Raw genomic sequence first — 144179 nt, 5'->3', positions numbered from 1 at the left:
AATGGACACAGAAATGGTAGGAGAAATTGAAGTAAAAGAAATGGAGGAGATGATTTTCATTCTGGATTGAACCATTTGAGCTAGATAATGCTCCAGTTTTGGCTCACACTAGAGCAGGTAGTGGTGATGAGCCACTTGTATATAAATGTGTTGTAAACACAGGTAAGTGTAATGTAGATGGTAGTAGTAAGACGAGTGTAATTACTAATTCTAGTGAGATGTTGAATTATTGTGTGGGTAGCAATGTTTATCCCATAAAAGGAGAGGATGAACTTACTATAATGTGCATTGAACCAGAAGTAAGACCTACAAACAAGTATGGGGTTTAATATTCTGTGTGTGTAGGGGGTTTAATATTCTGTGTGTGTGTGTGTGTGTGTGTGTGTGTGTGTGTGTGTGTGTGTGTGTGTCAGCAAATGTGGAGTAGGGGTAGATCTGAGAAGTATATTTAGCGTGTGAAGTGAAAAGCCCATGTGTGAAATTAGTGTAATTTGGTGCTGCAGGAAAGAATATGCAGTGAAAAATCATATTGGTTACTATATCTTAATATTAATTGCGGTATAATAGAAGTTTTTGTGTTGAGTGCAGTTAGTATACTGAGATAACTATCTATCCATAGAAGGATCATGGTACAGCCTTTTCTGACATTAAGGAATTAAAACTTCAAACATAGTTGCCTGGAGTAATGTGTCTGGAAAGAATAAGCTGGATTTGTATATATATCACAATTCAGGCTAGAATCTTCAGCAGTGTGATGGAATACAGAGAAATAATAGTTTTTCTAAGTGATAATATTGTCTCATCCGTAATGAGAGTTAGGTTTGTCTTAGCATAAGGACCTGTTACTGTGGAGTGTTTTTCAGTAGAATAATTTTGCTTTGGATAAGATGAGCAGGTGGTCATTTATTAGATAGTGACACAATAATGAAATAATAAAATAATGAATAATGTTAGGATCTTAATGGTTAGTGAGCCTGTCTCTGCAGAAGGGATATTTCTTGAGAATGCACTCCACTGACTAACAAGATAAGAAATACAAGAAAATCAATAGAGATGACAGACATGATTGAATAATGATAAAGATAACAGTGTACAAACAAATGTAGTATATATGTATTGATGGTCTATTTTTGAACTAAGCAACATTGGGTAGGTAATGTTTATATTGTGCTATTAATGACACTGCAACTGGGAATGATGACTCTACCCTATTTCCCAATAATCTAAGGATTAGTAAATCTATGCTACTGCACATCTTGAGATTTTGCTAAAATTATGTGAATTTCAAACCAGGACTTGCCATATGAGTGATTTTTAAAATTTGAAAGAATCCCAAAGCTTTGAAATTTAACCAGTTTCAGAGTTATAGCCTAGTGTAATGTTTGTAGTTTAATGTCTACTTGATTTTAAAATTTTTTCTAGTCACCACTTTTTGTACTATAGCCAATTTTAGTGCTAATTATTGTGATGTTATGAGAACTACATAATGTATCTGTTTTATGAGGCAATGGCTATCATTTTTAGTGTGAAACATTTTTTCCTTATACTTAAGTTACAAATAAAAGTAACTATACTAAAGTAGGGTATTTTGTCTCATTTTTTCATGTACTATAGTGGAAGAGAACCACCATCAAGGGAACTGATAACAGTGCATTTTCTTGCTAACTGCCACTTTGACCTGTTGAAGGCATTGACAACTGCATGATAAAATGGGTTAAAGTTAGTTGAAAAAGTGAAAGTGCTTATGAAAAATTATGAACATTGGACAAGTGAAATTTTCTATCAGGAGCTGCAATGCACAGTGTAATTTAACTTTTTTCCAGCACATGAGGATTTATTTTTTTAATCATGACAGGAGTTGTATAAAATGATATGTATCTTAGAATGTAATCCTTGTCTACCCACAAAGGACATCACTTACAACGAAGATGCCTAATGCCATTGTACAATACACTGTATGTAAATATTTTGTATGAGGATTTTCATATGGCTAGTTAGGGTAAGTAGGAATTTGAAAAACATATGTACTGTAGTTTTGATAAGATTTAGAGGGAAACATTCCACATGGGAAAAATATATCTAAAAACAAAGATGATATGACTTACCAAACGAAAGCACTGGCAGGTCGATAGACACACAAACAAACACAAACATACACACAAAATTCAAGCTTTCGCAGCCAACGGTTGCTTCATCAGGAAAGAGGGAAGGAGAGGGAAAGACGAAAGGATGTGGGTTTTAAGGGAGAGGGTAAAGAGTCATTCCAATCCCGGGAGCGAAAAGATTTAACTTAGGGGGGAAAAAGGACAGGTATACACTCGCACACACACCCATATCCAACCGCACATACACAGACACAAGCAGCCATTTGTAAAGGCAAAGAGTTTCGGCAGAGATGTCAGTTGAGGCAGAAGTACAGAGGCAAAGATGTTGTTGAAAGACAGGTGAGGTATGAGCGGCGGCAACTTGAAATTAGCGGAGGATGAGGCCTGGCGGATAACGAGAAGAGAGGATAAACTGAAGAGCAAGTTCCCATCTCTGGAGTTCTGACAGGTAGGTGTTAATGGGAAGTATCTAGATAACCCGGACGGTGTAACACTGTGCCAAAATGTGCTGGCCGTGGACCAAGGCATGTTTAGCCACAGGGTGATCCTCATTACCAACAAACACTGTCTGACTGTGTCCATTCATATGAATGGACAGTTTGTTGCTGGTCATTCACACATAGAAAGCTTAACAGTGTAGGCAGGTCAGTTGGTAAATCACGTGGGTGCTTTCACATGTGGCTCTGCCTTTGATCGTGTACACCTTCCGGGTTGCAGGACTGGAGTAGGTGGTGGTGGGAGGGTGCATGGGACAGGTTTTACACCGGGGGCAGTTACAAGGGTAAGAGCCAGAGGGTAGGGAAGGTGGTTTGGGGATTTCATAGGGATGAACTAAGAGGTTATGAAGGTTAGGTGGAAGGCGGAAAGACACCCTTGGTGGAGTGGGGAGGATTTCATGAAGGATGGATCTCATTTCAGGGCAGGATTTGAGGAAGTCGTATCCCTGCTGCAGAGCCACATTCAGAGTCTGATCCAGTCCTGGAAAGTATCCTGTCACAAGTGGGGCACTTTTGTGGGTCTTCTGTGGGAGGTTCTGGGTTTGAGGGGATGAGGAAGTGGCTCTGGTTATTTGCTTCTGTACCAGGTCGGGAGGGTAATTGTGGGATGCAAAAGCTGTTTTCACATTGTTGGTGTAATGGTTCAGGAATTCCAGACTGGAGCAGATTCGTTTGCCATGAAGACCTAGGCTGTAGGGAAGGGACTGTTTGATGTGGAATGGGTGGCAGCTGTCATAATGGAGGTACTGTTGCTTGTTGGTGGGTTTGATGTGGACGGACGTGTGAAGCTGGCCATTGGACAGATGGAGGTCACCGTCAAGGAAAGTGGCATGGGATTTGGAGTAGGACCAGGTGAATCTGATGGAACCAAAGGAGTTGAGGTTGGAGAGAAAATTCTGGAGTTCTTCTTCACTGTGAGTCCAGATCACGAAGATGTCATCAATTAATCTGTACCAGACTTTAGTTTGGCAGGTGTGGGTAACCAAGAAGGCTTCCTCTAAGTGACCCATGAATAGGTTGGCGTACGAGGGGGCCATCCTGGTACCCATGGCTGTTCCCTTTAATTGTTGGTATGTCTGGCCTTCAAAAGTGCAGAAGTTGTGGGTCAGGATGAAGGTAATATGGAAAGAGGTTTTAGGCAGGGTGGCAGGTGATCGGCATGCAAGGAAGTGCTCCATCGCAGCGAGGCCCTGGACATGCAGAATATTTGTGTATAAGGAAGTGGCATCAATGGTTACAAGGATGGTTTCCGGGGGTAACAGACTGGGTAAGGATTCCAGGCATTCGAGAAAGTGGTTGGTGTCTTTGATGAAGGATGGGAGACTGCATGTAATGGGTTGAAGGTATTGATGTACGTAGGCAGAGATACATTCTGTGGGGGCTTGGTAACCAGCTACAATGGGGCGGCCGCGATGATTGGGTTTGTGAATTATAGGAAGAAGGTAGGGGTGCGGGGTGTCGGTGGGGTCAGGAGGTTGATGGAGTCAGGTGAAAGGTTTTTAGGGGGCCTAAGGTTCTGAGGATTCCTTGAAGCTCCGCCTGGACATCAGGAATAGGATTACCTTGGCAAACTTTGTATGTGGTGTTGTTTGAAAGCTGATGCAGGCCCTCAGCCACATACTCCCGATGATCAAGTACCACGGTGGTGGAACCATTGTCTGCTGGAAGAATGGCGATGGATCGGTCAGCCTTCAGATCACAGATAGCCTGGGCTTCAGCAGTGGTGATGTTGGGAGTAGGATTAAGGTTTTTTAAGAAGGATTGAGAGGCAAGGCTGGAAGTCAGAAATTCCTGGAAGGTTTGGAGAGGGTGATTTTGAGGAAGAGGGGTTGGGTCCCGCTGTGACACAGAACGGAACTGTTCCAGGCAGGGTTCAATTTGGATAGTGTCTTGGGGATTTGGATCATTTGGAGTAGGATTAGGATCGTTTTTCTTTGTGGCAAAGTGATGTTTCCAGCAGAGAGTACAAGTGTAGGACAGTAAATCTTTGGCAAGGGCTGTTTGGTTGAATCTGGGAGTGGGACTGAAGGTGAGACCTTTGGATAGGACAGAGGTTTCGGATTGGGAGAGAGGTTTGGAGGAAAGGTTAACTACTGAATTTTCCCCCCTAAGGTAAGTCTTTCCACTCCCGGGATTGGAATGACTCCTTACCCTCTCCCTTAAAACCCATATCCTTTCGTCTTTCCCTCTCCTTCCCTCTTTCCTGATGAAGCAACCATTGGTTGCGAATATATATATATTTATTTATTTGTTTATTTGTTTATGTATTTATTTATTTATTTATTTATTTATTTATTTGTAGTTAGTTAAACCCACTTTCTGGGGTCACTTGTGCTCATTGAATTGCCCAGTTAGCTATTTTCAATATCTATCTAGTCAAACAAATGAGGGGGTGATGTGAAAAAGCAAGCTGGGATCCTTTGGTTCCTCTCTTGTTTTTCTATCTCACTCCTTCAATTCGTTTTTCCACTTTTAACTAATTACCATTATCATACATAAGAAAAATCTCCATTTTCATAAAAGAGAAAGGTTGGCCCTCAGTTTTAAAGAATATAGCACCAGATATAGTTTTGTGCTTACTTTTGTGTATGTCATCAATTTTCTGATTTATTTTGACTATTCATAGTAAATATCTTTAGTTTTAGGGTGAAATCAATAATTGTATAGTAACCTAAATTCTATTTTTGACTTACAAACAAATATAAAATCTATGTTGTTGTTGCGGTCTTCAGTTCAGAGACTGGTTTGATGCAGCTCTCCATGCTACTCTATCCTGTGCAAGCTTCTTCATCTCCCAGTACTTACTGCAATCTACATCCTTCTGAATCTGTTTTGTGTATTCATCTCTTGGTCTCCCTCCAATGCTAAATTGGTGATCCCTTGATGCCTCAGAATATGCCCTACCAACTGATCCCTTCTTCTAATCAAGATGCGCCACAAATTTCTCTTCTCTCCAATTCTATTCAGTACCTCATCATTAGTTATGTGATCTACCCATCTAATCTTCAGCATTCTTCTGTAGCACCACATTTTGAAAGCTTCTATTCTCTTTTCGTCTGAACTATTTATCGTCCATGTTTCACTTCCATACATGGCTACACTCCATACAAATACATTCAGAAATGACTTCCTGACACTTAAATCTATACTCGATATTAATGAATTTCTCTTCTTCAGAAACACTTTCCTTGCCATTGCAAGTCTTCATTTTATATCCCCTCTACTTCGACCATCATCAGTTATTTTGCTCCCCCAAATAGCAAAACTCCTCTACTACTTTGTGTCTCATTTCCTAATCTAAGGCCCGCAGCATCAATCGATTTAATTTGACTACAATCCATTATCCTCGTTTTGCTTTTCTTGATGTTCATCTTATATCCTCCTTTTAAGACACTGTCTATTCCGTTCAGCTTCTCTTCCAGGTCCTTTGCTGTCTCTGACAGAATTACAATGTCATCGGCGAACCTCAAAGTTTTTATTTCGTCTCCATGGATTTTAATTCCTACTCCGAATTTTTCTTTTGTTTCCCTTACTGCTTGCTCAATGTACTGATTGAATAACATTGGGGATAGGCTAAAACCCTGTCTCGCTCCCTTCTCAACCACTGCTTCCCTTTCATACCCCTTGACTCTTATAACTGCCATCTCGTTTCCGTACAAATTGAAAATAGCCTTTTGCTCCCTGTATTTTACCCCTGCCACCTTCAAAATTTGAAAGAGAATATTCCAGTCAACATTGTCAAAAGCTTTCTCTAAGTCTACAAATGCGAGAAACATTGGTTTGCCTTTCCTTAATCTATTTTCTAAGATAAGTCATAGGGTCAGTATTGCCTCACGTGTTCCAAAATTTCTACGGAATCCAAACTGATCTTCCTCAAGGTCAGCTTCTACCAGTTCTTCCATTCATCTGTAAAGAATTCGCATTAGTATTTTGCAGCCGTGCCTTATTAAACTGATAGTTCGGTAATTTTCACATCTGTCTCCACCTGATTTCTTTGGGACTGGAATTATTATATTCTTCTTGAAGTCTGAGGGTATTTCACCTGTCTCATAAATGTTGCTCACCAGATGGTAGAGTTTTGTTAGGGTTGGCTCTCCCAAGGCTGTCAGTAGTTATAATGGAATTTTTTCTACTCATGGGGCCTTGTTTTGTTTAGACTTAGGTCTTTCAGTGCTCTGTCAAACTCTTCACAGAGTATCATATCTCCTATTTCACCTTCATCTACATTCTCTTCCATTTCTGTAATATTGTCCTCCAGGACATCGTCCTTGTATAGACCCTCTATATACTCCTTCCACCTTTCTGCTTTCCCTTCTTTGCTTAGATGTGGGTTTCCATCTGAGGTCTTGATTTTCATGCAAGTGGTTCTCTTTTCTTGCTAGGTCTCTTTAATTTTACTGTAGGCAGTATCTATCTTACCTATAGTGATATACGCCTCTACATCCTTACATTTGTCCTCTAGCCATCCCTGCTTAGCCAATTTGCACTTCCTGTCGATCTCATTTTTGAGACGTTTGTTTTCTTTTTTGCCTGCTTCATTTACTGCATTTTTATATTTTCTCCTTTCATCAATTAAATTCAGTATTTCTTCTGTCACCCAAGGATTTCTACTAGCCCTAGTCTTTTTACCTACTTGATCCTCTGCTGCCTTCACTACTTCATCCCTCAAAGCTACCCATTCTTCTTCTACTGTATTTCTTTCCCCATTCCTGTCAATTGTTCCCTTATGCGCTCCCTGAAACTCTGTACAACCTCTGATTTAGTCAGTTTATTCAGGTCCCATCTCCTTAAATTCCCACGTTTTTGCAGTTTTGCAGTTCAATCTACAGTTCATAACCAATAGATTGTGGTCAGAGTCCAAATCTGCCCCTGGAAAAGTCTTACAATTTAAAACCTGGTTCCTGAATCTCTGTCTTACCATTATATAATCTATCTGATACCTACTAGTATCTCCAGGATTCTTCCATATATACAACCTTCTTTCATGATTCTTGAACAAAGTGTTAGCTATGATTAAGTTGTGCTCTGTGCAAAATTTTACCAGGTTTCTTCCTCTTTCATTTCTTAGCCCCAATCCATATTCACCTACTATGTTTCCTTCTCTCCCTTTTCCTACTATCGAGTTCCAATTACCCCATGTCTATCAAATTTTCGCCTCCCTTCATTACCTGAATAATTTCTTTTATCTTAACGTACATTCCATCAATCTCTTCATCATCTGCTGAGCTAGTTGGCATATAAACTTATACTATTGTGGTAGGCTTGGGCTTCGTATCTATCTTGGCCACAATAATGCGTTCACTATGCTTTTTGTAGTAGCTTACCCGCATTCCTATTTTCCTATTCATTAATAAACCTACTCCTGCATTACCCCGATTTGATTTTGTATTTATTAACCTATATTCACCTGACCAGAAGTCTTGTTCCTCCTGCCACCGAACTTCACTAATTCCCACTATATCTAACTTTAACACATCCATTTCCCTTTTTAAATTTTCTATCCTACCTGCCCGATTAAGGGATCTGACATTTTACTCTCCAATTCGTAGAATGCTAATTTTCTTTCTCCTGATAACAACGCCCTCCTGAGTAGTCCCTGCCTGGAGATCCAAATGGGGGACTATTTGACCTCCACAATATTTTACCCAAGAGGTACCAGCACAGCAAGGCCGTTTTGGTTAGTGTTAAAAGGCCAGATCAGTAAATTATGCAGACTGTTGCCCCTGCAACTACTGAAAAGGCTGCTGCCCCTCTTCAGGAACCACACATTTGTCTGGCCTCTCAACAGATACCCCTCCACTGTGGTTGCACCTACGGTACGGCTATCTGTATCACTGAGGCACGCAAGCCTCCCCAACAGTGGCAAGATCTATGGTTCAGGGGGGGGGAGGATAAAATCTATAATAACCATAAACATTTGGAGGAACAACTAATAGCATTCTTTTAAGTATTTATTTGGCTCTACTCAAAAACCTGTTAGTAAAGGCAGCCCCTAATTAATTCCAAAGCAATGACCAATTTTGCCAAACTATTGTTTGTATAATTATATAAGTTAATTTTGTGATTTAAACAAATAATACGGCTTAACCCTTGTAGGAAAAGAAACTGTTAAAAAGACTGAGTTTTTCTATATAGTCAGTTAATTGAATGAGTTATGCTTCAATTGTAATTTCAGTAGCTTAATCATCAAACAACGTATATTTTCCGTACCTTTTATTGTGATGATGCATAAAGGCCCGATTGCTGGTTCCGAGTCAGTCAGTCCATGGCTGATTTTTCATATGAGAAACCTGTGCTGGTTAGGTCAACAACAATGCATCAATATAACTGTGAAATAAGTGTTACACCAATAAGCTGTGTGTTAAAACAATGACAGTGGGTGTTCACCTTAGTTGAAAGACTGTGAAATCGATGGTTAGGTTTTTACTGCTCATAGATGTTCAACAGTAAACTATTGTAGTGGTATGCTGATGGTTGTCCACAAACTATTAATGAGGCTTAATGAAAGTTAAACAACAGTGCACTGCCCATATAACTGTATTATTGGGGAAAGGGTGGTCGTGAACAGATAAAGTAAAGAACTGTGAAAAACAAGTGTGCAACTGTTGGCTACATCATTTAAAGTAGTCAGTGTTGGACTTGCACCCTCCCTATTTTTAAGCCAGTATAGCAATGCAGTACGTTGACTCAGAGCTGGTGAAAATCACAACTTTTGACAATCTGTCACAGTAGAAAATATTTAAGGCTTCTGCTTATTTATTTTTGATACCGTTTTTCAGTCAGCACGCTAACGTGAGAAGACTGGAGATTGGCAACTGTTTTCCACAACCTCCCCCCCCCCCTTTTCATGTTCTGGACATAGATGAGGCATGCATTAGTGGTGATGGTCACATAGGTGACTGTTCAATAAATTGGAATTATTTAAGAAAATGAGTTCCTGTAACGTATGTGGTGTGATCAAAAAGTAATGCAAAATTTTTGTTTTCCTTAGTTATGACATTCACCATCTGTTCAGCACCAAATTTTTTTGTGACAACCTGTCACAGTACAAAATATTTAAGATTTCGATTTGTTCATTTCTGTTCTTGTTTGCTTTCAGCACACTAATAGGTGTTCCAAATATTTGGTGACAAAATGTGTCTACTTTGACTGTAAACTTGTCAGACTGGAATCAACAAACTTTTTCTACTGTCTGGCTTCTCCTTTCTGATCAGATACGCACAGGTATCATCTCTGTAGCCATCATGGCTAGTGCATGCATCTTTTGTGGGACTCAGCTCGGTGGTAAAGCTCGTCATAATGCTGAGAGTCAATGAAATTTCCACTGCTAGTATCTGATGTGCAAGGCAAGGCAAGGCAAGGTGAGGTTGTGGCCAGAAGTTGCTGAATTATATTCCTTCCAGTTTACAATTTGAAAGCACATATGTCCTGTCATTAAAGATAAGAAATTGTTGTTCTTTTGTTTCATCTGGGAGTGTGTCCAGGTGCTCCATTCCCACTACAACTAAAACCATCAAAGAAAAGCTCCTCCTTTCAGTGTCTTTTGAAAAAAACTGCCTCATTCCCAAAGCCAAGATCCACCACGGTTCCTGTGACATATGTATATGTTTAATTTTTACCCTCTTCACTTTCAGCTCACTGATGTTCCATACCTTTAATAACAGGACGTGTGTGCTTTCAAATAGTAAACTGGTAGAAATGGAATTCAGCAACTTCTTTCCACAACCTCACCTCCCCTTGCAGATCAGATACTAGCAGTGGAAATATCATCACCCCTCAGCATTGCACTTAGCTTTACTACCTAGTTGAGTTGCACAAAAGAAGCATGCATTAGCCATGATGGCTACAGAGATGATACCTGTGACCACCGTTATCTGATCAGAAAGGAGAAGGCAGATTGTAGAAAAAGTTGCCGATTCCAGTCTGACAGGAACTAATTTTCTTAAATAATTCCAATTTATTTAAAATACACCTATGTGACCATCACCACTAATGCATGCTTCATTTTTGTCACTTGAGTTGATGGAAGGCTTGTCACAATGCTGCGGGTGGACATACTTTTCGCTGTCAGTAGCAATTCACTGAGGGGAGGTTACATTGTGGAAAACAGTTGCCAATCTCCAGTCTTCACACTTTAATATCTGCAAGTACACACTTTTTCTCACTAAGGATTTGGAACATTTGTTAGTGTGCTGACTGCAAACAAGATCAAAAATAAATAAGCAGAAGCCTTAAATATTTTATATTGTGACATATTATCACAAGTTGTGACATTCACCTGCTCAGTGTTGATGTACTGCATTGCCATACTGGCTGAAAAATAGGGGTTGGAAGTTCAACACTGACCACTTTAAATGATGTAGCCGACAGTGGCACAGTTGTATTTCACAGTTCTTTACTTTAACTGTTCCCAGCCTCCTGCCCTCAATAATACACAGTTGTACGGCCAGTGCGCTATTGTTTAACTTTCGATAAGCCTCATTAATAATTTGCAGATGACCACCAGCATACTGCTACAATGACATACTGTTGAACATCTATGAGCAGTGAAAGCCTAACCACCCATTTCACAGTCTTTCAAATACAATGTGCAGACTCTGTCAGTCGAACCTGAACATAAATGTAACATATTCCACATGCACAGGAAAAGGAATCCAATGCTGTACAGCTACACTATTGATGACAAACAGCTGCTGACAGCATCTGCCATCAAATATCTAGGCGTAACTACCCAGAGTGACCTTAAGTGGAGTGACCACAGTAACTCATCCACTAAGAAAGTGGCTTATAAGGTACTTGTTTGCCCAGTTCATGAGTATTGTTCATCTATTTGGGATCCCTCTCAGGAGGAGATAGAGAATATGCAATGAAGAGTGGTGCGTTTCGTCAGGGGATCATTTAGCTGGCGAGAGAGCATTGTGGAGATACTCAACAAACTCCACTGACAGATGTTACAAGAGAGTTGTTGTGTAGCGCAGAGAGATTTACTATTGAAATTTCAGAACAGCACTTTTTATGTACATCTTGGATATTGACAATGAGGGGAGAATTCAAGAAATTAGAGCCAATACAAATGCTTATGACAATCATTCTTCTCACACACTATTCGTGAGTGGAACAGGGTTGGAGGGATCAGATAGTACCCTCCACCACACACCATTAGGTGGCTTCCAAAGTATGATGCTGATGTATTACTCAGCTGAGCGCTTTACCTGAGCCTCTAATTTTTGTATCAGAAAAAGTATCCCATATAGCACTCAAGGTACAAGCTTCAAACCACGTAGCAATTTAGCTGCTCTGTGATACCACCCCATTTTTCCCCCAAATGTCGGCAATGCTGGTCTTCTTGGCAGCACCAACTTGTTTGGGGGGGGGGGGGGATGCATGAGTTCATAACACAACACAGCCTACATTTAATGGAGGGGTACTGCAGATCTTTGAGAAGCTGAGTGAGCGCTCTCTCCAGCAGAATGAAGCATGCTCTTACATATCCTGCGGGGTCTTGGTACCCCCTGCTTGGTTCACAAGTTGTGAAAGTATGACTCGCTCACCGAAAGTGTTCTCAGTCACTACCTTGTTCAGCTCAGACATGGCATTACTAACAGTGGTCTGATCACTATTAGAGTGGTGGAGAAGACTGCTACCGAATGTAGACATACGATAATAGGAACAGGAGACTTTGTCCATCCTGTTGACGAAGGTGGTTGCAGTTTGGAGTGCGGAGGTAAACAAGACAGTGTACCAGTAGTGCGGGACTGCTGACGATGGGGCTTAGCCATGTCGTTAGTCAGGCAAGTAGGGTATAGCTCCACATTGCAGGTTGCATACATTCATGAGCACGCATACATTCAGGGGCAAACCTATTGTTCTCTTCTGATTGTCAGTTCCTTAATCTGTTGTTCTGCTAAGTAGATTCTGATCCCCTGAAAATAATCCATTCTTCATAGAAACCCCCACCTCTCCTCCTCCTCCTCCTCCTCCTCCTCCTCCTCTTCCTCCACCACTCCGGTAGTTCCTTAGCTGATACAAGCACACTTTTGATATCAATTTAATTGTCTAACTTACTAACTCAATCAATTAATGCCCCTCCCCAACTGAAAATCCCCCCGAGCCTCTCTTTCCCCGCCCCAACCTGGAAATTTTGGCGAAAAAGACTCACCTGTGTGGCCACTTGATGGGAAAACGATGGCTTTGTATGAAATGATGTTAAAACAAATTCTGGCAGACAAGGCAACATGTAGAATACTGTTTATTTAAACAATTTATGTGATACATAGTGGTGTATGTAATATACTTTATTTATTTAAAAATTTGGTGGGAATGGATTGCAGTGTATAGAATATTGTTTAAATAATTTATAGTAGAACAGGAAATGTGTGGAATATTACTCATTTCAACAGTTAATGGAATACAAGGCTTTGTATGAATATAGTTTATTTATTTGTTTATTTTGTAATGGGAACACCAGAGCAGGTGACGTGGTCAGGGTTGTAGAGCGTGGCTGGTTAGAAGAAGGTGGCTGTTTTTATCAGTCTTCCTCTTTATTGTTGGTTCTTCCAATACATTTTCCAGTAGCTCGGCCCCACCGCTCGTGTTGTGGTGGAGCCGTGCTGATGCATGCAGCCCGGGGAACGTGACGCCGTGCTCGGTCAGCGGCTGTGTAGGTGGTAGGAGGTTAGCAGCATGAGGCCCCGCCTAGCTCACCTTCTGACGACGCCGGGAATCACCGGTGCAGCAGCGGGCAACGCCCTCTGCCGGCCGGTCCTCGGGGCCAACGTCACTGATGACAACGACATAACAGCGACCGAAAACCCAATCGGTCGAACCAATGCCAACGCCCCCTTTTTTTTCTTCTTTATTGTGATTTCATTCCCCTGCCCCATATGGGCAGGGGAGGGCTGTCAGCAGCACAATCCGCCGCTCTTCAGCCGAGTGACACGACAACTAAAACAAGAATAAGATAATACATACATAAGGAGATAAAAAAGGGGAACATAAAACAGAGTAAGGGGAGAAAATGGAGGTAAAAATACACTGACACGTAGACGTTCATTGGGGACAGTTAAAAAAGTCACCAGAAAGTTAAAACAGCACAGTTGGCGATTCTTAAAACACAGAGAAGACACTGGATGCGCATGCACAGGTTAAAAGTTGGCCACAGTATTAAAAACACTCCGAAACAACACACTTAAAACCCACTTGGAGCATACACGACGAAAAATAAAACTACCAGGTGGGACCTGCCGAGGGAAAGGTCAGAGAGGATGGAAAAGGAGGGGAGAGCATGGGGCATCTGGGGAAGTGGCGGGATAAAGAGAGGAGGGCCAACCATTGGTTCACGAAGAGGCAGGAGACACATGGGGCGGGAGAGGAAAAGGGAAGACATGGCAGGAGGGAGCGCAGAGACACTGAAAGAAGGCACAAGAGATGGAGGGGGAGTAGGAGGGGAAATCCGCTCAGAAGGAGGGAGGGGGAGGAGAGGGAGCTCTGAGGAGGAGGTAACAAGAGGGGGTTAGAGTTGGTAGGAAGGGTAGATGTCAGGGCGAAGCTCATCATCCGGGAGGGGTAGACGGTGGAAGTTGTGTTGGGAAAGGAGATGGAGGGTGTGGAGATGGAGAGAGGGAGGGACACAACGGTTAAGGCGCGGCAACTGGTTGGGAGTGGAGAGGAAGGGAGACACCATGGGGTGAGGGGGATCAAGGCGGCGGACAATATATAGTGTGCAGATGTGTTCAAGGAAAAGGAGAAGGTGGGGGAAGGGGATGAGGTCATAGAGGATGCGCGTGGGGCACTGAAGGCGGATGCGGAAGGCAAGGCGGAGTGCATGGCGTTTGAGGATTTGGAGGGCTTTATAGAACCGGGGAGGGATGGAAATCCAAGCGATGCTGGCATAACAAAGGATGGGGCAGATCATGGATTTGTAGGTGTGAAGGATGGTGGAAGGGTACAGACCCCACGTCTGGCCGGACAGGAGTTTCAGGAGGCGGAGGCGGCTGTGAGCTTTGTTTTGGATGGTAAGGAGATGGGGAGTCCAGGTGAAGTGGCGGTCGAGTGTGAGGCCAAGGTATTTGAGGGTAGGAGTGAGGTGGATAGGACGGCCATAAATGGTGAGGTGCCAACGCCCGCCTCTGATGCCCTTAAATAGTGCAGACCGCTGCTGAAACCGCCGGTTGCGTGGCGCCGTGTTTATTAGAATGTTCTCGAAGAGTTGGCTAACGCAACTGCACCACGCATGGCCCGCACCTGTGTAATTCTGCTAATGCTGCGTTCTGGCTGTTGATGGCTGCCACGCACGTACACACATACATACTGACGCTCATTGCAAAACTGTCGCCTGCATAACGCGCCGGCCAGCCTTCGTCCGCCGTCTGCTGTGAGGCTGGTGCATCGCACACTGAAACACACTAAATCATAATTTCGCACCATATTTTCTAAAAATAACAACTTGTGCTCTACAATTTATTTAAAGAATTTCGGCGAACATCGATTGCAGTGTATGAAATAGTATTTAAATCTTTTCTGGTAGAGAAGAAAAATATTTGGAATATTGTTTATTTCAACTATTTATGGGATACAAAGCAGTGTTTGTAATTCAGTTTATTTATTTAATTAAAGAACTTGTCGTGAAATTAACTGCAGTGTATAGAATAGGCCTACTGTTTATTTAAACAATTTGTGGAAATGCTGAGTGGGCTTAGTTTGTATTTGTAGCTGCAGTCAGGGATGTAAAGGCACTTATTTTCTATTTTCCTCACTTTTCAAAGCACACTGGTGTCTGAGGATACACATGAACGTCAGAACAGATACATATCTAAACGTTAATGACATATTTCGATACCAACAACAGATTGTGAAACAAAAAACACAGAATTCGAGACACTGTCCTACAGACAAGAAAAATGGCCAGAATTTTCGTTGAATTTTCGAATGCTGGTCTAAAGATGCTCTACAGCCTGAACCAGAGGAGGCTAGTCTGCTTGGACTTGGCAATTAACACCCGAACAAAGAAGACATCACTCTCCCACGTCACGGAACTTTCTGTAGATACATTCCTCTGCCCCAATTTTGTTCGAAAAGATCTGTAGACACTCCATTGCCCTCCTCCCCCCTTCTAAGGATGTCTAGTGACTCTCCGACGGCATGGAAATTCCTGTGAATGGAGTGTTCTGATTGTTTCTTACTGAAGTTACCCCCCCAAATGATTGTTGCTGGTGTGGGAGCCCTGTACGCCGGTTTCTGCAGATTCATAAATTATGAGAACTTCAGCTGCAGACAATTTTGTACACATCGAGAAACACAAATCTGTCATTTTGCTGAAAAAGTGGTTTACACCTCATAAATAGAACGAGGTGTGGTATAATAGCCACCTTTTGTGATCTCCTGCGTGTGTCAGGGCACCGCCAAGAAGATCAAAACCACCCAATATCGTAATTACAGATCACAATATTAAATACCACCAATCACGAAGGGGAAATCTGCCTCCTTTGATTTTGCGGGCGCCAAACAAAACATCAAGTGGCGGCATTCTAGTGGTTGGGAAATTCCAGGCTCACTTCCCGTCTCTCTCTCTCTCTCTCTCTCTCTCTCTCTCTCTCTCTCTCAAGAGGCCACTCCATGTCTGTCTGTGTGAACCTGTCTGGAAACACGCCGACGAAGGTTTTCATTGCACCTCTGAGTATTGTGTTCCTATTAGCTAATGCTGGAGACAAACGGACAGCTGACACAGTTGTTGTTGTTGTTGTTGTTGTCTTCAGTCCAGAGACTGGTTTGATGCAGCTCTCCATGCTACTCTATCCTGAGCAAGCTTCTTCATCTTCGAGTAACTACTACAACCTGCATCCTTCTGAATCTGTTTAGTGTATTCAAGTATTGGTCTTCCTCTATGATTTTTACCCTCTGCGCTTCCCTCCAATAATAAATTGATGATCCCTTGATGCCTCAGATTTTGTCTTACCAACCGGTCCCTTCTTCTGGTCAAGATGTGCTGCAAATTCCTTTTCTCCCCAATTCTATTCAGTACCTCCTCATTAGTTACGTGATCAACCCACCTAATCTTCATCACTCTTCTGTAGCACCACATTTCGAAAGCTTCTTCTCTAAACTAGTTGCAATCCACGTTTCATACATGGCTACACTCCGTAAAAATACTTTCAGAAAAGACTTCCTGACACCTAAATCTATACTCAGTGTTAACAAATTTCTCTTCTTCAGAAACGCTTTCCTTGTCATTGCCAGTCTACATTTTATATCCCCTCTACTTCGACCATTATCAGTTATTTTTCTCCCCAAATACCAAAACTCAACTACTACTTCAAATGTCTCATTTGTTAATCTAATTCCCTCAGCATCACCCTGATTTAATTCGACTACATTCCATTATCCTCGTTTCGCTTTTGTTGATGCTCAGCATACATCTGCCTTTCAAGACACTATCCATTCTCTTCAACTTCCAGGTCCTTTGCCGTCTATGACAGAATTACGATGTCATCAGGCAAACGTCAAAGTTTATATTTCTTCTGTAGGGATTTTAATTCCTACTCCAAATTTTTCTGTTGTTTCCTTTACTGCTTGCTCAATATACAGATTGATTAACATCGGAGATAGGTTACAACCCTGTCTCACCCCCCTTCTCAACCACTGCTTCACTTTTGTGCCTCTAGTCTCTTACAAGTGCCATTTGGTTTCTGTATAAATTGTAAGTAGCCTTTCACTCCCTGTATTTGACCCCTGCCACCTTCAGAATTTTAAAGAGAGTATTTCAGTCGACATTGTCAAAAGCTTTAAGTCTACATATGCTAGAAACGTAGGTTTGCGTGTCTTTAATCTATTTTCTAAGGTAAGTCATAGGGTCATTATTGCCTCACGTGTTCCAATATTTCTATAGAATACAACCTGATCTTCCACAAGGTCGGCTTCTACCAGTTTTTTCATTCGTCTGTAAAGAATTCGTGTTAGTATTTTGCAGCCGTGATTTATTAAACATAGTTCGATCATTTTCACATGCGTCAACACCTGCTTTTTTTGGGGTTTTAATTATTATATTCTTCTTGAAGTCTAAGGGTATTTCGCCTGTCTGATACACCTTGCTCACCAAATGGTAGAGTTTTGTCAGGGCTCGCTCTCCCAAGGCTATTATTAGTTCTAATGGAATGTTGTCTACTCCCAGGGCCTTGTTCTCAACTTAGTCTTTCAGTGCTCTGGCTAATTCTTCACGCAGTATCATGTCTCTCATTTCATCTTCGTCTTCTTCCATTGCTATAATATTGGCTGAAGGACATCGCCTTTGTATAGACCCTCTACATATTTCTTACACTCTCCTGCCTTCCCTTCTTTGCTTAGAACTGCTTTTCCATCGGAGCTCTTGATATACACACAAGTGTTTCTCTTTTCTGCAAAGGTCTCTTTTATTTTTGTGTAGGCAGTATCTATCTTACCCCTCGTGAGAGAAGCCTCTACATCCTTACATTTGTCCTCTAGCCATCCCTGCTTAGCCATTTTGCACTTCCTGTCGATCTCCTTTTTGAGAAGTTTGTATTCCTTTTTGCCTGCTTCATTTACTGCATTTTTATATTTTCTCCTTTCATCAATTAAATTCAATATTTCTTCTGTTACCCAAGGATTTCTAGTAGCCCTTGTCTTTTTACCTACTTGATACTCTGCTGCCTTTACTACTTCATCCCTCAAAGCTACCCATTCTTCTTCTACTGTATTTCTTTCCCCCATTCCTGTCAATTGTTCTCTTATGCTCTCCCTAAAACTCTGTACAACCTCTGGTTCTTTCAATTTATCCAGGTCCCATCTCCTTAAATTCCCACCATTTTGCAGTTTCTTCAGTTTTAAACTACAGTTCATAACCAAAAGATTGTGGTCAGAGTCCACATCTGCCCCTGGAAATGTCTTACAATTTAAAACCTGGTTCCTAAATCTCTGTCTCACCATTATATAATCTATCTGAAACCTTCTAGTATCTCCAGCGTTCTTCCATGTATACAACCTTCTTTCATGATTCTTGAACAAAGTGTTAGCTATGATTAAGTTGTGCTCTGTGCACAATTCTACCAGGCGGCTTCCTCTTTCATTTCTTAGCCCCAATCCATATTCACCTACTATGTTTCCCTCTCTCCCTTTTCCTACTCTTGAATTCCAGTCACCCATGACTATTAAATTTTCGTCTCCCTTCACTACCTGAATAATTTCTTTATCTCATCATGCATTTCATCAATTTCTTCGTCATCTGCAGAGTTAGTTGGCATATAAACTTGTACTACTGTGGTAGGCGTGGGCTTCATATCTATCTTGGCGACAATAATGCGTTCACTGTGCTGTTTGTAGTAGCTTACCCATACTCCTATTTTTTTATTCATTTTTAAACCTACTCCTGAACTACCCCTACTTGATTTTGTATTTATAACCCTGTATTCACTTGACCAAAAGTCTTGTTCCTCCTGCCACCGTACTTCACTAATTCCCACTATATGTAACTTTAACGTATCTATTTCCCTTTTTAAATTTTCTAACCTACCTGCCCGGTTAAGGGTTCTGACATTCCACGCCCCGATCCGTAGAACACCAGTTTTCTTTCTCCTGATAACAGCGTCCTCTTTAGTAGTCCCTACCCGGAGATCCAAATGGGGGACTATTTTACCTCCAGAATATTTTACCCAAGAGGATGCCATCATCATTTAACCATACAGTAATGCTACATTTCCTCGGGAAAAATTACGGCTGTAGTTTGCCCTTGCTTTCAGCTGTTCGCAGGGCCAGCACATCAAGGTCGTTTTGGTTAATGTTGCAAGGCGAGATCAGTGAATCATTCAGGCTGTTGCCTCTGCAACTACTGAAAAGGCTGCTGCCCCTCCTCAGGAAGCACACGTTTTTCTGGCCTCTCAACAGATACCCCCCACTGTAGTTGTACCTACGTTATGGTTATCTGTATCGCTGAGAGACGCAAACCTCCCCACCAACGGTAAGGTCAATGGTTCATGAGAGGAGGCTGACGCAATTACGATATCAAAAATAGAGATTAATAATCCATTTGCATTACCCTATCATATTAATAATTTAGCAATTTACAAGAGTCACATTGATCGCTTAAAACACTCACATCCACTTTATAATGATCCTTTTTCATAATAAAACATATTTTCAAAATTTGAGAATCACACGCAAACATGGTGCAAATCAAGCAATGAAATTTCCATCACGAAAAGATCGTAGCGCGAAATAGATCGGAGATCCTATGTCCTTCGACGTTTGAAAACCGAACACCCTGCATCACCATAACATTTCCACTGAACATTTCAGGTGAAAAATTCCATCCGATTACATAAACTCGTGATCAGAAAGAACGTGCTGTCCGCCGACTGGCAGGAGCCACTGTCGCGTCATCCGCTGCCGGCAGAGACATCGCACGAACTCGGGGGCGCCAGTGAGAAGAGATCCGCACGCGTATCGGCTCTGCCAGCAACTGCAAGCCCATCACCCGGCATCCACACGCCCGCCATACCGAACGCTCAGAGGTCACAAAGTTTGTCACCGAGCAGTCAATTAATCACTTAAAATCGGTACAGCGCAAATACCTGTCATTTTGAATCTTGTCAGGCAACGCACCTGTCCGCTTCTATCGCCGCTCAACCAGCACACTGGTCACTTTGCTAGCCTCTGCTGCCATGGACAAGATCAGACAGGTCGGCGCATTCTTTGTACCTAACTGCCCGTGACAGACTGAGCTAATACCTTATTTCCGATCCCCGACTCCTCCAGATCACTTTTGCCCTCGTACACTGTGAAACAATATGCTGCGGCTTAGATGAATACTGTAGTTCTAACCAATTCTGCCCAACAGAGACACCCCAGTTCATAAAATCCACTTCACCCAATCCGATACAGCGATGTTGTTGACCATACGTCTCGAATTACTCACGCGAAATGTAGACTTCTTCCTTTTATGCAAATTATTTTCAAAGATAGAAGATATCTGGGCGTACAAGCGTTTTCACATCGCCAAAGTATCGTTACATGTTGTGAAAATCCCGTAGCAGTATGGCCTAGGCTACATTTTCTGTAAGCATTTTCTCATCAGGCAGAAAAAAGTCCATTCTAATCAGCTTAATATCGGTTACGTCATGCATCACAGGACTCATTTTTGGCTCATGATGCAATGCTGAGATCTACCTCTGTCACAGGATGCCTCCTCATTTTCGTAGTCCCTTACAGTAATTACACGCTTCAACACATACAAAGTCTCTTAAGATAACAGCACAGAGAAGTTATAAATATTAGGTTTATACTAAATATCAGTTTATAAATTCGGTAATACTTCTGATTTTATTACGATGGTCGTCTCTCCGTGTGTAGGTGGGAGATTGAAATTCTGTTAAAAGATATCACCACAGAGCAAAACAATGCTTAATTACCGCTCCAGTTCAAGATTCATTCTTCACACCCTAGCCAACACTTCCACTTGCCAAGCGGCATGTTATTGATATCAACTTGATAGGCTAATTAATGAAACTGATCATTAAAGTCTCTTTGCATGGCGAGTATTATTTTTTTTCAACAGCTGGATTACACTCACCAGGTTCCTGAAATGGGAATCCTTAGAGGGAACAGATCCTTATCGAGGAACAGATATTTGAAGCTGACCGCAGAAGGATTCTACCAGTAGCAACATACGTTTCGCTTAAGGACATGCTATTAAAAACCCGATCACAACGACTATGTTACTGCCACTCTGCACAAAAAGCGGCCTTGGTTCTACAGGTATACACACAAGGGTTGGTGATAGCGTTACCCTTTCTGGTAGAAAGACTGTCTGCGATTTTGAATAAAGTCAATCCATTCAGCCATATACTTGTGTTGGATCTTATGGAGACGTCTTTTAATCATTAAAGCCACTGGTAAATCATATTTGTGCCATTCTCATATGGCGGGGCAACTTTTTCAAACCTATCTGCTAAGGACTGCATGCAACAATATTCCGGCATGGTTTTAGACGATCCCTCTGCATGTTGTAACTGTTACTCAGTCTCTGCTTGGGCTCCCTTCAACTTTGTCCATATGATCGTACCAGTTTAAATCGGAACTAAGCAGAAGTCAGACAGTGCTACACCTAACACCCTCTGCATCCCTTGGAGAAACAGGGTGAGCTGAGTTAGAGCGAAAAGATCGTGCTTTGACCACCCATAGGGAATGGGAACAGGTTGTCGTAGCTCTACCAACCGTGTACAGTGTCTAAGACCAGCACTTAATAAAGCTTTCTCCTGCAACATTAGGTAGTAGAAGAGACAGTATGGCGTTTCTTATCAGGAAAATTTAGGAAGACTGCACATCATACCAGAACTGAAAGAAGGCTGCGGATTTTGCTACCACATTGCAGTGCATCTCCAAACTGCATACCGATACTGCACTCTGAAGGAGATCTGCGGCCCTCAGGGTTCTTACATGTCTGTCACCCAAAAATTCTCTCTATCTTCGTTATTTTGCAGCATCCATTTGAGAAAAACTACGAACTATAAAAACTCTACTAATATCACCCAGTAGAGCACTTAATAACATTTTACAACATACCTGTCTTCCGATACATCAGGAAACAAACACCATCTGCCTGCTTGCATCGAGCATATGTGGTGATCCCATTAAATATACATGTATTTTTCCTCCCAAGCAGGAGACCAGTGATCCAAGTCGCTGCACAAACCAGTGTAAAGTTTCGTCACCTGTACTGTACGAGGACCCACAGATTATTGCTCACAATAGAGAGTCCCTGTGCTGTTGTTTGATGTATTGTTTTCTTTTGAGTTAACACATTCAAGCAGTGTACAGCTTTGTACACAGCCGTAATTTTTTTTCTCCACCACTACTGTGAGGTCTGTGGCAGCTGCTAAACAAAAATTAAAATGTTTTGATCCATTTGCTCAGACTGAAAGCTGGAAACTGTATGCTTTAAATTACTTTGCTGCTGCTCTCACAAGACATGATGGTTGAAATAAAAGATGGAGGGGATGTTTCTTACTGAAAAAAATGGGGAATACATCGCAACATGTGGAAACTGGAAGAGTCCGCATTTAATCTCATCTTCCACAGTGACTGGGGGGTGGTAGCAGATGTGTCGGTGCTGTTTCGAATGATTCATCATGTTGCAGTCATGTACACAATTACTGTTTCAGTGCATGTCATCCCCAGAAGGTGGTGCTCCCAGTAAGACATTCCCTCCACCTCAAACAAGTGGTACCAGTCAATGATTATGTGGTAATTAACAGTGTACCAGTGGATGGATGGGATGGAACAAACACTGTCGATCAGCATCACAGTTGATATTGTTATCAATTTTACCAGTTTTTTCGTAAGTTCAGTGCCAATCAATGACAAGGCAGCATGCTTCCCAATTTCTGTATGATTGCTAAACCTTCCCTCCACTACTCTGCGTGTACCATATACTAGTACCATATACTAGATTGCAAATGTAGATAGATAACTGTGCAATACGTCCATTCATTGTTAATTCTAGAACATATATACCTAAGCATACCAGACGGCGTCCTATACCGATCTACATAATTCTAGCACTTCGGTCATAGTGTGTAATTTACGATTGCCATTGCCTATTTTTCCCTATGCAGATCGGAGTGACAGAGCATTCTCCCAAACTTTCGATAAAGTTAGAGATTGGAAGATTTCCCCACGTTGTCTTTGACCAACCCTCCCTGCAACACTGGCAGAAATTTAATTTGCAGCTGACGGAGAGAGGAGGGTAATATGGACGCTACATTCTATATGTGGTGAAGGAATAGAACGATCAGAGTCCGCAACTGCTGTCGAGTGAAGACTTTTCTGCACCAGGCTTTCTCACATCCCTCATTCAAGTGCACATCCTCCCTACAGATGGGTGCATGCCGAGGAAGTTAGCACCCTTTATCGCTGTATAGTAGATATGAGAGTGTTGTGATGATATAACAGTCAGTTAAGAAGAAACGTCTGTTTCATGCTTGATGAAGCTCTAGATGGTTGTAGTTTGAAACATTATACGTAAAACAACTGTGCTATCTTTCCTGAAGTCATTTTCTGGTGTTTGGTGTCCATACCAAGAAGATACAGGAAAGGGAGAAATGGTCATGAACATATACACATTCTTAATCCTAAATGGTTCAGCATTTAAACATGCTATAATGCTAGAGCAGTACGGTTTGCGACCTATTAGTGTGGTAGAATGCAATGCTGTCAATATTCAAATGTACGAAATATATTCCCAGCGCATGACAAACATTCTCCCAGCGAGTTTCTCAACCATATCTATGATGCCACACTTGCACACCAAAGGAAACAGCGATTCATTGTCACATAAACAATACACAGGTTTCCAAAGGTGTAAGACGCCTGCTTTTTACGAAGTTCAAGCCCGATTATAGTTCAGCACTTATGTTCACAACAGTGCTATAAGATGATTTAGGTAGCCGAAAATGCACACAAAGACACAGTGACTTCTTACGAGGAAATAAACATTAAGATCAGTAGCTACAGGAGGTGTAACAATCTTACTGTAGCTTAGCAAAGCCCCTGGTGATCTTCCTCTTGCACACAGAAGTAATGGTCCAGTGTTAGGTAGCATTGCTCATATGCGGGATAATGTTGCTGTTTCGCCTTGACGCCATGTGTCTAGAATGTCTCCTCTCTCCACTATTAAGACGTTTTTAACTAGCATCAGCCTACTCTCCTCCTCCAGGATAGGCAATTTTATTGATTTTACTCACAGTTAGGGCCCCTACAGTTCATTACATCGATAATTGACGTAGCAACAAGATGGCACCGAGTGTAAATTGCGGTTGTGTTAATTACCAGAATAAACTCAACATAAACGTTAAGAAGTGTTTAACATGTAAAAAATTTGATGTATATCGTGTTGATATGTGTATTGTTATTTTTGCATTTCGTCACACTTGGTATAAATATTACACTAAATATGTCTGGTGAATTTATTCATCTTCTAAACCAAGTTCAGTGGGTCTGATGCTGGCCATCCATTTTAATATATCTCCATCTTTCTTGACAAAGGTTGTGCGCAAAATTGCTAAGACAAAGCTCGTTTGTAATACACGTTAACATAGTTCTATACCATACTTGCAAATCTTGTTAAGCTTTGCAATTGCTAAATACATATGGCAACTGTATATAAGTAGTAATCTCCTTTTTCCCCTCATTCTCTTCCATTTTCTGCACTTTCCCCTTTCTATCTCCTTTTCCCCCCCTCTATCTGACCTTGTTATGTTGTTTACTATTCAGGCAAACTACATGTCTATAGAGAAATTCACTTAGAACGAATGGAAAACCGATTGTGATCATTAATATAAGGGGTACAGGAAAGACTTCTCAAGCTGCTGGGTAATAATTTTAACGATAGAATTTCTCAGGTAGGATTGCCAAGATTTAGATGATTCAGATTCCACAGTAGTATTCAAATTAACTCTGATGAAGAAAGGAAAATTGCGAACTGTTGTGTATAACATTATGTATAAGGAGAAACAATACATGTGGCAGAAACAATTTGTCTAATGGTTTAATTGCTCTGGTACTTAAGGCTGATGGAGAAAGAAAACTAGCCAAACATTTTCATAACACAACATTTTCTTTCTCTCAGACAGTCTGTGCAGAAAATCTGTGCATTGTTTGAAAAACTATATTGTCTACATCCGTCTGGCAGTTTGTAGAGTATAACGTAACAATTTGAAGTATGATTCTCAAGAAATTTTTGCTAACAACATTTCCCCTGCATATATTAAATCTCGTATATATTTATGTTCCACATATATTTTAAAATTGTATAGCTGACACTGCCATTTATTTTTCAGATATCGTGTAAAAATTTTAAATAAATCGATCAAGAACTTTCAAAGAATTTTTCTTGCAAAACTTTCGCTTTATGTATCACCTACATATTTGTGCCATATATTAAAATATATGCAGGCTATCCCCACCTGAACATTTATTACTGTATCATGTAAAATTTTAAGTAAATCAGAAAAAAACATTACAAGCTTTTTCATAACAATGCTATCCCTTTTATAATGCATGTGTATTTATATACCACATATATTAAAGAAATATGTAGGATATTGCCATCTGAATGTACTGTATATCAAAGTATCATGTTAACATTTTAATTAAACTGATTAAGAATGTTTTGAGATATTTGCTAACGACTGTTCCCTGGAGAAAGAGCACCTGTGTCTGTGAAATCTCATTAGAGCATTGAGTAAATAGTTCAAAGAAATTGGTGAAACTATTAAAGATTTTTACTATTAATATTTTCCCTACATATATTACATCTATTTTTGAAAGTGTATCACCTTTGACCATCCAAAATATTGATGTATAAAAATGAGTAAACAATTGGTCAAGAACTTTTGATGTATTTACTACCAGCATTTACCTTCTATGTATTACATATCCACATATATTGAAGAAATTTGTAACCTATTTCGGTCTGAAAGTATGTTATAGTGTCATGTAAAAGTTTCAGTTACATTGGTTACTATGTAGTACATATATAAAAAATATGCAGCCTATGTCTGTCTGAATTTTTGTTAGAGCATCGTGTAACAAATTTCAAACAAATGTGGGAGAAAATTTTGACATTCTTGCTTATAACATTTCCCCCTTCTGTATTAGGTACATATTTATATATCACATTTATTTAAAAAGTTTTTAATGCCAATCCATCTGATTGAAATATAGCATAAAGAAAGGAAAGTCAGATCAGAACTTTTCACAAATTTAATATGTTTCCCAATCATGTACAACATACACACACACACACACACTCACACACACACACACGCACACACACACACGTGTGCGCGTTTGTACATGTTTGTGTGTGTGTGTGTGGGGGGGGGGGGTGCGTGCATACTCATGTTATTTATTATATTAAAAAAATACTTACCCCATGTCCATGTGAAAGTATATCAGAGTATCATGTAACACACTGAATTAAATCAGTCACAAATCTTTTCAGTTTTTGGCTGCCAACATTTCTTCTTAACCAGCAAACCAATTAATGCTTAGTAATTACTGAACATGTATGGGAACTGGCTATACATCCGAATCCCATTTACTTCTGTCTCCCTCTCTTTGTCCATCGCCCCCTGCTGCCACCCCTTGCTGTCCATCTCATTCTGACCCCTCTGTCTGTCGAACTTCACCTTCCTCCTCTCTCAATCCATTTCTCTCCCACCCCATATCTATATCCTCATGTCATCTCTCTTTGACCTTGAATCTTCTTTATTGTTATTGCAAACTAAACTTTGTTAGACAAATAAATTCACATAAAATGGGTGGGTAATGGGATTTCGATCATTAATACAAGGGATATGGGGGAGACATCTGCGTTAGATCTGTAAGGATAGTAGCTTCAATGACATTATTCCTCATAGCTTTAATCGTTGAACATGTAGGACTGTCAAGTTTTGGATGATTCAGATTCCACAGCAGATTCTAATCATAAGTCAATAACCCATAGCTAAAACATTCATCTTTCCAACTGCAATGAAGTAACAAGAACAGCACAGTCTGTGGTATAAAATTTTTGTTTGAAATTATTTATAATGAGAAATAATGTATGTGGAGTACATAATTTGTCTAATGGTTCAAATACCCCGATATCTTAGTTTAAACTGACTGTGAGAAATAAAATGAAACTGAATATTTTCAAGGCACAGCAATTTCATTCTCATGATCGATTTTAACAGGAAATCTATACATCAGCGTTTAAAAATTTATAGCCTACATGTCTTTGAATGTTCATAGAGTATTGTATAACAACTTTAAAAATGATGGTCAAGAATTTTTCACAATTTTTTGCTAACAAAGTTTTCCATTTATGTATTAAATTTGTATTTACATATTACATATAATTAAAAAATATGCAGCCAGTGTCTGTCAAATATTTATCAGAAAATGGCATTAAAATTTGAACTAAATTGCTCAAGAACTTTTCAGGGTATTCAGTAACAATATTTTCTGTTTGTGAATTGAATATATATATATTACCACATGTATTTAAAAAAATATGTTGCCAGTGTTATTCTGAAAGTTTGAGTACCATGTATAAATAGAAATAAAATGGTCAGAATTTTCTAAATTTTTACTAACAAAATTTCCCATTTTCATATTACATACATACTGTACTTATGCACCATATATTAAAAAATATTTATCTTGTGTCTGCCTGGATGTTAATCAGAGCATTATGTAGACGTTTCAATTAAAGTGATCAAGAACAATTCGAGACTGTTCCTAACCACTGTTTCATCGTTGTGTCTCTATATATAATGTATATTTAACAAATATACAGGCTACATATGTGTAAATTTCATTGAAGCCTTGTGTAAATATTTAAAATAAGGCAATCAAGAGCTGCTTGAGACTTTTTCCACATTTACCCCATATGTATATCTATGTACATTATGTATCTAAAATGTATGTAACCTATGTCTGTCTGAATTTATTGGCGTGTCGTGTAAAAATAGGAAAAAATGGGTTAAGAACTTATTGAGGTGTTTACTAACAAGATCTCCTTTTTATGTATTACATATATTTTTACAGTCAGTTGACAAAAATCATGGAATAGCGATATGCATGTAAACAGAAAGAGATATTGTCGTGCGCACAAGGCGCAAAAGTGCAGTGTTCTGGCATAGCTGTCATTTGCATTCAGATGAGTTGTGTGAAAAAGTTTAAACTGTTTATGGCCACATGAATGGAATTAACATACTTTGAACGCGGAATGGTAGTAACATGTGACATTCAAAATGGAATGCCCCATGCAACGAGCCCATGGGATGTACCATTTGGAAATCGTTAGGGACTTCAGAACTTCGAGCTCTACAGTGTCATACTGGAGTGACTAGCTCATAGGACATTCCATATGGAAAAGCGTTAGAGAATTCAATTCTACGAGCTCCACAGTGTCAAAGTTGGTTGAGAATACAAAATGTAAGGCATTACTTCTCACCATGGACAACGCAGTGGCCGAACAGCCTTCACATAACTACCGAGAGCAGTGGAGTCTGCATAAGTTGTCAGTGCTACCAGACAAACAATAATGTGTGAAATACCCACAGAAATAAATGTAGGGTGTACAAAAAATGTATCCTTCGTGATCATAAAGCGGTTACTGCATCGATGATTTCTGCCGTAAATAGAAATATTAAAAAAGGTAGGAAGATTTTTCTGTTTAGCAGAAGTAACAAAAAGCAGATTGCAGAGTACCTGACGGCTCAACACAAAAGTTTTGTCTCAAGTACAGATAGTGTTGAGGATCAGCGGACAAAGTTCAAAACCATCGTACAACATGCGTTAGATGAGTATGTGCCTAGCAAGATCGTAAGAGATGGAAAAGAGCCACCGTTGTACAACAACCGAGTTAGAAAACTGCTGCGGAAGCAAAGGGAAACTTCAGAGCAAACATAAACATAGCCAAAGCCTTGCAGACAAACAAAAATTACGCGAAGCGAAATTTAGTGTGAGGAGAGCTATGCGAGAGGCGTTCAATGAATTCGAAGGTAAAGTTCTATGTACTGACTTGGCAGAAAATCCTAAGAAATTTTGGTCTTATGTCAAAGCGGTAGGTGGATCCAAACAAAATGTCCAGACTCTCTGTGACTAAAATGGTACTGAAACAGAGGATGATAGACTAAAGGCCGAAATACTAAATGTCTTTTTCCAAAGCTGTTTCACAGAGGAAGACTGCACTGTAGTTCCTTCTCTAGATATTCGCACAGATGACAAAATGGTAGATATCTAAATAGACGACAGAGGGATAGAGAAACAATTAAAATCGCTCAAAAGAGGAAAGGCCGCTGGATCTGATTGGATACCAGTCCGATTTTACACAGAGTACGCGAAGGAACTTGCCCCCCTTCTTGCAGCGGTGTACCGTAGGTCTCTAGAAGAGCGTCGCGTTCCAAAGGATTGAAAAAGGGCACTGGTCATCCCCGTTTTCAAGAAGGGACGTCGAACAGATGTGCAGAACTATAGACCTATATCTCTAACGTCGATCAGTTGTAGAATTTTGGAACACATAATAATGACTTTTCTGGAGACTAGGAATCCACTCTGTAGGAATCAGCATGGATTTCGAAAAAGAGGATCGTGTGAAACCCAGCTCGCGCTATTCGTCCACGAGACTCAGAGGGCCATAGACACGGGTTCACAGGTAGATGCCGTGTTTCTTGACTTCCGCAAGGCGTTCGATACAGTTCCCCACAGTCATTTAATGAACAAAGTAAGAGCATATGGAGTATCAGACCAATTGTGTGATTGGATTGAAGAGTTCCTAGATAACAGAACGCAGCATGGCATTCTCAATGGAGAGAAGTCTTCCGAAGTAAGAGTGATTTCAGGTGTGCCGCAGGGGAGTGTCGTAGGACCGTTGCTAATCACAATATATATAAATGACGTTGTGGATGACATTGGAAGTTCACTGAGGCTTTTTGCGGATGATGCTGTGATATATCGAGAGGTTGTAACAATGGAAAATTGTACTGAAATGCAGGAGGATCTGCAGCGAATTGACGCATGGTGCGGGGAATGGCAATTGAATCTCAATGTATACAAGGGTAATGTGATGCGAATACATAGAAAGATAGATCCCATATCATTTAGCTACTGAATAGCAGGTCAGCAACTGGAAGCAGTTAATACCATAAATTGTCTGGGAGTACGCATTAGGAGTGATTTAAAACGGAATGATCACATGAAGTTGATTGTTGGTAAAGCAGATGCCAGACCGATATTTATTGGAAGAAGCCTATGGAAATGCAATCCGAAAACAAAGGAAGTAGGTTACGATACGCTTGTTCGCCAATTGCTTGAATACTGCTCAGGAGTGTGGGATCCGTACCAGATAGGGTTGATAGAAGAGATAGAGAAGATCCAACAGAGAGCAGCGCGCTTCGTTACAGGATCATTTAGTAATCGCGAAAGCGTTACGGAGATGATAGATAAACTCCAGTGGAAGACTCTGCAGGAGAAACGCTCAGTAGCTCGGTACGGGCTTTTGTTGAAGTTTCGAGAACATACCTTCACCGAAGAGTCAAGCAGTATATTGCTCCCTCCTACGTATATCTCGCGAAAAGACCATGAGGATAAAATCAGAGAGATTAGCGCCCACACAGAGGCATACCGACAATCCTTCTTTCCACGAACAATACGAGACTGGAATAGAAGGGAGAACCGATAGAGGTACTCAAGGTACCCTCCGCCACACACCGTCAGGTGGCTTGCGGAGTATGGATGTAGTTGTAGATGAGGCGAAATTTGGCGATAATGGGGTATGGCTACAGACGACCGACTCGAGCGCTTTTGTTAACAGCATGACATCCGCTGCAACACCTCACCTGCGCTCATAACAATGTTGATTGGATTATATGCGACTGGAAAACTGTAGCCTTGTCAGATGACTTCCGATTTCAGGTGGTAAGAGTTGGTAGAGTTCGAGTTTGGTGACAACCCATTGACATAAGTTGTCAAAACGGCAATGTGCAAGCTGGTGGTGGTTCTATATTAGCGAAGGCTGTGTATGAATGGAATCGACTGGGGTGTCTGGTCCAACTAAACCGATCATTCACTAGAAATTGTTATGTTCGGCTACTTGGAGACCATTATCAGCCATTCATCGGTTTCTTGTTCCCAGAAAATGATGGAATTTGTATGAATGCCAATGCACCATGTCACAAGGTTGAAGAATTTTCTGGACAGTTGGAGAGAAAGATTTGGTCACCAGATCGACCATCATGAATCACATCGAATATTTATGGGACGTAAGTGGGAGAGCAATTGTGCACAAAATCATGCACCAGCAACACTTTCATAGTTATGGATGGTGTAATGAAACAGGCTGTATTGGGTCATGTGGAGTACCCAATACAGCAGGTTTCGTAGAATGCGATACACACTAAAACAGATGTTTGTGATATCTAGTGAATAAGTGCACCAGTGTGAAATAGTTGTAACGAAAATGTTGAACTGTGTCACAGACAAATTGATGTATGTTCTTAAGCAAGTAATGTAATGTACAGTTAGGGTAAGTCACTACCAGTTTCATATGAATTTCGGGATGTTTTGAATACAAAGAACAAGTTCTGGAATCAGTGTTAAAGGTGTGTAAATGTTAGTAACATTTTTCATTCAGTTTTGTAATTATGATTCAATTCGTAAAAATTCATTGTTTACCATAACGCAAATTAGCTTTGGAAATCATCAATTTTGGAAAAGCTTAACATTTATGCATCTTTGCAAGTCAGGACCACACATTCTTACGGAAATCACCAACTAAAAATACTTAATTAAGCTCGTAATTAATGTTTCTGGAAAAAATACAGAAAAATAGAGAAGATTCATTTAAACTGGAGACACAACCTGATTCAGAAAGACAGTTTGTATCATAAATAGTGTTAGAAGAACGATTTATTAATCTTTTATAACACGATTTAAGGATTTTGGTACATAATTATTCCGCATTTTAGCCTTTTGGTACATAATTATTCCGCATTTTAGCCTTGAAATGTTATAAAAAATGATTTTGATCGTTTGAATTATAACTTCGATTTTTTAGAAATATTACCAGTTCAAAATTTTCTCACGAAATCGCATTATTAATTAAATTACGAAAAGATATTCGAGAATGTTCTGGACTGAATAACTGTATGTATGTTTCAAAATTTCACTTGTAAAAGGTCGTTAATTTCGGAAATATGCATTACCATTGTGCATGTTTTAATTTCTATTAAAACTCCGTAAAGCCTGTTATTACTGGATTAACTTACTGCATTTGTAACATCAAACCTGAAATAACGTAACAATGTCAAAGAACGTAATTCTTAAAAGAGAGTGGTTAGAGGACTAACTGGTGCGTTCTGCTATCTTTAATGTTGTGACAAATAAACAAGTGTTGCTAACAAATTAATTGCTGTACATTCTGCAGCGAAGTCATCACCTCCAAAAATCTAAAAGATGATGCGCATCTGGATCAGGTTACGTTAGAATGGCTATAGAGGCAAATGGCTCAATATATCTAGATGGAGTTCAAACGACTGTAATCATGCCGCATGAACTTGCTGCGCAGCATTGGGCAAAACAATGTCTGACACGATATTAGGAGGTATCCCGTGGTGTGGCCTGCAGCACCTCAGTATATATATATATATATGTAACACATATATTAAAAATATGTAGCCCTTGCCTATCTGAACGTTTATAATGTAAAAATTTGAAGTAAATCGGCTATGAAATTTTTGAGCTTTTCCTTAACATTTCCCCTTTATGTTTGTACATACATTTACGTACCATATAGATTAAAGAAATAGATGCCCTATGTACATTTAAAAGTATACTAGAATATCATGGAAAAATTTCATTTAAATCGATCAAGAATGTTTTCGTGGTTAGTGCTAATAACATTTCCTCTTTATGTGTTAGGTATATATTTAGACACCATATATGTTTGAAAAGGGTGTAATGTATGTCCATCTGACAGTTTGTTGGAGTATAATGTAAAAATAGGAGAAAAATCGGTAAACTTTTGTAGATATTTATTTAAGCTTGTATCGCTTGTGGTCGTAATTCGACCTGCTGAGCAAGTGGGCGTGATCTGTGATGAAAAATACCATGTATCCTAAAGTGACATGGGCCATGTAAAACCGTATCTGCAATTTTAACCTTAGAAATAACCCATAGGAAATGCTGCAAGTACTCTTAAAATAATTCTTTGATATCTCTTAAATTGTTCGAACATCTAAAGTGAGTCATTGAGTGCATTGGAAATGAATCTTGTGTTAATGGTAGCAAATTAATTTTTCTCTTATGAAAGCACAATGTGAACGCCATTGTTTTTCACAAAGTACCTTCAGATGAGAAAGGACGTGAATTACAAAATCTACACTGTGAATTCTTCAAACTGCTATCACAACTCTCATAATTATTTGGAATTACGTTCAGTGCACATTGAAGTCTATCTTTCGAAACAGCAATATGACTGTCATTGTCATTGTCCACACTATTCCTATTACTTTGTCTACACAAAATTGTGCTATCTGGCTCGTCGTCTTTCAGTCCAACCCACTAGTTTTCTTGTTTGAGGTATACCCTAAACCAAATATAGTTTCTGTATAATGAGGGAAGTCATAGCTATTCAGAATAAAGAAACCAAAAATTGGAACACCCCAAATTTTGTGGTGACGACGGCAAACGAGTTCAAAGCTAGACCCGTTTACTCTTAGCTGAAAGTAGTCAAACAATGATGCTAACGAACAGCGATTGTTGCTCTCAATGGCTTCATTGCTATGTTTCGTTTTGCATTGCTGAAAACATCAATGACACAGCATTTATGACATTGCAGCTACGTGGTGTGTGCGTGTTACTGCAAATGAACTGTCAGCAACAATTAAACATGAATGTCCTTCAAATACAGTTTCATGAAATGTTTTTACTTTCATGTTACATTTGTACAGTAGCACCTGATAAATACATACAGCAAAAGTTGGTAGCACTACAATTTTCGATTTTCAAGTACTGGAGATTACAATGCATGATACAGAAGGTATTATCATAGTTATGAATACGAAAGCATGTAATTTCTTTCACCACTCTTAATGGCTACATACACATTATTCTTTTTTCTTTCTGCATCAAAGGTGCTTTCGAATTATATAACTTTCACCAGTTTCCTTGTATAATTAATACATATTAAAAATCGGTACTTCAATTTCTGTGTTCATGTATTAATATTATGTATATTAAAAATATGTAGTCCATATTTGTTGTAATGTATACTAGAGTACCATACAAAAATCTGAAGTAAAATGTTCAAGAAATTTTTGCTTACAACATTTCTCATTTATATAGTGTGTATACACATAGTTATATGACTTGTCTTTATATGTATAGCCACATCTGTTCGAATGTTATTAGTGCAATGTGTGAGATGGTGAAGTAAATCGATCTAGAAATTTTCGAGATTTTTGTAGCAATATCTTATTTCAAATTTTCACATGATTTTGTAATTAATGTTTGGATGGATATATCTACACACACACACACACACACACACACACACACACACACACACATACACAGGATTACTAATACGTCATTATCCTCGCTGATCACAAGCACAGTGTCAAATCAGGGTGACTGAGAACAAACTGTTGCCACAAGCACTAAATCAGCATCCTCTGCTGCCTCCAGTACTCGAATGGAAGATTATTCCAGATGTTTTCTCAACATTTGAATAAGGTAGCTCTTAGTCGTTAGATTTTCCATTAACTTCTTCTGGTAAACAGCCGGTAGTGTACTCTCATCAAATATTTTATCAGCTTAAGTCTTCACTTTGAACGCTGAGCTCTTACTGAGATTTTAGCGCCTTGTTGAGTCGCCTGACTTGAGTGCCATCGAACACAACAATCACTGTAGATTCGTAGCGGACAAAGCTGATGTACTTTTTGCAGATGACACCATGAGATTCGAGTGTATTTTACAGAGCTTTGTGAAGAAGGAATCTTCCAACCACATCATCCATTTTAATCTGTAATCTTATAGTAAGACCTGCTGGTTTGGAAGCCTTGTACAACAGAAATTTCATTTGCTTTCGTAAGATATGAACAATAATAATGGAAATGGAAATGGCGCCAGTTCATGGGTAAAAAAGTGCACTGGACGGTTCTGCTGTGCAGATTCGTTGAAACAACCTCATAGGATCAACATCAGTCAGCATTTTGGAGCCAACATTCAAGTTTTGTTTGACCTGGATGAGCATAACAACTTTATCTATGCCTTTCACATTAGGCTACGCAATTTTTGACCAATAATTTATATCATACATGCCTTGCCTATTTCTCGGCTGAACGACAATTCACCTGCTCCCTACCAACTACTCCACTACATGTTGACACGATCACATCAGTCTCTGGAAATGGACGAAGCTTGTGAAACCATGCTTTCAATTTGTGTGACTCAACATTGTCTCGAGCCTCTCTGGTGAGACTTGAATCAAAGTGCTGCTCAGACGAAACAGCAGCCACTTGGTAGTAGTTTTCATGACTTCACACGCATATTGCAGATTCACATTCTCTTGTGTCCAGTTGGCAAGAACACTTTTACTGAAGCGTCTGCCACTACTAAGGCCCCCCCTTAACTTTGCTTTACCTCATCAAATACCACACCAAAATATTTCACTTGGCCTTAAGGTGAAGTATCCTTCTCTGGTTAAATGGTCGAACTCAGTGAGGTCCATCCTTTCTTCCAAGGTCATCATGTCTCTTACGTGAAGATGAGAACTTTTAGCATACAACAAGTGCCCAGCTGCTTGAAAGAAGCGCCATCTTTAGTAGAGACCAGATGTAGACTACAGTTACCCATACGTTCTGCCTTTATGAACTGTTTCACCAGGGTGACAATCTTGAAGTACGTAACCCACAATGATGAAGTAGGCCCTCTTTGCTGACGAGATTCCAAGGTTCTTCGAAATTTGTGACTGACTGACAACACCACATTTTCTCATCAAGGATCCACGATTTATCTTCTCTCGACAGTCTTTCCATTTCACCTCTTTCCTCCTCACTCAGCGTAACTATGTCCCATGTCAGTAACACCAATGTATTGTGAATGAGGGTGTGTGCTCTGACTGCTAGCCCATAGGCATAGCTAGTTAGCATTTTATCAACACTGTTTGTTGCATAGATGACTAACAGCAACTCCTTCAACCCACTCCCTGGCATAGTCGTTCCAATACAGCCCATAAAAAAGATAATAAGATGAAAGCACATTTTTAAAATCAGAATCCGCACTATGAACTATATCCATAGCCTTCATGTACAATGGCCAGTTGAGCGTCGCCACACAGCTCTTTTGTCCGATTTCTTGTCTTTTTTTGGTTGTTTCCCGAAGAGAAGTGCAGATAGTGTTAAAGTCGGAAGGCGGTGCATTGATGTATGGGAGATGTATAATAACTGAGCGGTCGTATTCGGTGGTTTTCGTTGCTTCTTCCATGAGTCCATTCCAGCCAGGATGTTCTGGAAAGTTCTCCACTTCCCTTACAGCCAGATAACGTCAGTAAATGATGGTAGGATTTCGTCAGCAATATTTGTGTTTCAAGCAGTGGTATTTTTGAAAGCGTCCTTCATCCTACACGAATGGAGTTGAACAGCGTTTGAACCTTTTACAATCTCTGCAGAGGTGCCACTGGGTAATCCATCATGTCAACAGGAGCCATTGGAGAATGAGGAGTACCACACATGATGCTTCCCATTCAGTGGAACGTGTTCAATCCGTCAAGAGTGTTGATATTACACTTAGCAATCTCAAAGACAAATTGACAATAAGAGGGCTGTAGCACTGAATTTGTCTGAGAACTGAGCACATTAGATGTCTCAAAAAGAATTGCTTCCCAGTAGGATGCAGAAAATCCAAGGGATGGCAAAAAATCTATAAGGTACCTGGAAGCAAATCTTTCGTACATATAAACACTTGTTCACATCAATACTGGAGATAAAACCGAACAGGGGCTGGCTGCTGCAATAATTCCGTGCGATAGCGTAACAACCTTCTTTATCCACTTTCCCAACTCGCATTTCTTGTGTTTTGCGACCACTGTTTCAGGGAAGAGTATCAGAGTCCCTGGTTTTAGAGATCCAGCGTTGGACAGCAAGCTGTTGCCAGGAGGTGGATATTGCTCTAAGCCACATGCAAAGAAGCAGATGTCTTCCAGAACTCTTTCTACTATTGCTTTCAGAATTCTGTTTCGATCTTCTTCGATGTTTTGGTTTTCGTTTCCGTAGAAGGCGTCAGCGAGGATTTTGTGCCCAACATTTCGGAAACAAATGACTGGTGACTTTTGTGCTCGTTCAACGTAGATTTAATCATCACGAAACCGATTGAACAGCAGAGCTTTCACTGTCGTTATATATGGGCGATTTTCTTCTTACAACTAATTCATTGACTTGTCAACAGCAAGTTGGCATTCATCTGACTGCTCTTAAGGGTACGAGATTATGTTTTCCATTGGCCTATCAATTTTGGTCGAAGGTTTACGTCCTGCTCCCTGCTGACCCCCTGATGAAGGCTTCCAATAAAGTTTATTCCTACATACAGGGTGATGCCATGCGTTAACTGCAACCAAATCTGACTGATCATTATTCAGACGATTTCCTGTTTCTTGATCCCCGCTCTCTCCATCTCCATCATGCTCTGTCTGACTTCAAGTTTCATGATCTTGTGAATTTGTAACTTCATTTATTCTGCGTTTCTGGTGCTCTTTGAATTCTTCTGTGAGTCTCTCACCACATAAAAAGCATTGTTCTCGAAAACTGAAAGTACGGCTTTTACCACGAATCGTCCTGCTACAGGTGACTGTGCAGCACCTTTATACCCATGCTGAACTTAAGGTCAATCAATTTAAGGTTACTCTGTAGTTTGACAAAGTGTGGAAGTGCACGATCAGTCGTTTTATTTACTGGTGAGACCAAATAATCTACAACTTCCACAGGTTGTTTGTTCTGAACAATATACTAGGTAAGGACTCATTCCAAAAATTGGAAATTTAACTATCCACATACAACTAATTCGTAGATGAAAACTGAGAAGGGAAAGATATGGAGCCTGGTTTTGCGCAGACAGTTTAAATTATTAAGATAAATGACAAAACCATGATTCAAGCTGGAATAAAACGACAGAAGTTAATAACTTCGCATGATAGCTGAAACAGGAATATTAGCACATCCAGAGAATCTGGAAAAAGGAATGTTTACATCTCATTAAGATAAATGAAGAACATAAATTTGGAGCACATTGAAATAGAGACATACTTGCCATAATATTCAGAATGTGTGTATTAACTGCTTCTTGTGTTGAGGGAGGTAGTGGACTACTTCACAGCAAAAGGTTTTTATTGTGAGAAGACCATTTTAAATGGTGAGTGAGAGCTACTAAATTCAACAGTGTGAGGTTTAAATAACGATGGATTTCCAGGCTTTCAATTTGAGGTAAGAGAAGTAAGTGAGAGTGTTCAGAGACATGACCAGGGTAACGTCATGAGTGGGACGTGGCAGTGTGAAAGTTGGAATAAGAACAGATAGAATCCTTTCATGCACCGGTATTATAACGAAAAAGTGGGAGGCATAGGCATCCGAAAATAGTGCAGGGGGAAGGGGGGAGGGAGAAACAGGAGGTATGTCCCCCTCCTGAAATCTGATGGTACAAGCTTAATTTCTCACATTTCGAACAATGGTTGTCTGCGGTTCTATTGGATCACAGATTTAACATTGCTGAATGCGATAACAATTAATGTAATTTTAAAGTTTAATTCGGTTTGTTCAATTTTTTATCTCCAATTTTTATTGTAACACATGTTTATCTGTTCCCTGATTATTTTTATTGCTATCCAGTAGGATTTTTAAATCACTGCGACGTTTTTTGCAGTTTGAAATTTTTTGATTGCGGTGAAAATCAAAAATTGAAGATACGTCAACAAAAAACTCTTTTGTTAATAATTTGTTGTACCACTAGTTTAATCAAAAAAGGATGTTATTTTAGATCGTTGAATCAAAATAGAAGTATTCATATTCGTATTAATAACAATAAATATATGGACCTAGTTAGCTTTACTAATGAGATATGCATGCCATTTCGGTGTAAAAGTAGAGTACCGAAAAACAATAACTAGATAATTATCGCTCGTTTGAATACATTTTCTGTGGCCTCTATCTAATTTAGTTTTCAAGCCATTACACATTTTCAAACTCACTGAATAAGATACATCAAAAATTAAAATTTTGGAACTTTGCCCCCTCTTGAATGGCCATGGAGGGAGGTGATTTAGTGGTCATATGCTTGTGCAGTGGTCGAATACAAAATATTCTAATAGGTATGATTTAAGCTCATAGCTCCAATGAGTTGTGAGAATATCGTCATTAAAACCAATTTGCAGGACAGTAATTCATTGCTCAGATTACATGAAGTCAGCTGCACGTTATGTGTCTCAGGATACAGATTCTGTTTCACCTAAGATGTCATAATAGAACACAGATATAATATCAACCAGATGCTATGAAACAGTACATGTAGGAGCTCAGAACACACATCTTTTGAAAGTGACAAAACAATAGAACAATCTAAAACACAAATCTTATGATAAAATACTGGGTGATCAAGAAGTTAGTGTAAATTTGAAAACTGAATAAATCACGGAATAATGTAGATAGAGAGGTACAAATTGACATACATGCTTGAAATGACATGGGTTTTATTAGAACCAAAAAATACAAACGTTCGAACAATGTCCGACAGATGGCGCTTCATCTGATCAGAATAGCAATAATTAGCATAACAAAGTAAGACGAAGCAATGGTGATGTTCTTTACAGGAAATGCTCAATATGTCCACCATCATTCCTCAACAATAGCTGTAGTCGAGGAATAATGTTGTGAACAGCACTGTAAAGCATGTCCGGAGTTATGGTGAGGCATTGGCGTCGGATGTTGGCTTTCAGCATCCCTAGAGATGTCGGTCGATCACGATACACTTGCGACTTAAGGTAACCCGAAAGCCAATAATCACACGGACTGAAGTCTGGGGACCTGGGAGGCCAAGCATGACGAAATTGGCGGCAGAGCACATGATCATCACCAAACGACCCGCGCGAGAGATCTTTTACGCGCCTAGCAGTATGGAGTGTTTGTTTTTGGTTATAATAAATCCTCATGTCATTCCAAGCATGTGTGTCAATTTTTACCTCTCTATCTAAATTATTCCGTGGTTTATCAAGTTTTCAAATTTATACTTGCATTTTGATCACCCGGTATATCTTTCTAATGTCCAGTTTACAAAAAAGCATCGCAGGAAATTACGCTAGGTTATTATTATTATATTAGGTGGTCCCAATGTTCAGATTTGTAAAGAGCATTTCCAAGACAGAGCTTTTGCTACGACAAATCGTCTGTTGTTCCAGTTGAAATGTGAATATAATGCAGAATTTTTAAAAAATTGCCCATGCCCTACGTCATATTCGAGAAAACTGTAGAACTATTACAAAGTAGGCAGTACTAGCACCAAGAAATGACACAAAGAGAGATACATTGATGTCAAGAAAGGGGAACGCCTTGAAACGCATCCTGTCCATCGGCAGATGGAGGATGTCCACAGCCTTCCACGATCTCAGGAACAACAGAACTCTGCTCATGAGAAGTCCTGCCGTGGCAGCACGCTCTGCGGTTGAAGAACACGCCCAGCAAATGGTCAGCAAGCGGCACAGAATGGTGACTATCCACAGCGTCAACAAGAGGATGTTGAAAAACTTTAGTTTCCAGACTATTTCTGTATGCAGGGTCACTATTACGGCGTAGTAGAAGTTGATGATGAGGACGAAGTCACCAACAACGGTGAGCAGCAGCGCGGGGCCGAAGTGTCCTCCGCAGAGGCGGGCGCAGCGGTGCAGCGCCAGCCGGGCGCGCTGCAGACGCCGCAGCTCCCCCTCCACCGCCACTGGAGCTCCCGGAAGGTCTGCACGCACCACCGCATCCTCCAGCTGTGCCTCGCAGTCCAGCGGCGGGCGCACGCTCCTCAGCAGCAGAGCATTCACACTGCCCATCCGATCTCTGACAGCCAGGACAATACCTACGAACTCCATCTGCCACAACATGGAGAATCCGTGCAGTCCGACTAAAACTTCTTTTCCTGGTAATCCATCGAATATACTGGATGCTGCGCAAATGGCTGGTACAGAAAGTAGGAGCACTAGAACACCCAACATCACATTAGCGATTAATCGTGTTTTCCTGTATGTTCGTCTGCCATATGCGTTTTCTGTTCGAGTAAGCAATATGTCCACAAGTTCTAGTAGCTCAAGCACCTCCTCCAATTTTCGGTTCGCTGTAAAGAGACAGATGCTTAGCATTGAAGCTGGCTCTAACCATGTAAGCAATGAAGACGTTGGGTACGTTATATAGATTAACAATGGCCATTCCCAACGAAAGTAAGAAGCGGCATTAATGTACAAGTACCACACACCACCTATAACAATGATACCGAACCACAATGGAGTGGCAGAGACACTAATAATCCTCTTTAAACGCTCACGTAAAGTTTCTGCTGAATAACTCTTGCCATCACTTTTCACTGGAGCAAGACCGCACATCATGTATACAAGAAAGAAAGGTCTGATTGCCTTTCGAAAGCTATAATCGCACATTGCTAAGTCCCGAAGAAAACTCTGCAAGTGACACACTATATAACATTCAGATTCACACTGAGAAATCTCATGATTTTCTATCCGTTGCTGAAGTTCAAGTTGTTGCAAGTGGACAAACCTCACAGATACCACAAATAACAGATTTCTGATAATAGTCAGTTGTTGAACTTTATCTCATCTATTGAAATGAGATACATATATCGGGCCAAATTCTTCCAGCCAGTAACAGGCTATCACACAGCTGCCAACTACTGGACTGAATTTTTGCGCCGGCAATACCGTTAATTAAACATCGGTCGAACTTTATTAATTTCGTGATGCCGCACCCACACAATAGGTTCCCGAAAGTCAAACACACGCAGTGAACAGGAAATATGTTTTCCAATTAACGTAATTCTCACTTAGGAAATTACCCCAGGACAGTATAATTTATGAATGGCTTGCAGTAACGAAGTACTCGTCACTGTGGTGCAATGTTGATGTGTAAAAAAAAAAGCTTCAGTCGCTGCTCTACCAACATTTATTTTCTTAACGAACACTCTTACCGATTAAAAACACATTTTCTGCCGGAACACTTGGCTAACGCACAAGAATGGATCAAAACAGACTGTCAAGCTACATACAATGTGAGACAGCTCATGTAGCTAACAAAAAATTTATTCAAAACGAGTCAAGATACCGTGAAGTGGTTTTCAGTAAGCTGCAGCCGACAATGTCGCAAGTTTTATGAAGTACACAAGTAATTTTTAACTCTTAAAACTGTCGAATTGTGATACTGACCTTTTGTTAACTAAACTATTAATTTCTTAGTAGAACTGAGAGGAACTTTGAAGACAACTTCAACGACATGAAAAGTGATGAACTGGATCAAATACCAATGGTTATAATTAAATTGCAGCTACTGAGAAATGTCCAGTGTGGACTGTAATTATCGTATGACAGCGACACTTAGTAGATGCTGATGCGTTAACGCGGAACCGATTTACGCTAGAAAGATATTTCCAGTTTTGTCCACCATGTGTAAATCTGGCATTGTTCAGCGTTCGTATGGCGTTATGAGATCCACGCTGTCATTCGACACGCCATAACGTGACTGAACGGTGTGGCTATCGACAAGAGAGACTGTGCGCTGTTAGTGAAGCTGGTTTATGTGACCGGCAGCAATTACAGGGCAGCAATGAAAGAGTATCGCCTACTGATACCCGATATCATCAAACTTTTAAAGAAGATGATAATAAAATTCCTAAACAAGGGGAAGCTTGGTGTGGCATTTGGAATAGGAAGGCATCCTTTCACGGTGGAAGTTATTGACGAGGTTACTGTTGCTGCAAGTTACCATGCCGCACGTACACCAAGTAGTCCTGGTGCTCTCACAGTGTCACGAGAATTTTCCATCCTGTGGTCAAAAGTATGGAAAGTTTTACGGTCTTTATTATACTGGTGTGCGTACAAAATACAGATGGTGCAGTAAGTGTAACTTCATGACCTGTAGCAACGTTCAGAATCTGGTCGTCAGTTTGTGGCACGGATAGAAATTGATGACATTTGGCTGGTCAATAATTTATGAAGTCACAAGGCATCATTTTACACTATAGGAAGCGCTGAATACACAGAACTACCGTATATGTGGTAGGCCTACTGTTAAATCGCATGTTGTTAACGAAGAGCCAGTGCACTCACACTAGGTGACGATGTGGTGTTGATCCACAACTAATTTTGTTCCCGGTCCATTCTTTTCTGCCGGCCGCTGTGGTCGAGCTGTTCTAGGCGCTCCAGTCCAGAACCTCGCGGCTGCTACGGCCGTTGGTTCGAATCCTGCCTTGGGCATGGCTGTGTGTCATGTCCTTAGGTTAGTTAGTTTTAAGCAGTTCTATGTCAAGGGGACAGATGACCCCAGATGTTAAGTCCCATAGTGCTCAGAGCCATTCTTCTCTGAAGAAAATACACCCAGACTGCGAGTCAAGTGTACTGTGCCGTCTGCACGTTGTCGAAATCTCCTTGTAGAGCATGTGATTCCTCCTCTGGAAGAGCGCAGCTAAGTGGACACCACTGTTTCCATGCAAGATGATTAATAATAAAATGAATATTATGCCTTTAAAACATGTTAGACCTTTTTTGCCGTCGTCCCGTTCCTAATCCATTACCTATGCAGACATTTCTACACGTCTTTCTCGCATCCACATCGCGGGATTTGCACCTGGTGGCCAAAACTGGAACTAATTCTTTTGAGCGTAAATCGATTTTGCTTTAATGCATTAGCATATCTTCTAAGTTTCGCTGCCGTACTATAATTAAAGCACACGGTTGATTTCTGGGAATAGCTGCACTTTAATTATAACCACACGGTATCAACAAGAGAACAACGCTGTGAACCGCCTTCCCGCCGTTGCGACAACTGTCATTTCTATCAGATGCAAGCAAACCCCTAACTCAGGAATGGATTTCGTGTTTATTACGAGTATTATGACTGTCTTACCAAGTGCCGAAAATTTTGGCCTTTCGTCTTGATGTATGCTGTAAAGCGGCTCAGCAAAGACAATACAGCACTGTGTAGGATGAGACGAACATGGCAGATAGGTGAGCAGCCAGGACAGATTCGTGACTGAGTAATTAAATGTCAAAATTAATCTAGCAAAAATCATTTGTCTTTTTTTTTCATTTTAAGGGATGCTTATGGCGCACCTACGAAAGTCTCTATTTGTTTGGAGGTACTGTTACGGTCAACGTTCTGCGGGGGACATAGGAAATCAGGGGAGTGATGTGTTAGCGGATCAGAATCCAGCAGCCAATAGAGAGAAGCTTCTCTATCCCGATCCTGAGCTGCCCAGGTCCGAGGTTGGACGTGATCGTTTTCTACGCTCCTATTGGTCAAGGAGCGCGACCGAGACTTTGCCGAGCCGTCCAGTCCATCGATGAGCAATCCTCGCCTTTGGAATTCTGCCAAGGCTAACATCACCACGCGCCGCGCCTCTGGAAAAGCTGCGAGAGGTTTCTCAACAGCAGCGAACTTGATTTTATTGCTGAAACCATTCCAAAAAATAAATTTTTTTGGTATTTCGTGCCTATTCCCTCCAAATGGAAGGAGGAGTCCAGTAACCAGCTGACAAAAGTGTTGAATCATGGAATGCAGTTTTGGATATATGGTGCATTGAGAAAGGATAATAGTCCGCGTCTCGTGGTCGTGCGGTAGCGTTCTCGCTTCCCGCGTCCGGGTTCCCGGGTTCGATTCCTGGCGGGGTCAGGGATTTTCTCTGCCTCGTGATGACTGGGTGTTGTGTGCTGTCCTTAGGTTAGTTAGGTTTAAGAAGTTATAAGTTCTAGGGGACCGATGACCATCAATGTTAAGTCCCAAAGTGCTCAGAGCCATTTGAACCATTTTTGAGAAAGGATAGTACAAGCCATTGGAAGGTAGTTGTTGTTACATATTAATAAATTTTGTGTTTAGGGGCAAAGCTTCTCAAATTCGTTCAGTATTTCTGGGCGAAGGGGGGTGGGGGGGGAGGGGGAGGGCACCACAGGAGAAGTCCGGTGATAAGTCTCGTCTTACACATTTGAGCCGATCAAGCAGGTGGGTTGTGGATTGGTGTGGTGAGTTGTGATGTCATGGCGATGTGGTGACGTGCTGCTGCGAGGTGGATCGATGGTTGCTGGTGGCTGATGTGCATGCCGTAGTGAGAGTTCAAGAATTGTTTTAACTGTAAAAACTGGTTCGACCTAGAAAGGAGTCTGTTAGATTATCAGTGTAACAGGTTTTCTTGTAATTCTAACCAAAAGAAGGGGTATAGTTAGGTGGATCTTGTAACTATAACAATTTCATTGGTAGTCCTCCATTCCTCGAAGGCACATTTATAATTCCTGTTATAGTTACCATTGTGGACTCAAAGAAAAGAACAACCGAATTAGTGCTAAATCTCTGGTGCTAGATCTTGGAATAGTATGAACAGTATGCGCAAGAAGTGGCTAATGTTTTCCTTTAAAATTTAACTTAATTTTTGAATTAGCAGTTTCTACTGTAACTTTCTTCCGTAGTGTCTATTGTAGTCTAACCCGTTAAGGTAAACAATAAGTTAACCAAACTCAAAACTATTCTACAAAATATATATTGTTTCTTTTACACAGTGTCACTTTTGCTTGGGGTTACATTTCCATAGAGTTAGATTCGTCTGCACACGTGCACCAGGTGGAAAGCCTTTAAATCTTTGCCGAAAAAAAGCTCACTGATTCATCTTCGTGAACAATATCTTTGGTATTTGCTCCTGAATGCAACAAAGGCCTGTGTCAGCAATCTTATAACAAGGTAGTAAGCGTATGGCGGGGTCCATACTTTGTTTCTTTTGATTAACATTTATTTATTGTAATTCTGGTGGCTGTGAATCAAGTATAACTTCTGGCGATCTGCTAAGTTGTTGACAGTAATCTTTTCAAAGCAAAAGCCTTATGACTATCCGAGAAAAAGTAGAGCCACATAAGATGTAATGGTACTGGGCAGCGTTAAAATCAACGTATATCTCTGAAGGCGCCAGTCACTAATATACGCAATAGTGTGATCCGTACTGATCTGTCACTCGCCATGAGCGATGGGTTTGTCGTCCGATCATAGCAGATGGTCGTCGGTGAGGTTGAATGGCATCGACCAATCTCAAATTTCATGAGAGTGTACCTTCGAGGTTAGTTCCGGTAAATGTAATTGAAATAGTTGTAGCCTTACATTGAAATCATATTCCAGGAGTGCTGATAACTTAAGAGTGGGTGTGAAGATACGACAACGGTGGCTATTAAACAAAAAACCACTACGGGTTAGTGTACCACGATAGGTTTGAGAAAGAAGCGCGTGATCGTAACAGAGTAGGGTAACATTTAACGGTGCGGGCGTTGAATGTAATCAACTGTCAGCAACAGGAATAAATCCTGGTTCTCTTGAGAACCCTGAATCGGCGTGTGTAGCCCAAGATGCTTGCAGTATAATACTCAGCTTTTCTTACCGCGGCGTATAGGGGGGCGAAAGGAAACATGAAGCCGGCGACTGTGACACTAGCATAAGATTCACGCTGGCAGCTTCAAGCTGGGCTCGTGGCAAGGAAGATTGTACAGCGACATAAACTTGTAGGGAGCTTTTATGGATGAACTGGAAGCGGTATTCCAGACACGGCTGAAAGGAGTGGCTACCTGTTTGACCCATAGCGTCCTGGGCAATCCAACGCATTGTGCTCAGGGTGTACTCGTAGTTAATAGAGTCAATTTCTGCTCAAAAGTCCCTCTAGCGGGAAAGTGGTGGGGTAGTTTTGATTTCCTCCATTCCGTATGTCTCTGGGGGTGCCAACAAAATTTTGTGGCACAAAATTGAAAAAAAAAATGCAAAAACAGGTAAGAAATCTCATTCAAAAGTTTTTTGGTGTACTAGAAAATTATCAGATTTTCGTAAAATCAAGTACACAAAATTTCTTAGAACTTCACTATATAGGTTTATATGATCCAAGAACTGCTGGGAATCGAGCACTAATTGAAAATTGGTATATGTCAGCTGTTTTCGCAAAAGCCCACTTTTTGGTACTCCAGAACTCTCATTCATTATGAAAGGCTGTAATTCTGTGATATCCACCCTAGTTTTATGTTGAATACGATATAGACTTGTTTCCTCTGTTATGACAGCCCTAACAGTAAGAAAAAAAGCCGTTTCCAAATTCACAATGTACTTCAAATCCGAGAAAATATGATTCCGCAATGTACGCTTTTTCATTTTATATATTCTCTCCGTTCACCAGGCCCGATTCTAGAATTTTTTTTTTCACACAAGCGACTTATCACGATTTTTCCTCGTACACTTTCATCCGTATTGGTTTTCGCTACAAACTTTGAAAGTCACCATATGCTAATCTTGTCCGTGGGCACTACTAGCGCCCCCTCCCGTCTTGGCGCACCACGTGGCACACCAGGACGACGTCGCCGAAGCAGGAAACGCGTTTCTAATGGCTCCGTACTGGAAAGGTCATGCGACTAGCCCCAACAGTTTGAGATATGGCCAATACGTATCTTCATCGTACAAAAGTAGAAACAGGCCCCGAAACTGCTACATGGCCACATTCACTGAGAGTTTACTCTCAGGTCCAACGATTGGTATCCGGTCAAGCCAAATTTACTGATCATCGAAGAGACCCAAACGAGTGAGGCGGAAACCAAGGCGTGGTCTCATGCCAATACCAACCACTTTGAACACTCCAACGAGCTCCTTATTCCAGCCGTTTATTGTAAATGTAAGATGGTCTCAATGCAGTTATGAATACAGGAAGGCAGCTCTTCATTGCCCCCAGATCTGCACATTGTGCGAAGGACTGTGTGCCCCCGGAAGGCAGCACTGACATATTTGAGGAAGAGACTGAAGAAATAGACCGAGTATGGACTGAAGAAAGATGCTTACACGATGCGGAAGGTATGTCTGATGTCAAAATCGCTTTTTTAGTCATTCGTCTCTCCATGAGATATGACCACAAGTTGTTGTTTTCTCACCACCTCTTTCATTTCCCAAATGAACAAACCCCGACACTGTCGACAGAACAACCCGAACTTGTGCTACACCCACCGCCTTAGAAGAACCTCAGCCAGGACCCCCAAAACGGGCACACCGCACATATATTCAGCTCATAGAACACTGTAGCATATAATCGTATGTATAACAATAATATGTAATGATTTTCTAAGATTTCAACTTTTTAGTAAATGTATTTGTATAAATAACTTGAACAATTTAAATTTTTGAAAAAATGGCCAGTACCTTTATATATATGATCCAAATAAAGTATGCGCAGAGGACCAGGAGGAGTTTACTGACAGCCTTTAAAAATAGAGTTTTGGAATGGAAAATTGGGTTTTTGCTAGGACAGCCGAAACACGACAATTTTCAACCCGTGCTTGTGCCCCAAATGGTTAGTGGGAGGAAAAAACCTTGATACACACATCATAAAGGTTTTACATCACCCCAGTTTCCAGAACTCCTGAAGACAGACGTTGACTGTGGATATTGTCTCACAGTTACTGTCCCTTTGACTGTCAGGGATATCACTAAACCCGCCCAAAGGTGTAAACAATCATGCATGAACAGCGTCTATTAGACGGAGGGGGTCCGACAGCCGATCAGTTCCAGTCATTCCACCAGGAAGGAGATACACGGCTCGTGTTGTCTGTAGTTCAACCATACCTAGACGGTCAATACCGCGGTTAGATGCTTCCGCATTGTTACTTTGTGCGAGGAGGGGCTCTCAACAAGAGAAGTGTCCAGGTGTCTCGGAGTGAACCAAAGCGATGTTGTTCAGAATAGAGGAGATACAGAGAGACAGAAACTGCCGATGACATGCCTCGCTCAGGCCGCCCAAGGGCTACTACTGCAGTGTATGACCGCTACCTACGTACTGTGGCTCGGATGAACCCTTACAGCATCGCCACCATGTTGAATAATGCTTTTTTGTGCAGCAACAGGACGTCGTGTTACGATTCAAACTGTGGACAATAGGCTGCATGATGTGCAACTTCACTCCCGACGTCAATGGCGGGGTCCATCTTTGCAACCACGACACCATGCAGCGCGGTACAGATGGGCCCAACAACAAGCCGAATGGACCGCTCAGAACTGGCATCACTTTCTCTTCACTGATGAGTGTCGTATGTGCCTTCAACCAGACAATCGTCGGAGATGTGTTTGGAGGCAGCCCGGTCAGGCTGAACGCCTTAGACACAATCTCCAACGAGTGCAGCAAGGTGATTCCCTGATGTTTTGGCGTGGCATTATGTGAGGCCGACGATAAACATTTCATTATTTAGGTCTGTACCTCCCATGACCTTCTAGTTACCGCTCCACGCTCTTCCCGCTGCGCCAAACGGTACCTGGAGCGCTGCTACCAAAAACATCTCATGACTCGCCCTACCCGCGCCAGATATGCTGCAGTTTTCTAAGCGCTTGGCCACTTGGGGCTCTCACTTCCGTGACTTTCATTTCTGGCCAAGCCGTGCATACACTACAGATTCGATCGGAATCGGTGTTGACGAGCTGCCACGGTCCCCTTGCGAACCAAGGAAGCTCACTGCACCAAGTGTTTGTTCCAGAAAGCGAACGCTCTAGTTGACATGTCTTTTCCAGCGCAGCGTTGGTACAAAGACCGTTGCGTGCGGCAGTGCTCTGTGAAGCAGCGTTCATTACTGGTGGCCTTGGCTTCACTGCCAAACTACAGGGTATCCGGGCTAGAGGTGCACAAAACATTTGTTTATGTTTCAGTACCTACTAAGATTTATAGCTCTATTTGTCCAGCACTGTACAGAGGAGCTTAAACATTTTTATGCATGTTGGTACAGTTCAGTACGAGCATTGTTTGTAGCTCGACAGATATCGAAACTTTACTAGACTTCTTGCCAGATACTCATAAGCGTGACAGGCGTTATGGCCTCTACAGCCACGTAGTTCTGTTGTCTCTGACCTACCAGGTATCAAACCCTTGTTCTGTAAACAATGTCGCTGATAAACCCCCATGCGCTGATATTCAGTGGAATGAGATAGGGAGACCAGGGGGACAGGCAATGGTACTCCCCCTTTCAAACCAACTCTCAAGAAACGTCTCATGGAAAAATAGGGTGTCATGCCCATCATGGTGGGGTGGGAGCGGGGGCTCTATCCTGTCAGGAAACTGCATCGGGAGATACATGTGGAACTGCATAGCTCGACAAGATGTCGTGGTAGGTGTGCCTTGTCACTGGCCATGCGACTCAGCGCTGATGATGAAATGGTGTGCATCACATCTTGGAGAGTGTTTCTATCGACTGTGTACTTACTCAACCAAATAAAATGTCGATTTCTTTCGTTATAAGGATTTGTTTGTATATACCTCTAGCCCCAACACCCTGAATACCCGGGATTGTTATGTCGATGTTATACAGTCGCAGCTGATGTGAAAAACATGAACTGCCACAGGCTCTGATGTGAGGGGATGGATACTGAAGTTGTTTGATGTCATAGTGTAGTTGTATAAAATATTACTTAATAAAACAAAAATAATAAGCGTGTGAGAATCCAAAGTTATACAAAAGGAGTTGACTGAATAATCCAGATTGTATTGATGTGAAACGAAACAAGAAGTTCCCTTGTGAATCCAATTAAACAAATGGAAAACAGTTGCTGTTAACCGATTACCTTATAAATAAAGTTATTACTACTGAAGACACTCCTTTGGCTTGAATTCGTTAAGATAGTATACACATCGAGTGATCTCTAGGCCGAGGTCCTGAGGGACATTTATTTTGTTCATCTTTTATTACAGTTCATCTTATCAGCTATACCACTTTATCATATTCTTCTCAGACCGAATGCCTGTAGATAGTTAGTTATGAGGTATGTGTTTTATTTTATCCTAGCTCTGTTTCATGAACACCTTCTGTCTTGCATGAAATCCATCCTGTTAGTCTGGTTGTGGCTTAAGGCGAATTTTCTGTTCTCGAAGCTTACTAGTGGAGGTTGAACCATTGGAACGCGCAGGACAGTAGCAAGGGATGGAGGGGGGAGGGTCGGAGAATCGAAGAAAAAAGAGAGAAATGGTGGCAGAGGAGTCCAGCCCTCTCTGTCTTGGCGTACGTAGCTTGGAGCACATAGGTGGAACGAGATTTCTCGCTGAATTCATGGGCGAGTGTTTCCATTGGCTGCTGGAAGTTCTCGGTAGAAGCTTCGAGTTCCTTCTAGAAAATCTGTCAGTTAAATCGGGCGAACAAAGGATTCGTAGGGCACGATTATTGATGAAAGCCGACTAGGCTCGATCCCTGCAAAACCCTGCATTTCAGCAGGATAATGCACGACCGCATATTGCAGGTCCTGTACGGGTCTTTCTGGATACATAAAATGTTCGTCTGCTGCCCTGGACAGCACATTCTCCAGATCTCTCACCAATTTAAAACGTCTGGTCAATGGTGGCCGAGGAACTGGCTCATCACAATACACCAGTCACTACTCTTGATACAGAGCGAGGTGGCGCAGTGGCTAGCACACTGGACTCGCATTCGGGAGGACGACGGTTCAAACCCGCGTCTGGCCACCCTGATTTAGGTTTTCCGTGATTTCCCTAAATCGCTCCAGGCAAATGCCGGGATGGTTCCTTTGAAACGGCACGGCCGACTTCCTTCCCCGTCCTTCTCTAAACCGATGAAACCGATGACCTCGCTGTCTGATCTCCTCCCCAACCAACCCAACCCAACCAACTACTCTTGATGAACTATGGCATCGTGTTGAAGCTGCATGGGAGCTGTACCTGTACACGTCATCCAAGCTCTGTTTGACTCAATGCCCAGGCGTATCAAGGCCGTTATTACGGCGAGAGGTGGTTGTTCTGGGTACTGATTTCTCAGGATCTATGCACCCAAATTGCGTGAAAATGTAATCACATGTCAGTTTTAATATATTTGTCCAATGAATACCCGTTTATCACCTGCATTTCTTCTTGGTATAGCAATTTTAATGGCCAGTTGTGTAATTTCTTGATCCCTTCCGAATAATACGAATTGTCCAAGTCTGCAAAATAGCTATTAGTTGCTGCAATCACCTCCTTGTTTGAATAAAATCTTTGTCCCGCTAGCCATTTCCTCAAATTGGGAAACAAATAGTAGTCCGAGGGAGCCACGTCTGCAGAACAGGGGGCATGTAAAACGAGTTGGAAACCTATTTCCAATAATTTTGCGACCAAAATTGCTGAGGTGTGTGCTGATGCATTGTCGTGATGGAAAAGGACTTTTTTGCGGTCCAATCGCCGGCGTTTTTCTTGCAGCTCTGTTTTCAAACGGTCCAATAACGATGAATAAAATGCACCTGTAATAGTTTTACCGTTTTCCAGATAGTCGATGAGGATTATCCCTAGCGAATCCCAAAAGACAGTCTGGCCGAAGGAATGGTCTTCAGCTTTTTTGGTGCAGATTCTCCCTTGGTAATGATTTCTGGAGTCGTAACCTCCACAGGGCGTCCAGAACGTTCAGCATCACTTGTACCCATATGGCCACTCCGAAAATTTTGAAACCACTTATAAACTGTTCTAATCGAAGGTGCAGAGTCACCGTAATGTTTATCGAGCTTCTCTTTAGTCTCCTGAGGTGTTTTTCCTTTCAAAAGTAATGTTTAATCACCACACGAAATTCTTTTTCGTCCATGTTCTGACAATCATTCGACTTCCTTGATTCACACGAATGCCAAACACAAAGAATAGACCAATATGGCTGAAACTTGGTGTGCGTTCTTTCCAAAGATGCTACTAACTAAACCATACCTCGACACGCGCCGGTGGTGCCATCTCTCCGACTTTGCACGGACTTTTCAAATACCCCTCTTAGCATGGCACACTTTGTTACCAGGCCTGGTGTAACGGACTTCCGCCGCCCCTCGGTACTTTAGTTCTGTGCACAGTCATCACCAGTTAGCGTCTCTGCAATGAACGCCTGGCATAACCTGACCCTGGCGGCGGGCTGTGTGTAACAGCAGCTGACATTGCTTTTCTCCAAGGTGCTGCGTGGCTTATCGGGCAGTGGCCACCTCTGCTAAAAGACCGATTGCCACCTGGTAACAACATGCATTACAGCACTCACGTCATAGGACATCTGTCCATGTCCGTTTGTCTCATCCCAGTAAGTTAAACGTGGGAAAACGAACCTGAGGTAGTTAGTAACACGATGGTCCTACAGTAGTTGTTTTCTTAAATTATGGCGTGTGATGGAAAATATTAGTTGTTGAAAAATTTCCTTTATAAAATGTATAATTAGCTCTGACGTATCTAACAAGCCAGCTTCATTACATACTGGTTCTGGTACATTTGAATACTCTTTTCATAACCACTGCATCGGAAACTTGATCCTTGGTAGGCTGTTGGCTCTCAATCAATTACAGGCCTTGGCGGCAGCAGTTGCCGTACGCTTTTTGTTTGAAGAAGAAATCAGCCATTAGGTTACCAAGTGCACGTGGAAGAGCAGTGCATCGAGTTATAACACGTGTTTTATACCAGACACGTATAAAAAGGAACAGTAAGTTCTGATAAATTGTTTTTGCTCAAAGGAGAGTAATGATTTTGAATAACTACTGCGGTACGTCACATTACCGGTACCACTCTTCCAAGTTATACTGTTCTAAATTCTAAGCAACCGTTTGCTATGAGTTAGGTAGCGACGTCCCGTTCGTCCGCGATCCAGTATATTTATGCGAGGTCGTATGCAGCGGTGCCATTCAGAATAATAGCGAATCGTTAAGTTTTCAGAAGCCGGTTACCGCATCATTTGTAAATTTCGTTAAATCTTGTATTCATTCTCTCTGCACTAAGTTTTATGAGAAAGACAAAGTCAGTTGGGATTTCAGATTATGCTTCCAACACTGTAAGCTAGTTTTGTAAAATTGAGTAAATATTTTAGACTGCAAACTAGCAATTTGCGTCACTGTTGTCTAAAGTTCAGTATATTCATTTTTAACTCTACGTATTAAACAGTTATTTCTGCCCTCCACCCATGACTGTTCAAATACGCTGCACACACTGTAGAGCTCAGCTGTCTTTCTGAGATAAGGTCAGGTGAGCTGTGCCTGAACAGGACATTGTGTTGTTTACGTAAACGAGATTTTGGATTTCTCTTGAATAATTCGCATTTAGATGATTAGCTTTTGCATCCACCATGTGCAGATGAACACAGACTCGAGGGAGGTAGTTCTATAGCAATTAGTCATACCTGTTATTTTCATATAGTTGCTTAGCACGTATTCTCATTTATATTGAGGTAATTTGTCAATTTATTAGCCATTGCGCCCAACAACGCAGTTAGAAAAGAAATTAGCACACTCTGTTAGAGGTTTCGAATTCATTTAAAATTTATTGTTGCAACAGTGCATGTGGAGTACATCAAATGATTATATTTATAGACCAAAAGCACAAACGGTACCAGGTTTCGACCCATGCTGAAGCACCCATACTAATACGTGGTACCGGCCGGGGTGGCCGAGCGGTTCTAGGCGCTACAGTCTGGAACTGCACGAGCGCTACGGTCGCAGGTACGAATCCTGCCTCGGGCATGGATGTGTGTGAAGTCCTTAGGTTAGTTAGGTTTAACTAGTTCTAAGTTGTAGGGGACTGATGACCTCAACAGTTAAGTCCCATAGTGTTCAGAGCCATTTGAACCACTACGTGGTGAAACCTCCGTGGGCAGCACTGAAGGTCCTGTCTCTGGCATCCAGAGTATGATACCATGGCGAATAATGTCCTGGGATACGCTATGCCACACCTGCTTGACCTGCTCACGTAGTTCTGTAGGAGTTGTTGTTTGACGAGTGACACGAGCCACTGCTCGTCCCATCATAACCCACATGAGCTCGAATGGAGGCAAGTCCAGAGATCGTGCTTGCCAGCGAAGGAGCTGTATGTCTTACAGATCACTTTGAGTTTCACAGGTGGTGTGTGGGCGAGTATTATCCTGTTGGAACCACCCATCACTTTCAGTTCCAAGAACGGCAAAAGAACGTGTCTAACAACATTGCTAATTCTGGTTTACGTCCCCTCTAGAAACAACGAAAGTGAACGACAGTTGCAGCTCATCAAGCCCCAGACCGTGATGTTTGGAGTGGGGTCACTGTGTCTTGGGCGAACGCACTCAACAAGACAGCGCCCACTGGGTGTTCATCGCACACGCAAACGACCATCACCTGTATGCGGGCAGAATCTGCTTTTATCACTGTAGATCACGGCACGCCATTCCATCTTCCAAGTGACCGTCTCAAGGCACCAGCCGAACCGTGCGCATCGATGCTGTGGCGTGAGCGGAAGATGGGCTAGAGGTCTTAAGTGCCCATGGTCCCACTGCTAACAAACGATTCGTGATATTCGTGTTGACACATCGGGGCTCACAAGCCCTCTCATCTGTGTTGTGGTAGCTGTATGATCTGCCACTACCGTCTCCTGGTGGGCGTCTGTGCTGTGTGGACGTCCGGAACCCCGTCTACGGGTGTGAGTATTTTTATGTGGCCATTGGTACCCAGCATCGTTACACATCTGACGCAGCACGTCCAACTTGTGTGCGATTCTCCGAAGGACCATCCTGCCACTCGGTAGGCCACAAATTTGACCCCTTTCAAACTCGCTCACTTGGCTGTAGAAAGCACGAGTGCATATTCGTGGCTTGATTGCCTGCTTGCTTCACACGTTGGCACCACACCGAGTCTTCTGGCTGTGTGCATTCCCTTTTAAGGGGGAGACACACATGGCTCTCTAGTAGCTATGCCAGACACCTATCTGTTGGTGGACCACGTTCAAAGAATTATCAGTGCATCTACTATCCCCGACGTTGCATAAGCCGGCATCAGCTCAAAATCAACATCGTCTTTCCAGGTGTATTAATTTTTCTCCGGCAGTGTATACGACAGTCAATGCTGTATGATGACTTCCGATGTGTTATTTCCAGCAACAAAGCGTTAATAATCTTTGTTTGGCCATTGCCAGTGTTTACTCCCTCATTTGATTGCAGCATCACTACCTCTGCGAGTAACTCATACTTCTCAAAGAACACACAGAACTTTTACCAGTTAATGCTTTATCTGTTATCTAAAAACACCAGACTCCAGTGTAACAAATTTGTGTAATTAATACAAGTAATTAATGTAAGTCATTTGTCAAGATGGATAAAGTTACGAATCCATCACCTCTTTTGAACTCCCAGAATAGACTTAACAAGGTGCACCTTACACCGCAGGGGATGAGATCTGGATATATGATATTGTAAGAACCATCATACTGAACTGGACAGTAGCTTGCATAGCGTTCGTCTAATATACAGAGCTATGAAAAATAACAATCTTTTCCCTACATTCTCTGCAATCTACTGAACGTGTTTTGTAGTAAAGAAAGATGACCTTGTAGTCTAAAGAAAGTATTGTGGACATATCTTCAACTATATTCTTTTCATGACACAATTCGTGCAATATATGACACGCACCACGTCCACATGGCTCAACACTGCTACAAACATTATTTACGTTTGGTGACTACCGTTATTATGGTTCGGCATTTCATCAGTTGTTAATATTATGTTCACCATATGACGTCATACCTGCGTAAAGCATAGTTGTGGTGTATGTATCCGCCTCTAAGAACTGTGAACAAAGAGCTATAAAAGTAACACCGATCTAAGATCATGTCTTATTACTTACATACAAGGTTTGATATGATAGTCAAGCGATCTTCTCGAAGGAATACATAGGCATATGAACACGATCAGAGGTATTATAGATAAAGTTCGTGAACTGCTCATAGATGTTGACTGACATTATTGGTATATCGGAGCAACACTTAAATAATTTGTCAGTTCAGAGGCTTCCTTTACCAGGATACATATTAACAGGTTGTTTCTCAAGGAGTTCCGTACGGAGTGGCGGAGTCGCCATGTACTTAAAAAACAGTATTCCATTTGAGTCTGTGGACTTGCCACGGCTCTGCACTGAACTGGTATTTATTCGTTGTGCAGCGGCAGCAGAGTTTAGAGAAAACTAAACTTCTAATTGTCGTTATTTATAGGTCCCCTAAATATGATTCCAGGCCATTTCTGCTCAAACTAGAGTGTTCTTAGTTCACTTTATACGAAGTACCAAAAATTAGATATATATAGTGATTTCAATATGAACTTTGTATGTGATTGCGCAAGAAAAAGGATGTTGGAAGATCTCCTAAATTCATATGATCTGCTGCAGACTGGCAGACTGTTCTTTCCAACCAGGGTACAGGGGAACAGTAGCACAAGCAAAGACAGTATTTTTATTCATTCTTTATTGATCGACATTCTGTTAATGAAAGGCTGACTGGCCTTTTATACTCAAACAAATGCTATACATAATTACAAACGATGTATAAAGCTAATCGAACGGCAACAGAAAATTTTTTAAACCTCGTTAAGTAACAAGAGTGGCTGGATGTTCATAGTGCCGATAACATAGACGACAAATATAATGCAGTCCTTAACATGTTTCTTATGTTCTCTGAAAGCTGACTTCTATTCGAACGCTCTAAACAGGGTACTAGCAGTAAAACAGTCTGGTTGGCTGACTTATGGGATAACGATATCTTGTAGAACAAAGCGGGAGTTATATCAAAATGTTAGAAGTGGTTAGAATCGCGCTACGGCAGCCCATTATAAACAGTCTACTAAGGTGCTTAAAAATGTTACTAGGAAGGCAAAGAGCAAGTGGAACGTAAAGTAAATAGCGAAGTTACAGGATAAAATAAAAACCATATGGTCAGTCGTGAAGGAAGCATCTAGTCAGCAGCACAAGGTCCACAATAGAAAGTCAGTACATAGTAAAAATATTTCTATTACTGATAAGTCAGATACATGTACAGTATTTAACAATCACTTGGAAAATGCCTTTCCGAGACTGATGTCTGAAATACTCTTTTGTTATACTGACAAGGGGGAGAGCTGAGTCAATAATTAAATCACTGAAGCCTAAGGACTCTCATGAACATGATAGAGTACCAAGCAGAATATTAAAGTTTTGTGTTGCACATGTTAGCCCTGTACCTCTCCATATTTGTAATTCTTCCTTTAACAATGGTCACCTGGTAGAATTTTGCACAGAGCATAATTTAATTATAGCTAACACTTGGTTTAAGAGTCATGAAAGAAGGTTGTATACGTGGAAGAGAAATTATTTAATGGTAAGACAGAGATTTAGGAACCAGGTTTTAAAGTGAACAACATTTCCAGATGAAGATGGGGACTTCGACAACAATTTATTAGTTATTATCTGTAGATTAAAACTGAAGAAACTGCAAAAATGTAGGAATTTAAGGCGATGCAACCTGAATAAACTTAGAGAACCAGAGGTTGTAGAGAGTTTCAGATGGAGCATTAGGGAACGATTGACATGAACAACAAAAAGGAATACAGCAGAATAAGAATGGGTAACTTTGAGAGATGAAATAGTGAAGGCAGCAGAAGATAGGTTAAGGACAAGTAAACCAACTCATAGCATTTGTAGACTTAGAGAAATCTTTTGACAATGTTGACTGGAATACTGTCTTTCAAATTCTAAAGTGGCAGGGGTAAAATACAAAGAAGGAAAGGGTATTTACAATTTGTATGGAAACCAGATGGCAGTTATAAGATCCGAGGGAAACAGTGGTTGAGAAGGGAATGAGAGAGGGTTTTAGCCTATCCAGAGTCCAGGGAGAAATAAAAACTTTGAGGTTTATTGATGACACTGCAATTCTGTCAGTGGCAGCAAAGGATTTGGAAGAAGAGTTGAATGGATTGGACACTATCTTGAAAGGAGGATATAATGTGAAAATCGGTAAGGATAATGCAATGTAGTCGAATTAGTTATGCAATGTAGTCGAATTAGTTTAGGAAATGAGAACTTAATGTAGTACATGAGTTTTGCTATTTGGGCTGCAAAATAACTGATGATGGTCAAAGTAGAGAGGATATAAAATATAGACTGACGATGAAAAGAAGCTCTTTTGAAGAACAGAATTTTTTTAACATCAAGTATGGATTTGAGTATCATCAAGTCCTTTCTGAAAGTATTTGTATGGAGCGTAGCCATGTATGGAAATGAACCATGGACGATAGACAGTTTATACAAGAAAAGAGTAGATGCTTTTGAAATGTGGTGCTATAGAAAAACGTTGATGATTAGATCGGTCGATCATGTAACTAATGAGGAGGTACTGTATAGAACTGGGGAGAAGAGGAATTTCTGACACAACTTGATAAGAAGAATGGATCGGTTGGTAGGACATGTTCTGAGGCATCAAGGGATCACCAATTTAGTACTGGATGGCATCGTAGAGGGTAAAAATCGTAGAGGGAGACCAAGAGATGAATACACTAAGTAGATTCAGAATGAGGTCAATTGCAGAAGGTACTGGGAGACGAAGAAGATTGCACAGTGTAGAGTAGCATAGAGAGCTGCATCAAACCCGTCTTTGGACTGAAGACCATAATAACAATAACAACAACAAGAAGAATGGCCAGTTTACTGAACGATTAAAGTACTAAGTAGTAACGCCGCTTCATAAAACGGGAGAAAGTGATCACGCATACAGTTTTAGGACTATTTCTAGGCCGCCAGTGTTTGACAAAGTTATTGAAAAGGCTGCGTAAAACGATAATTGATCATATTATTTCACATAATTTGCTATATAATGTACTGTTTGATTTTAGTAGTGGTTCAACAGCTGAAAATGCTGAATTTTCTTTTCTCTTTGAGGTACTGGATGAATTACGCTAAAGGTTTCGAACACTGGGCATCTGTTTTAATTTAACTAAGATGTTTGATTTTGTTGATCACAACATATTGCTCCGGAAGTTGGGCCATTATGGAATACGGGAAATAGCTCACAATTGGTTCATCTCTTACTTTAATAACAGACATCGAAAGATCATTCTCCACAGTGTTGAGAATAGTTATGATGTGGGGCCTGAGTGGGGCATGGTTAAATGGCGTGTGCCCCTCCCGATATTTATGTAAGTGATATGCCCTCTGGTGTTACAGGTGTTTCTAAAATATTTCTGTTCGCTGATGACACTAGCATGGTGGTAAAGGAAGTTGTGTGCACCACTGGCACTGTTTCAAATGGTGCGGTGCAAGACATTAAGTTCGTGGCTTGTAGAGAATAAACTAACGCTAAAACACAGTGAGACTCAGTTTTTGTAGCTTCTAACACACAATTCATCAAAACCCGACGTTTTAATTTAGCGCAATGGATAAATTATTATTAAAATTGAACAGTTCAGATTTCTAAGTGTTCAGGTTGATAGTAAACTGCCGTGGAAAGCCCAGTTTCAGGATATTGTTCAACGGACTTAATGCTCTCATTTTTACTATTGGAACGGTATATGATGTAAATGACAGTTCGCCATGAAAAGTAGTATACTTATTTTAATTCGCTTATGAATTATGGTATTACATTTTGGGTTAACTCTTCTCATTCTCTAAGTATACAAAAGTATACGGACAGTTCAGGCAATACGTGGTGTAAGTTCACGAACCTCTTGTCAACCCCTGTTTATTAGCCCGAGTATTCTGACAGTGGCACCTCAATTTATATATCCTTTACTGTCATTCCTTGTTAACAGTATCAGCTTATTCCCAAGAATTAGCAGCTTTCATCAGTTGGCTACTACTGGGCGGAAGTCCTATTGCATTTGGATCGCACTTCAAAAAATGTTCAAGTGTGTGTGAATTCCTATGGGACCAAACTGCTGAGGTCATCGGTCCCTAAGCTTACACACTACTTAATCTAACTTAAACTGACTTAAGCCAAGTACAACACACACACCTACCCCGCCAGGCAAAGCGCACATCGCACTTTCTTGACTCTTGTGCAGAATGGTGTGCAGTAAGGTGCTGCATCCATTTTCAGTAACTACCCCATGTAATCAAGAATGATAGCGGTAACCCACGCACTTTCAACTCCAAACTAAAGAGTTTCCTCATGGGTCACTCCTGTTCTGTCAAGGAGTTCCTTGAAAAATTAAGCTGATTCTTGTGATACATTGTTAATTGCCTTTACGTAAACGTATGTCTGGTTTTTTGGGGTTCATAAACATTGTATTTTATCTGTTATTATTTTTATGTTGCAATTCATGAACTGACACGTTCCACGGCCTTGGCGATTGGCTCCTCAGTTTAATCCTACGGAGCTAGACGTGTAAAATAAAATTAATAAACAAACGGTTTACTATTTGTGTTGCCCTATTACTGAGTTTGTACAGTGTGGATTGAAGAAGTTGAATTTTTGCCAGAAGGACTACCAGTACCGTTGTCGTGATCTCTATTACACCAGAAGCCATTAAAAAAAAAAAAAAACATGATTTATCGATATAGTGAGTGGACGTGGGGACACCAAGGGATGGAAGTACAGTTGATCTACTGTGTTACATGCATAACTGTTTTACATTCTTATTTGGTGGTCCAAATACTGTTCTAAACTTGATATCGTCCACTACCCTGTGGAGGACAATTGGAAAACCATTTTGAGTAGATGACAGTGCGACATGATCCACATTGTCACCATTGTGAGTAAAAATAAATAACTAAGGAGTGACTTCACTTATTATTTTACCTTACGTATAGTAATAATGAATGTTTAGATTTATTTAACTCTTCACTGAGCTCTGTAGTTCCCGCTGAATAAATTACTTGTATTGGAACAGTAGACTTTTAATTCGATTGAATTTGCGTCAAGCAATTAACTACAGTTGGAGAATTCGAAGTAACCTACTGCGCCCTTTTGTAATCAAATATGACATTTTGCTACGAAGAACCGCCGAAAAATCCACACATTTCTTGTTTTTAGAGAGTCTTTAACTTTCTGTAAACCAGCAAGATAACAGACCTAGATGCGGGTCAGACGCAAGTTTATTAATGAAGACGAGCCTCGATCGATGCTTCATTAACGCTATTACATCCTCGAGAATGATATGTGTCAGCAGTACTCTAATTAACTTAAGAATGTGAATATCATCCCTCTTGTAAGGATAATGACCAACGTGAAATGCCCTTTCACAGTTGTCTTTTCTACGTAAGTTGTTACTTGCTCCGGTTTAGTAATGGAACAGTCTGTTTGAGAGCAAAGGCGTTACATGCGGCAAAATGAGTTCTGGTATTTCTATACATATATTTGTTTATATCTTTCTTCCAGTGCATAACATTTTTTGGTTTACGATTGTGTGGGTGTAGCTAGGCAAACTCTGTCATAAATCATCTCCTAAAGTTTTGCCTCTCTCCAGTGAGAAGTTTGGCTCATCACTCCGCCGCAGCGACTTTCAGTAACCATATTAAGGGGATTACTGTCGTCACTACAGCTACGCTACTCCTCAGCACCACCGTAGCAGCTGTTGTGTGCTCTGTCTACAAAAGCCGTATTGTTTACATTCCCGCCATTGTTAATTGACATTATGCATCTATAGTCTCCATAGTTTGCCTGGTCAGAATCATCTACTACACTTAGTAATTGCTTGTTTACTCGTACCTGAAACAATTGTAGAATAATACCGGTGAACATGTCTTTAATGAATACCACCAGCACATGTTTAGAGTCACTTTGATGAATTGCAGGTCCCTTTCCAGCAATATATAGTCACATTTACTTAAACGTCTCATTTTACTATCACTTAATATCTGAAGCTGACATCTAAAAAGATTTTGTGTCACTACTTGAAGCACTATAGTCGAATCAGCGTAAAATGATCCGTGACAGTTACCTGCATTGATGAAAGCTTTCAGGTGCATAGCACTAACGACTGCAGGCGAAAATAACAGCCATTTACACTGCCAGATAAAAAAATAGTACACCTTTTTGGAGGTTTCCAATTCACACAAGATTTATTGTTGCAACAGTGCATGTGGAGTACATGAAATGTTCATATTCACAGATCAAAAGCACAAGGTGCTCTGAGGTATCAGGGTTCGACCCATGCTAAAACACCCATGTTAGTAGATATTGTAGCCTCTCTCGGCAGCAAAGCAGGTGCTGACTGTGGCACCCAGTCTATCGTACAGATGTCGAATACTGTTCTGAGATACGTCATGCCACGACTGCTCGACCTGTTTACATAGTTGTTGGTCGACGAGTTCCAAGAGTCACATCTCGACTGGAGACAAGTGCAAAGATCAGGCTTGTCAGAGAAGTTGCTGCACGTCTTGCAGATCACTTTGAGTTTCACAACAGTGTGTGGGTTAGTTTTATCCTGTGGAAACAACACATATCGCTCCTGTTACAAGAAAGGCAAAAGAATGTGTCTAACAACATTCTGCACGAACGGGCCCCTGGTTAACGCCCTCTTTAGCAACAACAAAGGTGAACGAGAGTTGTAGCTTATCGCACCCCTGACCGTAACACTGGGTGAGGGACCAGTGTCTTCGACGAATGCACTCTATGAGGTAGCTTTCACTAGGTCTAAGTTGTATTCGCAAACGGTCATCACTTGTGTGCAGGCAGGATCTGCTCTCATAACTGAAGACCATAATGCGCTGTTCCATCTTCCGAGTGAACCCCTGACAGCATCAGTTAAGCCGTGGCTTGAGAGGAAGGCGGGCTACAGCTGTATGTGTCCATAGTCTCAATGCTAATAAACGATTTGCAACAGTTCGTGTTGACACATCTTGGCTCACAAGTCATCTTATCTGTGCTGTGGTAGTTGTGTTTGCGATGGTCCTGGGGGACTTCTGTACTGTGTCCAGAACTTCGTCTCTTGGTGTGAGGATTTTTACGCGACCACTCCCACCAGTATCTTTCCTCAACTGATTCAGCATGTCCAACTTGTGTGGCATTCCCGCCACTCGGAAGACCGTAATTCGACCCATTTCAAACTTGTTCTTTAGTAAGGCTCATTTGAAAGTGTTGTGTTAACAACTATGACAGGAAAAATAATAACTTCTAGTGACTCACCATGTGCATCAGAAGGGCGACAGAAAATGAGTGTGCAGGACGTTCAGAGACCAACTTTATACTGAATGTATGTATGACACTTTGCAAAATGCACATCTTCGACATCCAAGAATTGTTCATAACAAAACATTAACTTGCACCATGAAGACCGAATGAAAAACTGGCGCACCACAGCGTGCACAAAGGTTCACACCAGCAAGTTCGAGGACAAACGCCTTGGCAGTTACAAAGCGTGCAGGACATTCAGCTGGTTATTCACTTTCAAAGAATGCGTGTAGAATCATATTGGTGTAACGGATGGTGAGAACTGATGGAATGTGATGGTGTGCATCCGAATCCGAAACAGCCTGTCGTGGAGCTCATCGTGAAACTGGGTATCCTTTAAGGCGTACCTGCAGATAGTGCGATAATGTATTCTATATGCACGGAAAAAAAGAAACGTCCAGAGGCTGAGTTTTTCCAGTGGTTCCAGTTTGTATCAACTACAATGTCACACATTATTCGGGAAGGATAATTTGCTGTAAAGGACGATGATTTTTATACGCAGAGCAGGAATGAAATAGAAGTAAGTTTTTCACAAGCTATTGTCCAAAAGCGTCATTCATTCCCTAGTTGTTGTTCTCTTATGCCCATTTTCCCACTGTTGCTTGCTGTGACGTAAATATTCCCCACTGTCCTTGCAAGATCATGCACACGAGAAACGATCATAGGGGACAGAGCATCTCCAACATTCTGCAGCACAATAAGTAACTTTCCAGCCAGTTTATCATCCAGATGAACAGTCTCCGCAACTGCAAACAAATACATTGCAGCATTGATGTTAGTCGATCTTGGTACAACTATCTTGGTACTTCTAATTTCCATGCTTCCTTCCATGTACACTTCCTCTTCAAATCCCAGTGGCTGAGAGTTGAAAACAAATTCCTTACTGGGCGATGGGATAAGTTTATTTATCTCATCTACAAAAAGTTTCGGGGCGATTACGCCGTTTGCTGTGCATCATCAAGCTGCAGTTTTGTTTCAAATTTCGTTATCATGCGTCTTCCAATTCTGTAGCACTATTTGAAGATATGCAACCAATCCACCTCTCGATATCGCAGTAATTTATATCGAGCGCAGTTTGATGTGTATAACGAAGTAGGTCACTATCATGTAAATCCTGTAAGTTGTATCGAACACGCTTGAAATGCGCAAACACCAATTTTTGTAACAAGTGCGCCTTGTCCTTCCTTGAATATCTGCAGTTTTTCGTATGCTCTACAGGGTCATATTGCTCCGGACTTATTCAAAAACTGTCGTAATTGTTTTTTTTTTTTTACTATGCTGCGAATCATCTTTCATGTACGTAATTGTGTTGTCGTTGGACAACGATTTTCAATTATTACGTTTTACTGGAGACGGGATTTGTGGCTTCCTGTCCGACAAGGATGGTGAACTACGTGACTCGTCACTATTTGGGTACCACTTTCACTTGTTAAGCCCGTATCGTCAACATTGTGGAGCTTTGTCCGCACAGTCAAGCGCATGGAACACTACACATTCCATTGACTCATCTTCCGAAAACGCTAATAATTCAGAAGCCAATTCTTTCCCATTATGTGAAATTCCTTGGACTCCTTTCTGACGAAGTGTCAACTTCAGCATGTGTTGTTGTAGATATAATGCAATGTTTGCTTTGTTTATCGTTGCCATTGCTCTGCTTTGTATCAATACCACAAGCGCTGTAGCACTGTTGTGAGTTACTCATCGACTAAGCAATTCAGCCACCCTCTGTAGCCTCATGTTGTGCTCACCACTGAATACCTCCAGTCCCTCCACCTACTTTACTAGTAGCCAACATTATGGTTGTATGATAGACATTTTGTGTGCCGTCGAATGCCGTAAGCATCATTGGCCCTCTGCGAACTCGCACTCAAGGGGTTCCTTGTGAGTGGAATTTGGAAATTTCAGAGACTTAGTAACAGGTGCAAGCGGACTGCAACAGGAAGGTTTCATTTGCTTAGGAAACTTCCTCTTTTAATAGACACGGCGGCCTTACCGATTTCTCAGAATATGAGACTTTCCCAGTGCTTATCATCTAGAGCAAATCCATATTCTGGCTTCTCATATGAAATTTGACGAGCGTCAAAAGAAACCGAACCAGTCCCATCAAGTATGTGTAGCTGATCTCTGCAGTGTAAGTGAGAAGTGCAGAATTACTTGTATCCGTTGTGAACAGTTCCATACCTACTCTTTGACTAACGATTTCAGTGGTAAGGGCTTAGTTAACTGAGTCCCTCCCAACTTCACTGTAAACTTAATTCTGCTGTGGTGTGAACTATTTAACCTAAAGTTCCATATGCAGAGGTACAAGCTGTCTTCTGTATAGTCCACGTAGCCTCAATGTTCAAATCAAATGTGTGTGGAATCTCATGGGACTTAACTACTAAGGTCATTAGTCCCTAAGCTTACACACTACTTAACCTAAATGATCCTAAGGACAAACACATACACCCAATTCTGAGGGAGGACTCGAACCTCCCATGGGACCAGCCGCACATTCCATGATTGCAGCGCCTTACACCGCTCGGCTAATCCCGCGAGGCTAGCCTCAATGCTGTTGAAGCAGAATTCCGCTATTTTCACTATAAAGTTGCTATGTGCTGCCTGTCTCTGTGATAGACGCTAAATCTGTGGCTCTGTCTCGGTGACAATGCTGGAACTCCACAGAGTACAGACTCGAACTAACTGGCGTAAGAGGCTCGAACTAACTGACTGAACTTCCTGGTTAAAACCGGCCCTCCGGTCCGCTGCGGCGATCCTAAATACTGGCGGCTGGGAGGGCGTTGGCGGCGTGTTCCTAGCTAGTCTTGCACTGGCCTCTATTGATACTCTAGTAACCTCTATGCCGCATGGTGTGCTGGCGATAGCATACGCCAGCACAGTATTGTCTTGTAGAACATAAGGATTCCTTATCTAAACAGGTATGTTCAAAATTATCCATAAACATTTCAGCTAATAAGAGACTGATTAGGACCTCAACGCTAATACACGTGACTGACTGTACAAAGTTTATTGAAATGTGAAATAATTTTGCTTTAACCGTATCTCAGTTGCCAATCATATATCTTCTTTCACTGCTGGATTTTTCCTGGTTTTATATAACAATTCTACTAGAATTAACTTAGCTTCTCCAAGAGGAGTACTGTAAAAATAATTGCTGACATTGAAGGACACTAGTTAACAGTGGGTGAAATACGTACGTCATTTAGTTTTTTCAATAAAGCAAGCGAATTGGTTTGCCTATTCTTGCTGTAAACATAGCGTATCTTATAGTTAGTAAATCTGACACTTTGGCTTTTTTATGGAAATATGCTGAAACTGAAGAGACTGCAGGTCTAGGTATCGCTAATTTGTGAAGCTTTGTTAATCCATATAATTTGTGTGCTTGTTTAGTCTTGTTTATGAAGTATTTGGAGTCACTGCCAATACATATGTGTTGGCTAGTTTTAATAAGGTTCTTCATTTCCATGGATTATTTGGTAATTGGATCATAAGGTAACTGAGGGAATTCTAGAGGATTGTGGCAGTAATTCTATATTCCCATTTATTAATTAACACTAAACTCTTCCCACTGTACCTTCGATGATAAACACATCTTCAGGGGCAGGTTTTTCTTTTATGTGGTCGACAAAAATCTTATTAAATAGCTGTCAACATATATGCACTGATAGTGACTCCTAATACTTCTCAAACATGAATCCAATTCCACCTAGACTGAATGGGTTACCTAAGCTTCACAGAGTAGCTATTCCAATAAGAACTTTTGTATCTTCAGTTTCAGTATCTTGCTTTAAGTTTTTCAAAGGATAAGATTTACTGATTAAAGCAGAAACTAAATTCGTACTGAAGCTTGGTATACATAATTCGCTTGTAAAAGATGTGCCGATTCCACCCAGAGTTAAGCCAGTCTCATTTGATGTCAACAAGCCATTTTTCAATATACTTTTCGGACAGACCCGGAAAATTTTAAAAGAATTGTTACATAAAAGGAGGTTGAAGATATTAAGTCAGTCACCACAGACCCGGTACGTTTACTCAGGTTGTTTGGCAATGGAGGCCCTTCCGAGTCCTTATTACTTGAAATCTGTATGAATATTTCAGAACAAACATTTTTAGATAAATACCCATCAGTTCTAGAATATAGTACTGCACCATGCAGGTATGGAATGGTATAAAGAGCTTGTGGACATGTACCACGCGAAAAAAAAATTCTACCATTTTAATTCACACACAGCAAAGTTTAGTTTACAGTGGAGTTGGAAAGAGATTCGGACAACTATTTAGACTTTGGCATAGACAGTAGCACGCAGAAACAAATATTTGAAGTATACAGGAATGTAGCTTCTACAGGAAAACTAAGACCCGCCAATTCCCAGGAAGGTGAATTCCAACAATAGGCAGCCTTCCACTCTATAGTGCACTGCCTGCTACCTATATTACAACCCAAGCCAAATTTTAAAAAGAGTTACAGAAATTATGTGCATGCAGTAATGCTTACAGGTCTACCCAAACTGGTAACATACCTGATTTGATCCATTAGATGTGGTGCGTGAAAGATTGTAACTGAGAAACCAATGAGATAGTTTATAAATAACTTTTCTGCTACCAATGACGATTTTCTTTATTCATATTTTATACGGGGCGTTTCAGAAAATGAAACACACTAGAAAATGGGACTCATTTTCAGAAATGCGTCGTGTAAAATATAAATAAAACCAAATCGTGACTGTTAGCAGAAACGTTATTTACAAACAAACCCTTGATAACATACTTAGTAGATGTAAGAGAAAAAATAGCAGCAGTTCTCTATCGTCTTCAGATTTCACTAAACCACGCTGACAACAAATGGTTCCCCATGCTGAACCTAAGTAGGATTTCTCAGGTACTTGTTATGTAACTAACGTTCAGGAAACATGCACCAGCTTTCTATAGTGGAATGCTCTTGCTCAAATCCTATTCAACAGTAAAAATAAGATTCGATCTTTAGAACCAAGCTGGCTTTGTGAAATTTCCTGCAGTTCTGATCAACCAGAACGTCATGACCACCTACCTAATAGCTGGTATGTCCACCTCTGGCACGTGTACCAGTGGCGACACATCATTGCATGGAAGCGATGAGACCTTGGTCATTCGCTGGAGGGAAAAGGCAACACATCTGCCCACACAAGGCACCTAATTCCCATAAATTCTGGGGAGGGGAGTCGATGAGCTTTGACGCTATGTCCAATCACTCCCAGACATGTTGAATGGGCTCAGATCTAGTGGGTTTGGGGGACAGCACATCAACTGTGACTCGCCAATGTGGTCCTCGAACCACTCCACCACAATCTTGGTCTTGTGATATTGTGCGTTATCTTGTTGAAAAATGCCAATTCTGTTGGGAAACATGATCATCATGGCGGGGTTTTTGTTGTTTGTAACAAGTGTAGAATACTCCTTGGCCATCATGGTGCCTTGCACGAACTCCATGGGACCCATGGATACCCAAGTGAAAGTTCCCCAGGGCATAATCGAGACGACATCAACTTGTTGCCGTACGGCAGTAAGGTGTCAAGGAGCCGTTGCTCTGAAAGACGATGTATTCACGCCCTCCCATTGGCATGATAAAGAAGGTATCAGGAGTCACTACATCATGCAACGCTATGGAACTGCATTAACCTCCAGTGCCGGTGGTCACCTGCCCATTTCAGCGGCAGTTTCCGATGTCAGGGTGTAACATTGGCACATGCGTTGGTTGTCGGGTGTGGAGGCACATCGTTAGGAGTGTTCAGTGCAGTGTGCGTTCAGGTCACTTGTACTCTGCCCAACATTAAAGTCTGATGTTAGTTACGCCACAGTTCGCTGCTTCTCCTGTTTTACCAGTCTGCCCTGCCAGCGACATCTGACTTCTGTAATGAGTAGTAGCCGTCCATCCCCACGATGCCTGGACGTGGTTTCACCTTGATTTAGGCATGTGTTGAAGAAACTCACCACAGCACTCATCGAACATCCGGCAAGTCACGCCGTTTCCGAAACACTCGTGCCGAGCCTCTGGGCCATCACAATCTGCCCTTGTCAGACTCAGACAGATAGCGCACCTCTCCCATTCTACATACGGACAGCATGCTTCCTGATAATACAGGCATCTTCAGTATGTCAGACTAGCAGTCTTTTCTCACCGAGTGACGGGTTTATGTCGATAATAGGTTGGTGGCCATGAGGTTCTGGCTTATGAGCGTATGTAGGTCAATGGGACAGGGCTATAACTACGAGGTGCATTCAAGTTCTAAGGCCTCCGATTTTTTTTCTCCGGACTGGAAAGAGATAGATACATGCGGATTATTTTAAAATGAGGCCGCGTTCATTGTTAATACGTCCCAGAGATGGTGGCACCGTATGGCAAATGGAATTTTACCACCAACGGCGAGAATGAGAACTGTTTTAAATACTTAAAATGGCGACGTTTTCCTTACTTGAACAGCGTGCAATCATTCGTTTTCTGAATTTGCGTGGTGTGAAAACAACTGAAATTCATCGACAGTTGAAGGAGACATGTGGTGATGGAGTTATGGAAGTGTCGAAAGTGCGTTCGTGGGTGCAACAGTTTAATGAAGGCAGAACATTGTGTGACAACAAACCGAAACAACCTCGGGCTCGCAAAAGCCGATCTGACGACATGATCGAGAAAGTGGAGAGAATGGTTTTGGGGTATCACCAAATGACTGTTGAACAGATCGACTCCAGAGTTGGCATTTCTATGGGTTCTGTGCACACAATCCTGCATGACGACCTGAAAATGCGAAAAGTGTCATCCAGGTGGGTGCCACGAATGCTGACGGACGACCACATGGCTGCCCGTCTGGCATGTTGCCAAGCAATGTTGACGCGCAACGACAGCATGAATGGGACTTTCTTTTCGTCGGTTGTGACAATGGATGAGACGTGGATGCCATTTTTCAATCCAGAAACAAAGCGCCAGTCAGCTCAATGGAAGCACACAGATTCACCGCCACCAAAAAAATTTCGGGTAACTGCCAGTGCTGAAAAAATGATGGTGTCCATGTCCTGGGACAGCGAGGGCGTAATCCTTACCCATTGCGTTCCAAAGGGCACTACGGTAACAGGTGCATCCTACGAAAATGTTTTGAAGAACAAATTCCTTCTTGCACTGCAACAAAAACGTCCAGGAAGGGCTGCGCATGTGCTGTTTCACCAAGACAACACTCCCACACATCGAGCTAACGTTACGCAACAGTTTCTTCGTGATAACAACTTTGAAGTGATTCCTCATGCTCCCTACTTACCTGACCTGGCTCCTACTGACTTTTGGTTTTTTCCAACAATGAAAGACACTCTCCATGGCCGCACATTCACCAGCCGTGCTGCTATTGCCTCAGCGATTTTCCAGTGGTCAAAACAGACTCCTAAAGAAGCCTTCGCCACTGCCATTGAATCATGGCGTCAGCGTTGTGAAAAATGTGTACGTCTGCAGGGCGATTACGTCGAGAAGTAACGCCAGTTTCATCGATTTCGGGTGAGTAGTTAATTAGAAAATAAATCGGAGGCCTTAGAACTTGAATGCACCTCGTACTACACTATGGAAGAAAGAGTCCATCTTTGGTGCACGGGCTATCAATGAAGGTCATTATTATATCGAATGTGATGTTCTCCATAGAAGGTACAAAGGCAGAAGGCTAGCATTACCTGAAATTCTATCAATAAACATGTCAGAGACTCATAAGTGCTGATTGTGGCTATTTGCAAATATAGTGGTTGTATCATGTTTCAATATGTACGATGGAGGCGTGGGTTTCATAATGGACGTCGTGTCGAAAGCTGGTCACCACAAATTAAGGACATATTCCATTGCAGCTTCGACAGAATAGAAAATAGTAATTTTAATGACTATGAGTTGCTGAACTGTTTCTCATGCATCATCAGATTTTTATAGTACTTCCTAATTTCTTCCATTTGAGGTTGCTAGCTTTAGACGTCATTTTCCCTTGAACTTTGTTTTCCTCAGTCGCTTTTTCATGTTTGTTATTACCCATTTTCATTTTCAACTCACTGCTTTATCGTGAATGCGAGGTAGTGGTTGGATTTTCCCTTTACTCACTTCATTTCCAGTTTTAGCTTCTTATTCTGCAATGTAAATATTTCTGTCACTACTAATGATGCAAATATTTTGTGTTTCAGTAAATAGTTTCCTAAATTCCACTTTTACTTCTGTCTCCCAAGATGATGTGTCAGTTACATGTGCATATTTTAATTTCTGATAACCTATCAGCCATTTGAACGTAATTTGTTACGAAAATTAGACACACATTTCCGAAACTTGAACTGACGTTTACTGCTTAAATTAGCATGCAAAACCGCATTAGGTGTAGTAGGCTGTATTCTGCTGATAGAAAACATTGTCTGTCATCAATAAGTAAGTGAGTAAGCAAGTAAGTGATACATAGTGATTAAGTAAGTAAGTAATAACTACTGAATAAAAGTTACATACTATTATGAATAGGTTAATTAACTCATACTGCAGTTAAGTGAGCGCAGTGTTCTTGTTTTTTAATTTTTTATGTTATACCATGTATCCGAAGTGCTAACCTTAGATCCATATTTGCAGCTCGTATAAAAGGAAAACTTTTGTAAAGTGCGTTAAGTGATATAATTCTACTTTGAAACCTTCTTTCTGTGGTAAAATGCGTGATAAATATGGCTGTTACCGCGGGATAGTCAGACACAGAATGGTATATGCAGGTTGTGAGCTGGAGTTCTACTGGGTAGAATGTAGTGGGGAACTCATGGGAACTCAACAAGATTCTCTCATGAAGCTGTAGGATCTACAAAGAAGACAAGAGAACGACTGTACAGGAGACAGATATTTGTGCCCTTCAGACTGATTTTCATTACTCGAAATCGAAACTAGATATGTTGAAGGGGGCGAAAGACCGCAGGAACTGTGTACAAGTAACAGGTTATATCCAAAAGATGGACAGTTCTTTAAGTTCTTCAACTACGTTTAAGTTTACGGTATCTAATAAGTTTTACTTGTTACCTGATAGGCATGGGACACCCTGCTCCAGCAGAAGGACACAATAGGGCGCAGCAAACTTTTAGCAAAGAAACTAATTGTAGGTCGGTACCAGAAGAGAGTAGCAAAAAGAAGAGTGATACTGCTAGGATGTAGGCATGGCAGGGGTGTAGGCCTGATGGCACATGAGAATATAGGAACAGGGTACCAGGGCACAAGTATAGTGAATCAAGATGACAAAGGACGTAGGCAAACTGTACAAAGATTTTGTTTGACAAAGTGGACCAGGTGATCATAGTAGAGGAAGCAGGTTACAACCTGGCTAAAGAATGAAACTACATCATGTGAATTGGATGATGTTGATGTAGGAACTACACACACAAATGTGAGCTTTTTGGAGATCATTTAAACCTTGACCAGCCATGGTTGTTGTGAGACATGGGAACATGGAGTTGAGCGGGCTGCTTCTGCCTGAAATCAAATCTCACATTGGTGCAGTGCATGTTGCTACAACTGGGAGATGGAGATATAGGAGAACTATATTATGGCCTACACCAGAGTATAAGCTTGAAAGATAGGTTGCTGAGCTTCTTGCAGATAAAGTATGGAGGCCACTTTCAAACAAATCAAGATCTTTGTGGCTATAGGCGTCACAGTAGTACCTTGTTTAGATTAGAATATGGATTCAGGCAAATTATTGTGAAAATGTTAAGACAACAGACCAGCCACACAGAATTCTTAGCAGCTCAAAGAACAGTTACGTTCGCTGATTTCGCCATAATATTAGAAGATTAGGTGATGTGGAGGAAAATCTTCTTATCTGCTTAGAAAATTTAGAAAGCTCTGACATGATAGATATTCTGTGCCTATATCAGAACCGAAAAACCTCAGCGATAAAGGCGTTAAATATGAAAGATTACACTCTGGCATCTTTCTCGTGTAGAACCGATATGGGATAAGGAGTTGTTGAGACAAGTAGATTTAGTAGTGGTCAACTCAGAAAAGTATGTGTTTTAAATTAATGCTGGGAAATAATGCACCTTTAATTGTAACTGTATACAGTTCCCCAACAGAATATTTTGAGCTGCTTCTGACGAATACAGATTTCTTACAGTGCTATCTGTCAGACAGCATCAAGCAATAAATAGTCTATGGTGATTTCATTATAGATTTTCTAAGGGATTACGACAGGAAAAATTATCTGACACCTTATTTGCATCGTTCAATGTGATCTTACTACTTAACTCTCCAACACAGTTAGGTTAAAACAATATGACACTTACTATGGTTTCATTTATAATGCGCAAAGAAAGAAAATGAGCATATTCCTAGTACAAAATGCTCCCTCTGATTGTGTTGGACAGTTAGCTAGGATAAATTAGAGAATGGTTTAGAGTAGAGATACTTTACATTGAAATCGGTTACAATAATTAAAGACTCCATGACAAATTTTTTAAGAATATTTCACAAGAGAAGATCTGGGGTGAAATGTACCGAGAACCAAATGTTGTCATAAAATTTAATCCGTTCCATAACAATTCGTGATAGCTTTATGTATAAAGTAAACAGAAAGGACATTACACAGCCATGTAAAAAGCCATGGATCACTAGAGGATGAAGTACCTCATGAAAGGAAAAGGAAATGTAATGTTGCAAGAACAAGTGAAGATCGTGCAGTAGTGACATGCTACAAAAACTACTTAAAATTTCTAAGAAAGGTTATCAAAATACAAGGAGCATTAATACTGTATCAGAAATCCATAATTCTGACAAGAGTTAAATGTATATGGAATATAGCGAGACGAGAGACTGGACAACAGACCACAGAACAGAACAATGTCACTATCGAATTAAATAGAAGGGCTGTAAATGATTGGTCACAGGTAGTAGATATGTTTAGTAGATATATTTAATAATCATTTCTTAAGATTAGCAGAAAAAAGAGTGTCACCAACCTTTTGGGTCAAAACAGGTGGTAGTGGATCCACAACTGATTATTCTGAGATAGGGAACCAATGGCCTGAAATTCGTACTGTGTTATGAATATACACAGCGTACACTGCATAACAACAGGTTAGTTAATAGTAACTGTTCAATCACACTGCATGCATGGCAATGGCACATGAAGTTTTGCCAACTTCTCCTAAAAATGCTGGTGTCTGATGTATCAGGAGACAGGCAACTTGGAGCCTTGGTGATCTCTAGTGTACGCTGTTTGTCATTCGTTGCCTGTTCCACTGTACAACAGACACCTGGGATCTTTGCGAGAGTTAAGGAAAACTACATGTAGCGTTTCAATACATACACTGACACTGGTGGATGTCACTTTGAAGACTTACTGTGAGGTATGTTGTTTTTCAGTGTACACTATTTATGTCTGTAACACAATAAATACGCATTCCCGACCATTGGTCAAGGTAATCGGTTGTGGACTGACTATCATTTATTTCAATTTGGCCCAAATGGTTTGTGGCACATTGTATAGGGACAGTCACGTCAGGAGAAAATTCACAGCAGGATGTGAGTAAAGCAACTCTCACAAAATTCAGTGTATGTATGTCCCACCAACTTCTTCAATTGAAAGAAAGAAAATCAACACTAAAGACTCATCTAGATTTGATGTTGTTTACAACAGAGAACTAAGTACTTGTTTGTATATAATAAGCACTATCTTTCCCGATATACGTAATGTATCGCTAATTCACGGCGTTTTTCTGGAGAAATTATTGTTAAGACTTGTAGGAAAGGTAGTAGGAGAGATGTCAATAAGTAGCACCACGTTTCACTACAGACATCGTTTACCAAAATTGTTTTGAAGGTGTTGTTTTCTGCAATAGCATCAAACACATGTGGCAATAATATCCTCAGTAAACCACAGTTTGGATTTCAGAAGAGTTTCTCAAATGAAAATTCCGTTTACACATTCACTCAACAAATATTACAAGAATTTAATAACACGCTAGCGTCTCTTGGTATGTTTTGTGATCTACATAGGGCATTAATAGTGTGAACCACAGCATTCTCCTACATAAATTGAGGTTTTATGGAACTGATAGTGCAGCCAGCCAGTGGACACTGTCACATCTATTCAAAGAAATGGGCAATATTGTACTTAGTAATTCGACCAATGTAACTAGGTAATATTCTTCTGGCTTGGAAGAGATAACTTATGGGGTTTCACAAGGCTCAATCTTACGTACCCTATTGTTCCTCATATATGTAAACGACCTTCCATCTGACATACAACAAGCAGAATTAGTTATTTTTGCAGACGACACTAGTCTTATTGAGTTGTTTCCTGCGAATGGTCCCATTCTCAATTTCAGATAGACACAGTATACTCAGTTCTGCAGATTTAGAAGTAGTACACGAATGATAAGTGTAACACATGGTCAGGAAATAATAACTAGGGTGTAAACTTTAACATTACTAGAAATCGATATTGATGAGAATTTGAACAGTAAAAATAGATTTTGGAGCTCCTATAGGAACTTCGTTCTGTTACATTTGCACTTAGAATCATTGCCAATCTTGGAGAGAGAAAGATCAGAAAGTTGACGTATTTTACATGTTTTAATTCAATAGTGTCCTGTGTAATACTGTTCTGGAGCAATTCATCTTTAAGAAAAACGTTGTCATTGCACAAAAACGTGCTATAATAATAATGTGTGGTGTTCACCGATGATCATTTTGTAGACATATTTTAAAGGAGTCAGACATTTCCTTCCTGCTTCATGGGATATTTATTCCATCATGAAGTTTACTGTAAATACTCCACTGCAGTTCAAAAGGAACAACAATGTATATAATTGCAACACCAGAAGAAAAAATAAAATTCATTAGTACACACTGATGTATTTAGCACAAAAACAGGTGTACAGTGCTGGAACCAGACTTTTTAATAGCTTGCTGAGTGACATAAAACATCTGACAAACAGGGAAGCAAAATTTAAGAACTGAAGAAGTTTCTCCTTGGCAACTTCTTCTATTATGAGGAAGAATTTTAATTATTTTAAGCCGCGCGGGATTAGCCAAGCGGTCTAGGGCGCTGCAGTCACGGACTGTGCGGCTGGTCCTGGCGGAGGTTCGAGTCCTCCCTCGGGCATGGGTGTGTGTGTTTGTCCTTAGGATAATTTAGGTTAAGTAGTGTGTCAGCTTAGGGACTGATGACCTTAGCAGCTAAGTTCCATAAGATTACACACACATTTGAACGATTTGAACAATTATTTTAATGTGTGAAATGTGATAGCGAAGAATTACTTACTTACATTTGCTTAAAAAAAGTTTCTAAGCGGTCAGCGTTTAGCCATACTTACAGATGCATGTGTGAAGTGAATGTTAATTGACACATTTCACATTGTTATGATTTATCGTACAAATGACCCATGGAACATGAGACTGACTAACAAACTGAAGATACTACTTCTAAATCACGTTAACATTCAGGGTACCTTTATTGTAGGCCATGTGTGAATTGTGAGATAACTTACACAATATTGAAATCAGTTCACACTAGAGAATTAAAAACTGTAATAACTTTCTAGCTTTTGTAGCATGAAAAACCATTTTACAAGATTTTTTGCATTGTTGGACACCTGTACGGTTTATTTCCTACTGTACACCATACTTACACTAAAAACGTTTTTAATTATCACATTATACAATGCTCTCTGGTGTAGGTGTAACTGCAATTTCTTCTGCTCTGAGATATTTTAAAAACATTTATGAACAATTTTATTGTTTACCTGTGGATTCACATTCTTTCTTTGGAAGCATAACCAATTTCACTGTAATATATATCTACAAGTATTCAAGATAACTGCCAGTATATTCGAAATGCAGTAATATAAATGCGATGAATTTATATCATCAGGGAAATCATATATGGTTATACCATGTAAAGCGTATCTACACTTTATTCTTTTGTGATTGTTACAACAGGAGGCTACTTTTTCAATTTTTGTTAAGGTATTATGGATAAAGAATTGAAATATTCAAAAGTGGACTCAGGAATATGATACGAGTCCTGGTACTATAACAATGTAGATTTCTGTAGGATGCAGAGGCGGGCAACAACACATTGTCCCCAGCTTCATTGATAGAAACATGCGGCTCCCTAAGGAACTAGTGCAGTCCCCATGGTGCAAGCGAATGTGCTATATTGCTACAACAGATGGAGAGTATGCATGAAATACCAAGCAGGTGAAGAATGATATGACAAAAATTTTCATAAATATATCTCATCACTACATACGAATTAAGCAGCCCTTTCCATGATGAAACAATACACTTTCAAAGCTAAGGGGACTACCAGATAATAAGGGTGGTCTTTAATTTGTGAGTGGTGACGTAGATTCTGATGATGCAAGATATTTTCAGCAGAAATATTTGGTTCCCATGGGGAGGTGAAGTCTGTGAGCGAAATTCCTAATCATCACAGTAGCTGCAATTTTAATAACACATACTAAACGTTTCGGTAGTATCTCCTAACAAAATAAAGAGATGTGAAGGTAGTTAAGTTTAATGGCTCGCTTCGTGCTATTCTGTAAGAGATGATTCACTTTTTACCTTACCTTTTATCATTATGAAAGACAAACCTGGCCATACAACTGCAATGACGTAGGTGCATTGAACAGTCATACTCATAAGCACACAGAAAAGGTTTAATTGTGCACACAGAAACATTTGGCTGAGTATAATTTCATCTGTCCTTCATCCACCAGCTCCATGTGACCTTAGGTTTACATCTGACAAGGGAACCTCACCATCGCACCCCCCCTCCCCTCTCAGATTTAGTTGTAAGTTGGCACAATGGATAGGCCTTGAAAAACTGAACACAGATCAATCGAGAAAACAGGAAGAAGTTGTGTGGAACTATGAAAATATAAGCAAAATATACAAACTGAGTAGTCCATGCGAAGACAGGCAACATCAAGGATGATTTAAGGTCAGGAGCGCCGTGGTCCCGTGGTTAGCATGAGCGCTGCAGAACGAGAGATCCCTGGCTCAAGTCTCCACTCTAGCGAAAGGTTTTTCTTTATTTTCGCAAAGTTATGATCTGTCCATTCGTTCATTGATGTCTCTATTCACTGTAATAAGTTTAGTGTCTGTGTTTTGCGACCGCACCGCAAAAGTTGGTTGGTTGGTTGGTTTGGGGGATTAAAGGGACCAGACTACGACGGTCATCGGTCCCTGCACCGCAAAACCGTGCGATTAGTAGACGAAAGGACGTGCCTCTCTAATGGGAACCGAAAACATTTGATCGCAAGGTCATAGGTCAACCGATTCCTCCACAGGAAAAGACGTCTGATATATTCTATACGACACTGGTGACGGCATGTGCGTCACATGACAGGAATATTTTGTCGACCCACCTAACTTGAACACTTGCCGAATGGGTAAAAAGATTCTTCTACGTTGCTCGATTTAGGTTTTCTTGTGGATGTGATAATTACTCCCAAAAAAGTGATGAACACATAAGAGTTTGTCACATAAACTGCAATAAATGAATCCAACAGTTTCACAGTCGCACACTTTTCCCTGCGCTCTGTCAAAACATGTTTTTAACGTTTTCAAATTTTTCCGTGTGTAGACCGTCAAATCCTGCATATGTCCAAGCAAATCTGAACATGTCCTGGAATTTTGGAGAGCGAAGTTGGTTATGTGTGAGTGCCTGAACTTTGATAAGTGTCTGAAAATAAAAAATTAAACTTTTCGCTCGAAGGAAGATTTGAACCAAGGACATCTCGTTCCGTAGTTGCTCACGCTAACCACGGGACCACGGCGCTCCTGAGATCAGTGTTGCCTATCTTCCACATGGACTACTCAGTTTGTATATTTTGCTTATTTTTTCATAGTTCCACACAACTTCTTACTGTTTTCTCGATTGATCTGTGTTCAATTTTTCAAGGCCTATCCACTGTGGCAACTTATAACTAAATCTGAGGGGGATGCGATGGGGAGGTTCCCTTGTGACCATCAAAATTAAACAAGTTTCGCGTCTTAGGTAAACTGCACAAGTAAGACAACTTAAGTGAGCACAGCACCAGTCACGGCCACAGCTAGATGTAGATCTATGTAGAAGAAACCTGCAGCAGAGAATCGGAGCCACTCCGTCAGTTCGTGGAGTGTATCAGACGCCATGCAGGGCCGTACGAAGCGCAGAACCCTACTGAGTACCCTCGTCTGCCGTGGCGCAGGAAGAGGCCCAGCAAATAGCCAGCTGGCCGCCGGCTACAGCCAACAACCACACGACATACACGACCGTGAAAGGCAGCATCTCGGACAAGACGTGCGTCCTGGCCATCAGGACGAGGCCGTAGCTCATGATGATGAGCGTGACGAGGTGAGTGAGCACTCCCAGCGCCAGGGCGGGGTCCAACTGCTGTCCACATCTGAGTGGAAGAACTTCTCACCATCAAACAGATACTGATTATATTATATGACTACTTCTTTCAACGACACGTAGTGTATGTAAATAGCTACCAAGAAACATACACCGCTGCCCATTAAAATTGCTACACCAAGAAGAAATGCAGATGATAAACGGGTATTCATTCGACAAATATATTGTACTAAAACTGACATGTGATTACATTTTCACGCAATTTGGGTGCATAGATCCTGAGAAATCAGTACCCAGAACAACCACCTCTGGCCGTAATAACGGCCTTGATACGTCTGGGCATTGAGTCAAACAGAGCTTGGATGGAGTGTACAGGTACAGCTGCCCATGCACCTTCAACACGGTACCACAGTTCATCAAGAGTAGTGACTGGCGTATTGTGACGAGCCAGTTGCTTGGCCACCATTGACCAGATGTTCCTATTGGTGAGATATCTGGAGAATGTGCTGACCAGGGCAGCAGTCGAACATTTTCTGTATCCAGGAATGCCCGTACAGGACCTGCAACATGCGGTCGTGCATTATCCTGCTGAAATCTTGCGTTTCGCAGGAATTGCATGAAGGGCAAAGCCACGGGTCGTAACACATCTGATATGTAACGTCTACTGTTCAAAGTGACGTCAGTGTGAACAAGAGGTGACCCAGACGTGTAACCAATGGCACCCCATACCATCACGCCGGGTGATACGCCAGTATGGCGATGACGAATACATGCTTCCAATGTGCGTCCACCGGGATGTCGCCAAACACGGATCAGACCATCATGATGCTGTAAACAGAACCTGGATTCTTCCGAAAAAATCACGTTTTGCCATTCGTGCATCCAGTTTCGTCATTGAGTACATCATCGCAGGCGCTGCAGTCTGTGATGCGGCGTTAAGGGTAACCGCAGCCATGGTCTCCGAGCTGAGAGTCCGTGCTGCTGCAAACGTCGTCGAACTGTTCGTGCAGATGGTTGTTGTCTTGCAAACGTCCCCATCTGTTGACTCAGGGATCGAGACGTGGCTGCACGATCCGTTACAGCCTTGCGGATAAGATGCCTGTCATCTCGACTGCTAGTGATACGAGGCCGTTGCGATCCAGCACGGGGTTCCGTATTACCCTCCTGAACCCACCGATTCCATATTCTGCTAACAGTCATTAGATCTCGACCAACTCGAGCAGCAATGTCGCGATACGATAAACCGCAATCGCGATAGGCTACAATCCGACCTTTATCAAAGTCGAAAAGGTGATGGTACGCATTTCTCCTCCTTACACGAGGCATCACAACATCGTTTCACCAGGCAAAGCCGATCAACTGCTGTTTGTGTATGAGAAATCGGTTGTAAACTTTCCTCATGTCTGCGCGTTGTAGGTGTCTCCTCCGGCGCCAACCTTGTGTGAATGCTCTGAAAAGCTAATCATTTACATATCACAGCATCTTCTTCCTGTCGGTTAAATTTCACGTCTGTAGCACGTCATCTTCGTGGTGTAGCAATTTTAATGTCCAGTAGTGTATATCTTAACTATTTTTTTTCAAATTACATACTTTTTGCATCAAATGTTTATTTAAAAAATCTTTTTCGCAAGTGCACAACACAAAATGCCATTCATCAGGACATAGTTTGTATAGCATTGAGATACATTTGGTAATAGCTTCTTTTACTGCGGCATTATTTCACTCGTTCCATACCTTTACAGACCCTTTTCCAAGTTTAGTATTGGGTTGTGATTCACCTACAAAGAAAAGTTAGTCTCACCTAGAAAAGAAAGGTTAGTAAGGGTTCAAAAAAATGGCTCCAAGCACTATGGGTCTTAACATCTGAGGTCATCAGTCCCCTAGACTTAGAACTACTTAAACCTAACTAACCTAAGGACATCACACACGTCCATGCCCGAGGCGGGATTCGAACTTGCGTTCGAAGCAGCAGCGCGGTTCCAGACTGAACCACCTAGAACCGCTCGGTCACAGCGGCCGGCGCTTTAGTAGCGCTGAAAGTGATTTAAAGAATAGCCCAAGGACTACATTCACTGCACATCTAACGCACATTTCTTATAACTAAGTAAAACTGAAATGAAAATTCAGAAAACTTGTATCGCAATGCCCACAAATATCCGAAAAGTATTTCGATGTGTATTGTGTACCAGTACACAACTCGTACTTCGATAAACAACCATGTAAGTGAGGGTAACTACATAATTGTACTTCGTTAAACAACCATGTAAGTGAGGGTAACTACATAACTATCATCGTTCCTTATGATGTGCGCTACAGAACGTGTTTCCTGTTTAAAAGTTTTTCCCATTCCCGGTCTAACTTCGTGCTGTGCGCAACATCGTCCAAACTTTCTTTAAGTTACGCAAAGTTCGTCGAATATTGTGCCACAGTATAAACGACACGGTACAGCAACATGACAGTAGATAATCCACCCACTGTCTGTGTTGCGACAACCGTTCCGGGACTCCATAATCGAGAACATTCACATTCACATTCTATACTTATAGTGAATATTGTAGCTTATTGTGAGAGTATCTTTGTGCAACCCGATCTAAGAAGGAACATAGATGTAAATAACTGAGTAATATATTTCACTTAAGCTTATGGTAGTCAAGGGCGTAAAATGCCGTATTACAGTAACAGTGAGTCTTTATACATTCAGGCAAGGTACAATTTACACATCGCTTCTATACTTAAAAAAATAAAAATAAAAAAACATTTATAAGGCAAGGAATGAAGTAACACACGTCTAGTCACGAAATGTTAACTGACAACACTTTTAACACAGCACTTTCTGTTTCAATGAAAACTAACATAACATATTCGTTATATTGTATGTGAAGTATCGTTTTTTCCATTTATGGCTTGTGTATATTGTAGCAAATGATCGTTAAATTTGTCATCAACAAAATTCAATAGTTTCTCTGCTGCTAAATGTTAACCGCATAGGCCCTTATATTTGGTGTCAATTTAATAAAAGTTTTGGTTCTTTTACTATGAAGCCTGTACTAAAATGAACATTCTCCTTATATTACAGAGAGCATTCATGAAATTAATGAGTTGCCTTGTAATTTATCTCATCTGTCTCTACAGACCAATGGTAATTTACTTTATCTTGTACTCTGTTTGGCAATAGTTCTTTTTTTATTCGAATGTGCAGCTGAAAAAGTCTTCTAAGTACCACCTCAGATAGATATACATATTTCACTACCTTCTACCACGATTAGAGCTTTTTATTGCGCACAGTATGCTGGACAAAGTATACATAGTAGTCATCTTGGGGTTGAAGCACTTTTCTTCGTGTTTGCTTCAACAATACGTATGTTTTTGGATAGGGTCCACCTTTAGCAAAACATAATTTTGTTTTTTAACCCAAACATATTTCATTGCATTTGCAGCATCTTCAGTGGGCTTTTATTTCTCATCTGTTAAAGATAAAGAATGTTCTTTACTGCTTGTATACATGTAACTATTAGTTTTTAAATCGTAATTACGGATATTCTAAAACACGCATAAATTATTAATTCATACATTTTTATCACATGGTGTGGTTTTTCTGATGTGTTCTGTTTCTACAGTGGCTGTTTTGTTCCACAGTTTGTCATCTGCAACCACTTACACCTTAAAGTAGATAAATTGCTTAAGCCAAAATTACGAATTCTATGTGTGTGTGTGTGTGTGTGTCTTGTGGGTACAGTAATGAGCCAGCGTCACATCTCTGAAGTTTTGGAGCCTGTTGTCCTCCCATATCTTCGGAGATTTCTAAAAGCCACATTGTAAGAGAATAATGAACGACCACACGTGGCGCGCAGTGTTCAAGACTTCTTCGTCGACCACCGGATTGCACTGCTGTCTTCGCCTCCATGTTCTTCCGATCTCTCGCCTATCGAAAACGTCTGGTCGATGTTCCCACGATGATTTCTTGTCGTTTTTCTAAAATTCTCTTGTTGCTAGAAACGTTATCGCTACACGAGCGGCATTATGTAAACCTACTCTTGTATTCTCCGAAACATGCATCCGATATTACTTTCAAGCACCTGTTTACTATTCTTTGGTAAAGTTTACAAACTCTATACGTGAGATTTATTTCTCTGTAATAGTCAAGGGAGTTTCTCTGATTCTTTTGTAAAAGTAGAAATTTCGGCGGTTTCCCAATCATTTGTCATTTTATAACATCGACAGCAAACATTAAATAAATGAACTTGCAAACAATAGAATCTCCGCAGCCGGGGCTGTTTTGTGTTTCAGGGGGAAGATGTATTAAGATTCCTCCGTTCAATCGAATGAGTATCAAAATACGAATGGAGATAAGCGGTGATGGAGTAGAGTATCAACTAAAATCGCTCAACGGAGGAAATGTGACTGAACCTGACGCGAACCTACACGATTCTACGTAGAGTATGCGAAGGAACATGGCTTCGTTTAGCAAGAAACTAGAAAACTTCTGGCGGAACGAAGAGCTAGAAGAGACTAGAAAAATGTGCAAGTCATTCCCAATTTCGAGAAGCGTCGTGAAGCAGATGCACACAACCGTGAATCTATATTGCTAACGTCAATTCGTTGTAGGCATTATATTTCTTGAAACCGATAATCTCGTCTTTAGGGATCAGTAGTGATTCCACAGATATAGATCGTGTGAAACCTTACAGCTTCTGTTCGTCCACGAGACTCAGAAGACACAATGTACATCAGCGCCCAAGTTGATGGTGTTTTCTCGGCTTTCGGAAAGTGTTCGACACCGTACTGCAATTTCGTTTGGTGAACAAGACACGAGCGTCGCGAATATCAGACCAACTTTACGTTCTGATTGTAGACTTCCTAGCAAATATTGTACGGCCTGTCATTCTCAACAGGCATAAATGTAGCGGCTGACGTGAAGGGCACTCTCTTCGTTCCCTGCTGCCGCTGCTTACGCTTGTGCTGTGCAGAAAGTCAAAATGTCGATGTGCAGCTGTAACAGCCGCGGAAACAAATTTTCAGGCTTAAGCGGCAATGAACAAGAAAGGAGTAGAGGTGAAGAGTCTACCATTGTACAGGTATACTAGGCGAGCATCTCTCCCCTGGAGGTATGTGGAGTAACGGGCGATAAACTCAGCCAGTCACACTTCGTTGACAACCTCGATCAGACGTATTTCATTGTATCTCAAACGTAGACTGCGGACGACGGAAGATAAGCCTCCGATCCGAGCGCGCCGGTACGGTTGCACCGACATGTTTCTGGCGGAGAGTAGAGGAAGGCCCTGCCATCACTGATGGCGACGGAAGGCGGCGGCAGGGAGACAGATGGAGGCGCAGCAGCTACTGATACTGAATGGGTTCGTGTTCTGGGAGTACCTATCGACGTCAACTGTTTCCGACAAATTAAATTTGTTCCAGACGGCTCCAATCCGGATTTTCCACTTTTCGCTTTAGTATCCGAGGACGGCTCCAGGACTGGCCCAAACGGAGTCTACAATCCTAACGCTGGCACATTTCGTCATGCCCGCACAGCTAGTGACAAATACGTCATCGTTATTTAGCATGTCGGAGCATAGATACATCATTGATGGTTACACCTGCTGCATCTCCCCATCACAATGTGCATCGCGATGCTTGCCTGTCTCGACAGGCTAAATTGAATACAAGATATTTGTCTTTCCTTGTCCGGGAATCACGGAATGTGTGAGCGTTAGGGTTTGGATTCCTGATACATGTGAGTTTGGGTCAGTTCTGAAAGCATTCTCCGATAGCCAAAATGGTTAAGACGACCGCTTGCGATAAACGGGTAATGCGGATTCGAGTCCTAGTCTGCCGCAAGTTTTCTTTTTCCTTTTTTTGGTCACAAACAGCTGACGTCAATAGGTGTTCGAAGAATGCAGATGCATTTCGTAATAGTACAGCTATAATCGTCAGAAGAGTTTCTGTTCGTCGAGACTTGCATGCATGTCTGGAGGACATTGTAATGTGGAGACACAGGCACTGTACAAACAAAGACATTGTAATCATCAGTGACATATGGAACGAATCCATACTAGAACAGGTCTCTTAGGAGGTGGTCGTTGGTTCACTACCTGGTGGAGCCAGTGTCACACATGCGACAACGACTGGCACAGGCTGTGCTGGCTCCGGCATGCGTGACACAGGGGCTGATCACGCAGATCAGTGACCATCACCTGCTGTTTGTTTATGGCCTCGTTACTTTCCTGCACCCAGTCTCTCCTCCAAGTTCAGTTATAACTTTATCCCGTTGCACTAGCGCCAGGCCGACGGCACCGACGTTCTCCGACAGTGCTGAGAGAGGAAAGTAGTCCGATACGGTAGGAGCCAATTCGGAATCATAGAGTGGGTGAAAAAAGCAGCTTGACTAATATGCCAAACAACTTTTGTGAATGCGGGCCAGTCTGCTTTCAGCCTTAGGAACATATGTCAGGGTACTTCCTAGAAATCCTAGTCAGAAATGGTGATGACTGAGCGACAGTGGCCCAGGACTTTCAGCAGAAGACGGCACCTGGGTTGGTGGAAGCGGGAACAGATCACCAGTGACGAGTGAGGGCTCTCATCAGAGGCCTCCTTCCGTGGATGGTCACCTCTGCCAAAGTGGATGGCCATTTCGAGGGAATGGTTTGTTTTCTTCCATCTTTATCCTGAACTCAGTCATGAGCCTCCAAGACATAATACGGAAGGAGTACTCGGCGTCGCCGAAATATCTGTTGTTCGGTGGCTGTAGAGGAAATTCCACCAGAGGTGGTGCTTCCACACCAGTGCATCAACTACCACGCCATTGGTCTCTTGGCGAGATTAATTCAGGTAATCGCACTCGTCTTTGGTGCGCTAGTGTAACACGGATGTTAATGAACGTAGCAGTTTTGCGCCCTAAGACCATAACAAGAAAAAAAGAGCTGAATGTTGAACTTCTTGCAAATTTGTGTCTGTCACTCTTCACTTAAACGTTTTAACAAAGTTCTGGCTTCCCTTTTCATCAAAGGATGGATGATTCAGTACGTTCCACACAAACTAAATGCATTTTCCTTCTCAGCATCTTTTTCTTATTGATTGTCAGCTGCATATCAATATGTGGGACCAGCATCAGACTGCGAAAGATGTAAGCAAGCATGCGGTGCCAAGCAGTTATCTGACAGCTTTAACTTTGTGCATGCTACCACCACAGTTTGTAAGGTACTGCATGTCATCTTTTAAGAGCGTTTATGTTACAGTGTTAGTGCTGACTGTAATCGTTATTTGTGACACTTTAAAACTGGTAAAATTTAGCGAGATTATAGTAGGCGAAGCGTATGAAATGTTGGATCAAATACTTCTGCTGTTTACAAGTAATTAAAGCTACAATACGACTCGCTCGCGCCCCCAAGTTGGTGGCATAATGATAGATCCACAGAGACAAACTGTCCTAATGCTGGCAGAGATGGAATCACTGTTAAGTCTATGTGATAACAGATGGGGCACTTGTGATGTGTGAACTGTATTTCAGGAAGACATTTTATGTCACGTCCGTTTCACGAAACTGCACGAACTACTCAGTCATCCATAACCAGTGTGCGTCGCTCCATTCAGCTATAGAGTGTCAAAGGCAGATATGAAGGCGGAAAAGTCCGATCGAACTTGGAATCCTAAGAAAATCTCTCGGACTTTGTGAACAACGTGTATTTTAAACAACGTTCTGAAGGACACAGTGGCAGCGATGAGCATCTGCAGGCGCTTATCGCACGAATGAGAAGAAATGCTTCACTATGATTCATTGCAGTGGAATTTTGAAGCATCCCACGATTAAAAAATTCAAATGGCTCCAAGCCCTTTGGAACTTAACATCAGAGGTCACTTAGAACTACTTAAACCTAACGAACCTAAGGACATCACACACATCCATGCTCGAGGCAGGATTCGAACCTGCGACCGTAGCAGCAGTGTGGTTCCAGACTGAAGCGCCAAGAACCGCTCGGCCACAGAGGCCGGCTCCCACCACAATTACTGTTGCCCTGATAAGGATCTTAAAAATGACCATGAGAACAAGAATTTTATTCATACAGCATCACTGAATACTGATTCAGTACTGAATACTTCAAGCGAAAACTTTTTGAGACCAGAAATGGTGTACACTTGGAGCAACAAAATAAGAAGTAGAACATTCATAGTAAGGCTGTTAAGACAACCACCCGCAATATGTAATGGATGAACATATTGAAATGTGATTTTAGCCAAGTTATAGCTGTCAACCCGCAAATTTCCTGAAGCTCGTGAGTAATTTTTATCGTTTATAGTCGCCGAATTACGACACCGACTTCATTTTCCCTAACGGACCTGTATTCTTCTTATGAGCCATTTGAAATAAGCTTCTATTAGAACTTCAGTGACATAGCACGTAGGGGACTTGATCAAATATTGTCAATATAACAACGCCGCAAACGGCTGTCCGGCCGTCAAGAGAAGAGGTTGCACAAGGGTCTGCCCTAAGCAAACATGCAGGAACGGCTCATGTGTTTATTACCGCGGCTCTCATACCAAGTGCTCGAAATATTGACGTACGGAGTAGCTACACGCTATTAAGTGATCCTGCAGAAACAGTGCTGCAAGCTGAAATTCACCTTGAGTTAACGACAGCACACTGTTACGTGTTTCCTTGCATTTGATGCAATTGGGCGGACATTTGTGATATCTCTTCTCCTGACGGTAGGACAGTGGCTAGGAATCGAACCCGGGACCTCGTGCTCGGGAAGCGAGAACGCTTCTGCGACACCACGAGCTGCGGACAGGTTATCTGAAATGCCACAGAAAAAAGTAATAGCTCCGTTAGAAAAAAGAAAGGTCGGTGCCCTAATGCGGCAACTATAAAGTACGAAAATTACTTGCGAAAGACGGGAAATCCGTCATACTGTCCACTCTAACTTGGTGAATACCGCATCTCGCTATATTAATTCGTTCTGTATATTGCTTATTTGAGGCATACTGCCACGGGGTGGTAGGTCCGCATCTGTCCAGTACTGAAGAATGTGGACTTTTTTTTATTTTTCGTCCGTTCTCGCGTGCATTGATATAAAATTCAACTGCAGCAGTTACCGGTTTCGGGCTGGCATGCCCATTCTCAAACCACACACACAGCTGTTAACTGTAATTATTCGTCTAATGTGGTGCCATATGGCACGAACAGCTTCTGTACTGCAAAGTAGACAGTTGGCAACAAGTACCTTCATTGATCTTAGCTCATGTTTCTGTTGCAACTGACTGGTTGGTCGTGTCAGTGAGTTGCGGGATAGTTGGTTGGTTGGTTTAAGGACTAAAGGGACCAAACTGCAGAGGTCATCGGTCCCAGTTGCGGGATACACACAGGCTAAGACCAATGAGGATACTTGTTGCCAAGTGTCTGCTTTGCTGTTCAGAAGCTGCTCGTGCCTTTTGGCACCACATTGTACGAATAATTACGGTTTATGGCAAGGTGAGGGATTTGAGAATAAGCATTTCAGCCTGAAATCGGTAACCGCTGCAGCTGAATTTTGTATCAACGGACGAAATAATAAATAAAAAAAAAAGTTCCTCCAATCAGGAGATACCTGGGGTGACCTGTCTTAACTGCTTTCTGTTCTGTAATGCTATCGTATATTGTCAGATTCAGATGACTGGAAGAAATAAATTTCTAGGCCTGTACTTTGCCTAACACTGCGACGTCCGCCACCGCTTTTACGGGATTTGTCTCCCGTCATGCGTAAGTAGAAAGTTATAATGGTAAATCGTGTAGATTCTAATTAATTTGGTAACCATAGATATCAGATTTATAGGAGATCATGGTTTCGGTAGGATCAGTGTTGTGTATTGTCGCGGTTGTTATGAACTTCGACCACCAAAAATGATATGGATACACTTTCTGGGGAGTTCAAACGCAAATATTTCTGACAATCAAGGAAATGGAAGTATCCTCTGCCGGATTATTGTGGATGTGGGTCACGGCGGCATATTATTAGCCAGATATGTTTGCGGAGAAGACGACACAACGGGTCCTGCTCTCGCGCGCTTTACCCGTGCGCTGCCGTTTATTTACGAAGTATGGGACCGCCCTGTAGTATTACCGGCTCACATGTGTCATGGTGGACTGCAACGAAGAGGCCGCCAGCTACTAGTGTCGCTGTCTTTCTGCTGTGTGCCGCCGCTGGAGATCGTCAGTTGCGCCGCGTTCACGTGTCTGTCTGTGTAGCGAGTCTGGCAACAAGCTGCTGGCCGCTGTTACCGTGTGGGCCAGGTGTCGATTAAGTGTCCGCAGTTTCAGATTTCACATCTCTGCTGATGATGTGCAGGGATGTGGTAAATGCATGCAGCGTAGATGCTGTGATAAGTGCGTGCTTGTCGGATTACGTGCTCCGTTAGTGCACGAATCAAGTTGTATACTCTTGTCATGTGGGTTGCCTTAGAAGACATATGCTCCTGTTTCTTCCTTGGATGATTCTTAAAGGTGAAGCTCCATCCCTGCCTGATCACAAATATCATTGGAGTAGGTACGTAAAATGGCAACTACTTCTTGTTTTCCTTTTTCAGTGCTGGCGAGTAAAGTATAAAATGTTACGTTAAAATATTCTGAACTTCCTTAATTTTTGAAAGGTGTAGCCATGCAGTCAACTATGACCAGCGTATCGAAATGTTCTTTTATAACGAAATAGCTCAAACAAAATAAACAACTAGTAGTACTCGTGACTTGGTTCGCTATAGTTAGGCTGTGAAATCACGTATCGTAAGCTTCTGAGTTCAGAATTAAAATCGGTCCGCGGATCTCTGCGTCTTGGCATATTTAACTAGCTGCTGGAGCGTTGCCGATAGTGAAAACTTTTAATCGCTATGCGGTGGAGTACGAAGTGTGTTCACGCTGACACGGTCAACAAGTGTATCATTTTTATCAGAAAAGTAGTTTAAGGAAGTTAAATGGATCTAGATGAATGTTCAATACGAGTCGTCGTCTTTGAACAGTTACATAGGAATTGGGCGACAAACGCAGCAGATAATATGGCGATAGTAACGTGATGTCATTGGTGATTCTTTTTTTCTTTTTCAAATGAATTAATTTTTTTGGAATCACATTTGTTGGCTGCTTCAGCTCACAACCAGTCACCATCCGACCGAACTAAGCTACAGATCAATGTGTCACTTCAACTAGTATTTATTTTTTCTTATTCATTGGCTTCGTTAACAACAACAAAAAAAAACGGTGAATATATGCACCGAAAGGTGACGCGACCACAACCATTGCCTGGCAAAAGCCGTACACCATATGGAACGTTCTTTACCCGCATATTTTTGTTTTAATTTGCATTATGCACCGCGCGCTTAAAGAGCTGGTACGGAAATACGGAAGCGACCGATCCAACCCGTCGGCTTTGACCCATGACGTCACAAATATAGCGGAAACGACAATTCCAATATGGCGGATATAAAAACGTTGCATACGTATCACAAAGACGAAAACACATAGAAAAACAACACACACAAAGGTTTCACAAGAACAATCTGCTAACATTGATAGCAAACAAAGATAATAATAAACAAGTGGTACTCAAGGCCAGGCAGGGGGGGGGGGGGGGGCTGCGCCCCCCCTGACCCTCCCCCCCCCCCCCCCCCCGCCAAAAAAATCTCCCAACCTAACCTCGTATTCAGGGCTACGCTACAGATCAATGTGTAGGTCAATCAAAAGATAAAAAAAAGAAACAAATAAAAAAAAATAAAAAAACAATATTGATTCAGTAGACATAACGAGTAGCGACAAAACATATAGACCATAAAGATTGAACAATCTAATGGCAAACTGATAAAAGCCTCATAGACGACGTTAAAACAAAAAGTACAGTAAAAAGGTAAACTATATATTACAGGCCCTAAAACTCCTACTAAGGTAACGTCAACGAGGCAACATCTACAAACACGCCACACTCACAAACCAAACTCCGCGCCGTAATGAAGTCACACACCACAACACCCTTACGTCACGGGTCAAAGCCGACGCGTGAGATCGGATGTTTCTGTTGACCCGCTGGTACAAGTTGTCAAGTACCTCGGTTTCGCTTTTACCGAGTTCCATTACTTTGATATGAAGCTTGTTTTTTGTGAGCTGTTAAGAGGTTCCAGTAGCTTCGCTAAAATGCACACACGAGAAGGTACATCTTTGGTGTCGTATAGTATCTTGAAGATAATGGCACAAACAACACGAAACCTACGTACAGAATTTGTAGTCTGGTAATTTTTGAAAATTTGTGGTAAGGTCTTATGGGACCAAACTGCTTAGGTCATCGGTCCCTAAGCTTACACACTAATTAACCTAACTTAAACCAAATTACGCTAAGGGCAAAACAAACACACACACACACACACACACACACACACTGTTATCTAAACAACGAAGACGGAGGAAAGTAACTGGCTACGATGCCGAAATTAAATAATACTATACGGATTGTTAAAGAAATGTTTGCTAGATCTTAAGTGTGCATGCACTGATTAACATCATTGCATCATTAACATATGTTTTACGACAGACAATTTACCCCAGACAAGATGATTGGTTGCCGAATAATGATTACGGGTCATGTTAAATCCCATTCTCCTCCACATGATTCTTAAGTTACCACTACTTGTGAAACAGTTGCTACCTAGAACTAGCTGCAATAAATCCAGAAATCACAGCGTTTGGTGTCTCTAATATTCATTAAATAATTTATGATTGGTGTTACGGTTACCAGCGTGTAAGTGTAAATGATAGACAGAAATACTTAGTTTCGTAACGGGTGTCATTTTTTTATCGAAAACCTAAAAATTGTAGGCATAAGCAACTCATCTCGTTCCTACATTTACTTATTTTCCTATCCATCCATCCAGGGATTAGCTTAACGGTACAACAGTTCTGATAATAAAAAGAAAATAAGTAGGTCCAATGCATACATAGAGAATAAATATGTATTATGAGAATAGAACAGGATACCGGGTGTAGCAGTGATGAAGGTATCATTTCGGTGTTCACTTGAAATGATTAAGGAGGACCACCAAACACACAAATGTGGATGACTGAACAGAGCAAACACCGTTCAGTTCCTCCCAGCATGGGGTCAGTGTCTCGACAACTGCATTATGTCATTCGGTTGGTCACTATTGCAGTCTTCTTCTTGCCATCTACATGTTGTACCAAATACAGTAAGACGCAGTCGTCGTCCTGCACTGCACCACCGCACCCACTACGGACTGCAGCTGGTGACACCACGACCGCGAATAGTTAGGACTTAATTTTCTCCTTTCAGTCCGTCTCAAACTAAGTCGTATTCCTCCCCTGATGAGTGAGATGTTGACTTCATGAGAACGGCAAGATATCGTTATGCACAACTGAGACTGGTACATTTGTCTTTTAAGTACAATACGCTGAGATTGCGTTGTGTGATATGTGTTGCTATAGTCGACTTTCATTATTATCCCCTTCTCTGAGTCATCTAAGTAATCTTCAGTTGTCTATTTCTCACGAAGAATGTTTAACTTGCCTTTTGAAGCAGATGTATTTTAGTAACCTTCATCCTAGGATAATTTATTATACATTTTTATTCTGTGACAGAAAAGCTGATTTAGTCCTCATTCCTTGGTAAATGTATGGGACAACTGGCTCTTGTTCCATGATTGTTTGTCATGTTAGTGAAATGCTTAACAATATTTTTTCTGATTAGATGTACTCACGTGATGCAGTAAGATTACCCAGTTTTTAAGCAGTTCCTTCCAATAAGCCCAGCTACTACTTTTAGTTATGTCCCTTTTCGGTAGTTTTGTCGGTATTTTTCGGTATTTTGTTCCGTTGATCCGTAGAAAGCAGCCCCGTACCTGAAAGTTGTGTGTACATAGGAATGTTAAGTTACCGCAGGGCGTTGGCTAATACTCTAATATAAGCACTGAGAACATAATATTCCGATGGCATTCTTTATGCCCTTGTCGTTGTGTGTTCACAATACAAAGGTTTTTCATCTGTTCTCAAAGCAATAGGGATGTTTATCCTCGTTGTGCCAAGGAGTTGAAAAAGATTACATGCGCCATACGATTGCCTGTGGAGTATATACAGGGTGTTTCAAAAATGATCGGTATATTTGAAACGGCAATAAGAACTAAACTAGCAGCGATAGAAATACACCGTTTGTTGCAATATGCTTGGGACAACAGTACATTTTCAGGCAGGCGCTGCCCCCCCTGCGGGTTCGGGGGTTAGAATAGGCCCGCGGTATTCCTGCCTGTCGTAAGAGGCGACTAAAAGGAGTCTCACATGTTTCGGCCTTATGTGATGGTCCCCTCTCGGGTTTGACCTCCATCTTTCTAAATTATTCCGAAGAGCGAGCCAATTGGGGAAGGGCGCCTTACGTGGTGCACTGTATCCGTCGTGCATTGAGACCTTTAGCCGGCTTTTTCGTCGTTGCAATAGTGTTCCGCTCGTTTTCCATCTCTTGGGCGAGGATACGTCCCTGGATGCGATTCCCACGCTGCACTCTGCAGTGTTTCTTTTAACTGCGACGACGACCTTGGACAGTTTTGCACCTAAGATCCAGCACGGTAGCCAGTCCGTTGTGGTGGGGCCGCCATGTACCCTCTTGGTTGTAGCCCCCTGACAACACAGGGATCGCTCTACTGATGCCTGCGCCGTTAACTCCCCACGTATGCCAAGGAGTAGATGCCTATCCTCCTGGGGTATCAGGACTCCCGGCAACGGCCATCCTGCCAGGTGGCCTTTGCTGTGGCTGGGTGGCGCCCGTGGGGAGGGCCCTTGGTCGGAGTAGGTGGCATCAGGGCGGATGACCCGCAATGAAGCGTGGTACATCATCTCTCGCTGGCGGCCAGCCGCCAGCAGTCTCTAAGCGTTCTCGGGCTCAATTTAATGCTCAGAAGTACGATCCGAAAACGTTCCCCTCCCTGGCCACGCCGTGGGAAGAGCGTAAGTCCCAGGATGGAGGTAACAGTTATTCGCCCCGATTCTTAGTTTGCACGAGAGCTGATGGGGAGTCTTTTCTCTCCACAAAGCCTCAGTTCTTCGTCGAGCATTTAGAGGACAAGTTTGGGGAGGTGGAGGGCTTGTCTAAAATGCGCTCTGGCTCAGTACTGATACAAACGGCATCCTCCGCCCAGTCACGCAGGTTACTTGCTTGTGACAAGTTGGGGGATGTTAACGTTACTATTACTCCACATAAGAGTTTAAATATGGTCCAGGGTGTTATTTTCCATAGGGACCTCCTTTTGCAGTCTGATGACGAGCTACGCGCCAACTTGGAACGTAGAGGTGTTCATTTTGTCCGGCGCGTTCATCGGGGTCTGAGGGACAATCAGGTTGCTACCGGTGCTTTCATCTTGGCCTTCGAGGGTGATACGTTACCGGAAAAGGTCAAGGTGATGGTCTACCGATGTGACGTCAAGCCCTATATCCCTCCCCTGATGCGGTGCTTCAAGTGCTGGAAGTTCGGCCATATGTCTTCCCGCTGCACTTGCAGCCTCACATGTCGAGATTGCGGACGCCCATCTCATCCCGATACTCCATGTGCCCCGCCTCCCATCTGCGTCAACTGCGGGGAGCACCATTCACCTTGCTCGTCAGACTGCAGAATATTCCAGAAAGAGCGCAAAATTATGGAATATAAGACCCTGGACCGACTGACTTATACTGAGGCCAAACGGAAATACGACCGATTACATCCAGTGCGAATGACAACTTCCTACGCCGCTGCTACAACACCTGTGCTAGCCCCATCAGTTTCGCGCCTTCCGGCCGGATCGACGAGTGGTACAACTCCTCCTGCCCCCTTGCCAGTGGGGGGCTCTACCCACCGGGTTGCTCCTGTGCCACCTACCTCAGGAGCAACACCATCCCCCCCATCAGGGACGTCGGTCCCCGCTTCTAAGCCGGAGAAGTGTCCAACTTCTTCGGCTTCTCACGCTCGCAAGGGGTCCCTTGGGTCCCTCCCTTCCCAGGTTTCCACCGGCGGGAAGGCTGACGATCGACAGTGGCGTAAGTGCCCACAATCTGCAGGTCGAAGGGCTTCCCGATCCTCCTCAGTCCCGGAGACTGAATCGGTGAAGCCCTCCCAGCCAGTTAAACCCAAGGAGCAGCGTGAGAAATCAAAGAACAGCAGCTCTAAGCCCAAGGAACGCGCGGTGGTAGCCACCCCATCGCTACCTTCTAGCTTTGCGTCTGAGGACGAGGTGGAGATTCTGGCGTCCGCTGAGGACCTCGATCTCGCCGGTCCCTCAGACGCCGTGAATAGCAATAGCACTAGCACAGGTGCTTAATCGGAGGCAGCAGGTGACCCAGCGGCGTAATCTGCCGTCCCAGTCCCGGCACGCCTTTCTCAGGCCCCTGCGGGTTCGGGGGTTAGAATAGGCCCGCGGTATTCCTGCCTGTTCGTAAGAGGCGACTAAAAGGAGTCTCACATGTTTTGGCCTTATGTGATGGTCCCCTCTCGGGTTTGACCTCCATCTTTCTAAATTATTCCGAAGAGCGAGCCAATTGGGGAAGGGCGCCTTACATGGTGCACTGTATCCGTCGTGCAATTAGACCTTTAGCCGTCTTTCTCGTCGTTGCAATGGTGTCCCGCTCGTTTTCGATCTCTTGGGCGATTACCACACTGCACTCTGCAGTGTTTCTTTTAACTGCGACGACGACCTTGGCCATTTTTGCACCTAAGATCCAGCACGGTAGCCAGTCCGTTGTGGTGGGGCCGCCATGTACCCTCTTGGTTGTAGCCCCCTGACAACACAGGGATCGCTCTACTGATGCCTGCGCCGTTCACTCCCCACGTATGCCAAGGAGTAGATGCCCATCTCCCTGGGGCATCAGGACTCCCGGCAATGGACATCCTGCCAGGTGGCTATTGCTGCGGCTGGGTGGCGCCCGTGGGGAGGGCCCTTGGTCGGAGTAGGTGGCATCAGGGCGGATGACCCGCAATGAAGCGTGGTACATCATCTCTCGCTGGCGGCCAGCCGCCAGCAGTCTCTAAGCGTTCTCGGGCTCAGTTTAATGCACAGAAGTACGATCCGAAAACGTTCCCCTCCCTGGCCACGCCGTGGGAAGAGCGTAAGTCCCAGGATGGAGGTAACAGTTATTCGCCCCGATTCTTAGTTTGCACGAGAGCTGATGGGGAGTCTTTTCTCTCCACAAAGCCTCAGTTCTTCGTCGAGCATTTAGAGGACAAGTTTGGGGAGGTGGAGGGCTTGTCTAAAATGCGCTCTGGCTCAGTACTGATACAAACGGCATCCTCCGCCCAGTCACGCAGGTTACTTGCTTGTGACAAGTTGGGGGATGTTAACGTTACTATTACTCCACATAAGAGTTTAAATATGGTCCAGGGTGTTATTTTCCATAGGGACCTCCTTTTGCAGTCTGATGACGAGCTGCGCGCCAACTTAGAACGTAGAGGTGTTCATTTCGTCCGGCGCGTTCATCGGGGTCCGAGGGACAATCAGGTTGCTACCGGTGCCTTCATCTTGGCCTTCGAGGGTGATACGTTACCGGAAAAGGTCAAGGTGATGGTCTACCGATGTGACGTCAAGCCCTATATCCCTCCCCCGATGCGGTGCTTCAAGTGCTGGAAGTTCGGCCATATGTCTTCCCGCTGCACTTCCAGCCTCACATGTCGAGATTGCGGACGCCCATCTCATCCCGATACTCCATGTGCCCCGCCTCCCATCTGCGTCAACTGCGGGGAGCACCATTCACCTTGCTCGCCAGACTGCAGAATATTCCAGAAAGAGCGCAAAATTATGGAATATAAGACCCTGGACCGACTGACTTATACTGAGGCCAAACGGAAATACGACCGATTACATCCAGTGCGAATGACAACTTCCTACGCCGCTGCTACAACACCTGTGCTAGCCCCATCAGTTTCGCGCCTTCCGGCCGGATCGACGAGTGGTACAACTCCTCCTGCCCCCTTGCCAGTGGGGGGCTCTACCCACCGGGTTGCTCCTGTGCCACCTACCTCAGGAGCAACACCATCCCCCCCATCGGGGACGTCGGTCCCCGCTTCTAAGCCGGAGAAGTGTCCAACTTCTTCGGCTTCTCACGCTCGCAAGGGGTCCCTTGGGTCCCTCCCTTCCCAGGTTTCCACCGGCGGGAAGGCTGACGATCGACAGTGGCGTAAGTGCCCACAATCTGCAGGTCGAAGGGCTTCCCGATCCTCCTCAGTCCCGGAGACTGAATCGGTGAAGCCCTCCCAGCCGGTTAAACCCAAGGAGCAGCGTGAGAAATCAAAGAAGAGCAGCTCTAAGCGCAAGGAACGCGCGGTGGTAGCCACCCCATCGCAACCTTCTAGCTCTGCGTCTGGGGACGAGGTGGAGATTCTGGCGTCCGCTGAGGACCTCGATCTCGCCGGTCCCTCAGACGCCGTGAATAGCAATAGGACTAGCACGGGTGCTCAATCGGAGGCAGCAGGTGACCCAGCGGCGTAATCTGCCGTCCCAGTCCCAGCATGCCTTTCTCAGCCATGGACAAAACCATCCTCCAGTGGAACTGCAGCGGTTTCTTCCACCATCTAGCTGAGCTCCGCCAACTTATCAGCCTTCACCCTTTCCTCTGCATTGCTCTGCAGGAAACTTGGTTTCCAGCAATGCGCACCCCCGCCCTCCGTGGCTATCGGGGTTATTATAAGAACCGAGCAGCTTATGAAAGGGTGTCTGGTGGCGTCTGCATCTATGTCCTTAACTCTCTTCACAGCGAGTCTGTCCCTCTACAAACAGCTTTAGAGGCTGTCGCTGTTAGGGTGTGGCCGCCGCAGGCTCTTACCGTCTGCAGTCTTTACCTTCCACCGGAGGGTGATGTCGCGCAGCATGTCCTGGCTGCGCTGATAGCCCAATTGCCGCCACCTTTCTTATTACTGGGCGACTTTAACGCCCATAGCCCTCTGTGGGGTGGGTCAGTGGCAACAGGTCGAGGCGCCACCGTTGAGCGTTTATTGTCGCAGCTCGATCTCTCGATTTTGAATGATGGTGCCTCCACACACTTCAGTGTGGCGCATGGCACCTACTCCGCCATTGACCTTTCAATCTGTAGTCCTAGCCTCTTACCATCTGTCCACTGGAGTGTGCATGACGACCTGTGTGGTAGTGACCACTTTCCGATTTTTCTGTCACTACCACAGCGTCACTCTTCTGGGCGCCCTAGCAGATGGGCTATGAATAAGGCTGACTGGGACTTGTTCTCCTCCACTGCCGCTATTGAGCCTCTCTCAACTGATGCCATTGATGCGGTGGTTACATCGGTCACCGCCGGCATCGTCACTGCCGCCGAGTCTGCCATTCCCCGTTCTTCTGGGTCCCCTCGGCGGAGGGCTGTGCCTTGGTGGTCGCCTGAGATCGCTGAAGCGATTAAGGATCGCCGGCGGGCGCTCCAGCGTCACAAGCGACATCCCTCCATGGACCACCTTATCGCCTTCAAACGGCTGCGTGCGCGGGCCCGCCTCCTTATCCGCCAAGGCAAGAAGGAGTGCTGGGAGCGGTATGTGTCCACCATTGGCCTCCATATCACTCCATCGCAGGTCTGGGCGAAGATTCGACGCGTCTACGGCTATCGGACCCCTGCCAGCGTCCCTGCGCTCTCACTGAATGGAGCAGTTTGTACAGACTCTGACGTCATTGCAAGCCGCTTGGCAGAGCATTTTGCTATGAGTTCCGCTTCTGCGAATTACCCCCAGGCCTTCCGCTCCATTAAAGAGCGGATGGAACGTCGGAGCCTTTCTTTTCGCACCAACGCTTCTGAACCCTACAACGCTCCATTCAGTGAGTGGGAATTTCAGAGTGCCCTTGCCGCTTGCCCTGATACCGCTCCCGGGCCAGATCGCATCCACTGTCAGATGCTGAAACACCTTTCAGTGGACTGCAAGCGACGCCTCCTCGACCTTTACAACCGTCTCTGGGTCGAGGGTGAGTTTCCGTCGCAATGGCGGGAAAGTATTGTCATCCCCATTTTGAAACCTGGAAAGAACCCTTTGGAGGTGGACAGCTACCGTCCCATTAGTCTCACCAACGTTCTTTGCAAGTTGCTTGAACGGATGGTGAGCCGGCGCTTAAATTGGGTGCTGGAGTCTCGGGGCCTTCTGGCTCCGTCTCAGGGTGGGTTCCGTAAAGGCCGCTCCGCCACCGACAATCTGGTGAGCCTTGAGTCGGCCATCCGTACAGCCTTTGCCCGCCGTCAGCACCTGGTTGCTGTCTTTTTCGACATGCGGAAGGCGTACGATACGACATGGCGTCATCACATCCTTTCTACGCTTCATGGATGGGGTCTTCGGGGCCCTCTGCCCATCTTTATCAGAAATTTTCTGTCGTATCGTACCTTCCGCGTGCAAGTCGCGGCCTCGTATAGTTCCTCCCTCGTCCAGGAGAATGGGGTACCCCAGGGCTCTGTCCTCAGTGTCTGCCTGTTTTTAATTGCAATAAACGGTCTCGCTGCGGCAGTAGGAAATTCTGTCTCCGCTTCCCTGTATGCTGACGACTTCTGTCTTTACTATAGTTCTATTAGCATTGCAGCAGCTGAACGTCAGCTACAGGGCGCAATACGCAAGGCGCAGTCTTGGGCTGTAGCGCGTGGTTTTCAGTTTTCGGCTGCCAAGACCCGCGTTATGCATTTCTGCCGGCGCCGAACGGTCCATCCTGAGCCGCGGCTTTATCTTGCCGACGAACTTCTTGCTGTGGTGGAGACCCACAGGTTTTTGGGTGTACTTTTTGATGCCCGGTTGACTTGGCTGCCTCATATCCGGCAGCTTAAACAAGCGTGTTGGCGGCATCTCAACGCCCTGCGTTGTTTGAGCCACACCCGCTGGGGCGCCGACCGATCTACCCTGTTGCGGCTCTACCAGGCGTTAATCCAGTCTCGCCTGGATTATGGGTGCCTAGCTTATGGCTCAGCATCCCCATCGGCGTTGCGGGTGCTGGACCCAATTCTCCACAGCGGGATACGCCTTGCCACTGGTGCTTTCCGCACCAGCCCTGTGGACAGCGTCCTAGTGGAGGCAGGTGTACCTCCACTGCGGTTCCGACGCCAACGTTTGCTGGCCGCTTATGCTGCCCATGTTTTTAGCTTGCCCGGGCATCCAAATTATCGTGTCCTGTTCCCGCAGTCAGTCGTCCATCTGCCAGACCGTCGGCCCCGGTCGGGTTGTCCGATCGCCGTACGCATCAAGGAGCTTCTCTGCGGGCTTGGGTTTTTCCCAGTTCCACCTCCTTTCTGGGCGCCTCTGCGTACACCCCCGTGGTGTGTTCCTCGCCCTTGCCTTCGGCTCGACTTGGCACAGGGCTCGAAGGACTCGGTCCCTCCAGAGGCCTTCCGCCGCCACTTTTATTCCATCCTGGCCACGTATCGGGGCTCTGGAATTGTTTACACCGACGGTTCGATGGTTGCTGGTCGTGTCGGGTATGCGCTAACTCTAGGGGACCATTCCGAACAACGGTCCTTGGCGGCTGGCTGCAGCGTTTACACTGCTGAGCTAGTCGCCATCTTTCGTGCCCTAGAGTATATCCGCTCCTGCTCAGGTGAGTCCTTCGTTATCTGTAGCGATTCCCTGAGCGGTTTACGAGCTCTCGACCAGTGTTTTCCTCGTTCTCGTCTGGTGATGGCTATCCATGAGTCCCTGCATACTCTTGCGCGTTGCGGCCGTTCTGTGGTCTTTGTGTGGACCCCCGGTCACGTTGGTATCCCAGGCAATGAACATGTTGACCGCCTGGCGAAAGAGGCCACGAGTAAACAGTCTCTGGACGTTGGCCTCCCAGAGACTGATTTGCGGGCAGTCCTCCGCCGAAAAGTTTTTGCGCTTTGGGACGCTGAATGGCGCAATCGGATCGTGCCCAATAAACTCCGTGCCATCAAGGAGACGACGACTGTGTGGCGGTCATCCCTGCGAGCCAACCGCAGGGACTCTGTCGTCCTTTGTCGGCTCCGCATTGGCCACTCCCACCTGACACACAGTTATTTACTGCGCCGGGAGGACCCTCCTGTATGTCGCTGCGGGGCGGCTTTGACAGTGGCCCACATTTTGTTGGCCTGCCCCCTTTTAGCTGTGGTCAGGCAGACATTTGCGCTGCCTGATACGCTCCCTGCCCTTTTATGTGATGACCCTGGTATGGCTGACTTAGTTTTCCGTTTTATTCGGGCAGGGGTTTTTTATTATTTACTCTGAGTGTTTGTTCTGTTCTTTTGTGTTGATTCTGGCCATTGGCCTACGATTTTACGCTGAGTTTTTAATGTGTTCTCAGTGGTTGGCTTCTCCTTTTTATCTCTATGGTCGGCCAACCACTGTCACACTCTGTGTGATTTTAATTTGTTTCGTCTGATCTCTGTAGGAGTATTTCTTGTCCTGTGTCGTCTGACGTCTTTCCTGTTGTTCGTTTTTTATTCTCTTTGGGTGGTTTTACTTTTTTTGGAAAAAGGGACCGATGACCGTCGCAGTCTGGTCCCTTTAATCCCCCCCAAACCAACCAACCAACCAGGCAGGCGCTGCAAGTGATGTGAAAGATATAGAAGACAACGCAGTCTGTGGGTGCGCCATTCTGTACGTCGTCTTTCTGCTGTAAGCGTGTGCTGTTCACAATGTGCAAGTGTGCTGTAGACAACATGGTTTATTCTTTAGAACAGAGGATTTTTCTGGTGTTGGAATTCCACCGCCTAGAACACAGTGTTCTTGCAACAAGACGAAGTTTTCAACCGAGGTTTAATGTAACCAAAGGACCGAAAAGCGATACAATAAAGGATCTGTTTGAAAAATTTCAACGGACTGGGAACGTGACGGATGAATGTGCTGGAATGGTAGGACGACCGCGTACGGCAACCTCAGAGGGCAACGCGCAGCTAGTGCAGCAGGTGATCCAACAGCGGCCTCGGGTTTCCGTTCGCCGTGTTGCAGCTGCGGTCCAAATGACGCCAACGTCCACATATCGTCTCATGCGCCAGAGTTTATACCTCTATCCATACAAAATTCAAACGCGGCAACCCCTCAGCGCCGCTACCATTGCTGCACGAGAGACATTCGCTAGCGATATAGTGCACAGGATTGATGACGGCGATATGCATGTGGGCAGCATTTGGTTTACTGACGAAGCTTATTTTTACCTGGACGGCTTCGTCAATAAACAGAACTGGCGCATATGGGGAACCGAAAAGCCCCATGTTGCAGTCCCATCGTCCCTGCATCCTCAAAAAGTACTGGTCTGGGCCGCCATTTCTTCCAAAGGAATCATTGGCCCATTGTTCAGATCCGAAACGATTACAGCATCACGCTATCTGGACATTCTTCGTGAATTTGTGGCGGTACAAACTGCCTTAGACGACACTGCGAACACCTCGTGGTTTATGCAAGATGGTGCCCGGCCACATCGCACGGCCGACGTCTTTAATTTCCTGAATGAATATTTCGATGATCGTGTGATTGCTTTGGGCTATCCGAAACATACAGGAGGCGGCGTGGATTGGCCTCCCTATTCGCCAGACATGAACCCCTATGACTTCTTTCTGTGGGGACACTTGAAAGACCAGGTGTACCGCCAGAATCCAGAAACAATTGAACAGCTGAAGCAGTACATCTCATCTGCATGTGAAGCCATTTCGCCAGACACGTTGTCAATGGTTTCGGGTAATTTCATTCAGAGACTACGCCATATTTTTGCTACGCATGGTGGATATGTGGAAAATATCGTACTATAGAGTTTCCCAAACCGCAGCGCCATCTGTTGTTGAAAATTGTAACTACTGTAATTTCGAAAGTTTGTCTGCCTGAAAATGTACTGTTGTCCCAAGCATATTGCAACAAACGGTGTATTTCTATCGCTGCTCGTTTAGTTTTTATTGCCGTTTCAAATATACCGGTCATTTTTGAAACACCCTGTATGTAGATGTAAATGCATCCTGCTTGTTTTATTCGTGTTCATTGTTAATTTATTCTACACTGCCCAACTGTAAACATTTTCGAGGGTTTCATTTCCATTATCCGTTAAAGGTTGTGGAGTTGTAGCAGCGACTATGATGTTGACCTCATCAGCAGAGATAACTTTCCCTCTGTCATACACCGTCCGGAAAATCATTCATATCCATTACGAAGAGAATATGACCCAACACAGTACCTTGATGTATAGCTTTGCTGTATGTTTCACATCTGATAGTTTTATATCTGAAAATTTGTAATTAGCAGACATGTGAACAATCTCAACCTTTAGTACATTGTTTTTCAGGAAATACAGGAACCCACTCAATTGCTATTCTTCTTATACCTTGTGCGTAATATTTGTTACATAGTATTTTATGAAGAACAGTGAGAAAAGCCTCTGACAAGTGTCTATCATTGTCCCCGTTAAGGGTTTCAAGTACAACTTGCGTAACTCTGTTATGAGGTATATAGTACTTCCCCCACTTCCAAAAATGGTACTGCTTTATTCATGTAACTCACTAGTCTATCTTTAATGACTGATTCAATTATTTTTTAGAACACTGGCAGTGCTTACACTGGCGTTGAGTTTTCTATAAACTATGCGTTATCTTTCTTTATTGGTTCACAAATCGGGTGTGCTTTAGGTGTTCAGAAAAAAAAAAAAAACCTGAACTGAATAATGCATTTATGAAGATTGTTTAAGGGGATTTGCATCATATCTATATGCACTCTTTAGAACAGACTGAAAACCAATTTTTTGCTGGAGTCTTTTTTTTATGTTAGTATTGTCGTTTTGACTTGACTTGAAGTTCTATTTTGGCGAATAGTATCATCGTGTTTGCAGTGTAATCCGTTCCGGGTGTTAAAAGTCCTTTAGAAAAATTTTGACGCAACCTCTCCGTACACACAGAGAAAAAGTCATTAGCAAAATTTTCCATTTTCTGAGCGTCTTGTGTAAACTATACTCTCATGTTTGGTTTGTTTGCTTCTACCGTGTCCAGGTTCATGTTGTATGAAAACACACAATGTTCTGATTTTCTATATTTTGTATTATTTAGTCAATGAATTTTTTACAGCATTCTTTACCCATCTTTGTTTCTCTGTACCTTAATTTAGGAAGTATGACTTCATTTTGTGAAGGGAAGAGATAATTGTATCTGGGAGAACTTTCACAGGCTACTCACATATAACAATTTATTTTCATTAGGAGTCGCTGTTGAACTGACTATTTTGGATGTGTACACGTAGAAGTTAGTTCAAACAGTGTACGGAATTTACTGAACATGGTATCTTTTTTTTCAAATTTCATTTGACCCCGTTTACTAGCAAATGCAGTTATTTTAAATGGTGACACTTGTATAGGTCGATGTACTGAATCAAACAAAAATATTATGAATATAGTTATACAGGGTGGTCCATTGATAGTGACCGGGGCAAATATCTCACGAAATAAGCATCAAACGAAAAAACTACAAAGAACGAAACTCGTCTAGCTTGAAGGGGGAAACCAGATGGAGCTACGGTTGGCCAGCTAGATGGCACTGCTATATGTCAAACGGAAATCAACTGCGTTTTTTAAAATAGGAACCCCCTTTTTATTACATATTAGTGTAGTACGTAAAGAAATATGAATCTTTTAGTTGGACCACATTTTTCGCTTTGTGATAGATGGCGCTGTGATAGTCACAAACGTGTAAGTACGTGGTATCACGTAACATTCAGCCAGTGCGGACGGTGTTTGCTTCTTGATACATTACCCATGTTAAAATGGACCGTTCACCAATTGCGGAAAAGGTCGATATCGTGTTGATGTATGGCTATTGTGATCAAAATGCCCAACGGGCATGTGCTATGTATGCTACTCGGTATCCTGGACGACATCATCCAAGTGTCCGGACCGTTACCCGGATAGTTACGTTACTTATGGAAACAGGAAGTGTTCAGCCACATGGGAAACGTCTACAAGGTGTTTTAGCTGCTGTCGCGGCTAAAACGCACGTCAGTAGCAGACACATTGCGCGATAATTGGGAATATCAAAAACGTCGGTGTTGAGAATGCTACATCAACATCGATTGCACCCGTACCATATTTATATGCACCAGGGATTGCATGGCGACGACTTTGAACGTCGTGTTCAGTTCTGCCACTGGGCACAAGAGAAATTACGGGACGCGACAGATTTTTGCACGCTTTCTATTTAGCGACGAAGCGTCATCCACCAACAGCAGTAACGTAAACCGGCATAATATGCACTATTGGGCAACGGAAAATCCACGGTGGCAGCGACAAGTGGAACATCGACGACCTTGGCGGGTTAATGTATGGTGCGGAATTATGGGAGGAAGGATAATTGGCCCCAATTTTATCGATGGCAATCTAAATAGTGCAATGTATGCCGATTTCCTACGTAATGTTCTACCGATGTTACTACAAGATGTTTCACTGCGTGACAAGAATGGCGATGTACTTCCAACATGATGGATGTCCGGCACATAGCTGACGTGCGGTTGAAGCGGTATTGAATAGCATATACCATGACAGGTGGATTGGTCGTCGAAGCATGGTCCGCACGTTCACCGGATCTGATGTCCCTGGATTACTTTCTGTGGGGGAAGTAGGATATTTGCTTACGTGATCAACTGACAATGCCTGAAAACATACGCAACATCGCAACGTCAATACATTTGCGAACATTACGGAAGGCGAACTACTCGCTGTTGAGAGAAATGTCGTTCTACTTAATGCCAAATGCATTGAGGTTGACTGACATAATTTTGAGCATTTATTGCATTAATGTGGTATTTACAGGTAATCACACTGTAACAGCATGCATTTTCAGAAATAAGTTCACAAAGGTACATGTATCACATTGGAGCAACCGAAACGTACCTACGTTCTGTATTTTAATTTAAAAAACGTACCTGTTACCATCTGTTCGTCTAAAATTGTGAGCCATATGTTTGTGACTATTACAGCGCTATCTATCAGAAAGCGAAAAAAGTAGCCTACCTAAAACATTCATATTTCTTTACGTAGTACACGACTATGTAATAAAAAATGGGGGTTCCTATTTAAAAAAAAAAAACGCAGTTGATAACCGTTTGACCTGTGGCAGCGACATCTAGCGGACCAACCATAGCACCATCTGGTTTCCCCTTCAAGCTAGACAAGTTTCGTTCTTTGTAGTTTTTTCGTTTGACGCTTATGTCGCGAGATACTGGCCCGGTCACGATCAATGGACCACCCTGAATAGTCAAATTAGAAAGCGATCACTGATCAATATGCCCTGTGTGCAAGCTTGTGACACATACGTTCACCCTTGCACGCCCACTCACACACACTAATGGCCTAGGTAAAAAGTTGGTGGAAGTACATTCTATCTCCAGCAGGCAGTACGTTGTAAAGTACTTCTCCGTAGAAAATGGACTTACGGGTTGGAGCACGCCATAATCTTTACCCAAGAACATCTGGCAGTGGAAGCGTTAATTTGTGAAGTTGGTATTAAAGCAGATGTCACCCTGGTTAGCATCTCTGAATCTGCAGTCATCTATCATCTCCCTGTTTGATGTTTTAAATCCTCAGCGATGGTGCAAGATGTCAGTACGATCGGGACAGTATCTGCACACCACCTCACTCTATTTTGTGGCCACTGTCAGTCATTCGTATACCCAGCATACTACTGTGGAAAACAGACTAGCTAGGAGATTTGCTTTGTACAATGTAATTTTAAGTTACCAGATTATATTTTGGTATCCAGAGGAATAAATATTAGTATCACTTATCTGAAAGCTACTACGAGTGTACCTATTACACTATGAGCCTTACAGAATTCGTTTGCTGATGTTAAAACGGTCGACGATAATTTTTAGGTGTCCGTTGTTGTGGTCTTCAGTACAAATGTTTCACGCAGTGTCCACACAAGTACATGCTGAGAAATCTTCATCTCAACATATTTACGACAATCTACATCAATTTTAAAGTACATACTGTAGGCAAGTATTATTCTATCCTGATAGTTCTATCCCACACCCCACTCCTATTCCTAAACTGAAGATGTATTGATGCCACAGTGTGTATGCTCTGAGTAATACTTTCTTGTCGTCAAGCTGTAATAAAAGTGTCTTTCCTCTGCAGTTAGATTCAATACATCTTTATTAGTTATTCGTACTACCGGTATAATCTTCAGCATTCATCTAGAACTCCACATTTCAAAAGCTTCTCTTTTGGTCTGAACTTTTATCGTCCACTTTTCAGTTCCACACAAAGCTACATTTCAAATACCTTCAGACCTGCTAACACAAACGGGTCAGATACAAAAATTCTACGCTTCAATTTGAAAAGAAATGAATTTATTTTTTGCTAAGGCTGGACCATTTATACGCTTGGTGGGATGGCAAACTACCTAATATTGTTCCTGTATATGGTGACATTGACATGTGTTGTGTGTGACAAATATGAATGAAAATGTTCAAGCATTGTTGTTCTTTTAGAAGCGTAGTTATGTGTAGGGTGCTACGGTAGTGCAGCCGTTTTTGTTCCATTGGTCACAAATAATAAATTCGTCTGAAGGTCTTCCGTGTGACCCCCTGAAATGACCATCCCCCCCTTAAAAATTCCTTTTGCTATTGCTTGGCCAAATCTCTTCCCACCTGAGCTTATGTTCTGGTTTTGCGACAATGATGTTGATAAGGAGCTTAAGTAATTGTTTACGTTGGTATTTCTTACTCTTCAGTGTTTTAGAGTTTTTGTAGACAGGATGACAGGTTGTAGAAGTACACTCCTGGAAATGGAAAAAAGAACACATTGACACCGGTGTGTCAGACCCACCATACTTGCTCCGGACACTGCGAGAGGGCTGTACAAGCAATGATCACACGCACGGCACAGCGGACACACCAGGAACCGCGGTGTTGGCCGTCGAATGGCGCTAGCTGCGCAGCATTTGTGCACCGCCGCCGTCAGTGTCAGCCAGTTTGCCGTGGCATACGGAGCTCCATCGCAGTCTTTAACACTGGCAGCATGCCGCGACAGCGTGGACGTGAACCGTGTGTGCAGTTGACGGACTTTGAGCGAGGGCGTATAGTGGGCATGCGGGAGGCCGGGTGGACGTACCGCCGAATTGCTCAACACGTGGGGCGTGAGGTCTCCACAGAACATCGATGTTGTCGCCAGTGGTCGGCGGAAGGTGCACGTGCCCGTCGACCTGGGACCGGACCGCAGCGACGCACGGATGCACGCCAAGACCGTAGGATCCTACGCAGTGCCGTAGGGGACCGCACCGCCACTTCCCAGCAAATTAGGGACACTGTGGCTCCTGGGGTATCGGCGAGGACCATTCGCAACCGTCTCCATGAAACTGGGCTACGGCCCCGCACACCGTTAGGCCGTCTTCCGCTCACGCTCCAACATCGTGCAGCCCGCCTCCAGTGGTGTCGCGACAGGCGTGAATGGAGGGACGAATGGAGACGTGTCGTCTTCAGCGATGAGAGTCGCTTCTGCCTTGGTGCCAATGATGGTCGTATGCGTGTTTGGCGCCGTTTAGGTGAGCGCCACAATCAGGACTGCATACGACCGAGGCACACAGGGCCAACACCCGGCATCATGGCGTGGGGAGCGATCTCCTACACTGGCCGTACACCACTGGTGATCGTCGAGGGGACACTGAATAGTGCACGGTACATCCAAACCGTCATCGAACCCATCGTTCTACCATTCCTAGACCGGCAAGGGAACTTGCTGTTCCAACAGGACAATGCACGTCCGCATGTATCCCGTGCCACCCAACGTGCTCTAGAAGGTGTAAGTCAACTACCCTGGCCAGCAAGATCTCCGGATCTGTCCCCCATTGAGCATGTTTCGGACTGGATGAAGCGTCGTCTCATGCGGTCTGCACGTCCAGCACGAACGCTGGTCCAACTGAGGCGCCAGGTGGAAATGGCATGGCAAGCCGTTCCACAGGACTACATCCAGCATCTCTACGATCGTCTCCATGGGAGAATAGCAGCCTGCATTGCTGCGAAAGGTGGATATACACTGTACTAGTGCCGACATTGTGCATGCTCTGTTGCCTGTGTCTATGTGCCTGTGATTCTGTCAGTGTGATCATGTGATGTATCTGACCCCAGGAATGTGTCAATAAAGTTTCCCCTTCCTGGGACAATGAATTCACGGTGTTCTTATTTCAATTTCCAGGAGTGTATTTTCCACAATGTCTGTGTGTCCTAGATGAGGGGCCATAGTATTCTAATCTGGAGCAGTATAAAGGAAAGTATTCCCCACCAGTAAATCGATATTTATTACACTATGTGACAACTTCTTCACGATGTGATACTGGTCCTCATCTTAGCCACTTGCAACAGAGACCAAAACGTCGATTACCATCACAAAATAATGATATGTTTACATATCCAGAATACATTTCTTTAACCTGGAAATACAAGCTGAACTCTTAGCAGAGCAAGTAGCTTTATTTGTATGCTGATTCAGTAATATATATATATATATATATATATATATATATATATATATATAAAATTTGTGTGTGTACACCTTTGTGCAGCATACAGGCACATTTGGCAAAGAATACTCTTTCTACGACTTTGTCATTCCATACCCCTATTGATCCTTTCCAGGGATTAGCGTTTGCTTGTGACTCACTTAGAAATGAAAAGCTGGTTGTGGTGACAGTGGTTTAAAGAATATCCCGATGTCTACATTCACTCCGCAGCTAACGCATTTTTGATTACCGGTGTAACTAAGTAAAACGGTCATCTAAAGTCAAAAACTTTGTAACACATTACAGACAAATATCTTAGAAGGATTTAAGTTCGTGTTATGTACCAGTAAACACGTATGTTCGTAGGCAGAGAACAAGTTAAGCGAGGGTAACTGCATAACTCCTACTGTTCCTCATGATGTGCGCTACAGATTGTGTTTCCTATCCAAAAGTGGTTCCATTTCCTGTCTAATCTAGTGCATTGAGCAGCATTGTCCAAATTCCCTTTCAAATTACACACAGTTTGGCGAGTATTATGGGATAGTGTACTCAACACAGTGTAGCAACATGAGATTCACAGAAGACAGTCTACTCACTAGAAGAGTTGCGATAGCCATTCTAGGACACCATACACATTCGTATTCAGTGCGTATAGTGAGTTTTGTGGTTTTTGGCCAGACTATTTTTCTCGAACTAGACCTGAGAAAGAACATACATTTACATATTATATAAATAGCTGTTGAATATACTTTATGTACGATGTCTGTTATATCAGTCAAGGGCCAAGTAAATTACATAAGGATAGCAACATAGCAGCAGTCAGTTGTATACACTCCAGTCATAGTTGCTTATAAAATAAGAAAAAGCCTTTATAAAGAAAGGAATGAAACGGAACTCATTTAGAATATACGTAAAGTATGAATTTTGACACTTAGGGCCTTAGATGGATGTCACATTACTGTAAATGACCGTTACATTTATCAACAAATCTCACTAGCTTCTCTGCTCCAAAATGTTAGCCACATAGGCTGACACATTTTGTGTAATTTAATAGAAACCTTGATGCTTATATTATGAAGACAGTACTAAAATAAACATTTTAGTTATGTTGGTTTGTGTATTTATGAAACTGAGTTGGCTTATAATTTACCCATGTGGCACAACAGACCAAAGAGAAGTTACTTTCTGTTGCACTCTGTTTGAACTTTCTTTGCTCAAATGTGCAGCTGGAAGAGTCCTTCAGCTACCATCTCAGATGGATGTAGCGTACGTATCTCACTATCTTTGACAAATATTAGAGCTTTTTTATTGCACACGACATGCTAGAAATGGGATACATAATAGTTTTACTGGCAGTTTCCTATGGCTCTCCATTGTTTGAGCATCAAGTACAAAACTATCCTTCAAAATCTTCATAAAAGGCTAAGTTCCATGATTGTCACATTGTGTGCACTAGCTTTTAGGATGCATTTATCCCACATATCGTACATACGTAAGTAAATTAACACTTCTACCATAGATTATGAATACATTTCCTAATGATATGAAACATGTCACTTTAACGTAAGTTTTCTTGAACACTTTTTTCTTACAGTTACTACTTCATATCTAAAAATTCATCTATTGAGTAGGAGTAGTTCTCGTCAGAAATTCTTTTAATTTGTTTCTAAATTGGCTATGTACCAATGCTATTTGGCAACATAATTCACTCATTTCTATGCCAAAGTCAGATTTAACAGGAATATAGTGAAGATCATCTTTTCTTCTAATGTTGTAGGTATGCACTTCACTGTTATTTTTGAATTGGGGTAGAGTTTTAATAATAAATTTCACAAGTGAGTATACGTATTCCTTAAGTAAATGTCTGCAAGGTGATCTTTTGTGGGTTCCAGCTATTATTCTGATGACACACTTTTGAGCTAACAAATACTTTTGCTCCTAATGATTAAATACCTGAAAAGTTATAAGTAATCTTGAACCTCTATGTTGATGCTATTGCTCGAAATTGTTGAAAGCTTTAGTTTTGTGAAACTCTAAAAGTTATTTTGTTCACAGCCCAGCATGTGAAAACCAAGACATGCTTAATGTTTACACGACTTGGATTTCCATGAAAGCCGGCCGCTGGTGGCCGAGCGTTTCTAGGCGCTACAGTCTGGAACCGCGCGACCGCTACGGTCGCAGGTTCGAATCCTGCCTCGGGCATGGATGTGTGTGTTGTCCTTAGGTTAGTTAGGTTTAAGTAGTTCTAAGTTCTAGGAGACTTATGACCTCAGCAGTTGAGTCCCATAGTGCTCAGAGCCATTTGAACCATTTTTCCATGAAAGACTCAAATTACTATGAGTAACCTTTATCAGTAAAGGTGAGAAACTTTGCCAAGGTCTCGTAGCTATGTTTTGTTTGCTACTCGCATACACATTTGGTTATTATAGTGCACTGTTTGGGTCCAACCTTTTTTTCAAAATTTCAAAAATGCAAAGAATACTTCTGTGTGAAAGCTGCTTGAGTGTACTTGTAAAACAGTACCCTTGTTTTTATTTTCTCTCAGTAAGCTGATCATATAGAGTATGAAACGCATAAAGTTCACCTAACACTGCACTACTATTCATTGTTAACAAATACTTATATTCAGAAAATATTCTTTAACATATATAATTGTATATTGAATGAATTATTAAATATCTAGGTGAGCAAGTTGTAATTTCCGCATCATAACAAGCAATCACGTACGTGATCCATGAAACAGGAGAATACTTCAGCAAAATAAATGTCAACAGACAAAAACTATTTATATTGTACAATTCCTCGTGGTTTACATTAACATCAAGACATACACAGTTACTAGAGTAATTTTGTATGTTGTAGTATCAACTGCAGATACTGTGATTACGCCAAATTTTTGGAAATCTGATACCTCATAAAAGCAGATGTTTTATAACATTCCTGAATAGCCATTTCACCATAACATGTTCGTAACAGGTGCTTGCAGCACAAATTTTCTAAAGGAATAGGAAGGATTTATTTTTCTGCCTTGATGTACTACCTTATTTATTCCAGTGCATCTTGTGGAGTGTTATTTATGTATATCAGTGTTGGTAAAACCATCACATATATTTGTGTGTCATTATTATTTATGCAAAATTTATCTTAAAATCTATAAGTGAGTCAGTTCATTGTCTTGTTTAAAGTTTTTCACTAATCAGTTCCAAAATGGTAGAGTGTCAGCTTTTTATTATAATGTATTGTCATGCTGAGGAAATTGCCAGGCTCTAAAATGCAAGTACTCTTACAGTGTGTTGTGAGAACCAACTAGAATGATAAATATCATATTATGTAGCACTGTATTGAGATTGTATACGAAGTCCACTTGATAAGCAATCAACATTTTACATACATTCGTTGTTTCTGCTGCCAGATGTGGTAAAATGTTCTTATAGAAACTTCATATTCATAAGTTATTTAACAATAGCAGGAAATCAAAAATAATTTCAGGATAAAAACTGATAAATTAAACACAAAAATTAGAAAGATATACATTTATTATCTAGAACCACACAAAATATGCAACAAGATGGAAAATATGTAATCAGTTAAACAAAACAGTTCTACCTCAAAAGAGCCTAGTTAATAGCATGTAAATGTCAGTCAACAAACATTGTAATGTTCACACATTGCTTGAGTCTTGGTGAAGGCACAGCTTGGCATTCTTCTTTCACAACTCAAGAGTAGTGGAAGTCTTCAGCAGTCAGGGTGCTGGTACATCTGAGGGACCTGTAACATGACAACTCACTGGGCATTCCATATTTCCAAATGAAATGAAAAATGTACCAAAGAGCATGAATAGTCTAAATAGTATGGCTGAGAGTTTCTTCCCACTCCCTGCAGATGAATTAAAGTTTAAAAAATAACTGCAGTTCTGAAAAAAAAACACAGGGTGTCTGGGTGGCATATCAGCAAAAATCATAAAACATTGATTGTACTACTCATTTTGCGAAGCCTCTGCCATTCCTAATAAATTTAGAAATGAAGGGGAGAGTGTTTGCATAGTGTTCAAAAAGCAGCCAGGTAAAGCCAGTATTCAAAGGTGGGGAAAAGTAGACCCAAGAAACTATATACCCAAAACAGCCACAATTGTTCTACCTAAAATACTAGAAACAGTGATTAAAGATGGAATTCTGAGCTCAGTGGAGGAACTAACCATAACATGGGCTTAGGAATGGGAGATCCACTAAGTATAGTAAACTTCAAAGGACACATCATTGAGGCTTTGGACCATGAAAGGAAAGTAACTGTCTATATCTAGACATTTCAAAAGCTTTTGATTGTGTGTAGCATAATATGATACTAGAATACTATGGCAAGCAGGAAAAGCTGAGGGTATTATGAAAGTGTTTGTTGAAAGCAATGTATTGAAACTAAATGTAAATCTGGAATATAGAGAAAAACATCTGCTCTGATTTTCTGCAGGTACAATATGGGGGAACTTATTGTTCTGTACTAGGACCTCTGCTCTTTATCTTATATATAAAGATTTGGAAAAGGAAGTTGAGGAGCACATACAAATGTGGTATTTAACAGAAAATAATCTATTGATCAACAGGAAGAGAACTATCTGTACAAAACCTAAACAGAAATAACAGCTCGGAGAACTTAATTCTCAATATTTGGGATACAGATGTACACTATTAGGTTTCTAGGAATAGAATTGGGATAAATCTATGATATGCAAAAACCACATTGACAAGCTTGTTCAGAAATAAGTAAAAATATTTTTAGAGAAAATGGTGTGCAACAGAGTGGGCATAGAAAGGTTGCTAAAAATGAATCATGGACTTATATTCCCACATGTATTGTACTCTGTACCAATATGGGGAGGAGCAGTAGAAGTATAGATTCAGAGGATTTTAAAACTTCAAAAGAAAGCCATCAGATGCATAGCAAAACTAATACAGGCATCCTGCAAAAAGAAATTCAGATAATTTAAGATATTAACTCCAACAAGTATGTACATATGAGACAATACTTCTTTTTGTGGTAAATTGTGCAGCACCTCTAAATAGATTTTCATGACCACAGCATAAAACTATTGGAATTTATCATATCTGCAGCAAAACCCTGAAAATTTCAGATAGGGGCCCTACAAATGCAGCAAGGTTATCTTATACCACATTGTCACTTAGCATAAAGAGCATGAAGGAACTGACCACCTTAAAAAAGGAAAATGAACATCTAATCTCTGGATGTTGGTTCAAGGTGAAGCAGTACTTGAAGGGAAATCCACAGGCTGAAAGTAAAAATAAATTTGTAAAAGAAGTAAAACACTTCATTTTTCATGGGGAGACAAATTGACTGAAAGAAGGAAAGGAAAAAAGTAAAATTCTGAAAATTCAGAGGGGTACATATGGGCTTGGTGTATATGATGCAAGTACAATTGATATGAGTTTTCACTAACTATAAATGTGTAATTTTTCTGCAGTATGGATAAACATACATAATCTAAAGAAACTAATTTTCATTTTATATAAATGAATTTTAGTATTTTCAACAATATGGCAAAAACATAAAACTTTGTTTACTTTTCTTGTGTATCCAGTCACTGCTGTGCAAATTAATGCAGGTTATTATTATGTCACCACAGTGTGTTACTATTAATTATCTGTTAACATTATTTTAAAAGGTATTATGAATGTGTGACAAATTTCTGAGAAATAGGTTTATTCTGTATAAATCTGACATTACATGTCTAACATCATTGTTAAATTAGGATCTGTAGACAAAATAAATTGTTCAAATTGTAAACAGTATGAATGCTACTTTGTAGATGATGCCTTGAATAGAAAGCGTGTTAAAGAATGACTACTTTGAGAACAATAGCACAGAAATGATTATCAGTTTGAGTGAGTACCTCAACATCGAAATCTGTGCAGCACCATCAAGTACAGTATTTGAGAAAACTTTGACGTATTCTGAGGAATCATGTATAAAAGTATATTTACGATGGAGTTTGTTACTGTTAGAAACGTAATCTGATGTGTAATAAATTAATTCGTGCAATCATACATCAAGTAGTGAAAAATAAGTTCAGAACTCTGTTGTCTAAGAAAATCAGTGAGTAAGACTTTGTTAAACTGTTATATGTTCATTATGGCCACAGATAAAGTCGCGATGGTGGTAAACAGGGTTTATACAGGATAATTTCTATTTAAGGTCTTGAACTTCCGAATGTAATTCACAGAAAAAAGAGATAATGTGTGGTGTTACTGAGGAAACAATATTACATAAACGGTAGTAAGGAAGACTGTGATATTGACTAAGCCTTGGGATTATTACCATACCCGGAAAGAATGAAGAGGAAAGCGAAACAAAAGCAACACACAGACTATGATGAAGTAACCAGTAGGCTAATTGAGGTACCAGTCACAGAGTGGGTACTCGTATTTACACGCCTGCAAGTTGTGACCATGCCTTACCTCGCGTTTGCAGAGTGGTGTTTCCGCTCAGTCTCTGCTTCTGCCGCGTTTTTTCGTTCCGCTCGACGAGTGATTCGCTGGAGACGGATCTGGCCGTCGGCCGGACGCTTCTCCTCCAGGCGACACGCTAGAGGCAACGCCTGCCCCAGCCATCCTTTCCTCATCACGGCGCTGTTGGAGCTGAAGCCACGGGTCTTCTAAGGCCCCCACTGGTTCGTACACCACGTCCTGCTCACATTCGCGGTTTCTGGTCCCACGACAGTGACCCTCACCCTTCCATTCGCAGTCCTTCCCCGATATTTGCGCGGCGCTGTTGTGAACGGCCCACCTCAGCAAACTCCGGCGCTGTCGCTCAAACTCTGCCCTGCAGCGTCGCACCTGCGGGCGGCTCTGTTCTGCTCTCCTGGTGTCCATTGCGTCCTGTGAAAAGCAGCGGATTGTTCCAACATGTAATTACCGTAGCATGCTTCCGTGATAATATTACAATAGGGTACAGTGTACACACAATTACAGCGTGGACCAAAAAGGTGCACATTTCTCACAACATGCGAAGTAGGAATTTATTTTTGAATGTGAGTAGGTACTAACATTCTAGTATCTGTATAATTTCGCCTTCTGCTCTAGAACTTAGAATGCAAAGAAGCAAAGTAAGTTGTGCATTATCTAGAGTGAAACACGTTGCTTAAAATGTAACATACGATGGGTGATCTTTAATGGCAGTTCCAGTAATCACGCTGCAGGGGTTGACTTTCGTACGCGCTATAGAGATTGTACCCGGAGGATGAAATTCACAACGTTCCGTAAATCAACACGATTTTTCATTTAATGAAAAAAGGTCATTATAAAATTAAAGATCTTTGGCACTAAAATTTACAGTGTCTGACATCCAAGTGGGGGTATGCCCGCTAGAAACGAGAAAAAATAAAAACTTCTCAGGATAGTAAATGCCTAGACGCTGCGCATTTGTGACTGTTTGAGAACTGACCAATAATTGCGAAACAGCAGCAGCAGCAGCAGCAGCAGCAGCCAATGCTTACCTCAGGTACCTGGAACTTCACTGCGACCTCTGCAAGCACAGACGTTTGAGACCCACAGAGTCCACACACTGACTGAGGGCAGGCGTTGTGAGGGCGCCGACGGCGGAGGGGGAGGGGGTGACGGCAGCTTGTGTGGCTCAAGTCTAACCCTCCCCTGTCCCCCACCATCACCCCCACCCTCTCCACAGTTCCATCACATGTCTCTTGTCGTGAAACTTCCTGGAAGATTAACACTGTGTTCCGGACCGAGACTCGAACTCGGGAGCTTTGCCTTTCGCGAGCAAGTGCTCTAGTCTCTTGTTATGTTTGTCACAGCAGGAGTATAAAAGCAATGTATTCTTTATCCTATTCCAGAAGCACCATCTAAGATTAAATTTCATGCTCTGTCCACCACCCGTTTCTGAATACTCATGAGGAAATTTAAATATTCTTTTGTTACAGTGCGTCAAGCTCTTATACCCCTCAAATTTTTAAATTTATTTCATATATTGTGTACGATCTACACTTGATTTATGATCAGTGAAGTGAAGTGTCGGCCAATATATTTCACTGCCACCAACATGTGCCTGGCCGTCGTAAGATGATCTTTGTATGTTTTATATTGCGTTAAGTTAAACGTCGCCATGCACTGTGAAACCTTCCCGTCTCCTCTATATATCTGTTGTTAATGATAACCTTCCCTTTTACAATAAACTATGAAACCTTTCCTTAGGATTCCTGTCTCTTGCTTAATAATAACAAATGAAATTTTCCCTTTGAAATTTATTCTCTTTCTCAATCTTCGCATACAAATTTAATTGCTGCTTTTAAAAAGTGATTTTCGTGTATTTCGACGAAACATAGAACGTGTCCTCGTCTTGTGGCCCTCAGTCGTTATCTGCAATAACCTAAAACTGTTCCTTACCTTTTTTACTGTTACTGGATCGCCATCTGACTGCTACATCGAACTGCAACATGAATATACTTACTCTGTTTTACTATACTCTATTAGCTGCTGGTGGGCTTTCATAATAAGTGGCTGTATTTATTACCAAAGCTGACGTTATTCTTTAATAGCCAAGCTGACGTTATTCTATAATTAATTTGACTGAAGTTACGTAATTCAGAATTAAACTTTTTCTTGACAGCAATAAAATTTTTGAAAAGTTTTACGTTGATGCTTTTTGGGATGGATTATAATCAGTAATGCAACATTGCTGGCAAAAATTAATTATATTCTGAAGACGTTTCAAATATTTACTGTTTGTAATGAAATGATTTTACAAACGCTCAAGTGGGACTTACTTTTTAGAATAATCTTACAACAAGCATTGCGCAAACATACCTTCAGCAGTTTTGAGTTTCGCAAAGAAAATAATTCAATAATATTAGTTCCTCTTATGATAATAGTTAATGTCTCTGTACATCCGTTTATAATCTCTCGTAAATCACATCTGGTGGCTGACAGGCACACTACTCCTCAACCTCTCGCTTCAGAGCTGCTACCAACTCGCTTCACATCTCGATTACTACTGACTTCCTACGAACGCTAAAGTGCGGTCTCTCCTGCCAACAATGCTTTCTGGTGCAGACAATCCCTGCTACCATTAAAAAATGTGTTGATGCTCGGTCTTTCCCGCCCTTTTCTTAAAATGTATCCGTACGCGGTTTCTCCCGCCCTTTTTAAAATTATATCAACAATACTTCGGTGCAGACATTCCCTGCTACCACAATTATTTCGAACATGACAAGCATTAATTATTCCTACGTAAACCTATTAATAAAATATAAACATCTTTCATAAATTATGATTTGACAATAGATATATACACGTCTTACAACTGTTACAACATACCAATGACAGAAGCGGGAATAGGAATCCTCGATTTATTCTTAACTATACTGTTATTCGCGCTATCTGTCATAAATTTCCTGTAAAGAGTGAATTTTCCGGAAATATTTTAACAAATAGACTGTCGGAGTTAATACATGAACGACAGTTGTTTGCAGAGCCAAACCGTAGTATCACAATGAATGTCTACTACCTACAAGAAGTTTGCTGCAGCTGCACTGCAGGTGTTAGAGAGCTTCCACAAGATAAGTATTGACCAAGTATTTAGTCTCATTTCTCGTATTATTCCAGACGCAAATAACTGACACTTCAAATTACGTTTCATGGTAGTAAAGGACGAGTTGTTGCTTGTAACGGGAGATTGCTGCGTTATCGTTTTGTAAATCAGTGCCACATCATCGATCAATACATTAAATTCAACTACCAAAATCTTTTTGACGAGAATAACAGTGAATGTTCGACTGTGGATTTGTTTAACGACACAAACTACAAATATTTCGCATGTGAACTGACGGGGGGGGGGGAACAGCGATACCATAAATGGCTATTTATGAGGAGGAGAAAAGTTTCGCTATTCTTCTGCAATGCTAACAAGGGAACCTCCCCATCGCACCCCCCTCAGATTTAGTTATAAGTTGCACAGTGGATAGGCCTTGAAAAACTGAACACAGATCAATCGAGAAAACAGGAAGAAGTTGTGTGGAACTATGAAAAAATAAGCAAAATATACAAACTGAGTAGTCCATGCGCAAGATAGGCAACATCAAGGGTAGACTCAACTCAGGAGCGCCGTGTCCCGTGGTTAGCGTGAGCAGCTGCGGAACGAGAGGTCCTTGGTTCAAGTCTTCCTTCGAGCGAAAAGCTTAATTTTTATTTTCAGTCAATTATCAAAGTTCAGGCACTTACACATAATCAACTTCGCCCTCCAAAATTCCAGGACATGTTCATATTTGCTTGGACATATGCAGGATTTGACGGTCTACACACGGAAAAATTTGAAAACGTTAAAAACATATGTTTTGACGGAGCACAGGGAAAAGTGTGCGACTATGAAACTTTTGGATTCATTTGTTGCAGTTTATGTGAAAACTCTTATGTTTTCATCACTTTTTTGGGAGTAATTATCACATCCACAAGAGAACCTAAATTGGGCAACGTAGGAAATGACCTGGGGGGGGGGGGGGGGGGCTCTGCAGACATCATGAGACTCTGGCATAAAATGGGGGTGATACGCGATTACAAGAACTCAGCGAGAGAGTGCTCACCGCCTCTGTCACCTCAATTCTCCAACTTCCTACCTACACGTGGTGCCCCTGTTAAGCCGAGCAACTCAGCGGAAGGTTGGGTAACCAATCCCAGTGGGAAACTGAGTCGGTGAGCAGATAGGAGTTGGAGGACAGTGGAAGGCAACGGGAAACCACCACTGAACTATCCCAAGAAAACCCCATGGCTTCGCTCAGCTCAAAATGTTCCGGAGTTTCAAGTTCCCCGATCGGATCTCCGGGGGGAACCAGGTTGAGAGGAGCTTCACGAAGAGTAAGATGGTGCAAAGAGAAGCACTGCATAGGAACATGGAATGTAAGATCCATGTATCAAGGAAAACTAGACATAGTGAAAAGAGAAATGGAGAAAATTAACATCGACATATTGGGAATAAGTGAAATGAGGTGGACTGGCATGGGAGAATTTGCTTCGGATGCCCATATGGTGTATTATTATGGGCACGATAACAACACAACTAATGGAGTAGCCTTCATAGTTAGTGATAAAGTGAGAAAAGCTGTAATGGGATGCAAATATAAAAATGATAGAATGATTCCATCAGACTTCAAGGTCAGCCCCTCAACATCACAGTAATTCAAGTTTATGCACCAACAACCGATGATGAAAAGGAAATTATTGACCAGTTCTATGGAGATTTACAAGAATTACTACTGTCAACACCAAAAAAGGATATCGTCTTCATAGTTGGAGATTGGAATGCAAAAGTGGGAAATGAAGCTGTAGAAGGTATAACAGGGAAATATGGTCTTGGTACAACAAATGAAGCTGGACAGAGACTCCTAGAATACTGCCAAGAAAATTCATTGATAATTACTAATACACTGTTTCAACTACCAAAACGACGCCTATATACCTGGACTTCGCCAGATGGCCAACACCGGAACCAAATTGATTACATACTTTGTAATCAGAGGTGGAAGAGCGCGGTTTAGTCAGCTACAACAAGACCTGGTGCTGACTGCGGATCAGATCATGAGCTCCTGATTGCAAAATTTCGGCTGAAACTTCAGAATGTAGCAAAAAGTATCCCAACTTGCAGATACGACCTTTATACCCTCCGACTATGCTGTAGAGGTACAAAACAGATTTAATGTATTACAGCTGGAGGACAAAAGCTCGCAAGAGATGTGGACAGAAGTAGCTAATACTGTCAAGGAGGCCGCAGAGAAACACATTCCCAAGAAAAGGAACAGTAAGAAGGCTAGATGGCTATCAGTTGAGGCACTGCAAGTTGCAGAAGAACTAAGGAAAGCAAAAATCAAGGGAGATAGATCAGCTATGTTTGAATTAAATAAAGATTTTCAGAAATTAACTAGAAGAGATAAAAATATATTCTTTAATGAACAGTGCAAGGAAGTTGAAGATAGTAACGGAATGGGGAAGACAAGAGATCTTTATAAGAAAATTAGAGAAATTATAGGAAAATTCCAGGCAAAAATTGGAATGATAAAAGATAGAAACGGGAAAGATCTGAGTGAAGCAGAGGATGTTAAGGAAAGATGGGCAGAATATGTAGAAGACCTATACAAGAAAGAACTGCATCATGACAGGGCTCTTACTGCTGATGTTAATGTTAATTTAGAACTAGAGCCAGATATTTTGGAGAGCGAAATCCAGTAGGCCCTTGAAAATATGGCTGATAACAAAACTAGTGGACATGATGAAATACCAGCAGAAATGTTTAAAGTCACTGGAAAGGATGCAGTGAAAGTGCTGCACTCAATATGTCAAAAAATATGGATCACGCAGCAGTGGCCAGAAGACTGGTAAAGACCAGTATTCATCCCCATTCCAAAGAAGAGAAGTTCTAAAGAATGCTCAGATTACCGAACAATCGCACTTATTTCACATGCTAGCAAAGTTATGTTGAAAATCTTACAAAATAGACTTCGCCAATATCTAGATCGAGAGCTACCAGAAGAACAAGCTGGATTTAGGAAAGGAAGAGGAACTAGAGATCAAATTGCTAACATTCGGCGGATTATGGAAAAAGCGAGAGAATTCCAGAAAAATGTGTACCTCTGCTTTATTGACTACGCCAAAGCCTTTGACTGCGTCGATCACAACAAATTATGGTACGTACTGAAAAACATGGGTGTACCAGATCACCTCATTCATCTGATACGGAGTTTATACCTTGACCAAGAAGCCACGGTGAGAACTATGTATCGAACAACGAAATGGATAAAGATTCAGAAACGGGTCCGGCAAGGCTGTATACTGTCACCGTACTTATTCAATCTGTATGCAGAACATGTTATGAGGAATGCGAGGCTAGATGAAGGAGAAACAGGAATTAAAATAGTTGGAATAAATGTCAACAACCTCAGGTACGCGGATGATACGATCCTGTTGGCAGAAAGTGAAGAAGAATTGAGAACACTCTTACTGAAGGTGAAAGACGAAAGTGAAAAGGCCGGTCTTATGCTGAATGTGAAGAAAACGAAAATTATGGCAACTACACCTACCAATTCGCGGGATATAGCAGGAGAAACCATGGAGGTAGGGACCACATTCAGTTATCTCGGTTTCCAGATCTCTGCTGATGGCGACTGCAGCCATGAAATCCGGAGACGCCTGTTGTTCGGTAGACAGGCGATGTCAAACCTTGACAAGGTTATAAGGTCCAGAGATATAACACTAGCAACAAAGATCCGTATTGTGAGGGCTATGGTCGTTCCAGTTGTGATGTATAGATGTGAGACCTGGACCATTAGGAAGGCTGAACGGCGAAGAATTGACTCCTTCGAATTGTGGTGTTGGAGGAAACTTCTTAGAGTTCCATGGACTGCAAAGAGAACCAACAGATCAATATTGGAGCAAATTAAACCAGATTTCTCCCTGGAAGGTCTAATGTTAAAACAAAAGCTGACCTACTTTGGACACACAATGCGAAGGCATGCCTAGCTGGAAGAAACATTAATGCTGGGGAAGATTGAAGGAACTAGAAGAAGAGGACGTCAGAGGATGAGATGGATCGATGGCATCACAGAAGCAATGTGTGCCAACCTGGAAGGTCTACGGGAGAAAGTGCAAGACAGGAAAAAGTGGCGTGATTTGGTTCATGGGGTCACGAAGAGTCGGAACCGACTAAACGAATAGAGAGAGAGAGAGAGAGAGAGAGAGAGAGAGAGAGAGAGAGAGAAGAATCTTTTTACCCATTCGCCAAGTGTACAAGTTAGGTGGGTCGACAACATATTCCTGTCATGTGACGCACATGCCGTCACCAGTGTCGTATAGAATATATCAGATGTGTTTTCCTGTGGAGGAATCTGTTGACATATGACCTTGCGATCAAATCTTTTCGGTTCCCAGTGGAGAGGCACGTCCTTTCGTCTACTAATCGCACGGTTCTGCGGTGCGGTCGCAAAACACACACTAAACTTATTACAATGAACAGAGACGTCAATTAACGAATTGACAGATCATAACTTTGCGAAAATAAAGAAAAACTTTTCGCTCGAGGGGAGACTTGAACCAAGGACCTCTCGTTCCGCAGCTGCTCACGCTAACCACGGGACCACGGCGCCCCTGAGCTCAGATTATCCTTGATGTTGCCTATCTTGCGCATGGACTACTCAGTTTGTATATTTTGCTTATTTTTTCATAGTTCCACTCAACTTCTTCCTGTTTTCTCGATTGATCTGTGTTCAGTTTTTCAAGGCCTATCCACTGTGCCAACTTATAACTAAATCTGAGGGGGGTGCGATGGGGAGTTTCCCTTGTAAGTGGTAGTGTCAGGTTGTTGACGTCAGATAAATGGGAATGGAATGACTATTACGGAAGATGGAGTTGTATCAGTCTGGATGCTATCGTTGGGAAATGATATCACAACGACAGATCAATGAAATTAATACTTTGCTGTGAGTAAGGATCACAGCAAAAGAAAGCGCCTGTATCCATGATGGGAGAAGCATTTAAGCGTATTACACATGTCCTTGAGCAAATGCACTAAGCGATCTATATTATTCTTACTGCTCTTTACCATTATTATTATTGTTGTTGTTGTTGTTGTTGTTGTTGTTTCACTGTTATGAACGTTTCTGTAATACCTTTAGTATGTGTCATTCCTGGTCAGATCTAAGATAGAGCCTTAAGGTCCTAATCTGCTCAAACTAAATAAGCAATAAAAAATAAATAAATTAAACCTACTGACCAAAAATATTGAAAAAATTTTTAGAGCGAGCCCTGGTTCAACCTAAATCGTTAGGTGCTGTAATGTCATAGCAGATGATTGTGCAGTTTAAACGGCGGAAGAAAAAATCTTGTACATTGAGGTATGTCATGCATGACTAAATTCATACGAGGGAGGTTTACTTCCATTGTACTGTGGATTTCTTTCACTCGCCGTGAACTGGATCTAATTTCAAGACAACTGTATCACCTTCATTTGGAAATAGCATCCAGTCTTCCTTCTTTCACCTGGGAGTGGGTTGACGGAGTCACTTGGGCCAAAGCGGACTGGGCTCACAAGAAGTCATCTTCTAGGCAGTCATCGAAGTTTGCACGTCTATCGACAGCATCGCCGCAAGAAGGCACTTTTCGACGCTCCGTGGTTAATTTCACGGATAGAGTTTTGGACAATGCGACGCTGTCTGTACTCGGAAAAGGACTTAACTTCGCTCCTACACCTAAGACTCCACCTTTCGCGGATTTCATAAGTGCTATTGAATAAGCTGTTAGACCCCTTCCCAGCGACGCAGCTGAAGAAATCAGGCGTGAAACATGCTGTGCACTTAAGAAAGCGACTCCTCTGAAGAACAACATTTCTTCTAGTGAAAGGGCTGCACTTCGCAAATTATGTGAAGATCCCCACACTGGTTCTCCGAGCGGACAAGGGCAATGCGACGGTACTTTTGCCACGAAACATCTACAACGAGAAGATGTATAGCCTCCTTGGTGGATCCACATATCGGAAGATCGACAAGGATCCGACGAGCAGAGTAGAAAGAAAAACGACAGTTTTGTTAAACTCTTCTACGCTTCCACCTGAAGTCATTAAGACTGAAACCCCATAGCTCTGTTCCACCGAGGCTTTATGGTCTTCCGAAAATTCATAAAGAGGGACTACCATTACGCCCTATTGTTAGTAACATCGGTGCGCCAACCTATGACCTAGCACAACATCTGTCTTCGTTACTGAGACCTTATGTGGGCAAGTGTCCACATCACATTCGTAATTCCGTCCATTTTATTAGTAGACTGAAGTCGCTCCAACTCCACAATTCTGACTTATTAGTGAGTTTTGATGTCGTCTCTTTATTTACTAAGGTTCCACTGATGGATTCACTGGTACTCATTAGCAGAAGGTTCAAAGCCGACATAACAGCACTATTTCATCATTGCCTGTCCTCAACTTATTTCTTATTCAATAATGAATATTTTGAACAAGTTGACGGTGTTGCCATGGGCAGTCCTTTGTCCCCTCTGGTAGCAAACCTTTTTATGGAGGACTTTGAGGAGAAGGCACTCGAGTCGGCTGAATTTAAACCGAAAGTCTTCTGGCGTTACGTGGATGACACATTTGTAGTTTGGCCCCACGGAGAAGAAAAACTGGCAGGATTCTTAAAACATCTGAATTCCATTCACAAGAATATTCAGTTTACCATGGAGGTCGAAAAAGATAGATGTCTGCCGTTTCTGGATGTCCTTGTCAATCGTAGAACCGATGGATCTTTGGGGCACTCCGTCTACCGGAAGCCCACACACACAGATCTGTATTTGCAGGCGACAAGCTGCCACCACCCTGCACAAACCATGGGTTTGCTGCGTACTCTGGTGCACCGGGCACATGTGGTATCTGATAAGGACAGCCTTCCTAAAGAATTAGAACATTTGCAACCCGTCTTCAGGGAGAATGGATATTCTACACGCCAAATCCGCACAGCTGTAACAAAGAAGAAATGTAAAGAGAAACAAGAAGAAGAAGACAAAGAGGTGGTCAGGTCCAGGGCGTTTCTTCCGTATGTGGGTAACCTCTCCTCTAAAATACGAAGGATTTTAAAGAAGCATTGTGTTAAAGTGATCTTCCGACCACCTACGAAAATATCGGCTTTGCTTAGGTCTGTGAAGAACGATCTGGGTCTGAGGAAGGCGGGTATTTATAAGATCCCTTGTCAATGTGGCAAATCCTACATTGGCCAAACTACTCGCACAGTACGGGCAAGATGCGTGGAGCATGAGCGCCACACACGTCTACTACAGCCCAACAAATCAGCCATAGCAGAACACTGTATTTCGACGGGACACTCCATGGATTATTGTGGAACAAAAATTTTAGTGACAACTAGATCTTTTTGGGAATCCATTATCAAGGAGTCCGTGGAGATACGATTGGCAAAAGATCTTATTAATCGAGACGGCTGTTTTCAGATGGATAAAGCATGGGATCCTGTAATTTCTTTAATCGGTTCACAGAGACATGGGTCTGCATCTAGTGCGACGGCTGACGAAAATTGATTTTATACTTTCGACTACCGCGCCTCAGCTGCGCGAAGGCGCTTTACGACAGAGAGCGCAAATGTAGGTACACCACTACGCATGCGCGGCCCGCTTCTGCTGGCAAGACTCAAGTTTCACACTGAATTTGCAGTCTCCCCTCCACAACAGCCACAGGCCAGTCACGTGATTCCAGGAGACTGCAAATTCCGTGTGAAACTTGAGTCTTGCCTTCTGCTGCAGAGCGCGCCAAATTAGATAGGGGGCGCGGTATTAGCCTTCTCCACTGCGCAGGCGCCGCCGCGCCAATTTTCGGTAAATATAGAACGACGCGCACCAGTAATCTTCAGTCTCGTACTCACCTGAAGATGGCCGCATGTTTGTTAGCCGAAATATCGTGCCAAGATGTCAACGTGATCCGGCTGCAAGCCCGAAATATGATGGACCAGCACAATAGTCTGTTTCTCTTCTTGAGGAGTTTATCGAACTCACGTTCTCTGTTGACCAATATGTGCAGCTTCTACAACACTATCCGACGCGGCGCCCGAGAACCAATGAAGCAGTTACTACACCGGGAAAGTCTTAAACAGCACATTTGGTACATCTACGGGGAGGAGATGGTCAGGACACTATAGTAAATAAAACTTTTATAATATATTTGACTCGTGACGTGAAGAACGACCGCTGGATATATATTCTGTCTGGTACCATAATAAAATTTTCCTTGTTCTTGCTAATACTTGAGGTTTTCAAGAGTTGGTTTCTTGCACAGGCATGACTTCGTAGGTGTTGGTCAGCCGTTACGTCATTATGACCTGAACTAGTTAGTAGTGAAAGTTTCACCTTTCAAAACGTTTTCCCATGTGTTAAATCGATATTATGTTACTTTCTTACACTTAAGTGCATGTCAGTGCCTTGAAATACAAATAGTTCAACAAGTCGCTATCGAATGATTCCTCGGACAACAGCTTTTCCTAAGTGCTGTAAAACTTTCCTTTGTATTATATAGACCTATAACTTATGTTGGTAAAGACATGAAGCAAAGAGGTCTCCAACAGAACACTGAACTAACCACCACGCATATACTCAGTGTCAGTCGTTTTTAACTTTAGTGCGTCTCTTTTACTGTTTAATATACATCTCTATAGAATGCAATGCAAATTGCAGTCACATCAAGTCTACAAATATAAGTCGCAAGATACTGACGTACCGCTTCTGCTAAATGTTTTCGTACACCTGTGGACTTCGGGAGCGGTAAGGCGCAGAAGAGCACCCCCCTCCCCCCCCCCCCCACAAGCAAGATGATAACTGAGTTCACTAAACAATTACTTGATTGTGTTTCAGAACTCAAGTTGTGATTGCGTCTAGGACGTTAACTGACGAAGCTTTCATGATACATCCGAGAAAGACACACTTAACATGTACAAATGCAACGACTGTCGTTAGTAAAACATATTTGTTTTTTCGTTTTGGAATTAAAGTACTATTAAAAAATTCTTAAGTCAGTTGTTCATCCATTGATCTGGTAATCTGAAACTTGATTCCTTAACACAGAAAGCTTTTTTGGCACACAGTACGTCAGGTGATAAAGGAGTTGGGAAGAAGAAAGCCAACCGACGGTAGAAGTGTTGTAAAGGGTTCGCCGCCCTGCTGGAGCAAATGTAATTTCAATGTATTGCTCACGCGCTCAATACATCGAAATTACATTCGCTCAAGCAGGGTGGTGTATCCTTTACAATATATTTCGCAGTAAGGTGAGATACTTTAGATTTTGTTTCCTTGCTTACATATGTGTCGTTACATTTTTAATTCTCATAATTTGTGAAGGACAAATTTAATTGTACTGATGGTCTAACGTTAAGTTACTAGGCTGAAATAAGTTGTTAAGGGGGGGGGAGGGGAGGGGGAGTGTAAGAAATTAGTTTTATATCACACAGATATTCATTCCGTCCAATGAAGTTCGAAGCATCTGGCCTCATTGTCGGCTGCAGACTGGTTAAACGACTCTGTTCATTCTGTGGAAAGACGTCAGTTCCCTACCCCGAAACCTTTAGTAATCAGCAGTCATGGCCGTTACCGTAAACTACAAGTACTTACCATCTCTAACTGGTGAAGTTGTTTCTAGGTCGTACGCAAGCAACGGAATATTATCTTCAGTAGCAACGTGCCTAGTAAAGTAAATTGTTAGCAGCTACTTCATTGATGGCAGCTCCGAAATTAACACAGAATTTCTTAAATATCACCACACCTTCTCGACAAATCTCCTCCCTCCCCATTGATGAAAAAACGTAAAATAAAATTTGTCAATGAGCTTTACGGGTACAAAATGCCACTACTCGGGTTTAATCGAATAAACTACACAACATTTTCCAAACAAAGAGTACGATGTACCACTGCGTCATGGACGTATTGATTACTTCGAGTCCCTGTTGCGTGACGTGATTTATAAGTCAGTACCGGGAGCAATAAATGTTTCTACATCGTTTCTCAACGGTTTCGCGCTTGAAGTTTAAGGCTGTTCTGCAGTTCACTTCGCATTCCCTTCAGTGTGATGACCTTATCACGTGACGATTCATATCTGCCGATCTAGTACAGACAGCGACGCAGCGACAGTCGATTTGTCACGTTCTACACCGGCGATCTAACAGATAACGCTGCTAACGGTAGCAGTCATTTGCAAATGTTGTTGACTGTGAAAATGCAAATGGAGCAGCTTTTCTGTAACACTGAAAAACGATGTAATCATTCACTTAATATTATTGTCGTCGCAAAATTACGAACCAGACATTCCTTCCATTTCGTGAAAGCCTCAGATAAACGTCCTTCACCTAATTCTGAACGCTGCACAGTACATTTTACTGAAATACACACGTGACAAGATCTGTTGTAAAAGACAGCAGTTCTGAGTCAGTCTCTCGTGCGCCTGCTTAGGAACGTGTCACTGGTAGTCCCTGACCCGTGTCTTCCTCTTCCGTTTTTTCGCTGTACTGTCACCCGTGGAATGCAAAGAGTAGTGGGTAAATAATTGTTTGGAGTTGAATTCTGGACACTACAGCCTCTGGCAGTTCCACAGCAGTATACAGTGTGTTCCGAAACTGTACATTTAAATTAATAGAGCATATTGAGAACATGAAACATATTTCGATAAGGAACGTATCGTCTCTGAAGTCAGCTTGTAATGTTAGAAACTTTCTGTTAGTCGTGATGCCGTAAGGTGTCATTGACGGGGGATATGTACAGAGATTCAGATATAAATAATCTACATGTATGGGCGCCTCTAAATCCACGAGGTACACGACCTCGTCCTCAACAGCGACTGTGGTTGTGTGTGGACCAGCGTTCTCGGTGATAGGTTGATCGGACCGTACATTTTTCCACGCCGCCTCAACAGATGGAGATACCGCATATTCACGGAACATGCGCTGCAACGCCTGCTGGAGGATATACCTCTGCCTGTTAGACAAATAATGTACTCACAGAACGCAGGGGCTGCCAACCCATGTCAGCACTGCTGTGAGGAACCATCTCAGAGCCGCCTTCGGGACTCGATGGATGGGCAAATGTGGGTGGCCCTGTGGCCTGGCCACCCAGGTCACCTCACCTCGCACGTCTGGATTTCTTCCTCTGGGGGCAGCTGGTGTATGAAACCGGAAGAAGTCGTCATCGCTAGGATTGTCGTCCATTGGGAATGTGCCAGGGATCTTTGAACGGATACGGCAGCCAACGGTCCTACGATGTATTGCTTTCAAACAGGCCATGGGTCGTGCATTCGAACAGTTCCTATGAATACCACTGCCGTAGTTACAACGTTAAACTACCTTATGTGTAAATATCCCTAGGATCAGAAATTGCCGTCACTAAACTATTTGTTTCGATGGTCTGTTCCACATGTATTAATCTGAACGGTTTCGCAACATCCTCCACACTCTTTTACATACGTGCAGTTACTGTTGATCGCAGTCAGGGTGTCAGCAGTCCGTGCGAAGCACCCACACATACCAACGTCATGGAGTTTATGTACTGTGCGGCGTCTTCTCAGCCGTCGGTGTCCATTCCCCGCCAGAATGGTCTCTTCCGCCTCCAACCTATGACTTTGCATGAACCTACGTCTCTGCTGTTCCCCTGTCCAGGTTTCTAAAGATTCCCTCTCCCTCACTGTTAACAGTCCTGCCCGACGTCCCCTACGTGGACAAAGACACAATCAGGTGACTTTTTCTTATCTATCGACTGTCAATGATACTTCTTAGTATCCGGCAGCAGTATTCCGCGTTTTCCCGGTGCTCATCACATGGCTTCTTAACGCACCCCAAGGAAAAAAACTTGTATTTATTTTCACTGGCGCCGGCCGGGGTGGCCGAGCGGTTCTAGGCGATACAGTTTGGACCCGCGCGACCACTGCGGTCGCAGGTTCGAATCCTGCTTCGGGCATGGATGTGTGTGATGTCCTTAGGTTAGGTTTAAGCACTTCTAAGTTCTAGGGGACTGATGACCTCCGAAATTAAGTCCCATAGTGCTCAGAGCCATTTTTTTACTGGCAAGTTATTCATACGGTAACTGATTCAAGACATTTTTCGCGCACAGGACGCTGCGTTAACTATAAATTGCGCGGGAAATACACCAGTTTAGCAAGACAATGATTTATTGGTATAGCCTACCTACATACGCAGAAATATCCTTAAAATAGTACACGGTGTAGCTGTTTTCAAAGAACAGATTAGCAGTATACAAAAAATTAATAAAATCTCATAAGCACTACAACTGCTGCTTTAAGGTGGGTAGGACGTCAAAAGGGCCGACATGGAGCCGGAGAGGCGCCACAGGACATTTTAATTTCCACTGTTTATACTTTTACAGATAAATTCATAAAACTTTAACAGCAAGACCAGGAAGGATTTAGGATTCACACTCATAGCAGTGGAAGTTCAAAAACATATCAAAATATTTTTTTTTTACATGTGAAATTTCATAATTTTTTCACTTGCTATTGGTTGCATTTGTTGCTGTAGGTTCAGTTTTCTTCATAAGTAAGAGAGATTCTTCGATGAATTTTGCACAGCATACAAACCATACTTACATGTGTATGAAACTATATAGTTTGTTACTTATGAAAAATGAATGGGATGTTAAATTTTAAACTTCATGTTTCGAAAGAAAACCCAAATTTTATAGTTAATTATCTCTATTTTTACCATAGTTTTTAATAGATTTGGAAAATTCTAGAGTTTCATACAACTGTAAGTATGATTTTTATGCTGTGCAAAATTAATCGAAGTATCTCTTACTTATGATATAATCTGTACTTATAGCAAAAAATGCAGCCAATAGTAAGAGAAAAAATGATAGAATTTCACATGTAAAAAACTTTTTGTTGTGTTATTGAACTTCCACTGCTAAGAGTGTGAATTCTGAATCCTTCCTGGTCACGCTGACAAAGCTTTAAGAATTTATATGTAAAAGGATAGACAGTAGAAATTAAAATGTCGTGTGGTGCCTCTCCTGCTCCAAGTTGGGCCTTTCGACGTCCTACCCCACCCCTTTTTTTAAAGTGTTATAAAGCAGTTTACTGATGATTGAAACAAAATCATTGTCTGCCCAAGTCACATTCAGAATGACAGTGTGTCCCGCCCACAGCAACTGCCGCAGCCGAGGAGCAGTTGGCACTTCGGTAGGGCGCGGACACCCTTCAGGGCGACCCACTGCTCCATTCCTACGGGCCTGTTTTTAACGATTATTTGAGATCTTTTTCTTTTAGTTTAAATCAGTTTTGCAGGTTAATTCTATCTTTAATTCATCATTCATTTGTAGTTTACCAACTGCTTTTGCCGTGAAGGCCATATCAAATGATAAAAAATTAAATTGCTTGTAATACTGACAGCCATTGGATTAACAACGGAAATCTCCATAACGCCACAGCGTCACTCTCTGCACAACTTGAGCCAACATCAGAATGAGTTCGTTTTCACTCTAACGTTATTCCAGTGGCTGTGACACGCAGATGGCACTCTGATTTTTGAAGTACTTGGTGATCGACATGCACCACACACAGCCGATAGTGCACACGTAAATTGTCGAAAGAAACTCTCGCTTTAAAACTTTAAACAGCCAAGAGTTTTAATATTGTTTTCATCTTCGAAACGTTCTCTGCCACCATGGAACGAAGTGGAAGAAAACTGACAGTAATTTATGCCTAACCGCGGCTCGTGACACTGTTAATGACCAATTTAGTGATACACGTAACTGCCCTTGCATTAATCGTGGCTTCGTTTCATTGTGAAGACAGTTAAAAGATAACTCTTTATGACACGGGTCTGTCAGCCCGAACCTGTCTGACTTCGAAAAATACTGCTGACTGACTTTGGATTCTATCACGGAGTCTGTAGTCAACAGTGTGTCATATGGTACTGTATTCGTAAACGAATCTCGGCTAATCCTCAGCTCAAGACGAACCAGGAAGAATAAGGAGGTCGATCTAAAGTGGACTGACCTGACTACATTCAATAATTCTCCGTAGCTATACACTACTGGCCATTTAAATTTCTACACCACGAATATGACGTTGTACAGACGCGAAATTTAACCGACAGGAAGATGATGCTGTGATACGCAAATGATTAGCTTTTCAGAGCATTCACAAGGTTGGCGCCGGTGGCGACACCTACAACGTGCTGACACGAGGAAAGTTTCCAACCGATTTCTCATACACAAACAGCAGTTGACCGGCGTTGCCTGGTGAAACGTTGTTGTGATGCCTCGTGTAAGGAGAAGAAATGCGTACCATCACGTTTCCGACTTTGATAAAGGTCGGATTGTAGCCTATCGCGATTGCGTTTTATCGTATCGCGACATTGCTGCTCCCCTTGGTCGAGATCCAATGATCGTTAGCAAAATATGGAATCGGTGGGTTCAGGAGGGTAATACGGGACGCCGTGCTAGATCCCAATGGCCTCGTATCACTAGCAGTCGAGATGACAGACATCTTATCTGCATGGCTGTAATGGATCGTGCAGCCACGTCTCGATCCCTGAGTGAACAGATGGGGATGTTTGCAAGACGACAACCATCTGCACGAACAGTTCGACGACGTTTACAGCAGCATGGACTATCAGCTCGGAGACCAAGTCTGCGGTTACCCTTGACGCTGCATCACAGATAGGAGCGCCTGCGATGGTATACTCAACGACGAACCTGGGTGCACGAATGAAAAACGTCATTTTTTCCGATGAATCCCGGTTCTGTTTACAGCATCATGATGGTCGCATCCCTGTTTGGTGACATCGCGATGAACGCACATAGGATGCGTGTATTCGTCATCGCCATACTGGCGTATCACCCGACGTGATGGTATGGGGTGCCATTGCTTACACGTCTCGGTCACCTCTTGTTCGCATTGATGGTTCTTTGAACAGTGGACGTTACATTTCAGATGTGTTACGACCCTTCGTTCGATCCCTGCGAAACGCAAGTTTTCAGCAGGATAATGCACGACCGCATGTTGCAGGTCCCGTACTGGCCTTTCTGGATACAGAAAATGTTAGATTGCTGCCTTGGCCAGCACATTCTCCAGATGTCTCACCAACTGAAAATGTCTGATCGATGGTGGCCGAGAAAGTGGCTCGTCACAATACGCCACTCACTACTCTTGATGAACTGTGGTATCGTGCTGAAGCTGCATGGGCAGCTGTACATGTACACGCCATACAAGCTCTGTTTGACTCAATGCCCAGCCGTATCAAGGCCGTTATTATGGCCAGAGGTGGTTGTTCTGGGTAGTGATTTCTCTGCATCTATGCACCCAAATTGCGCGAAAATGTAATCACATGTCAGTTATAGTATAATATATTTTTCCAATGAATACCCGTTTATCATCTGCATTTCTTCTTGGTGTAGCAATTTTAATGGCCAGTAGTATAGTTAGGAAACGTCACCCAGGACGTTTAAAACGTAAATAAAGAAGAATAACATAAAGAACTCCCTTAACATACAATTAATGGAACCAAAATATTGGTTAACTTTTGACGGTGCAACTGCTGCTCCAAAAAGAGCCGACCTGACAGTAAGCCTGGGTTCTGAGAACAGGACCATTCGCCGTGAAAGCACGTGCGAGGCCAGTGATATTGAAAACGACCCTGATATGGTCGCATCCGGACCAAACTACGACATAGCGGCAGATGTTTCCTATGATCTGCTTACTGATACAGCCGAATCAATCGAATTTCAAAAGATACGAATCTCTGGTCTCGAGTAGCGACTTCCTTTGTAGAGTGAGCAGCACCAGGACCACCACCACCACTGGACTACTAAGTGGCCAGACCAGACGACGCAAAGAATCTGGTAAGCTTACAGACGCAGCCGAAAGCGCTGTCTACAAGTTGATTCTCACGAGGATTTCTTAAATCTTCCTATTGTACGTAAACCAATCAGACTAACCTCCTTGTTAAGATAATGTCGTCGTTAATGAACCAGATTTCTGGAACTATGAGCAGGTTATAAGTTCTAATGGAAAGACATATTCAGCTAAAGGAATGTACACTTAATGCCAGAAGACTTAACACATGCGTCGTCAGCGATGCAATGGAAGTTTTCTGCCTTCGAGTAGTTTTAAATGAATCGGTTATTTATGAAAGGACTCGTGTCACTTTTTTTTTTTCAAATACGGGTTTATCATGAAAATGGATTGTGCCATTATCTTCGCATCGTTTGCTTATAAAAGGTCTCTTCTCGCACCAATATTTTTCAAGATACAATCATTGGAAATGTGTGTCCAGTTATCAAATGGCTCATGTTGTAAGATGGCAAGAACTATGCCCCTTACATTAAGTCATTAAAGATCACCTAACTCACGTTGAGCGAACAGTAGGGCTGAACAAAATGACTGACAAGGCACAATGCATCTTGTAGGGGGTATAGCATGGACATATTGGAATAATTAATGTTGGGTGATGGTTTTAAAGTAATGAGTGACAGTGAGTCGGTGGTTGACCCCGACCCCATGCTGGTGTACCGGGAAGCAGACGGAGAACTTGTACGCCTGTTGATAAATGTCCGTCGTCCCGTTTTCAGGGAAACATGCGAGAAAGCCGCGCAAAGCTGCAGTGGAGCTGTCAACAGAGGTCAAAATATGTGTGTTCATGACTATAGCAACTTCACGCTGAATTCACGGTCTGCAGAGTCTGAAGTAAATCAGGTGAAGAGCAACAGAATGAAATACGCTGGCCTTCGATGGGAACGTAGGACCGAGGAATTTGAAGTACTCTTCTGGGAGTCAGAATACCGTAAAAATTGGTGTTTGTGCAGATTCTAACCTTGATGGGTGGCCTGGGAGGAGCTAAATAACAGAAGTTGAGAGGAAGGGAAATTTTGTGGGAATTTGTTCACTTCCCAGAGCAGGCATTGGTCGGCGCTGGGAAGTGACGCATAATTAACGAGACTTGCGCTGCAATTGGCGTGAGTGATTTTGCTGGAGGGGAAACTGAGGCGAAGAGAGGACTGTGAGAAGTCTCCGTAGAGGTTTTCCATTCCCAGCTTGCCTAGAGTGCGGATGTGGCATTCATTACTCAGCTTGCCTGGGAAAGAGTGAGCATCTCTGCAGTTTAGGACCTAGCAAATGGAACGATTGAGCTTGGAGATATGAAGTTTTGGTTCAGCTACATACTGAGCAGGATACCTAGGAGTGAATAGATGAGCGCAGCCTTGCAGCACCACGAGGTCGGCCGACGTCTGCACAACGACGCCGCTCCGCCACGCTGTATTCGGTGATATTGCGCCCTCTCCGGCCACTGATTCATTTGTTGGATCACGTCGGCAAAGTTTCCACGAAGGTTTCATGGGCCGTGTATTGTAGACTTCTTTTCGCACTTCGCATAACGCCTGGGTCAGTCGATAGGAATTACTTTTGAGTTACCGCGCTTTACTCCACGCGAACGCAATTTATTACCACTGCCTGATAGGAGAGTCTTGTAATGTGATGATTGAAGGTCGGGAGTTAAAATAAATTTGTGCTAATCGGCTGCATCGGTTTTCAATCAAGTATTTGAAATCCCAAGTCACTTTCTTAATTAATTTTACGTTCAACATTTGCATCTGGTGTTCAATAGCTGAATATAACATCAATGTCCACCCCTTTTTAATTAAAAGTGATCAATTCTGAATAAATTAATGTCAACACTGCCACCGCAGTTCAATCAGGAGTCAAAGGGCCATATTACTTTTTTGCGTTATCCGATATTGCGACAGTTTTGCCCTCTCTGTTGATGCGTTAGTCAATTAGTTGGGGTGAACACACGCCAAAACCAGATAAGTGACGGGTGGGGTGTTTCAATGTCAATGACAAGAGCCCTTTCTTAAATAAACCATGGTAGCAGGAGTGGTCTGGTATCGAGCTGTTTTTCACTAATCTGTCTAGTTCACAGTTCTGTTCATCTCTCTTCATTGTGATTATTATTGTTGTAGATTAGTTTCATTTGATATCTTTAACCTAAAATTAATTTAAATGCTTTTAAAAAGATTTCGTGTGCTCCGAAAAAATTTGAGTATGACAATAACGTCGTGGAAGTTAATAAACGTAAGAAGAGTTCGCAAGATCGAGAACAACAAAGTAAATCGTATAAGAAAAAGCAAGAATCTGTGGTGATGAGCATATTAATAATAAAGGGAATGTTTCTGAAGCACTAGAAACAGGGACAACATGCTCGTAAGTTGATTTATTTTGAAATACCTTGGATCTAGACAGTTCGGTAGTTTCATGTTGTAGTTTATGCTTCAATTTATTGCGTTTTATTGTTCCACCTGAGCCCTAACTTAGCCCTAACTTAGCCTATACGTTCAAGTCTTAAATTTTGAAACTGGTTTTAAGATAAATGGGACTAACTTACTCTGCATTTCGTAGGTGCAGAATGAAATGTTTCAAGAAGTTTTCTGAGGAGGACAAAATTGACAATCTTAGCAGAGGCGGAAGCTTTGCAAGCAAAGATGAACAAGACTTACTTCAGCTGTCATTCATAGAAGCCAGTCCATGAAAAGCAGAAGATCTATGTTGAAATCAGGAGTTTACTAAACCTACGCATTCTGTTGAACACGTGAGCTCATTTAAGTTTCGTGATGTGGCTGGTGAACAACGAATTAAGGTTTGCAAGAAAGCGTTTCTGAGTTTGTATGCCATATGGGATAAAAAGAAGTTAGAAGACTAAAAGCTAATTGTAACAGGTGAGTCGCCTATCGATTTGAGAGGACAACAGAAGAACCGTAAGACTTTTCCACAAGTTCCCCCTAAAAACTAATGACTACTCGTCAAAAGAAATTTGGACGCAAGGCTTAACATAAACAAAATGTATGACTTGTTTTTAAAAAATATGAAGGACGTGATTTAAAATATAGTTTTCATTATAAGGCATTCAACGAATATTAATTACTAGTTTGGAAGGCCCCAAATTGACACATGGTGTGAGTGTGAGATGCTTAATACGAGAATCAAAAACCCTCATCTTAATTATGCAGCAAAACGAGTACCTGTTGCACAGTTACTCGTGCACAAAAGGCGGAGTAACAAATTTTATACTTCGTTACATGAAACAAAACAGTACTGTGCAGAACATGATAATGCTGTGCTTTTGTGTTTCGGCTACATGGCAAACATTTCTTCACTCACAACTACTGTTCAGGATATCTATTACCTTAGGCAGCTGTCAGTTTATCCATTTTGTATCCACAACAGCAGTACTGACACAGCATCCTTTTACGTGTACACAGCAAGGGGTCGAAGGAAAGGGCCGAAGTGAAATTTGCTGTTTTATAATGAAATATATCAATGATAATGTACGAGAAAACGTTGATGAATTGTACCTGTGCAGTGATAACTGTGCAGGTCAAAACAAAAATCACGTAATGATTAGGTTCCTACTTTCTCTTACAAACAGTGGAAGATTGAAAAAGATTGCGTACAGACATGCCCATAAGGGGCCACTCTTGTCTGCCCGGTGACAGAGTCTTTGGCCTTGTCAAAGGAAAATTAAGGAAATGTGACCGATATTACACAATAAATGAAGTGTGAAATGATATTAACGTGTACAGTGCAGGGAAAGTTTAGTGTGGATTTGGTAGAAAAAGAAAACATTTTGGGTTTTCAAAAATGGTTGCCACAGTTCTATAAGAAATATGCCGTTTCAGACGAAACCAAATCTGAAAAGAAGGGAAAAGGAGAATATTTTGCTATTTCTAACTACCATGAATTCTCGTTCCAGCAATCGAGTAAAGCAAAAGTATCAGCTTTTATTAGTGGAATTCTCTAAAACACATTCATACCAGCTGTCCTGACACAATCATGCATTTCTCTACCCATTCACAAAACATACACCAAAAGAATCCCTATTCCTAAAAAGAAAATGGATGATATAAGGAAGCTTGTTCAGTTCGTCCCCGAGGAACATGATTTCTTTTAGGACGAGGTGATTCAGTGGCCTACAGTTCAATAACAACTGTGAAATTTAATGGTATGAGACTTTAATGTTAACTTGTGTTTGTTAAAAACCCATTCTCATGTATCTGTTGTAGCCAATCTCTGTTGTGTATACAATGTTCAATGTAAAATAAATAGCCTTCATAAGGTCTCAATCAGTCATTGCATTTTTTTTATTTTCCCCTCTAAGAATGGGCTTTTGTCAGCCCTTTGTTTATGAAAGGTCTCTTGTCAGACAACTTTGATAGGCACTAACACGCAACATAAAACAATAGTTGTTTTAATCATTGTTACTATTAGCAGTTAGTAAAATCAAAAGAACTGGAATAGAAATTCTATCGTATTTAGTAATATTAGGAAAATAGTTTTTTATTTTCCCAACAGTTTACTTTTCGTGACAAGAGCCCTATCACAAATAAGCGATTCATTTAACGAGTTGGAAATCTTATAATGATTTCACAACTATACTATTCAGCTATGAGGTTTGTACCTGACGATATGATCGTGCTGATGGGGAACGGTAGTCGTCCGTTGACGTAAGGCAAAGCAAGTATCTTCATGTTGTGAGCGTGCCCACAAATATTGTCCGAGAAACATCTGCATTTACGTAATTACTCTGCTATTCACAATAAAGTGCCTCGCAGAGGGTTCAGTGAGCCACCTTCAAGCTGTATCTACCGTTCCAATCTAGAACGGCGCGCGGGAAAAAGAGAGCACTTGAATTTTTCTGTGGGAGCCTTGACATCTCTTATTTTATCGTGATGATCATTTCTCCCTATGTAGGTACCACCTAATAAACATGTTTGGTATTTTTGTGTTTATTTACTGGAGTGAATTAAACATTTTTGTATTATATGGACGACACTTCTACATCTACATCTATACTCCGCGAGCCACCTTACGGTGTGTGGCGGAGGGTACTTATTGTACCACTATCTGATCCCCCCCTTCCCTGTTCCATTCACGAATTGTGCGTGGGAAGAACGACTGCTTGTAAGTCTCCGTATTTGCTCTAATTTCTCGGATCTTTTCGTTGTGATCATTACGCGAGATATATGTGGGCGGTAGTAATATGTTGCCCATCTCTTCCCGGAATGTGCTCTCTCGTAATTTCGATAATAAACCTCTCCGTATTGCGTAACGCCTTTCTTGAAGTGTCCGCCACTGGAGCTTGTTCAGCATCTCCGTAACGCTCTCGCGCTGACTAAATGTCCCCATGACGAATCGCGCTGCTTTTAGCTGGATCATGTCTATCTCTTCTATTAATCCAACCTGGTAAGGGTCCCATACTGATGAGCAATACTCAAGAATCGGACGAACAAGCGTTTTGTAAGCTACTTCTTTCGTCGATGAGTCACATTTTCTTAGAATTCTTCCTATGAATCTCAACCTGGCGCCTGCTTTTCCCACTATTTGTTTTATGTGATCATTCCACTTCAGATCGCTCCGGATAGTAACTCCTAAGTATTTTACGGTCGTTACCGCTTCCAATGATTTACCACCTATGGCATAATCGTACTGGAATGGATTTCTGCCCCTATGTATGCGCATTATATTACATTTATCTACGTTTAGGGAAAGCTGCCAGCTGTCGCACCATGCATTAATCCTCTGCAGGTCTTCCTGGAGTACGTACGAGTCTTCTGATGTTGCTACTTTCTTGTAGACAACCGTGTCATCTGCAAATAGCCTCACGGAGCTACCGATGTTGTCAACTAAGTCATTTATGTATATTGTAAACAATAAAGGTCCTATCACGCTTCCTTGCGGTACTCCCGAAATTACCTCTACATCTGCAGATTTTGAACCGTTAAGAATGACATGTTGTGTTCTTTCTTCTAGGAAATCCTGAATCCAATCACAAACCTGGTCCGATATTCCGTAAGCTCGTATTTTTTTCACTAAACGTAAGTGCGGAACCGTATCAAATGCCTTCCTGAAGTCCAGGAATACGGCATCAATCTGCTCGCCAGTGTCTACGGCACTGTGAATTTCTTGGGCAAATAGGGCGAGCTGAGTTTCACATGATCTCTGTTTGCGGAATCCATGTTGGTTATGATGAAGGAGATTTGTATTATCTAAGAACGTCATAATACGAGAACACAAAACATGTTCCATTATTCTACAACAGATTGACGTAAGCGAAATAGGCCTATAATTATTCGCATCTGATTTATGACCCTTCTTGAAAATGGGAACGACCTGCGCTTTCTTCCAGTCGCTAGGTACTTTACGTTCTTCCAGCGATCTACGATAAATTGCTGATAGAAAGGGGGCAAGTTCTTTAGCATAATCACTGTAGAATCTTAAGGGTATCTCGTCTGGTCCGGATGCTTTTCCGCTACTAAGTGATAGCAGTTGTTTTTCAATTCCGATATCGTTTATTTCAATATTTTCCATTTTGGCGTCCGTGCGACGGCTGAAGTCAGGGACCGTGTTACGATTTTCCGCAGTGAAACAGTTTCGGAACACTGAATTCAGTATTTCTGCCTTTCTTCGGTCGTCCTCTGTTTCGGTGCCATCGTGGTCAACGAGTGACTGAATAGGGGATTTAGATCCGCTTACCGATTTTACATATGACCAAAACTTTTTAGGGTTCTTGTTTAGATTGTTTGCCAATGTTTTATGTTCGAATTCGTTGAATGCTTCTCTCATTGCTCTCTTTACGCTCTTTTTCGCTTCGTTCAGCTTTTCCTTATCAGCTATGATTCGACTACTCTTAAACCTATGATGAAGCTTTCTTTGTTTCCGTAGTACCTTTCGTACATGATTGTTACACCACGGTGGATCTTTCCCCTCGCTTTGGACCTTAGTCGGTACGAACTTATCTAAGGCGTACTGGACGATGTTTCTGAATTTTTTCCATTTTTGTTCCACATCCTCTTCCTCAGAAATGAACGTTTGATGGTGGTCACTCAGATATTCTGCGATTTGTGCCCTATCACTCTTGTTAAGCAAATATATTTTCGTTCCTTTCTTGGCATTTCTTATTACACTTGTAGTCATTGATGCAACCACTGACTTATGATCACTGATACCCTCTTCTACATTCACGGAGTCGAAAAGTTCCGGTCTATTTGTTGCTATGAGGTCTAAAACGTTAGCTTCACGAGTTGGTTCTCTAACTATCTGCTCGAAGTAATTCTCGGACAAGGCAGTCAGGATAATGTCACAAGAGTCTCTGTCCCTGGCTCCAGTTCTGATTGTGTGACTGTCCCATTCTATACCTGGTAGATTGAAGTCTCCCCCTATTACAATCCTGCTCATTCAGTTTTCAACAGCAAGAATCAATGATAATACACGTTTCTATAGATACTTTACTATTAATTTTTGTTTGGTCATTATAAAATATCATTATCGTCGTAAAATATTTAATGCTGTTATTATAGTCCAACGTTTCGTAGGATGGACGGTCGGTTCCACATAAGCTCACTTTCACAACAGACAGCATGCACAACACATCCAATTAGACGCCGAGGTCTAAACAATAATGGGCACTCGTGACCAGGGGCACTGCAATAGACTCCCCTGCTACGAGTTGTCGACTGAGACAAAGTCGTTCGTCGAAAATAAACTTCACTGGTGGAAC

General features: G+C 42.1%; 1 pseudogene; it reads left to right on the top strand.

The window, feature by feature from the left end:
- The first annotated feature begins 123075 nt into the window (after positions 1-123075).
- On the top strand, positions 123076-123768 carry LOC126163654 (uncharacterized; annotated as a pseudogene).
- Positions 123769-144179: the final 20411 nt, after the last annotated feature.

This window comes from Schistocerca cancellata, chromosome 1, assembly GCF_023864275.1.
Source record: "Schistocerca cancellata isolate TAMUIC-IGC-003103 chromosome 1, iqSchCanc2.1, whole genome shotgun sequence".
NCBI lineage: Eukaryota > Metazoa > Arthropoda > Insecta > Orthoptera > Acrididae > Schistocerca > Schistocerca cancellata.
This window is presented reverse-complemented; position numbering and strand designations above follow the sequence as displayed.